Here is a 140,512-nt window from a genome sequence, read left to right as displayed (position 1 = left end):
TTCCCCAAACACTTGTCATAGTGATGCAAAAATCTATGAGAGCCTGCATCCCACGAGACCCACCATTGGCAAAAATAATGATATCAAGCATAAGCCAGGTGGGAAACCAAAAATCACAGCCAGAACGGTACATGAAAGCAGGATGCTACATGTAAAGGTGGTCAAGGCCACGCGAGACATACTCCGCCACCAAAATGAAAAGAAGAGGAGACAATGGATCTCCTTGTCTAAGGTCCCTGGTAGATCCAAAGGACCCCGATAGAGACCCATTAATATTCACAAAGAAATGACAATGAGATATACAGACCGAGCATCGCCACAACCCCTCCCGAGAAACCAAAGTGACGCAACACATCCAGGAGGAAAGCCCATTGAACCCGGTCATAGCCTTAGCCATATCCAATTTCAAAATAAAGTTGCCACCACGAGTGGGAGAGTGAGACTATGAGTGAGCTCCTGTGCTAGAGGATATATCAGAAATCCCGTCCCGGAACAAAGCCACTCTGATTCAATGAAATCAATCTCTCCAACACATCCGCAAGAGAGTGTACAACAACTTAGAAATTATCTTATTCGTAACATTACACAGGCTGATCGAAGGAAAGTCTGACCAAGCTTGTGCACCCTCGATTTTCGGAATCAAAGTAATAGTGGTGGCAGTAAAACTCTGAGGCAAGGGAGAATCTCGAAAGGAATCCAAAACTGCATCCAACACATCTTGATGAACGATCTCCCAGCAATGCTGGAAAAACGCTGAAGAAAATCCATCAGGCCCAGCCACACTATCGGGATGAATCGAGAAAACAGTCGCGCGAACCTCCTCTAAACAAGGGGTTGCAGCAATACCATTATTCTCCATCTCAGAAATCATTGAAGGGAAGCCCGAAATATCAGGACGATCAAGCAAAGGGATCCCCGGTAAGCAAGTCCTGAAAAAACAAGGCGCCCGACAGCTGTACTAGCTCAGGAGACGTCAGGCAAACCCCATTATCCCAGATGCGGAGTATCTTATTCGCCACACCTTCTTTTTAACCATGTTATGAAAGAGTTTGGTGTTCCGCTCACCATCCTCAAGCCAGTTGCATGCAGCTTTTTGTTTCCAAAAATCCGCCTCCATGACGGTGACACGAGCCAGATCCGCATTGCGATCGGACAGTGCAGTCCAATTTAACTCAGAAGGATCTGACTCACAGGCAACCTCAGATGTCCGAACAACCCTCTCAGTCACAGTGATTTTATCGAAGATATTACAAAAAACAACCCGATTCCACCACGAGAGGTGACGCTTGAGGCGCTTCAACTTGGAAACAAAGGCGAGGCATACCAACCACACTGCACGATAAATGCCAATTGAGCCAGACAGTATACAAAAAACCATGATGCCTAAGCCACATACGTTGGAAGCGAAAAGAGCTCGGCCCACAGGCAAAAACATGAGCGGTAACCAAAAGTGGACAGTGGTCGGAGACTGAACGACTAAGATGCTCCACACGAATAGAGCTAAAATGATCACCCCAGTCAAACGAAACCAACACCCATCCAACCTCTTCCAAATGGTCTTGTTCGACCATATGAACGAAGACCCCTCCAAAACCAGCATCAACTAAACTATAATCCAAATGAAAGTTTTGAACTCCTCCATGGGTATGCAATCTACCACCCACGTTAGCCCAGACACTCTGAAGCATCCTTTAACAACATTAAATTTCACCGACAAGCCAAGGACCCAGAGCAGGCTTCACCTGAAGCAGGGAGGCCCAAAGATCCCGACGCTCCATGTGTAAATCGAGCGTAAACAAAGAGCCAAAAACTGAAGTCCGGCAAAAAGAAGCAGAGACCTTAAGGTGAAGGAACTGAGCATGGTCAAAGACGCACTCAACCTGAAACATCAGCAGCAAAAAAGGCCCAAATATGACCAGAGAGATTCGAATGACTCTAGAAAAGCCCAAATGACGAGTCATGAATCTCTGATCCAAAGCAATCATCGGCTCCGAAAAATAGCCCTCAAAACTTATTCTGTTTCTCCGTAACAAAGGCACATGAAGCTTGTTGGGAACTCCGAGTTCCGAAGTCCTCGCGATATTCCAGATTAGAATTCATCGGGAAGTGAGACGCAGAAGCCGCTCAACTTTTTCTTGGAAAACTGCGAGGATTATCCTTTTTTATTTTCTTCACATCATTCATATATACATCTGGACTCACACGCTTCAAGCCACACGACCATCCCCAGACTCAGAATGTCTATCAAAATTCTGATCAAGGCTCATCTGCAGATACCTCTCGAACAAAAGTCTCACAACAGGGGACCTCTGTCGAGGAACCAAGGACTCAAACTGAGATGAACCTCTAAGAGGAAGAAATGGAAGAGATCGAATGGCTACTATGATTCTCAATGCAAAGAGCATCAGGCGCAATAAACAGGAGGTCAGGTCAGCTCATTTGCACAAACCTCGCAAATGAACCAATGTCCTCCCCCTCCGACACCACGAGCCCAAGATTGGCTGACAAACCGGCCAAACCGATAGATAAGACCTCAATAGTGGATGGACCCCATCCGATCAGGGTCAACATCAACAACAGGAATCTTCTCTACAAGAGTGTCCATAGGGAGGTCGACACCCACACTTCCCAGTGAGATCCAATGTCAGGATTACGACCAAAAAATCCACTAGCATCAAAGCGCTAAGCCTCATCCTGCAAGGGTGACAGGACTTCAAAGGCATTTGAGGAAATCACAGGCTGTGAAACAGAAGGACCTGAAGGGGGAAGTCCAGCTGGAGGACCCCCGACGCACTGGCCGCCTCCTCCTTCTTCGTCTGGGACCGTCACCAATTTCTTGAAGCTGGGGCTGTGTTCCCGGATGGAATACAGGGGTGGCACCCCTTTGGGGGTTTTGGACTGTAGGAGCATCAGACTGCAGATGAAGAGGATCTTCCTGCTTAGGCCTAGAAGGCCGGGGGGTTCTTCCCATTGGAGTAACACATGCTAGTCGCATGTCCCAGCATCTTGCAATTAGTGCAATACGCGGGGATTTTCTCATATATAACATCAATCTCCTGGGTGTGTTCGCCCCAGCCAACCCAAACCTTTTGAATAGGACGCTCCAAAACATTAATCTCCACACAAACTCTGGCAAAAGCTCCTCTAGAAGCATTGGCTGTGTGGTAATCCATTTTCACCGGCTTACCCACAATTTGAGCAAGAGCAAAAAGAATACGCTTATCAAACAAATGCAGGGGTAAATTCGGGAAACGGATCCAGACTGGAGCAATAGGATATTCCTCATGCAACTTAAATTTAGGGGTCCACTTAGAGAATCTGATACCTAGTGACCCCACATACATATTTCCCCGAGTCAAGATGCGCGCATAATCCTCTTCACACGAGAGGGAAATAACAAGAAAACCTCGTGGCAAGAATTTTAAATCAAAAGACCGAACTTAAATGGTTCCATCAAAGAAGATATTATATCATCCGGGAATCAGATACCTGGCGTACCATCCCAAAGAGACGGCATGGGCATCTCGTCCATAGAATTGCGCACCTCTTCAAAGCTTTCTTCATCGTGCGAGGAGACGGTGGACACAAGGCATCTCGAAAAGACACCGTGGACGGAACAGAAAAACCCGAACCAGATTTGACTGCATAAGGCAAAGTGTTGACTGCCGAGTTGACTCGAGTGACTCAGCCGAGTCAACCCGTGAGTCACCGGCCGAAGCAGAAGCGATCGACGGCGACGACATGGGGAGCTCAGAATCGGTTTTCAATCCAGCAAACTCGGACGGATTAGGGGCCAATTGAGCGAGAGAAGGAGGCGAATCGGTGTGAAAAACCCCCAAATTTGGCGTTTCCGATCACCGACGTAATTCCAGCAATTGATTGAGACAAACGATTACCCATGAGCTGGGCATTACACTGCTGAAAGGAATTGAAGTTCAAATAATTAACACCAGAGGAATTTGAAGAAGAGTGCGACGTACCTAGGGTTTTAGAAGGAAAATCGGTAGATCCGAAATTCCCATCGGAGGTGAACGACGTTTGGGACAGGGCCAGTGAAATTGAAGTTGTCTCAGGGAGGGATATTCAAGGTCTTGTCTTCGATGAAATTAACATTGCCGGATATGGCCGGAATCGAAGAAAATGCGGTGGAGATCGGCATGAACAGTATAGGCTCAACTTCATGGCCGGAAATGGTAGAGCAAATGGACTACAATGACACGATTTTTGGACACCAAGGTCGCCTTCTAGAGGCGAGTCGATTGAATTATGTGTGACGGCAAGAGGACCAGTGGAGACCGTCGGCGAGGTAATGACCGGAAATTGCGGAATTTCAATCGGGGATTTGGACGGGCCAACGGTGTTCGAATGAGGTGATTTTTGGATATGATGGTCGTTGGGGGCAGCGAGTCCGGTGGGGTGGTGAACCGGCCGGGAACCGGCAGCGGCGGCATGGTGGCGGGGCAACAAGGATGGGGTGATTTTTAGGGGATTTTTAGGGTTTTTGAACTTGAGAGCAATTTCGCAAGTTGGGTCTGGTTTCGTTTTTTTTAGGGTTTAGGGTTTTTTTTTGAAATGAAAATTTTTATCTTTATAAAAAAAAAGAGCAGTAAAAAGAATGCCTAATTGGAGGAGGACTATGCAAGACCTCCACAGAAAAAGCAGAACAAACATAACATCAAAACATAGATAAAGACATACTACAACAGGGCAACACGAAATACACCATAACCAAAAGCCAACAAACCAGAGGGATCCCCGGAATACATCAAGCAAAATAAAACAAAGGATGGGCAAGGAGAACTCTGCAGTGAACGCCCACCACCTAACGCCCAAAAAAAGGCGGAGATAAACACTTCGTCGGAGAAGAAGCCATCACACCGTTCACACCGCCAACACTACCCTAATGGAACTCCAATGAAGGCAATGGTGTAGAAACAAGGGTACGCATAGGCAAAGCAATAGAGACTGGAGGATCACGCACAGGATCCTGAACAGCAGGAGCAAGCTCAACCACGAGAACCGGAATAACCACAGGTGCAGGAACAACTGTAACAGAAGAAGTCACCACATCAACCATACCCGTGGTCTGAGACGATCGAGAAGGTTCCGAAACGACCGGAGACGGACAACCTGCCGCAGCATTCTGCTCCACTGCAAGCTTACTAAGAAGTGACTTAAACTTTTGGCTACGTGGTTTCACAACACCCGAAGACTAACCAGTAAGTGAATCAGTTGGTAAATCCTGCAGTATCTCATAATAATTATTCGTCGAAATAGGCCGAGCCGGATCTTTCTTCACAATAGGTCGGAGCCCGGGACGCTTAGAAACATGCCCTATAAAATCAGTATCACTAGACGGTGGCGGATCAGAAGTAACACCCTGAAACGGCTCACTAGGAGCCTGAATTGGGGAATCCGATAACACACCCTTACCATGCATGCGTGGACCGTGTTGCTTCTGATCAGATGACGGAGATGCATGGTCAGCCTGACGTTGAGACCACCTCGTCCTAAAGGCTTAACATTCCTAGAACAAAAATCAAGCGAGTGGCCCAGCATCTTACATTGAGAGCAGAAATGGGGAACTCTCTCATAAATGACCTCAACAACCTGACAATGATCACCTCACCCTGCCCAAATCTTCTCCTTACGAGGCTGAAGTACATCAATCTCAATACAAACCCTTGCAAAAGAGCCTCTGGAACCATCAGCGGTAATCTCATCAACCTTAACAGGGTTACCTAAAATCTTTGTGATGGAATACAAACTCTTTTTATCATAAAGATGAAGAGGTAAATCAGGGAACCTTACCCAGACCGGGGCAATGGAAGAATCCTCCTCATATTTAAACTTCAGGGTCCATTTAGAAAACCGTATCACCAAAGTCCTAATGGAAATCTCAGGCTTCTCCCAAAACTTCAAATAATCCTCCTCACAAGAAAGAGTAAGAACCATATACCTACGAGGAAGAAATTTAACAGTGTGGGAGCCCAGTAAACCATTGCAAGAAAGAGCAGATAAAATATCCTTATTCGGGGTCAGGCCTCGGTTCCCAGAAACTCTCCCAATCAAAGCAAATTTAAATGGATCAGAGAGCGAAGAGATTACCTGATCAAGGAATAAAATACCGGGAATCCCATCACGATTGGAGCGGGCACCTCATCCATCGAATCAACAACATCAGCAAAACACTGATCCCGAGAAAATGGAGACGAACGACGCAAAATATCCCGAAAGGATACCGTAGGAGAGACAAAACTCGCAGAAACCAACGGAACAACCGGAACAGGCTGTACACAAAGAAGTGGTTGTTTAGTCAACACGTAGAGTGGGGACGAGTGACTCGACCGAGTCAAATCGGGAGTCAACAAGGGAACCACACCCCGAGGCCAGCGACTACAAGGAGAGCCCGGAAACAGTTGTAAAACCCACAAACTCGGTGGAAATCTGGCTGAGGAAACCCAAACATGCCAATGAACTCGGTTGGGAAACTTGAAATTGGACGTTTTTGATTGAGCCAATATTCCTGAAATTGATTGAACCATTGAATTACCCATGCCTTGTGGAGTATATGGCAAATAGGAATTGATAATCGGAGCTCGGACGGAGGAGTAATTTGAAAAGGAGTTCATCGCCCCCTCCCCCCCAAAAAAAACGTAGATCTGAAATTGCCACCAAAGGAGACGTCGGATGGAGGCCGCACCTGAGCGATCTGAATCGTCTCATCCGAACGATTCCAAATCGGGGTCCCGATCGAAGACCCGCCGTGGGGATCGACCGGAATCGGAGAAATAGTGTTTGCCTGTTCCGTGAATAGTACCGCCTGAACTTTGACAGTGAAATCGGCTGGGAAAATCAACTCCGATTTAGATGAAATTTGGACAGTAGACTCGTCTTGACGAGACGATTCCAACGATGTAGCATTTGTAGAAAACGGAGGTGAACTCGTCGGAACAGTTACTGTAGTCGGAATTTTCGGATTTTCGGACATGAAAGACGGGAAAATCACCTATGAATGAGTTGAAATTTAGTATGTTGTTCTCCTAGACGTGGTGATTCAGATTCACCGGCGAACCGGCAAGGAACAGGTGGAGATCGGCCGGCCATACTGAAGGCGATTTTGGGGGCTAAAAATGGGTTTTTTTTGTAAGTATTCACGATAGAGGAAATTTTTTGGTAGCGAATGTTTAGGGTTTCGGGATTCGGGTTTCGGGTTCGTGGATTACCCAAATCAAGCGAATGGCCTTTACCGTCGAACCCCGAACCCGAAAACCTAAACATTCGTCCCCAAAAAATTTCCTCTCTCGTGAATACTGACCAAAAAACCCCATTTTTAGCCCCCAAAATCTCCTTCAGTATGGCCGGCCGATCTCCACCGGTTCCCGGCCGGTTCGCCGATGCATCTAAATCACCACGTCCAGGAGAACAACATACTAAAATTTTAACTCATTCATAGGTGATTTTCCAGTCTTTCATGTCCGAAAATCCAAAAATTCCGGCTACAGTAACTGTTCCGGCGAGTTCACCTCCGTTTTCTACAAATGCTACATCGTTGGAATTGTCTCATCAAGGCAGGTCTACTGTCCAAAATTCATCTATATCGGAGTTGATTTGCCAAGCCGATTGAACGGTCAAAGTTCCGGATGTACTATTCAGGGAACAAGCGAACACTATTTCTCTGATTTCGGTCGATCCCAGGGGCGGGTCTTCGATCGGGACCTCGATCTGGAATCGTTCGGACGAGAGGATTCAGATCGCTCAGGTGCGACCTCCATACGACGTCTCCTCCGGTGGCAATTTCAGATCTATGTTTTTGGGGGGGGCCGATGAACTCTTTTTCAAATTACTACATCGTCTGAGCTCCAATTATCAATTCTTCTTTACCGTATACTCCACAAGGCATGGGTAATTCAATGGTCAATCAATTTCAGGAAATATTGGCTCAATCAAAAACGCCCAATTTCAAGTTTTCCAATCAAGTTCATCAGCAAGCTCGAGTTTCCTCAGCCAGATTTCCACCGAGTTTGTGTGTTTTATAACTGGTTCCGGACTCTCCTTGCCGTTGCTGGCTTCGGAGTGTGGTTCCCTTGTTGACTCCCGATTTGACTTGGTCGAGTCACTCGCCCCTACTCTATGTGTTGACTCAACAGCCACTTCTTTGTGTACAGCCATTTCGGTTGTCCGTTGATTTCTGCGAGTTTTGTCCCTCCTACGGTATCCTTTGGGGATATTTTGCGTCGTTCGTCTCCATTTTCTCAGGATCAGAGTTTTGCTGATGTTGTTGATTCGATGGATGAGGTTCCCGCTCCAATCAATCGTGATGGGATTCCCGGTATTTTATTCCCAGATCAGGTAATCTCTTCGCTCTCTGCTCCTTTTAAATTTGCTTTTATAGGGAGAGTTTCTAGGAACCGGGGCCTGAACCCGAATAAAGATATCTGTTCTTTCTTGCACTGGTTTACTGGGCTTCCACACTGTTAAATTTCTTCCTCGTGGGTATATGGTTCTTACTCTTTCTTGTGAGGAGGATTATTTGAAGTTTTGGGAGAAGCCTGAGTTTTCATTAGGACTGTGGTGATACGGTTTTCTAAATGGACCCCGAAGTTTAAATATGAGAAGAATTCTTCCATTGCCTCGGTCTGCGTAAGGTTCCCTGATTTCCCTCTTCATCTTTATGATAAAAAGAGTTTGTATCCCATCGCAAAGATTTTAGGTAACCCCGTTAAGGATGATGAGATTACCGCTGATGGTTCCAGAGGCTCTTTTGCTAGTGTCTGTATTGAGATTGATGTACTTCAGCCTCGTCAGGAGAAGATTTGGGTAGGATGGGGTGATCATTGTCAAGTTGTTGAGGACATTTATGAGAGAGTTTCCCATTTCTACTCTCAATGTATGATGCTGGGCCATTCGCTTGATTTTTGTTTTAGGAATGTTAAGCCTTTTAGGACGATGTGGTCTCAACGTCAGGCTGACCATGCACCTCCATCATCTGATCAGCAGTAACAAGGTCCACGTCTACATGGTAAGGGTGTGGTATCTGATTCCCCACTTCAGGCTCCTAGTGAGCCGTTTCAGGGTGTTACTTCTGATCCGCCATCGTCTAGTGATACTGATTTTACAGGGCATGTTTCTAAGCGTCTCCGGCGCCGACCTGTTGTGAGGAAAGATCCGGCTCGGCCTATTTCGACGAATAATTATTATGAGATACTGCAGGATTTACCAACTGATTCCCTTTCTGGTGTGTCTTCGGGTGTTGTGAAACCACGTAGCCAAAATTTTAAGTCACTTCTTAGTAAGCTTGCGGAGGAGCAGAATGCTGCGGCAGGTTGTCCGTCTCCGGTCGTTTCGGATCCCTCTCGATCGTCTCAGGCCACGGGTATGGTTGATGTGGTGACTTCTTCTGTTACAGTTGTTCCTGCACTTGTGGTTGTTCCGGTTTTCGTGGTTAAACTTGCTCCTGCTGTTCAAGATCCTGTGCGTGATCCTCCAGTCTCTATTGCTTTGCCTGTGGGTACCCTTGTTTCTACATCATTGCCTTCATTGGAGTTCGATTAGGGTTGTGTTGGCAATGTGACCGGTGTGGTGGCTTCTTCTCCGACGGAGTGTTTATCTTTACCTCTCCCTGGTCGTACGCGCTCTCAGCAGAGAAGATATTATCGTAATAAGGCGCTTCAGTCGAGTTTGCCCTACGGGCGTTCTCTTGACTTAGGTTGATCTTCCTTTTCCTCCTTTTTTTGGGCGTTAGGTGGTGGGTGTTCACTACAGAGTTTTCCTTTCCCATCATTTGTTTTATTTTGCTTGATGTATTCCGGGGATCCCTCTGGTTTGTTGGCTTTTTGTTATGTTGTATTTCGGGTTGCCCTGTTGTAGTATGTCTTTATCTATGTTTTGATGTTATGTTTGTTCCGCCTTTTCTGTGGAGGTCTTGGCCCAGTCCCCCTCCCATTAAGCTTTCTTTGTACTGCTCTTTTGTTGTATAAAAATAAAATTTTTATTTCAAAAAAAAATCTTAATCCCTAAACCCCTTATCCAAAAAAAACCAGACCCAACTTGCGAAAATGCTCCCACGTTCAAAAAACTCAAAAATCCCCTAAAAATCACCCCATCCTTAATGCCCCGCCACCATGCCGCCGCCGCCGGTTCCCGGCCGGTTCACCACCCCACTGGACTCGCCGCCCCCCAACGACCATCATATCCAAAAATCACCTCATTCGAACACCATTGGCCCGTCCAATTCCCCGATTGAAATTCCGGAATTTCCGGTCATTACCTCGCCGATGGTCTCCACTGGTCCTCTTGCCGTCGCACATAATTCAATCGACTCGCCTCTAGAAGGCGACCTTGGTGTCAAAAAATCGTGTCATTTGTAGTCCATTTGCTCCCCCATTTTCGGCCATGAAGTTGCACCTCTACTGTTCACGCCGACCTCCACCGCATTTTCTTCGATTCCGGCCACATCCAGCCATGTTAATTTCATCGAAGAACCAATCTTAAATCCACTCCCAGAGACGACTTTAATTTCACTTGCCTCGTCCCAAACGTCGTTCACTTCCGATGGAAATTTCGGATCTACCGATTTTCCTTCTAAAACCCTAGGTGTGTCGCACTCTTCTTCAAATTCCTCCGGTGTTGATGCTTTAAACTTCAATTCATTTCAGCAGTGTAATTCCCAGCTCATGGGTAATCGTTTGCCTCAATCAATTGCCGGAATTAAGTCGGTGATCGGAAACGCCCAATTTGGGGGTTTTCACACCGATTCGCCTCCTTCTCTCGTTCAATTGGGCCCTAATCCATCCGAGTTTGCTGGATTGAAGACCGGTTCTGAGCTCCCCATGTCGTCGTCGTCGATCTTTGCTGCTCCGACCGGTGACTCGCGGGTTTACTCGGCTGAGTCACTCGGCCGAGTCACTCGAGTCAACTCGACACTCAACACTTTGCCTTATGCAGTCAAATCTGGTTCGGGTTTTTCTGTCCCGCCAACGGTGTCTTTTCGAGATGCCTTGTGTCCACCATCTCCTCGCACGATGAAGAAAAGCTTTGAAGACGTGCGCAATTATATGGACGAGATGCCCACGCCGTCTCTTTGGGATGGTATGCCGGGTATCCGATTCCCGGATGAGGTAATCTCTTCTTTGATTGAACCATTTAAGTTCTCTTTGGTTGGTAAAATCTCAGGCAATAGATCACTAGTTCCCAATTCTCAGATTTCTGTGGCTTTTGCCAAAATGGGACTAGTGCGGTCTTTTGACTTAAATTTCTTGCCACGAGGTTTTTTTTTATTTCCCTCTCATGTGAACAGGATTATGCGCGCATCTGGACGCGAGGAAATATGTATGTGGGGACACCTGATCTTCTCTAAGTGGACCCCTGAATTTAAGTTGCATGAGGAATCTCCTATTGCTCCAGTCTGGATCCGTTTCCCGGATTTACCCCTGCATTTGTTTGATAAGCGTATTCTTTTTGCTCTTGCTCAAATTGTGGGAAAGCCGGTGAAAATGGATGACCACACAGCCAATGCTCCTAGAGGTGCTTTTGCCAGAGTTTGTGTGGCGATTAATGTTTTGGAGCCTCCTATTCAAAAGGTTTGGGTTGGTTGGGGCGAACACACACAAGAGATTGATGTTATATATGAGAAAATCCCCGCGTATTGCACTGATTGCAAAATGCTGGGACATGCGACTAGCGTGTGTTACTCCCATGGGAAGAACCCCAGGCCTTCTAGGCCTAAGCAGGTTGATCCTCTTCATCTGCAGTCTGATGCTCCTACAGTCCAAAACTCCCAAAGGGGTGCCACCCCTGTATTCCATCCGGGAACACAGCCCCAGCTTCAAGAAATTGGTGACGGTCCCAGACGAAGAAGGAGGAGGCGGCCAGTGCGTCGGGGTCCTCCAGCTGGAGTTCCCCCTTCAGGTCCTTCGTTTTCACACCCTATGATTTCCTCAAATGCCTTTGAAGTCCTGTCACCCTGGCAGGATGAGGATCAGCGCTTTGATGCTAGTGGATTGGTTGGTCACAATCCTGACATTGGATCTCACTTGGGGAGTGTGGGTGTCGACCTCCCTATGGACACCCTTGTAGAGAAGATTCATGAGACCTCCGGTTATTGCGTCTGATCTTTGCATTGAGATCATAGTAGCCATTCGATCCCCTCCATTTCTTCCTCTTTAGAGGTTTCATCTCAGTTTGAGTACTTGTTTCCTCGACAGGGGTCCCATGTTTGTGAGACTTTTGTTCGAGAGGTATCTGCAGATGAGCCTGATCAGGATTTTGATAGACATTCTGAGTCTGGGGATGGTCGTGTGCTTGAAGAGTGTAGTCCAGATGTAGATACGAATGATGTGAAGAAAATAAAAAAGATAATCCTCGCAGGTTGTCCAAGAAGAATTTGAGCGGTTCTGCATCTCACTCCCCATGAATTACCTAATCTGGAATATCCGCGGACTTCAGAACTCCGAGTCCCAACAGAGGCTTCTTGCCTTGGTTAAGGAGAAACAGAATAAGGTTTTGGCTATTTTGGAGCCGATGATTTCTTTGGATCAGAGATTCATGACTCGTCATTTGGGCTTTTCTAGAGTCATTTCGAATCTCTCCGGTCATATTTGGGCCTTTTTTTGCTGCTGATATTCAGGCTGAGTGCGTCTTTGACCATGCTCAGTTCCTTCACCTTAAGGTCTCTGCTTTTTTTTTGCCGACTTCAGTTTTTTGCTCTTTTGTTTACGCTCGATGTGACTACATGGAGCGTCAGGATCTTTGGGCCTCCCTGCTTCAGGTGAAGCCTGCTCTGGGTCCTTGGATTGTCGGTGGAAATGTTAATGTTGTTAGAGATGCTTCTGAGTGTCTGGACTACCGTGGTGGTAGATTGCTACCCATGGAGGAGTTCAAAACTTTCATTTTGGATTCTGGTTTGGTTGATGCTGGTTTTGAGGGGTCTTCGTTCACCTGATCGAACAAGACCATTTGGAAGCGGTTGGATAGGGTGTTGGTTTCGGTTGACTAGGGTGATCATTTTAGCTCTATTCGTGTGGAGCATCTAAGTCGTTCGGTCTCCGACCATTGTCCACTTTTGGTTACCGCTCCTGTTTTGGCCGTGGGCCGAGCTCTTTTCGCTTCCAGTGTATGTGGCTTAGGCATCATGGTTTTTTGCAGACTGTTCGGCTCAATTGGCATTTACCGTGCAGTCTGGTTGGTATGCCTCGCCTTGTTGCCAAGTTGAAGCGCCTCAAGCGTCACCTCTCGTGGTGGAATCGGGATGTTTTTGGTAATATCTTCGATAAAATCACTGCGGCTGAGAGGGCTGTTCGGACTGCTGAGGTTGCCTGTGAGTCAGATCCTTCTGAGTTAAATTGGACTGCATTGTCCGATCGCAATGCAGATCTGGCTCGTGTCATTGCCATGGAGGTGAATTTTTGGAAACAAAAAGCTGCATGCAACTGGCTTGAGGATGGTGAGCGGAACACCAAACTCTTTCATAACATGCTTAAAAAGAAGCGTGTGGCGAATAAGATATTCCGCATCAAGGATAATGGGGTTTTCCTGACGTCTCCTGAGCTGGTACAACAGTCGGGCGCCTCGTTTTTTCAGGACTTTCTTACCGGGGATCCCTTTGTTCTTGATCGTCTTGATTTTTCGGGCTTCCCTTCGATGATTTCTGAGATGAAGAATAATGGTATTGCTGCAACCCTTTCTTTAGAGGAGGTTCGCGCGACTGTTTTCTCCATTCATCCTGATAGTGTGGCTGGGCCTAATGGCTTTTCCTCAGCATTTTTCCAGCATTTCTGGGAGATCGTTCATCAGGATGTGTTGGATGCAGTTTTGTATTTCTTTCGAAGTTCTCCCTTGCCTCAGAGTTTTACTGCCACCACGATTTCTTTGATTTCGAAAATCGAGGGTGCACAAGCTTGGTCAGACTTTCGTCCAATCAGCCTGTGTAATGTTACGAATAAGATCATTTCTTATTCAGAGTGGCTTTGTTCCGGGGCGGCTGATTTCTGATAATATCCTCCTGGCACTGGAGCTCACTCACAGTCTCACTCTCCCCACTCGTGGTGGCAATGTTATTTTTAAATTAGATATGGCTAAGGCCTATGACCTGGTTCAATGGTCTTTCCTCCTGGATGTGTTGCGTCACTTTTGTTTCTCGGAGCGGGTTGTGGCGATGGTCTCGGCCTGTATCTCTCATTGTCATTTCTCCGCTAATATCAATGGGTCTCTATCGGGGTTCTTTGGTTCTACTAGGGGCCTTAGACAGGGAGATCCATTGTCTCCTCTTCTTTTCATTTTGGGGGAGGAGTATCTCTCGCGTGGCCTTGACCGCCTTTACCTGCAGCATCCTGCTTTCAGGTACCGTTCTGGCTGTGATTTTTTTATTTCCCACCTGGCTTATGCTGATGATATCATTATTTTTGTCAATGGTGGGTCTCATGGGATGCAGGATCTCATAGATTTTCTACATCACTAAGAGAATTGCTCGGGGCAGCTGGTTAACGCTGCTAAGAGTTATTTGATTTTCCCCCGAGGTGCCCCGCGCGTTTCCGCTCTCGGATTTTGCGTATTACGGGGTTTTCGTAGGGTCATTTACCGCTCAAGTACCTTGGAGTTCCCTTGTTTCGCGGTAATAGGGTGTGTTCTCTTTATGATCCCCTCTAACAGTCGATTGGGAGGCGGCTTGAGGGTTGGGGGGTCAGGACACTTTCTCCGGGGAGTCGCATGACCCTCATATGTAGTGTGCTCCTCTCGATGTCGATATATTTGTTTCAGGTGGTCCAGCCACCGTTAGCATTCTGGAGAAGCTTGAGCGTAGTTTTAATGCCTTTCTGTGGGGATCTAGACCCTTGGAAAAGAAATGGCATTGGGCCCGATGGTCTCGGGCTTGCCTCCCTGTTCTTGAGGGGGGTCTTGGTTTCCGTCGACTGAAAGATCTTGTGGAAAGCTTATCCATCAAACTGTGGTTTCGGTTTAGGCAGGGATCTTCCCTCTGGGCCAAATTTATGATGCATAAATAATGTCGCGTGGTGCCCCCTGTCTGTGCCCCCTCTAGTGGTTCCATATCCCCTGTTTGGCGTCGCCTCCTTCATATTAGGCCTCGGGCGGAGCCTGGTATCCACTGGCGGGTAGGCCTGGGCAATGTTTCATTTTGGGATAATATTTGGTTCAGGGATACCCCTTTGTCGAGCCAGAGTGAGGTTAGAGTGGGCCGCGATGCCCGTATATCAAATTTTATTTCTGAGGGGGCTTGGGATTTTGATCTTCTTTGCTCGGTTGTTGCCCCTCGATGGCTGAGGCGATTTCTCTGGTTCCCATCGCCTCTGGTGAGCATGATGTGGCTCGTTGGATTTACAGTCCTGACGGTGCTTTTTCGTTGAAATCTATGTGGGAGCTTGTCCGTTTGAGAGCCCAGTCTTCTGATTTTTTGACTCCTTGCTGGGGTAGCTGGTTGAGGCCTACCATGTCATTCTTCCTTTGGAGGTTTTGACATCAATGGCTCCCGGCTGATGATGTAGTCCAGCGTCGTGGCTTTAAGTTAGCGTCTAGATGCCAGTTTTGTGATATGTCGGAGACATTCACTCATATTTTCCTCGACAGCCCCATTGCCCGATCAGTCTGGCAATTCTTTGGGGCTATCTTTCGTGTCTGGATTCCCCACACTAGGGATTTCTCTTTGTTCCTCAGTGCTTGGAAGAGGAATCTTCGGTGGACACCAGGTGGCCAAGTGAAGAAGTTTCTGCCGTTTATTGTGCTATGGTTTCTATGGACAGCTCGTAATGATTCAAAGCACCGTCAGTTGCTCATTTCTGCTGAGACTGTGAAGTCTCAGATTTTGTCTTACTTGCGTCTCGCCCATGCTGCGCATATTGTCAAGGCCCACCACTGGGTGGGTGTTTCTCATGCGGCGAGATTGCTTGGCATATCGGTTGTTTTTCATATAGTTCATAGGACGGTGATTGTTCGTTGGCTTCGTCCGCCTTCGGGGTGTTTTAAGTTGAATGTTGATGGATGTTCGAGAGGCAACCCTGGAGATTCTACTGTTGGTGGTGTGGTTCGTGATGACTCCGGGTGGGTTATTCTTTCGTTGAGTGAGTTCATTGGAGCTGGGTCTACTCTCCGGGCAGAACTTTGGGCGGTTTGGAGGGGTCTTCTCCTTTGTTCTGATCTTTCCTTTTTTCTTCTTTGGGTCGATCTTGATTCTCAGACTTCCATTCAGATACTTCGTTTCTGTCGGTGCTGTTGCGGTATGGATCATATTGTTTCTCGGATTTTGACTCTCTTAAGGGGGCGTTCGTTCCATATATCTCATATTTTTCGGGAGGGTAATTCGGTGGCGGATGCTTTGGCGGCAAGGGCTCATACCCTTAGGCAGTATTCCTTAGAGTTAGGTCCTTCCCTTCCTAGCCACATCTCCACCCTTGCCCGCTCTGATCTTTCAGGGCTCCCCTACCTGAGGATGATTTGGCGGCAAGGGCTCATACCCTTAGGCAGTATTCCTTAGAGTTAGGTCCTTCCCTTCCTAGCCACATCTCCACCCTTGCCCGCTCTGATCTTTCAGGGCTCCCCTACCTGAGATACAGATGTTCTTAGCCATTTGCAGCCCTTCTCTATTTTTGGATCTCTTTCTTTATTCACTTTTCTCTATATATGTATATTCCTTTGCTGGTTCGCTGCGACTGGGAGGTTTTCTTTTCTCCTCCTTGCCAGTTTTGTGCAAGTAGGTTCAGACACTTGTACTCTTCAGGACTCTTATACTTTGTGGTTTCAGGCACATTCTATGGTGGTGTCTCCTCTATCTGTCTCTCCAGTATCTGGTGGGCGTTTTCTGCAGGCTTTTCTTTGCTCGTTATTTCCTCTCTTTCATATATTTTGCTGAGTATTTTTGTAGAAGGATCAGGGACAGGTGATATTGGCGGGCGCTCACTGCAGACTTCTCCTTGCCCACCAGTGGGGTTTGCTGTTCCTGGGAGGTTGTCTTCTCACTTCCTTGACGGTTTTGTGCAAGTGGGTCCAGACACTTGTAATACTCGGGATTCTTATTCATGGTGGTTCCAGGCACCTTCTACGGTGATGTCTCCTTGATCTGTTTCACCAGTTTCTGACGGACATTTTCTGCTTCTCCTTGCAGGCCAGTGGGATATACAGTTATTTTGGTGGCTACAGTTTTTTATGCTTTTAACATGAACTGGACATCGGTCTTTGTTTTGTCTTCCGATCGCCATTGCATAGTTCTTATCTGGCCGGATTTACTTTTGCTTACGGAGAGTTGGTCAGATGACAGATTCTCGATGACAGACATTAGTTTATGATTTTTGACTTACTGGGTTACTTAGGATGGTGGCTCCGAGACGAGTGCTCCTCTTTGGCTTCAGTGTTTTTCTCCTAGTTTCGCCATTTGATTGCTCAATATGATTTTTTAGATGTTTTCCTACGGTTTAGCTTTTGCTGATGTATTTTCTACCTTAGGATTTTTCTTGCTTTTATTTGTTTCGTCGCCTTTTTGGAGATGATTTTGGTCTAGTCCACCTCTCCTTAGGTTTTATTGTTGTACTGTTTTCTTTTGTTGATATATACAGGTAGGGGTCTCCTTAACCCCCCGCATTCGGTGGTGTTCTACGGGAAAAAAAAAACCCTAAACCCTAAACCTCTGAGCTCCACTCCTTTTTTCGATCTGTTTATTTATTTTTCTTAAGAAATATGCAATTGTGAGGTGTATTACTGTGTTCCTGATGATGTTTCGACTACTTTCAAACCATGCTAATTCTGATTTTTCAAAAAAAAAAACACTAAACCTAACATTCGCCCCCAAAAAAATTTCTCTCAGGTGAATAGTGACTAAAATTTGCCCAAAAATCGCCCAAAAACCGCCCCCATGTCGGCGCCGGTTTCCGGCCAGCCAACGTACGATCAAGTGCGCCTCACCGAGACGAGGCTACTGTAAAATTATCAGGTCCATCAAGGTACGTTTGCTCGGCCAAAATCGACGTCGAAATTCCCAGAAATTGCGCAGATTTCGGCGAACGGAATCGCACCGGCCTCCGGTCATGTCTACCTTCGATTCATACACCGTTAAAAAATTCTCTTCAAGGCTCAATCGGAGTTCATTTGCCCACCCAAATCGGCCGGAGAAGTATCGCCGGCACTGTTCACGCAGATTCCGTCGACTATTTCTTCGATTCCGGCCAGCTCCAACGTCATTTGTGGAATCCAAGACCAGATCCGGGATCCTTGTGAAAAATTGAGTCTAATGGTTCAGGTCCCGTCCCGTGAAGATTCCGATCCCGGCGGGAATTTCAGGTCTCTGAATTTGTCTCCCCAAGTCATGGGCGCTTCGTTTTTCAATTCTTCTTCACAGGACACTAATCAAGTCATGGGTAACATTTCTACACCATCAATTGCAGCAAAATCGTTGCCAATCCTAAACGCCCAATTTGGATTATTTAACTCGAGTTCTTCGGTTTTTCTTGCAAAATTGGGCCATCTTCCGGCCGATTCTACTGGAATTGACACCGGTTTTGTGTTCTCCTCACCTTCGCCGACCCTCGGTCAGTCTCCGGCCGGTAACTCGAAAGTTGACTTGGTCGGTGACTCGCGAGTTGACTCGGCCGGTGACTCGCGAGTGAACTCGACAGCTCTTCATGTGCGCTCATCCATTTCGGCTGTTTCGATGGTTTCCGGACGTTCTATTCCTCATACAATATCCTTTCGGGATATTTTGCGTCGTTCGTCGCCATCTTCTCAGGCTCAGAGTTTTGCTGATGTGGTTGATCTGATGGATGAGGTTCCGGTTCCGACCGTTGGTGATGGGATTCCCGGTGTATTATTCTCGGACCAGGTTATTTCTTCCCTCTCAGTTCCTTTTCGATTTTCTTTGGTAGGGAGAGTATCTGGGAACCGGGGTTTGACACCAAATTCGGACATCATTTCTGCTATTTCTTGTTGTGGTTTGTTGGGTTCCCATACTGTTAGATTTCTTTCTCGTGGGTACATGGTTCCTACTCTATCCTGTGAGGAGGATTATTTGAAGTTTTGGGATAAGCCAAAGATTTCCATTCGGACTGTGGTTATACGGTTTTCTAAATGGACCCCGGAGTTCAAATTTGAGGAGTATTCTTCTATTGCTTCGGTCTAGGTTAGGTTCCCCGATCTGCCTCCACATCTTTATGATAAAAAAGGCCTACACCCGATTGCGAAGATCTTAGGTAATCCAGTTAAGGTTGATGAGATTACTGTTGATGGTTCCAGAGGCTCTTTTGCTAGGGTCTGTATTGAGATTAATGTACTTCAGCCTCTTCAGGAGAAGATTTGGGTAGGGTGGGGTGATCATTGTCAGGTTGTTGAGGTTATTTATGAGAGAGTCCCCCATTTCTGCTCACTGTAAGATGCTGGGCATTCGCTTGATTTTTGTTCTAGGAATATTAAGCCATTTAGGACGAGGCGGCGTGGGTCTCAGAGTCAGGCTGACCATGCACCTCTGTCATCTGATCAGCAGCAACAGGGTCCACGTCCTCATGGTAAGGGTGTGGTATCGGATTCCCCACTTCAGGCTCATAGTGAGCCGTCTCAGGGTGTTACTTCTTATCCGCTACCGTCCATTGATACTGATTTTACAGGGCATGTTTCTAAGCGTCCCTGGTGCCGACTTCTTGTGAGGAAAGATCCGGCTCGGCCTATTTCGACGAAGAATTATTATGAAATACTGCAGGATTTACCCACTGATTCAGTTTCTGGTGAATCTTCGGGTGTTGTGAAACCACGTAGCCAAAAGTTTAAGTCACTTCTTAGTAAGCTCGCGGCGGAGCAGAATGCGGCTCCGGCTCGATCGTTACAGGCTACGGGTATGGTTGATGTGGTGACTTCTTCTGTTACAGTTGTTCCTGCACCTGTGGTTGTTCCGATTCTGGTGGTTGAACTTGCTCCTGCTATTCAGGATCATGTGGTCTCTATTGATTTGCCTGTGGGTACCCTTGTTTCTACACCATTGCCTTCATAGGAGTTTGATTCGGGTAGTGTTAGCGGTGTGACCGGTGTGGTTGCTTCTTCTCTGACGGAGTGTTTATCTTCACCTCTCCCTGGATGTACGCGCTCTCAACCGAGAAGGTATTATCGTAATAAGGCGCTTAAGTCGAGTTTGCCCTACGGGGGGTTTATGGTTTAGAGTGTAGGGTTTAGGTTTTTTTTCAATAAATACCGCTGGAAACGGGGGGTTCGGCTGACCCCAACCAGTATATACAACAAAAGAGCAGTACAAATAACATCTATTGGAAGGGGGACTAGGCCAAGACCTCCGCAAAAGGCTATACATCATAACATTATTAAAACATAAATAAAGACATACTACAACAGGGCAACCCATAATACCGCAGAACAAAAAGCCAACAAACTAGGGGGTGCCCCGGAATACATCAAGCAAAATAAGCACAACGATGAGCAAGGAGAACTTTTCTGTGAACGTCCATCACAGCACGCCAAAAAGGCGGAAAAATCAACCAGGATCAGGAGGTCGCCCATAGGGCAAACTCGCCTGAAAAGCCTTCTGTCTTTAATACCGACGCTGCTGAGAGCGCGTAAGATCGGGAAGCGGTAAAGATAAACACTCACCGTCTACACTCTCTGAACCCAACTCAAACGCAGGCAAAGCAATAGAAACAGGAGGATTATCCACAGAATTCTGAACAGCAGGAGCAAACTCAACCACTGGAACTGGAACAACTACAGGTGCAGAAACAACTACAACAGAAGTAGACGCCACGTCAAGCATACCCGTAACCGGAGACGAGATAACCGGATCCAAATCCTCTATAGACAAACAACTCACCGCAGCATTCTTTTCCGCCGCTAGCTTACCAAGAAGAGTCTTAAATCTTTGAGAGCGGGGTTTCATAGTACCCGAAGACTCACCAAGACCAGATTCAATCGGAAGATCCTACAGTATCTCATAATAATTCTTTGTCAATATAGGCCGATTCGGGTCTTTCTTCAAAACAGGCCGATGTCTGGGACGCTTTGAAACATGCCCAGTAAAGTCAATATCAGTAGAGGGGGTCTGATCAGAAGTAACACCATGAGACGGCACGCTAGGAGCCTGAAGTGGGGAATCAGATACAACACCCTTACCATGAGGACGTGGACCCTGGTGCTGCTGATCATATGACGGAGGTGCATCATCAGCCTGACGATGAGACCCACGCCGCCTCGTCCTAAAAGGCTTAACATTCCTAGAACAAAAATCAATCGAATGCCCAGCATCTTACAGTGAGAGCAGAAATGGGGAACTCTCTCATAAATAACCTCAACAACCTAACAATGATCACCCCACCCTACCCAAATCTTTTCCTGACGAGGCTGAAGTACATCAATCTCAATGCAGACCCTAGCAAAAGAGCCTCTAGAACCATCTGTAGTAATCTTATCAACCTTAACGGGGTTACCTAAATTCTTTGCGATCGGATACAAACTCTTTTTATCAGAAAGATGAAGATGCAAATCAGGGAACCTTACCCAGACCGGGGCAATGAAAGAATCCTCCTCATATTTAACTCCGGGGTCCATTTTGAAATCCGTATCACCACAGTCCTAATGGAAATCTCAGGCCTCTCCGAAAACTTCAAATAATCCTCCTCACAAGATAAAATAAGAACCATATACCCACGAGGAAGAAATCTAACAGTGTGGGAGCCCAACAAACCACAACAAGATAAAACAGATAAAATATCTTTATTTGGAGTCAATCCCCGGTTCCCATAAACTCGCCCTACCAAGGCAAACCAAAAAGGAGGAGAGAGGGAAGAAATAACCTGGTCCGGAAAAAAGATACCAGTAATCCCATCACGAACAGTCGGAGCAGGCACCTCTTTTAATGAATCAACAACATCTGCGAAACATCTTTCAAGTAGCTTTGGAGACGGACGACTCAAAATATCCCTGAAAGATACCGAAGGAGGTACAGAACGCGCAGCAACAACCGTTGTTGGAACCGAAGCAGAAGAATTTGAATTGCCAACTGTCGAGTCAACTAGGTTGGGTCGACTCGATGACTCGACCGAGATCACTACCGAGTTACCAACCGGAACATCTCCAAAAGTCGGCGACAATGAGAGGAAGCTAGAACCGATCGTAAAAACACAAGAACCGGCCGAAACACTGCCGAAATTAACCAAACTCGCCGATGAACTCGCCGAAAACCCACCAAATTGGGCGTTTCCGATTGGCAACGAATTTCCAAAAATTGATTAAATCGTCATGTTACCCATCACATTTGGAGTACTCGGTAAAGACGAATTGAAAATCGGAGCACGGATGCCAGAGAAATTGTAGAAAGAAGCCGGCGCAGTGAGGGTTTGAGAGCCACAAAACGTAGATCTAAAATTCCGATCGCTACCGGAGCTTTCAGGCAACAGGCATTGGTGCAAAAGAAGCACCTTATCCTGGGGAGTCCAGATCGGGGCTTGTATCGGAGAAATATGGGGTAGCAACCGGCCGCAATTGACGAATGAACGGACGGTGACGCGATGAACAGTGCCTTCGTGACTTCTCCGGTCGATTTGGGGTAGTAACCAGACTCCGATGGACCTGAAAATTGGACACAAGCAGCGTCTGGAGTTGACGATTCCAACGGTACCATTATTGATGTTGAACGATGGACGGTGACCGGGGCGATCTCATTCGCCGGAATTTGCAGAAAAATCGGGACTTTGGAGGTGCAATTGGCCGAGCAAACAAGCTCCGATGGACCTGAAATTTTTACAGTAACCTCGTCTCGCCGAAGCAAATCTGATGGTACCCTTGGCCGGCTCGAAACCGGAGCCGACATGGGGGCGAATTTTTGGACGAAATTTAGGCTTTTTTGAACACTATTCAAAAGTATAGAGAAATTTTTAGAAATGGTTTAGGGTTTTTTTAAAAAAAATTAAATTTTATTTATATACAATAAAAGAGCAGTACAAATAAAACCTAATGGGAAGGGGACTGTGCCAAGACCTCCACAAAAGGTTATACGAGCATAACATCAAAACATAATTAAAGACATAATACAACAGGACAACCTGAAATACAGCAGAACAAAAAGCCAACAAACCAGAGGGTGTCCCGGAATACATCAAGCAAAATAAAACAAAATGGTGGGCAAAGAGAACTCTGCAGTGAATGCTCACCACCTAACGCCCAAAAAAAGGCGGGAAAAACAAGATCAACCAGATTCAGGAGGGCGTCCATAGGGCAAACTCGACTGAAAAGCTTTATTTCGGTAATATCTTCTCTGCTGAGAGCACGTACGTCCAGGGAGAGATAAAGATAAACACTCAGTGGTAGAATAAGGCACCAGTTAGGGATGTAATCGAGTCGAGCCGAGCCGAACTCTTGAATGTTTGAGCTTGGTTCGTTTATAATCGAGCCGAGCTCGAGCTTTATTTAAGGATTATATGCATGACTCACGATCTTATTCAAGCCTTTATCGAGCCTAAACAAGCTTAATAAATATGAATTATACATTTAAATTTTCATTAAATTAATTAAAAAATAAATTATATATTTAAAGAAAAATATATTATTCTTATTAAAATTTGTAAATTTATTATAATAAATAAATTTAATAGATTTTTCTATATATTTCATAAATAATATGCAAAATCAATAAATCAAATATCAAAACTATTATTTTTTCATGTAAAAGATTACTCATGAACTTACCAACGAACATGTTCACGAGCTAAAGAGCCGAATACTGTAAAGCTTGAGTTTGATTTGTTTATCTTAACAAGCCTCATTAAACGAGCTCAAACGAGCTTTTATCAAATTGAGCTTCGAATAGCTCACAAACGGTTTGGTTCGTTTACATCCCTAGGCACCACACACCCTCCTCACCGCCCACACTCTCTGAAACCAACTCAAACGCAGGCAAAGCAATAGGAACAGGAGGATTATCCACAAGATCCTGAACAGCAGGAGCAAGCTCAACCACTGGGACCGGTACAATTACAGGTGCAGAAACAACTGCAACAGAAGTAGACGCCACGTCAATCATATCCGTAACCGGAGATGAGATAACCGGATCCAAATCCTCTGTAGACAAACAACTCACCGCAGCATTCTGTTCCTCCGCTAGCTTACTAAGAAGAGTCTTAAACCTTTGAGGGCGAGGTTTCACAGTACCTGAAGACTCACCAGGACCAGATTCAGTCGGAAGGTCCTGCAGTATCTCATAATAATTCTTCGTAGAAATAGATCGAGCTGGATCTTTTCTCAAAACAGGTCGACGCCGGGGACGCTTAAAAACATGCCCAGTAAAATCATTATTGCTAGACGATGGCAGATCAGAAGTAACACCCTGAGGCGGCTCGTTAGGAGCCTGAAGTGGGGAATCAGAAACAACACCCTTACCATGAGGGCGTGTACCCTGGTGCTGCTAATCAGATGACGGAGCCGCATGAGCAGCCTGACGCTGAGACCGCCTTGCCCCAAAAGGCTTAACATTCCTAGAACAAAAATCAAGAGAATGGCCCAACATTTTACAATGAGAGCAAAAATGGGCTACCCTCTCATAAATGACCTAAACAACTTGACAATGATCACCCCATCCTACCCAAATCTTCTCCTGACGAGGCTGAAGCACATCAACCTCAATATAGACCCTAGCAAAAGAGCCTCTGGAACCATCAGCGGTCACCTTATCAACCTTCACTGGATTACCTAAAATCTTGGCGATCGGATACAAACTTTTCTTATCATAAAGATGAAGAGGCAGATCAGGGAACCTTACCCAGACCGGGGCAATGGAAGAATCCTCCTCATACTTAAACTCCGGGGTCCATTTAGAAAACCTTATCACCACAGTCCAAATGAAAATCTCAGGCTTGTCCCAAAAATTCAAAGAATCCTCCTCACAGGAAAGATGGAGAACCATATACCACGAGTATGAAATCTAACTGTGTAGGATCACAACAAACCAGTGCAAGAAAGAGCAGATAAAATATCCTTATTCGGGGTCAAGCCCTGGTTGCCAGATATGCGCCCTACCAAAGCAAATTTAAAAGTAGCAGAGAGAGATGAAATAACCTGATCCGGAAATAAAATACCGGGGATGCCATCACGAACAATCGGAGCGGGCACCTTATCAATCGAATCAACAACATCAGCAAAACTCTGAGCCTGTGAAGGTGGAGAGGAACGACGCAAAATATCCCGAAAGGAAACCATAGGAGGGACAGAACGAACAGAATCCAACGAAACAACCAGAACAGAAGGACACACATTAGTTGCTGCCGAGTCAACACGCTGAACAGGAGCTAGTGGCTCGACCGAGTCAACTTTTGAGTCACCAAGCGGACCATACCCCGAGGCCGGCAAAGGCAAGGAGAGGCCTGAATCGGTGTTAAAACCCACAAAACCAATGGACAAATGGCCGAGACAACCCGAAATCGCCGACGAACTCGGTTGGAAAACTTGGAATTGGGCTTTTTTGTTGAGCCAATAGATCCTGAAATTGATTGCATTATTGGCTTAACCATGCCATGGGGAGCACACGGTAGAAAGGAATTGACGATCGGAGCTCGGACGAAAGAGTTATTTGAAAAAGAATGCATCGGCTCTCCCAAAAGCGTAGATCTGAAATTTCCACCGGAGACGACGTCCGTTAAAGGTCGCACCGAAACCATTGGAATCGTCCCGGAAGGACGATTCTAGATCGGGGTCCCGATCGCCAGAAAACTATCGGAGGCGGCCGGAATAGACGAATTACCGATCGCCGTGCGCGTGAATAGTGCCGCCGGATCTTTCAACGTACAATCGGAAGGGTAAACGAACTCTGATTGACTTGAAATTTGGACAGTAGCATCGCCTTGAGGAGAAGAATCCAATGGTATGTCATTTATACCGATCGGAGTTGATCTTGCCGGAATCGTAGAATTGGCCGGAATTTTCGGATTTTCAAACGTTAAATCAGAAGGGCAAATCCGGAATTTTCGGATTTTCAAACGTTAAATCAGACGGGTTTAGGGTTTTTTTTTTTAAAAAAAAAGAAAATACTGCCAGAAGCAGGGGTTCGACAGACCCCTACCGGTATATATCATCAAAACAAAAATACAAGTTAAAACCTAAAGAGGAGAGAACTAAACCAAAACCTCTAAAACGGCTAGTCATACAATACATAAAACCATAAAAACAAAAAATCTAGGGTGGCAAAAACAAGAGCCAAAAGCTTATCCCTATGAAAAGCGCATAATACAAATGAATACCTAGGGTTAAGGGTTTAGGGTTTCGGGTTTTTTTTTTTGGTTTAGGGTTTTTTTTTCCAAGAACGCTGCCAGTGTGGCAGGGGGTTTGGCGGATCCCTACATGTAAATAACTGAAACATAAAAAAGTCATCCGTACAAAGAAAATAACACCTAAGTGAGAAGGGGGACTAGGCCAAGACCTCCTCATAAGGCTAAGTGCAGACGTAAACAATAAAACGAAAATAAAAGGCAGATAATACTAGAGTTACTCCAGTGAAAGCAAGGTGACCGCCTAGAGTCATGATGAAATATATGTCCAAAGACTAAGTGAGATGTATTCAATTCAGACTTTTGATGACTTTTAATGACTTTTTTAAATTATAGACTTTTAGGGATTTGATAAATTTTTATTGACTTATACAGAATCTCACAGATTTATAAACAGGTTTACTTGAATTCATGTAGACTTTTTTCCAAGATTTTTATAGACTTTTGGGAATTTTTTTTTAATAGAATTTTATACTTAATTATAACATATTATGAAAGAATAATTACATATATAACATATTCGGTTTGAAATATTTTTCAATATTTATATTAATAAGTAAATTTACTTATTTAAAAGTTAAATCATTTAATCCTTGTATATGTATATATGTGAGTTTGTATGCATGTTTGTAAATTTTTAAAATACATCAATTGATTAATCTCTAACATTGTTTTTGAATTGATAATATACATGTTAAAAAAATATTATTTATCATTATGTGGATATAATTTTGTATAAAAATATCATATCTTACACATTAATTGAAACTGCTAAAAAGAATTTAAAAAATCATAGTTGTTGCGAGCCTATTCAATCATTAAGAATTAAGCGACATTTTTTGGATCATCTTCTATTATTATTGAATATTACATTAATTTGTATAAATCATAAATTAAAAATCACAAAATCAAATCTAGAATTCAAAATTTCTTATGATATTAAAATAAAAATTTATTAAATGAAAAATCAGCCAAAAAATGAAAAATTTGATAAAGAAAGATGAAAATATAGAGATACATTTCGAAAATTTAAGAGAGTGATAGAGATAGATGAGAGGAGAGAAGATAAGAAGAGAGTTGATGTGCAGCGACAGAGAGAGAAATAAATAGCTTGTGTATGAGTTAGAAGTTTTAAAAATCCATCAAAATCTTTGGGTTGAACCAAATACAATTTTTAACAATTTATAGTTTTACCTTATGCTTTAATGTTTGTATGTTAACAAATTTCATGAAGTTATTAAAAGTCTATTGAAAATTTGAATACCTCTAGACTTTTATAGAGTTTTTAAAAGTCAATGTTGAATACCACTTCACTTTTTAAAATTCCATGAAAGTCTATTTTGAATACCACCAAAATTCTATAGAGTATGCAAAAGTCTTGATTGAATACCTCTAGAATTTTAAAATCTACAAAAGTCATTAAAAGTCAATAAATCTCCTACATTGAATACATCCACCTAAAGATGACTCAAGGGAGGGCGTATGGTCCCTCCAGAACACCCGGTTAAGTAGATAGCGACATGGGCAATGCAATGCGCTGAAAACGAGCATCTAAATCTCCAGCATCCATGGGTCCAAACGGGTGACCCACCTAAACCCCGTAAATGTGGCTATGGGCATTTGGTCCCGCCCTAATGGCAAAGCTGTCCTCCTCAATGAGTGCATCAGGAGTTTGAGGCCCGCCAGAAAGAGACGCACAAAAAACAATAAGTAGTAGAATGCTTGAGACGACTGACCCGCCCAAAGGCTGACACTTAGAGGAGTAGACCTGAGTGTCAAATGCCAACATCCGCCCAAGAGGGGCAAACGAGAGAAAATCTGAACAAAGAGACACACACACACACACACAAACGCACATACGCACGCACGCACACACCGACGCACGCCCATGAATACCTACGCAAACAAATGCTCACGCACGCACGCACGCACACACAAACGGACGAACGCACGCCAAAACCTATAGACACAAGGGCCCACTCACGCACGCACGCACACGAGCACCTAAACACACAAGAGCCCTATCACGCACGCCCAGTAACCAAACCACGCACCCTGGGGTAAATAATACCAAAATAAATTTTTTTTTTTCGTTTTTTTTTCCACTAAGACCTGCTGCGAAGGCTAGAATCTACTGGCTCTGAGGTAGGGGAGCCCAAAACGATCTCAACGAGCAAGGACGAAAACATGGATGGGGAGGGAAGGACCTAGAACTAGGGAATACTGCCTATGCGTATGAGCCTCCAGCGCCAAAGCGTTCGCCATTGAGTTCCCTTACGGAAGATATGGGAAATATGAACCTGCCGCCCCATCAAAAGACAGAAAATCCTAGTAACAATGTGTTCAACCGGCCAACTACACCTCCTAGATCTGAGAGTCAGTATAGAAATCTGGGAATCGGTCTCAATCCAAAGAGGGAAAAGCCTGAAGTCAGTATAGATAATGAGACCTTTCCACACGGCCCATAACTCAGCTCTGACATTGGTGCAGACACCAATGAACTCACTGAAAGAGAGGATGATACTTCCTAACGAATCTTGAACAATTCCATCTGCAGAAGAATCACCGGGATTGTCTCGAGAGCTCCCGTCCACATTCAATTTGAAGCAACCCACTGGTGGACGAAGCCACCTGACAATCGTCAGTTTGCGGGTTATCAGATGCCTCACAGAGATGCCCATTAGAATGGCAGCATGGGAGAAGCCCAGCCAATGGCTAGGCTTGATGGTGTGAGCAGAATGACCCAGTCTAAGGTAAGAAGTGATCTGGGATCTGACAGTTGCCGCAGATATATGCAACTGTCTATGCTTGGCATCATTTCTAGCAGTCCAAAGAAACCACAGAACGATGAAAGGGAGGAACACTTTCACATGACCACCACCTGACTAGTGAAGGTTCTTCTTCCAAGCACTAAGAAACAAACTGAAATCCTGGGTTCTACGGATGCGAACCCTGATGATGGCCCCAAATAAGTGCCACACAGAACGGGCAATCGGGCCATCAATGAATATGTGGGAAAGCGTCTCGACCATGTCGCAACATTGACACCGAGATACCAGAGTAACCCCACGCTGCTGAAGCACTTCATCAACAAGAAGCCACTTATGCCAGAATCTCCAAAGGAAGAAGACATAGTGGGCCTCAGCCAGCTACCCCAGCAGGGGGTGAGAATGTTTTGGTTGGAATCTATCGAACGAAGAGACTCCTAGGCAGACCGGAAAGAAAAGGCACCATCAGGGCTCAAGTTCCAACGAGCAGCATCAGGCTCCCCATGAGCAATAGGGATTAGGGTAATATCCTCAGCAAGAGCTGGGCCAACAATCAATGAGAGCCTATCAAAGTCCCATCCCTCATCCAAAAAGAAGCAGGAGATGCAAATGCCACGGTCACCACGGACCTGACGTTGAGTGGATAGGGGTGCGTCACCGAACCAGATATCATCCCAGAAGGATAAGTCCGCGGTGCCAACTCGCCAGTGGATGCCAGACTCAGCCTTAGGCCGAATTTGGAGCATCCTGCGCCAGGTAGGGGAAATGTGCCCCCTTATGCGGACATATGACGGATGCTCAGCCCTACAATACTTTTTCAGGAGGAATTGCGACCAAAGGGAAATTCCCTGCCTGAATCTGAACCATAACTTGATCGAGAAACTATCAACCAAGTCCTTCAACCTAATTTAACCGAGGCCCCCTTCAGAGACTGAGAGGCAGGCACGATACCATCTGGCGCAATGCCACTTCTTCTCAAGAGGTTGAGACCCCCATAAGAAGTCATTAAAGATCAGCTCAAGTCTCTCGATGACCGCCAAAGGAGGTTGGATCACCTGGAAGAGATAGATTGGGAGAGAAAGGAGCACACTGCAAATAAGAGTCATACGACTCCCGGGAGACAAGGTGCGGGAATCTCAACCTTCTAATTTCTTCCTAACGGCTTTAAGGATGGGCTCAAAGAGAGAACACTTACGATTTCCTCGGAAAAGAGGGACTCCAAGGTATTTGGTGGGAAGTTGTCCCTCTCTAAAGCCAGTCAAACGAAGAAGTCGAAGCCTAGAACGTGCAGGGTAACTAGGAGGAAGGAAGATAGCGCTCTTGGATGCATTGACCATTTGTCCCGAGCAGTTCGCATAATGCCCAAGGAAATTCATAATGCGTCGGATGCCACGGGTCCCACCATTAGCAAAAATATTTATATCATCGGCAGAGGCTAAGTGGGAGATGAGAGTGTCGCACCCGGATCTAAAGCGAGTATCTGGGAACTGCAGAGAGAGGCGGTTCAGCCCCCGAGAGAGATATTCCACCCCAAGGATGAAGAGGAGCGGAGAGATGGGGTCTCCGTCAGAGGAACTGAAGAAGCCTGCGGGGTGCCATTGATATTCAAAGAGAACTTGCAATGGAAAATGCAGCTAATACCATGGCAACAACTGTTTCCAAGAAGCCAAGCTTACTCAGAATCTGGAGGAGGAAAGACCATTGGGCCCTGTTGTAGGCCTTAGCCATATCCAACTTGATGACGACATTACCCCCGCGAGTGGTAAGGTTGAGACTATGGGTGAGTTTTGTTCGTCCAAGTTAAGGACGACCCTTCAAACCCAGCATCAACTAAACCAGACTCAAGAACGGAAGCATTAAATTTGTCTATGGGGAGACACCGCCCGCCAGAAGCACCAAGGCACTCACTGGCATCGCGAACAATATTGAAATCCGCCCCCAACAAGCTAAGGACCCGTGTCAGGTTTGATCTGGAGCAACGAGACCCAAAGATCGCGCCTTTCAATATAGTCACATTTGGCATAGACAAAAGAGCAAAAGAGAGCAGCATGGAGAAAAGGAGCAGAAACGCGGACGTGTAAGAGCTGGGCATGGTCAAGGGCACACTCAACCTTAACATCCTCAGAATAAAAAACCCAGATATGCCCAGAGATATTAGAAATCACATTGCAAAATCCTAACTACGAGTAAAGAAAGGATGGTCAAGAGGGATCATTGGCTCCAACACGGCCAGGACTTTGACACGGTGCTGTTTGACATAGGCATATAGCCTTTGTTGAAATGTCGGGTTCCCAAGACCCCTAACATTCCAAATGAGGCAATTCATGGGGAACGACCATGAGAGGGGTGCCGTTTCTTAGCTGCCTTGTCAGAAAACCGGTGTAGCGGACGTTTTTTGCTGGAATCAGCCATGTTGCTGTCCCTATCGAGATCAGTAGAGTCCCGCCCATCACAAGAAGCAGAATCGTGGGGTGAGCCAATGGCAGGATCCCAATCCGACTCAGAGACCAAAAGACTGATCTCGGATGAAACTAATCCCTGGTGGGCAATTAAATCCTCAAGAAGATTCGAGGAAACATCAACAGGAACAGAGGGACTAGATGGGATGGAATGGCTACTATGATTTTCCACACAAAGAGGAATGTTAGCCACACCCAAGGGAGCGCCGATATGCGGGGAGCCGAGGTCCTCCGCACAGTCAGCAAAGAGAATGTCATCCTCCTCCTCCGCTTTCTTGGCCCATGACTGAGCTAGAGGGGCACATTTAATCGAGAGGGATGACTGAGCAGGGCTATGAAGCGAAGTCTCACTGAGAGCAGGATGAGGGATGACAAGAGAAGTCGAAGTGGCCTCGGGGGTCAACTCAGAAGACTCCTTAGCGACGTCCTGGGAAGCCTTTGCTTGGGGATGAAAGTCTGGGGAGTTACCTTGTCCAAGTTCCTAAGAACCTCGAAGGCATTTCAATTTGGCGGGGTTTGGGTGGAAGGGGCGTGTTGGGCAGGTCTTCTGTTTTGACGACGAGGTCGTCTATAAGCATGTTCTGCCCGAGCCTGAGGCCTCAAAGGGGGAATCAGAGGTGTGGGCAGAATACCATCCTGCTGAAAAGGGACCGCAGTGGGGATAGAAAGGGGAAGGGACGTGATGCTGAGCTTAGGGTTGGTTTCCTCGAGATCCTTGAGGAGGCTGAGAGGTAGCAGCAGTAGATCGAGTGGGCCGAGCGGGCCTAGGATTTTTGCCATGGGAATAACAAACAGCAGTAGAATGACCCAACATCTTGCAATTAGTACAATAATCTGGGATCTTTTCATAAACAACATCTAAGTCCAGAGTATGTTCTCCCTAGCCCGCCCATATCTGCTTGATTGGAGGTTCCAAAACATTTATTTCAATGCAGACCCGAGCTAAAGCGCCTCGGGAGACATCAGCAGTGAAATCGTTGATTTTAACAGGATTCCCTAGAATTTTTGCCAAAGCAAATAAACTAGTCTTATCAAACAGGTGAAGGGGAAGTTCAGGGAAGCAAACCCAAACTGGTGCGATTGGAGATTCCGCTTGAAACTGGAATTCAAGGGTCCATTTAGAAAAACGAACGCTGAGAGAACCGATGTGCATTGATCCACGCGACCATAGGCGTGCATAGTCTTCCTCGCAAGAAAGAATAATTACAAGGAAGCCACGAGGGAGGAATTTTAAATCATAAGTTCGCGAGAATCCGATGGTCGCCAAGGACGCAGAGATAGAGGAGTTAGGGACAATCGACCGATTCCCTTTGATTTTACCAACAAGGGCAAACTTGTAGGGAGCGGCAAGGAATGAAATAACTGAATCAGGAAACCGAATCCCTGGTTTCTCGTTGACCAAAATCTGTTCCGGTATATCAGACATACGACGTCGAACATCATCAAAACTTTTTTTAATAAAGCGGGGCGAAGGAGGTGTTAGAGAATCCTTAAAAGAGACGGGAGGTGTAAGAAAAGTACCTGAATTACCGGTAGGCGTCACACGAGAGGTAGGGGAAGGTGTGCTGGCAGGTTGACACGGTAACTCGGTCGGGTTGACTCGACGGCGATTGGTCGGAGCTGAGGCGTGGACCGGCGAGGGTGGCAGAAGCACCGGTTCGGAAAGAATCTGTCGGCAAACGGCCGAAATCAAAGGGAAACTCGCTCAAAATCGGTTGACTCACTTGAATTTGGGTGTTTTTGATTGGCAACGATTTTGTTGAAATTGATGGTATAGAAATGTTACCCATAACCTCTATACCACACTGTAAAGAGGAATTGAAATTAGGAGCAATGAATCCGGCGGAATTCGCAATGAAGCCCGGCGCCACTAGGGTTTGATGGAGCCGATCGGTAGATCTGAAATTCCGGCTTCCTCCGGACACCTCTTCTAATAGGCAATAGATCAATGGACGCGCCGATCCATGGACATTCCAGATCAGGTTTGGATCGGAGAAAAAACGTCGGAGCCGGCCGGAATCGAGGAAAGAGTGGACGGCGATTCGGTGAACATTGCAGTCGCGACTTTGCCGGTAGATTTGGGGCAGCAAACAGACTCCGATTGAACTGAAATTTTGACACAAGGTGCGAATTGCAAAGACGATTCTAATGGTACAATAATCGTAGCCGGAAGATGATCGGTGGCCGGAGCGATTGAGTTCGTCGGAATTTGCGCTGATTTCGGACATTCAGACGTGCAATTGGCCGAGTAAAAGTGCTCCGATTGACCTGAAATTTTTTTACAGTAGCCTCGTCTCGTCGAGGCGAATCTGGTGGTATCCTTGGTCGGCCGGAAACCGACGCCGACATGGGGGCGATTTTTGGGCGAATTTGAGCTTTATTTTGGTCACTATTCACCTTAGAGAAAAATTTTTTGGGGGCAAATGGTTTATGGTTTAGGGTTTTTTTTAGGGTTCGGGGTTTCGGTTTCGGGGTTCGAGGTTCGGGGTTTAGGGTTTAGGGTTTTGGGTTTAGGGTTTAGGGTTTTGGGTTTAGGGTTTTTTTTATAACAGAAACATCGCCGGAAGCGGGAGGGGTTATGCAGACTTCTACCAGTATATACAAAAAAAGAGCAGAACAAATAAAACCTAATGGGAGGGCGACTGGGCCAAGACCTCCCCCAAAAGGCTATACAATCACAGCATCAAAATATAAATAACGACATACTACAACAGGGCAACCCAAAATATAGCTGAACAAAAAACCAACAAACCAGCGGGTGCCCCGGAATACATCAAGCTAAATAAAACAAAAGAGTGGCCAATGAGAACTCTGCAGTGAACGGTCACCACAAATCGCTAAAAAAGGTGGAAAACTAAATCGGCCTGGATTAAGAGGTCGCCTGTAGGGCAAACTCGCCTGAGCCGCCTTCTTCCTGTAATAACACTGCTGCTGAGATCGCGTGTGGCCTGGGAGCGGTAAAGATAAACAGGTAGTGGTAGCAAAAGGCACCACACCCTCCGCATAGCGCACACCCACTGAGTCCACCTCAAACGAAGTCAAAGCAATAGAAACTGGAAGATCACCCACAGTATCCTGAACAGCAGGAGAAAGCTCAACCACCGGAACCGGAACAACCACAGGTGCAGGAACAACTGTAACAGAAGAAGTCACCACATGAACCGTAACAGTGGGCTGAGACGAACGAGCCGGAGCCGAAGCTGAATGAAGCGGATAACCGGCCGCAGCATTCCCCTCAACCGCGAGCTTAGTAAGAATTGATTTGACCCTTTGGGGACGGGGTTTCACAGTACCCGAACACTCACCAGGGCCTGAATCAGTAGGTAAATCCTGCAGAATCTCGTAATATTATTCGTAGAAATAGGTCGATTTGGATCTTTCCTCAAAACAGGCTGACGCCGGGGACGCTTGGAAACCTGCTCTGGACGCTCATAAGCAATATCACTAGACTGGGCGGGATCAAAAGAAACATCCAATGACGAAGCACTAAGAGCCTGAAACGGGGAATAAGGAACTGTAACGTCCCTGATTCGACGACTATCCTCACCGTACCAAGACTAGTCTTTCTAGCGTGCTTATGTCCTCACTCACACGCACCCTAGGAAACTTTCCAGGAGGTCACTCATCCCAGAATTGCCCCAAGTCAAGCACGTTTAACTTTGAAGTTCTTATGTGATGAGCTACCAAAAAGAAGATGCACCTTCGTGATATGAGTAGTACCAATCAAATCTTTTAAGTACTCTTCAACTGTACAGTTCATTACATTGAACAGTCTCGAAATCCCTCTCATTCCGGTGTGGGATCAGTTCATTCATGTTCCCTCCACCTAGAAGCCTGTCAGGAGCCGCTCATTGTCCGTGCAACCTCATAGAACCGGCAATCACCCCTATCCTCTTCGGCCCCAGGCCTCACATGCCCACCAGCTTCTGCTTGGTTTGTCCCTGAACCACACCGTACTAAGAGAGATCGGCTCTGATACCAACTGTAATGCCCCGGATTCGACGACTATCCTCACTGTACCAAGACGAATCTTTCCAGCGTGCTTATGTCCTCACTCACACGCACCCTAGGAAACTTTCCAGGAGGTCACCCATCCCAAAATTGCCCCAAGTCAAGCACGGTTAACTTTGGAGTTCTTATGTGATGAGCTACCGAAAAGAAGATGCACCTTCGTGATATGAGTAGTACCAATCAAATCTTTTATGCCCTCTTCATATGTACAGTCCATTACATTGAACAGTATCGGAATCCCTCTCATTCCGGTGTGGGATCGGACAACACCCTTACCATGAGGACTTGGAACAAGGTACTGCTGCCCAGATGACGGAGGTGCATGCGCAGCCTGACGCTGAGATCGCCTCGTCTTAAAAGGCATAACATTCCTGGAACAAAAATCAAGCGAATGGCCTAGCATCTTATAGTGAGTGTAGAAATGGGTTCCTTCTCATAAATGACCTCAACAACCTGATAGTGATCACGCCATCCTACCCAAATCTTCTCTTGACGAGTCTAAAGCACTTCAATCTCAATACAGACCCTAGGAAAATAGTCTCTGGAACCATCCGCGGTAATCTCATCAACCTTAATTGGATTACCTAAAATCTTCGCTATCGGGTATAGGCTTTTTTTATCATAAAGATGCAGGGGAAGATCAGGGAACCTAACCCAGACCGTGGCAATGGATGAATCCTTCTCATATTTGAACTCCGAAGTCCATTTAGAAAATCGTATCACCACAGTCCGAATGGATATCTCAGGCCTCTCCCAAAATTTCAAATAATCCGTCTCACAGGAAAGATTGAGAACCATATACCCACGATGAAAAATTTAACAGTGTGGGATCCCAGTAAACCAGTGTAAGAAATAGCAGATAAAATATCCTTATTCAGGGTCAAGCCTCGATTCCCAAAAATGCGCCCTATCAAAGCAAATTTAAAAGGAGCAGAAAGGGAAGTGATTACCTATTTCGGAAATAATATACCGGGAATCTCATCACGATCGGTCGGAGAGAACATCTCATCTATTGATTCAATAACATCATCAAAGCTCTGAGTCTGCGAAAGTGGAGATGAAAGAAGCAAAATTTCCCTAAAAGAAACCGTAGGATGAACAAAACGTGCAAAAACCAAAGGAACAACCGGAACGTCTGAACACATAGGAGTGGCTGCCGAGTCAACCCATTGAGTATGGCCGAGAGACTCGGCCGAGTCAACCCGTGAGTCACCCACGGGACCGCATCGCGAGGCCGGCGAAGGTGTGGAGTGGCCGGAACCAGTGGTGAATCCCATAAACTCGATGGAAATGGTGCGGAGAAACGCCGAACGCGGCCGCAAACTCGGTGAAGAAAAATTAAATTGGGCGTTTTTGATTGAGCTACCATTTTCTGAAATTAAAGGTACTAAAATGTTACCCATGACCTGGGGAATAGATGGTAAAGAGGAATTGAAAATCGGAGCTCCGGTGAGGGAGTAATTAGAAGAAACGTCGGACGCCACCCCAAAATCGTAGATCTGAAATTGCCGCCAGACGTCAACTCGACCCAGGCATAACTTGAGGCATCAGAAGCGTCTCGGAATGGGGATTTTGTATCGAGGTCTCGATCGAAAAAACAACACCTGAGACGGCCGGAATCGAGAAATACCATGCGCCTTGGAAGTGAATAGTGCCGCTGGAACTTTGAATGAGCAATCGGGTGGGCAAATCGACTCCGATGAAGCTGAAATTTGGACTGTTAGTTCGCCTTGGAGAGACGATTCCATTGGTATTTTTTTTGCAACAAACGGAGTTGAATCCGCCGGAGACGAAATTATGGCCGGAAATTTCGGATTTTCGGACACGAAATTGGACGAGCAAATCACATCTGATTGAGCCGAAATTTCAGTAAGTTTGTCGCCTCGACGAGGCGTTTCAGGTGCACCGGAGAAACGGCCGGGAAACGGAGGCGAACGGCCGGCCATACTGAGGCGATTTTTGGGGCGAAAATTTGGATTTTTTTTGTCACTATTCACAAGGGAGGAATTTTTGGGGAACGAAGGTTAGTATTTGGTTTAGAGTTTAGGGTTTTGGATTTAAGATTTAGGGTTTTTTTTAAAGAAAAAACATCGTCTGAAGCGGGAGGTTTAGACGGGCATCTACCTGTATATATAATGAAAACAAAATACAAGATAAAACCTAAAGAGGGGGGACTAAACCTAGACATCTGAAAAGGCTAGTCAGATAACATATAAAAACATAAAGATCTAGGGTAGCAAATAAATGAGCCAAAATCTAATCCCTAGGAAAAGCGCATAATAAAAATGACCATCTAAGAACAGCGCTAAGTACATCAAAACAAATCGAAACCTATCTAAACAGTGAATATCCTGCTCAGAAATAGGTACAAAAGATCACCAATGGTACCCATCTATGAGTCGACTGTCAGTATAAGAGCAAACTGATAGGAACACCCTAATCCGAGATCGGTCTGCTGTACAGGATCTCGTAGTCAAAATAGTATGAAGTTGGAAAATCACTGTGCAAAAACGGTCGAAGCACAAGAGGACCGCAATACAGCTCAAGACAGAGAAGCTCCAAGTCCTAAGAAAAGAGTGAAAACATACAGAGCTCATAAAATCAGAAACCCAAGCGTGACTGTAACTCTGAAATGAGAGGCAACCAATAGAGAACATCCAGAGCTACAAATGCACGCAGCAAAAGTAGAAAACATATAACTCCCGACATGAATGGAGCTCCGGGCCAGAGAAAACACAGAGGGAGATCATCCAGAACCGCCATAACACTCGGCAAGATAACATAAAAGACATAAAGCAGCGGGCAAGGAGAAGCATGCAGTGAGCGCCTACCAGATAACAGGTGTAGTCCAAAGAAAAGCACCGACGGAGAAAGTGCTGGGACCCACCTAAATCAAGAGGAACAAAACATGGAGGGTGCAAGTGTCTGGGCCCACTTGCACAGAGCAAAGGGGAGGTAAAAACAACCACCAATAACGAAAGACCTGCAAGAAAAAATACATACATATATAGATAAAGAAAGAGATCCAAAAAGAAGAAGGGCTCCAAAAGGCTAAGAATATATGTATCTGAGGTATAGAAGCCCTGAACGATCGGATCGGGCAAGGATGGAGATGTGGCTAGGTAAGGAAGGTCCTAACTCTAAGGTATACTGCCTAAGGTCATGGGCCCTCGCCGCCAACGCATCCGCCACCGAATTACCCTCCCGGAAGATATGCAAAATATGAACCATATGCCCCCTCAAGAGTACCAAAATCTGAGACACAATGTGATCCAAATCCCAACAACACCTACGAGAGCGGAGGATCTGAATAGAAAGCTGGGAGTCAACCTCGATCCAAAGAGGAAAAAGAGAAAGATCAGAACAAAGGATAAGACCCCTCCAGACCGCCCAGAGTTCCGCTTGGATAGTAGATCCCGCTCCAATCAACTCACTGAATGATAGCAAAACCCGCCCAGAATCGTCACAAACAACGCCACCAACCGTAGATTCCTCGGGGTTGCCTCTCGAGCTCCCATCCACATTTAACTTAAAACAACCCGATGGCGGCCGAAGCCAACGAATAATCACCGTCCAATGATATCTGTGTAAACAAACCGAAATCCTCAGCGATCTCGCCACGTGAAAGAAGCTCATCCAATGCTTGGGCTTGAAAGTACGCGCAGAATGGGCGAGGCGCAGGTAAGACAGGATCTCGAACTTCACCGTCTCCCCAGAAATGGAGAGCTGGCGGTGCTTCGCATCATTCCGAGCAGTCAAGAGAAACCAAAAAATAATGAAAGGGAGAAACTTCTTCACATGGCCCCTTGGAGCCCAGACCAGATCTCTCTTCCACGCACTAAGGAATAACCTTAAATCCTCAGTGTCAGGGATACGAACCCTAAAGACAGCACCAAAAAATGCCAAACAGAGCAAGCCACCGGACTATGAAGAAAAAAAATGTGTGAATGTCTCTGACATATCACAACACTGACAACGAGACGCTAACGCAAAGCCACGGTGCGGTAACACCTCATCAATTGAGAGTCACTGATGCCAAAATCTCTAAAGAAAGAAATACATTGTAGGCCTCAACCAACTACCCCAATAGTGGAGAATAATATAAGAAATCGGGGCCCACAAACGGACCAACTCCCAAGCGGACTTGACTGAAAAATCACCATCAGAGCTATGAATCCAACGAGCCAAATTCGGCTCTCCCGAAAGAATCGGGACCAATACAATCTGCTCCGCAATAGAAGCAGCAACAACTGAACAAAGCAGATCAAAATCCCAGGTTCCCTCAGAAAGAAAGTGGGAAACCCGGGCCCCACGGTCACCACGGACCTCAGTCTGATTGGACGGAGGGATATCCCTGAACCAGCAATCATCCCAAAAGGAAACCGCATCAATGCCCACACGCCAGCGAATACCATTCTCTGCACGAGGCCTGATCTGGAGTAAAAGCCGCCAAGTGGGAGAGATAACACCACAAGAAGAAACACAAGCTGGGTGCTCCAAGATACAATACTTCGTAATAAAAAATTTTGCCCAGAGGGAAGAACCCTGCCGGAACCGAAACCACAGTTTTATGGAGAAGCTATCCACGAGATCTTTCAATCTGCGGAAACCAAGACCTCCCTCTACCACAGAAAAACATGCACGAGACCACCTCGCCCAATGCCATTTCTTATCCAAGGGTCTGGACCCCCACAGGAAGCCATTAAAAACGATCTCAAGCCTCTGCATAACTGCCAGAGGTGGCTGAACCACCTGAAACAAGTAAATGGGGACCGAAAGGAGGACACTCCGAAGGAGGGTCATACGGCTCCCCGGGGAAAGAGTTTTAAGTTCCCAACCCTCCAATCTCTTACGCACCGACTGCAAGAGGGGATCAAAAATAGAAAAATCTCTATTCCCACGGAACAAAGGGACTCCGAGGTACTTAATAGGAAAATGACCCTCTGCAAACCCAGTGATACGAAGTACACGGGACCGGATACGTCCAGAACATCGCGGAGGCAAAATCAAGACAGAAAAATTACAATGAGAGATGCAGGCAGAAATCATCGATACTACCTACTCAGAAAACACATAATGCCTCAAAACGTCCAACAGGAAAGACCATTGGACCCTATCATAGGCTTTGGCCATGCCCAATTTCAAAATAACATTACCACCACGAGTGGGGAGAGAGAGACTATGAGTGAGCTCCTGAGCAAGAAGGATATTATCCGAAATCATCCGACTTGGAACAAAACCACTCTAATTCAACGAGATAAGCCTCTCCACCACATCCCTCAAACGAGAGTACAAAATTTGGGAAATAATTTTATTCGTCACATTACACAAGCTGATCGGACGAAAGTCCGACCAAGCATGAGCACCCTCGACTTTGGGAATCAAAGTGATCGTCGTGGCAGTAAACCCCTGTTGCATGGGGCTACCCCGAAAAAAATCCAGGACCGCATCCAAAACATCCTGATGAACAATCTCCCAGCAATACTGAAAGAACACTGAAGAGAAAGCATCAGGCCCCGCCACACTATCACGATGGATGGAGAAAACAATCGCCAGCACCTCCTCCAAAGAGGGAGAGGCAGCAATACTGGTATTCCCTAGATCCGAGATCATAGAGGGGAAATCAGAAAAATCTTGGCAGGCAAGCACATAAGGATCCCCAGTGAGCAGGTTTTGAAAAAAAGTGGCCCCAGACTGCTGAATAAGCTCAGGGGAAGTATGGCAAGAACCATTATCCCAAATATGGAAAATCTTATTAGTCACCCGTTTTTTCTTAACCATGTCATGGAGGAGTTTGGTATTCCTCTCAACATCCTCTAACCACCTACAAGCGGTTTTTTGCCGCCAAAAATCCGCCTCCATGGCAGTAACACGAGCCAGATCCACATTGCAATTGGACAAACTAGTCCAATGCAACTCAGAAGGATCAGCTTCGCAAACTTCTTCAGCAAGCCGAACAGCATGCTCCGCCTCAGCAAGATTGGCAAAAAGATTAACCAAAACACTCTGATTACACCATTTCAGGTGGCTCTTGAGACGCTTCAGTTTCACAAAAAGATAGTGCATGCCATTCAAATTACACGGCAAATTCCAAATAAGCCTCACCGTCTGCAAAAACCATGCCCCAGTCAACATACACAAAAACCCGATCTAAACGCTTCCAAATGGTCTTGTTCGTCCACGTGAACGAAGACTCCTCAAATCCAGCATCAACCAATCCGGAATCCAAAATGAAAGTGTTGAACTCCTCCATGGGTAGAAACCTACCACCACGGGTGCCCAAACACTCAGAAGCATCTCTGACAACATTAAAATCGCCCCCAACCAGCCATGGACCCAGAGCAGGCTTAACCTGAAGAAGGGAAGCCCAAAGATCCATGCGCTCAATATAGTCGCACCTGGCATAAACAAAAGAACAGAAAACCTCTGTTGCCAAAAAAGATGCAGACATCTTGATGTGCAAGAACTGAGCATGATAAAAAACACACTCAACCCTCACATCGGCAACAAAAAAAGCCCCAATATGACCAGAGAGATTCGAAATGACTCTAGAGAAGCCCAAACGGCGAGTCATAAATCTCCTGTCCAACTCAATCATCGGCTCCAAAATAGCCAGAACCTTAACATGTTTCTCCTTCACAAAGGCATGAAGCCTCTGATGGGACTCCGAGTTCCGAAGTCCCCGGATATTCCAGATCATGCAATTCATAAAGAATGGGCAGCAGGATCACCCTGTCGCCTCTTGGACGAATCCCCAAGCTTGTCCTGCTTTCTCTTCTTCATATCAGACATACCAATGTCCGAGACACCAGACGCAGAGTGTCTAATATCAAACCCCGTGCCGGGATCTTCCTCAGACACCTGTTTGGCAACATGTTCGCAAACAGGGTGCCTCTGTCTAACAAATAGTTCCTCCACCATGGAGGAAACCTCCCGAGAAGCAGGGAGGGAGGGAATCGAGTGGCTACTGTGATTCTCCAGACACAGAACGGAATCAGCAAACAACGTAGCGATCAAAACTTTCGGAGAGCCCAGCTCATCCATACAATCCTCAAAAGGAATAAACTCCTCCTCCTCAGAAACCTGATCACGAGACTGGGCAGGCACACCAACCGTACCCGAAGGGAGCATCTCAATGATGGAAGTGCACGAACGAACAAGACCAACGCCCACACTAGAATCCTGCTCCAAGGGAGCATCACCAGGTAAACCAGCTCCCACATCCCCTAAGGGGAAGACATCATCAGGAATGTCACCAACTACCTTGGAATCACTACCTCGCTCTGCCTCCGCCTGCCAAGGTGACAAGACATCAAAATCGTTCCAGGTGCCCGTCGAGACAACATGCCCAACAGGAGGTGCCTTCATAGGAGGAACACGAGGCGTAGCCCGCCTCCTCCTCCTGCGCCTAAATCCAACAAACTACTCAGAATTCTGGTCCTGAGGACCCTGAGCAACATCAGGGGCCACAACCACCTTGAGTGTCTTGCCCACAGTATCCTCCCGAGGCGGGGGAACAGGACCATCAGGTCTGGTCCAAGCTGGACGGGAGTTCTTCCCGTGCGAATAACACACACTGGTCGCATGCCCCAGCATCTTGCAATCAGTACAATAAACTGGGATCTTCTCATAAACAATCTAGATCTCCTGTAAGTGATCACCCCAGGACACCAAGATGGACTGGACAGGGGGCTCCAAGACATTGATCTCTACACAAATGAGGGCAAAGGCCCCCCGAGTGCCTTCTGCTGTGTGATCATCAATCTTAATGAGAGTGCCTAAAAGCTTCGCAAGAGCGCAAAGGCTCTTCTTGTCATAAAGATGGAGTGGTAACTCCGGAAGTCGGACCCAAACTGGGGCAACTGGAGACTCCGCCTGGAAATTGAACTCCGGGGTCCACTTGGAGAGTCAAATACCAAGTGGACCGATAAACAGACTACCCCTGGTCCACTTGCGATCATTTTATTAACCGTAGCTGGAATAAAATTTGCTAAATTTTGAAAACAGTCTCTTCTTCTCGATCCATTCTTCGCTCGAAGCAGTACCGAGAAGTGAAACTGAAGTTACCTGGCAGTCCCTTCATAAGGATACTACAACGGCTTCGACGATTGAAACATAGAGGTACGATCTCAGCATTCTTCTGCCCAATCTGTTTTCTCTTCTTAGTTTCGTTAATCTCACAATTTTCAAGCAAACTCTAACAACAAACGCTTTCAGAAGAAGAAATTTGATCACTCGGACATGTCCTCAGGTTCATCCTATCTTAAATTCGATTTCATTGATGCTTTATGTATTCGCATTTTTTGAAGTCTCCTCTTCTCGTCCTCAGGCAGGTCAATATACAATTCGGAGATTCAATTTCATTGTATTTTTTGTTTTGGTTTTCTTTATCGATTTTCGATCATTGTATTAACCGTGGCTCGAATAAAATTTGCTAAATTTTGGAAACAGTCTCTTCTTCTCGATTCATTCTTCGCTCGAAGCTGTACCGGGGAGTGAAGCTGAGGCTACATGGCAGTCCCTTCATAAGGATACTACAACGGCTTCGACGATTGAAACACAGAGGTACGATCTCCACATTCTTCTGCCCAATCTGTTTTCTCTTCTTCGTTCCGTTAATCTCACAATTTTCAAGCAGACTTCAACAACAAACGCTTTCAGAAGAAGCTATTCGATCACTCGGACTCGTCCTCAGGTTAATCGTATCTTAAATTAGGTTTCATTGATGCTTTATGTATTCGCATTTATTGCAGTATCCTCCTCTCGTCTTCAGGTAGGTCATTATACAATTCGGAGATCTAGTTTCATCGTATTTTCTGTTTTTGTTTTGTATCTCGATTTGCGATCATTTTTTTAACCGTAGCTCGAATAAAATTTGCTAAATTTTGAAAACAGTCTCTTCTTCTCGATTCATTCTTCACTCGAAGCGGTACCGGGGAGTAAAGGTGAAGCTGCCTGGCAGTCCCTTCATAAGGATACTACAACGGGTTTGACGATTGAAACACAGAGGTACGATCTCCTCATTCTTCTGCCCAATCTGTTTTCTCTTCTTAGTTTCGTTAATATAACAATTTTCAAGCAGACTCCAACAAGAAACGCTTTCAGAAGAAGCAATTCGATCACTCGGAATCGTCCTCAGGTTAATCGTATCTTAAATTCGGTTTCATTGATGCTTTATGTATTTGCATTTTTTACAGTCTTCTCTTCTCGACTTCAGGTAGGTCATTATACAATTCAAATATCCAGTTTCATTCTATTTTCTGTATTTGTTATTTTCTCGATTTTTAATCATTTTATTAAACGTAGCTGAAAAAAAAATTGCTAAACTTTGAAAACAGTCTCTTCTTCTCGATTCCATTCTTCGCTCGAAGCGGTACCGAGGAGTGAAGCTGAAGCTACCTGGCAGTCCCTTTATAAGGATACTTTAATGGCTTCGACGATTGAAACACAGAGGTACGATCTCCACATTCTTTTACCAAATTTGTTTTCTCTTCTTCGTTTCGTTAATCTCACAATTTTCAAATAGACTCCAAGTGCAAACTCTTTCAGAAGAAACAATTCGATCACTCAGACTCGTCCTCATGTTAATTGTATCTTAAATTCGGTTTCATTGATGATTTATGTATTCGCATTTTTTGCAGTCTCTTCTTCTCGTCTTCAGGTAGGTCATTATACAATTCGGAGATCAAGTTTCATTGTATTTTCTGTTTTTGTAAAGGCCCGTATTTCGTATTCGTATTTTTACAGAATTATCGAAATTTTTCAAAATAAATCACTTGCCTCATTCATAAATTAAACCTATAAAATAACAGTGGAAGTAAATATTGTTTTTCAAAACAACAACTTAAAAATAATCCAACATATTAAAAACTGAGTTTGAACATAAAAAGGTGAATAGACTGAAACATGAGGTCCTCGGATTCGTACTACTGCTGACCCAAGCTAGCTCACTGGTCCCCGCACTCACTCTCGACCTCATCAGTACCTACAACAATCAAGTCTAGTTAGTATAAAGAATCAACATGCATATATCGTGAATAGCAAGTAAATATATCATAAAATCGCATGCAACGTAAAAATATCGTATCGTAAAGCGTAAGGTGAAAATTGTGTCATGAGTAAGTATAAATACGTGCATATCTAAAAAGTGTATGTAAAAGCTTGGCTCGGTAGAGCCCTGTCATAACATTTCATATCTTAAATTTTTCTGGTAGAGATAATGTTTCCAAGCAAGTGGCCATAACATATCATGAACGTCTGATCAGACTAAACCACAGTATACTGGGCGGTAGAGATCACCACAGCCCTTGGACTGGATGTCCGTACCCATACCTAATCGTAAACCGGTCATAAGTCACCGGGTGGAAAGGTCCCCGGTAACGCATCCCGGCTTCCAAACCCATAAACGTGAGGTGGCCACAAGACATATCGCTTATATATCAAAAATAAACATTTATATTTTATGCAAGTAATATAATTATAACCCTGTTTTTACCGGATGAGTTGGATCGTTCCTAGGATTGTTGCGACCTAATCCTAACATGAGACGCATGCAAATAATCTCAACTTGACAAAAACTTCATAACCGAACAAAAAACGAGACAAACGAAACCAACAACCTAGTTTCCAACCTTGGCTTCGTACTAACCAGTACCAACATTGTACCACCGTTTAGCCATGATTAAAAGACACCTAAAATAATGAAAGAATATCCATAAGGATTGTAATACACGAAAAATAGTGAATGGAGGCCAAAATCATGAAACACTCTTTCGAGAGTCACTTTGGCACATTGCACCATAATTTCTCGTACGACCTCTAAACTCAATCAAATCACGAACGGCCAAAAACATGACTTTTATAACTCATTGGGGTACTGTCCAGTCCGAGGCCAAAGGCTAAAAGCCAACCAAAAACTCAAACAAGACCTCTGAATCGAAGAAATGCTGCTGTCCGAATGCAGTGGCAGCAGCTGTGCATGTGATGTCTAATTTATGAAACTAATGGCCATTGGGCTTGAACCACCAACCAAAGTCTCTTGCCAACCTCCTAAGGCGTGGCTTGAACCATGGCTAAGGGCACTAGGCCAACCACAACCCAAGAAAATACCTATGACAACGTAAAGCTCCAACCGAGAGCACCAAATTATGTGCAGTGTGATGTGTTGAATTGTTTTGCTATCTTGTGTCGTTCCAGTGGCCATATGATCGACCATGGCTCGATCTATACATGATGAGACATTGTGTGAACCATGGATATGGGCTAAAAGCCAACCACAATCCACTCAAACACCCCAAAACCGAAAGCTTCACTTACACAGAAAAATGAAAATCGAAGAGTACTTGTTTTGTTGTTGTAAAAATTTTGATGGATCCGTGAACCAAGCCTTGAAAGACCGACTTGGTCACGTTCTAGACATGCTAAGGGAGGGTTCTAACCATGGTCACAGTCCCCAGAACTGCCATGGTTCGAACACCCACCTTAACCACCCAAGTAACAAAAATCGTGGCAAATTCTGCAACAAATGAAATGTTTTGCTGTCATGTCTTTATCTTGAGTGCAGGGACTTAAATGAATAAACCAACAATACCCTAACACACTCTAAATCATGCCTAGATGCAGTCTTGAGTACCTAGAACCGAGCCAATCTCCTGAAATCAAAAGAACAACTCAACCGTGAAGCATAAAGCCAAAAACCCGAGAATAGCCTGTGCAAATTTCTTGCAACGTTTGCTGTTATATTTTGTTTTGTCTCATGAATCCTGAACATATAATGGTTTAAAAATATCAATAGGACTTGATTGAAGAGAAAAGAAACAATATATACATGCCTGGAAATCTGTTTTGAAGAAAACAAAACAATACGACGAACACGGCACGGCGGAGTCGGAGTTGTATTTTTCTCTTATTTTCCTGCTGCTATCTCACGACTTCACCTGCTGGTTTCTTCTGTTATTTTCGAAGGTATGGGTGGAGGAATGCTAGGTAATGAAGTTGAAGGTTACAAGAGGTGATTAATGAGTCATGAAATGCATTTAGATGGAGGTTACAAGTGAGGAATTTGAATGGTATTTGAATTGCTTCTCATTCTTGCTGTCCAAACATTTCTTATTCATGCTGCACGTAACATTCCCAAGTTGTTATTCTAGATTAATGGGTTGAGGGGAAATGAGGTGAATTATGGTGCTTGAATTACCAATAATTGGTGAATTAAAAGTGAGGAAATGAATACACCATGAAGACCATTGAGGAGTGACTTGAATGGAGAGTTACCAAGCATTTGAATTGGTTTAAGGATTGGCCGAAAATTGTTAATACTATTTCATGTTATATTATCGATTAAATCTTGTATTTTTAATTCTTAAGGTTTTAAACACCCATTATATATTTTAGTGAATTAACAAATTAAATTAGGATAAAATCTTGCATGGCATAGCTTGGTCTTAAAATTAAGTATTAAAATGCTAGGTTTTAATTTTTGAATATATTAGGCCTAGATTAATTTATCACAATAATTTAGGATTTAATTAAATATTGGACATAAAATAATTACTTAATAACTTAAATCCAATTAATTTAATAAATCTTAAAAACATTTTTATCATTAAAATAAATTATTCTTTGGCTTAAATTAAATTTATGAGTATTTTCTTATTATTAATCTTATCTCTAATCTGCAAACTCCAGTCCGGCCTCGCGTATTTATCCGAAAAGATAAAACTAAACCTCTGCGTTTAAAATAAATAATCATGACTTAACAAATTTTAAAATGAATTAAACACTTCATATATATATATATATATATATATAAATCATTTTTAATTTAAATAATAGTAGTTATGCATGACTTATACGTAATCTGATTTTTCTGGTTCTACAACTCTCCCCCCTTAAAAAAAATTTCTTCCTCGAAATTAAAACTTACCGAATAACTCGGGATATCGACTCTTCATCTCTGGCTCAGATTCCCACGTAGCTTCCTCCTCCGAATGATTAAGCCATTTGACTTTCACTAGCTTAACCAGTTTGTTCCGAAGCTTTCTCTCCTGTCTGTCTAAGATTTGCACTAGTCTTTCCTCATACGACATGTTCGGAGTGAGCTGCAGCGGCTCAAAGTTCAAGACATGCGAAGGATTCGCCATATACTTCCTCAACATAGAGACGTGGAACACGTTGTGTACTCCGGCTAGATTCGGCGGAAGAGCAACACGATAAGCTAATGTCCCAACCCTGTCGAGGATCTCAAATGGTCTGACGAATCTAGGACTGAGCTTTCCTTTCTTCCCAAACCGCATGCTTTATTATATAGCTACAACTGTGTTGGACGTCAGGGAGCAACCTTTGGCAACCCCACGCCCCATAAACATATATTGGCCAATAGCTTTGGTAGACTTAAAACCACCCATGATGTCAACAAGCTCTATATCATGTAAATATCAGTCCTTTTCCTTTCATGTCCATGTTCATGTTCATGACATAGCACACATCTTCAATATTCATGAGTTCCTTACATATTTAATACATAACAATGGAATATGGTGCTATGTTTTCATCAATAAACATACTAACAATGTACATATAGCAATAGAAAATGAGAAGCATTTGAAATTCATAATATTACTCATGTATTACTTCAAGAACATGCCAACTTACTGTCCAAGCGTAAGAACACTGGTTTGAGACGATGTTTCTTGTTCCTATGCTGTCAAACATATCATTAATTCAATTACTATATCTATTCTAGGTGAAAATCACTCCTCTACATGTAGAACACTAAAAGAGAAGAAAACTTACACATAGATGATGTCCTTGTGATGGAGAACTAAGTTATTACCTCAAGGTGATGAAAGGAATGAAGAAAGGGGCTTTTGGAAGAAAATTTCTTGATTTCCTCTCGAGCTTTGCTGTGAAAAGGTTTGGAAAGCTGATGGAAGTGCTTAGAAAAGTCGAAACTTATCTTCTTATATGAAAGGCGGCGCTCGGGCGGTCATTTTCTACCGCTCGAGCGCGGTACATTCTGTCCAAAACCAAGATTTTTCGTGCAGGGGCGCTTGGGCGGTAAAATCCTACCTCTCGGGCACCACCCATTTTGTCTCTGCGCACTGGTTCCTCAAAGATTGCTCTAGAAACATCTCTTCCCTTCATAATTTGAAAAAGTTGTAAACAGTTAAGTTGTAGCTCTATGTCTTGGCTTGAATCTCCCACTGGTTTCATGTCATTTGGAGGTCTTAGTAAAACGTTATGCCCATTCTCCCAACATGTGTCATTGTAGGAGTGACGATACACACGACCCACTTCGGGGCGCTTTTGGCTTGTCTTCCACAATGATTTGGACAAAACTCAAAACCTGAAAATTTTAACCTTATATCTTAGCTTTCTAATGGTTATGGCCTCACACAATTTGGATCAATATTCCAATGATTATGCTAAAACCAGTACGAACTACCATATTTTCATCTCATTTCCCACCACTTCTATTACACTATTTCTACGTACACATCTTACTTTTACTATTTAGACCCATATTCGTTCTCAATACACCATGGACAATATAAATATCATGTTCAATCTCAATATTGATATCTCAATCATCACGTGAAATCTAATGAGCTAAATAACTACGTAATAAACGACCTAAAAGCATTATTATCATTTGTACGAGTAACCGGGCATTACAATTCTCCCCTCCTTCAAAAAATTTCGTCCTCGAAATTTGACGTACCATATAGTTCAGGATATCTCTGTTGAATCTCGTCTTCTCGCTCCCACGTTGCTTCTTCGATTGCATGATTGCGCCATAACAGTTTTACCAAGGGTATTTCCTTGCCTCGTAACACTTTTGATTTCCTATCAAGGATTTGGACTAGTCGTTCTTCATACGAGAGATTCGATGCAAGCTCTAATGGTTCGTAATGAAGAACGTGAGAAGGATTGGCCAAATACTTTCGTAGCAAGGAAACGTGAAAAACATTATGAACGTTGGATAAGTTCGGTGGTAAAGCAATTCGGTAGGCCCCGTCTCCTATTCTTTCCAAGATTTCAAATGGACCGATATATCTTGAACTCAATTTTCCTTTCTTACCAAAACACAAAATGCCCTTCAATGGTGATATCTTTACAAATACATGGTCACCAACCTGAAATTCCAATCGACGACGTCGCACATCAGCATAGCTTTTCTGTCGACTCTGGGCAGTGTGCATTCTTTCTCTGATCTTGGTTACCAATTCAGCTGTCTGTTGTACCAATTCAGGGCCTAATAATTTCCTTTCTCCTATTTCATCCCAATGTACTAGAGATCGACATTTTCTACCATATAATGCAGTATATGGTGCCATTCCAATGCTTGACTGATAGCTATTGTTATATGTAAACTCAGCCAACGGTAGTTTACTGTCCCAACTACCTGGGAAGTCAATAGTACATGCCCTCAACATATCTTCTAAGATCTGATTCACTCGTTCTGATTGTCCATCAGTTTGAGGGTGGAATGCTGTACTAAATGCTAATCGAGTTCCCATAGCATGATGTAAACTTTTCCAAAATGCAGACGTAAATTTGGGATCTCTATCAGATACAATGGACACTGGGATGCCATGAAGTCTCACTATCTCTTTGATGTATTCTTCAGCATATTGATTCATCGTGTATGTGGTCTTCACCGGAAGAAAGTGAGCTGATTTCGTAAGTCGATCCACAATAACTCATATAGCATTGAATCCTCTTTGTGTTCTTGGCAAACCAAGGATGAAATCCATTGTGATATGTTCCCATTTCCACTCAGGAATGGGTAGTGGTTTCAGGAGTCCTGCTGGTCTTTGATGTTCAGTCTTGACCTGTTGACAAGTTAGACATTGTGCAACAAATTGAGCAATGTCCTTTTTCATACCTGGCCACCAAAATAATGGTTTCAAATCCTTGTACATTTTTGTGCCTCCTGGATGGATCGAATAAGGAGTAGCATGAGCATCAATAAGAATGTCGGTTCTAATCGTTCCTTGCTTTGGCACACACAATCTCCCTCGATATGTCCATATTCCTTCCCCATTCAATTCAAAGTTCAAATTTCCTTTTTCTTCATCTCGCTGCCTCAATTGCTGTAATTCATTTTGTGTATTTTGTTCGACCTTAATCCTGTCTGCAAGCGTTGGTCGAATCATGAGGGATGATAACTGGATTACAGCCCCCTTTGGAATAACATCAATCTTCAAGTTCTGTAAATCCCATAAAATTTTTTCTTGTATTTGCATTGCAGCAATAGAACAGGACTTTCGACTTAATGCATCCGCAACCACATTGGCTTTACCTGGATGATAGTTAATAACACAATCATAATCTTTTACTAATTCTAACCAACGTCGTTGTCTCAGATTCAATTCTTTTTGCGTGAATAAATATTTCAAACTCTTGTGGTTCGTGTATATTTCACACCGTTCGCCACACAGATAATGGCGCCATATTTTCAACGAAAATACCACTGCTGCCAGTTCTAAATCATGTGTGGGATAGTTCTTTTCATATTCCTTCAATTGTCTTGAGGCATAAGCAATCACCTTCCCGTGCTGCATTAAAACTGCTCCTACACCTTGTTTCGAAGCATCACTGTATACCACAAAATCTCCTGGTCCTTCTGGTATAGCAAGGACTGGTGCTGATGTCAATTTTGCCTTTAACTCTTGAAAACTGTGATCACATGCTTCGTTCCATACAAATTTCATATTCTTTCTTGTTAAAGCAGTCAAAGGCAATGCTATCTTAGAAAATCCCGCTATAAACCGACGGTAATATCCAGCTAACCCAAGAAAACTACGTACCTCGGTAATAGTGGTAGGTCGTAGCCAGTTATTAACAACTTCAATCTTACTTGGATCCACTGATATGCCTTCTTTTGAAATGATATGACCCAAGAATGATACTTGTTCAAGCAAAAATTCACAATTCTTCCATTTGGCATATAAATGTTTAGCTTTCAAAGTTTTCAAAAAACTAATTCCAGATGTTCTCGATGCTCCTCTACAGTTCGTGAATAGATGAGAATATCATCTATAAACACAATCACGAACTTGTCTAGAAATGGCTTGAAAATTCTGTTCATTAAATCCATGAAAGCAGCTGGTGCATTCGTTAGTCCAAATGGCATTACAAGAAATTCATAATGCCCGTACCTGGTTCGGAAGGCAGCCTTTGAGATATCATCTGATTTCACTTTTAGTTGATGATAGCCTGATCATAAATCAATCTTCGAAAAAATGGCTGCTCCTTGTAATTGATCAAACAAATCATCAATTCTGGGGAGTGGATACTTATTTTTGATTGTCAGCTTGTTCAACTCCCTATAATCAATACACAAACGCAGGGTACCGTCTTTCTTTTTCACAAACAAAACAGGTGCACCCCACGGTGAAAAGCTCGGTCTAATAAACCCTTTATCAAGCAACTCCTGTAACTGTTCTTTAAATTCTTTCATTTCTGTAGGAGCTAATCGATAAGGAGCTTTTGAGATCGGATGAGTCCCTGCCACAACATCAATTACAAATTCGATCTTTCTATCTGGGGGTAAGCCTGTTACATCATCAGGAAATACCTCTGGAAATTCACAAACAACATCTGTATTTTTCAACTCACAAACAGGTGGATCAATAGTTAACACAGATGCTAAATATCCTTGACACCCCTTCTGTAGTAATTTACAAGCCTTCATACAAGAGATTATCCGAAGAGGTAAGGATATACCTGCACTTGCTACTGTGAATGGTTCAGCTCATGCTGGTGCAAACTTGATCATCTTTTTGCCACAATCAATAGTAACTCTGTACTTCGAGAGCCAATCCATTCCCAATGTCACATCAAAATCAGTCATTCTTAGAACTATCAAGTCAGCATACATCTGATGGCCTTGGACATATATTGGACACCCTCGTACAATCTGATCTGTCTGTAATTCTTGCCCGGAAGGTAAGGCTATAGCGAGTTGTGTCTCTGTTGTACTTGCTGTAATGCCCAGTCTCCTTACAAACGATTCCGAAATAAAGGAATGCATGGCTCCTGAATCTAGTAAAACAATAGCAGTAATACCAGAAATCAAGAACATACCGGTGATCATCGATGTATCCGCATCAACTTCTTCTTTGGTCATGGAGAAAAGGCATCCCTGTACTTTCTCAGAACTTCCTGGACAATTCTTGGCGAGATGCCCTGGCTTCTTGCAACGATAACAGACATTAGAACCTTGCATACATTCCCCGCCATGAAGTTTGCCACATTTAGGACAAGGTGGTCTGTCCTGTTCTTTACGTGGAGGGGGACCCTTGCCACGTGATTCCTCTGGTCTAGTACCTCTGTTATCGGTCTTTTTGCCTTGTCCTGTTCCTTGACTCTTCTGAAAGTACTACTGCCTTCGTTGTTGCCTGTCTCTGTCAATGTCTTGCTCATCATGTTCAGCCATAAGTGCTCTTTCCACTATCTCCACATACGTAGCAACTTTCGACATTCGTACATCTCTTTTAATTTCAGAGCGAAGTCCCCGCATGAAATGTTCGCCCTTACTGGTGTCATATTGTGCAATATATGGTACATATTGGACTCCGGCCTCAAATTGTTGTTTATATTCCGTCATTGACATGGTCCCTTGCTTCAAATTCAAGAAGTCACTGGCTTTCTTGGCTCGTACATCTTTACTGAAATACTTGTTGTAAAACACAGTTTTGAAAGTTCCCCATGTCAATGGTCCAACCGGTAATGCAACTCTAGCACTCTCCCACCATATCCTTGCATGCTTTGTTAACAAAAAGATAGCACAAGTGACTTTATCAGCATCTTCCATATGAAGATAGGAGAAGATGGACTCCAATAACTTAATCCACTCTTCTGCTACTGCTGGATCAGTGCTTCCCATGAAATAAGGAAGATTCAGACGTCGAAAACGATCATATACGTCTGTCTGAACAGGCACATGTCTGTGTACTATGGCTTGTGCTTGTGCATGTTCATGAGTAGTCCGTTGCATCTCCAGTAGCTGATGTATTTGTTCACCATGGACTTTTGCTTGCTGTTGGAGCAATTTGGCAAAGTCATCTACCGATCGTGGTGTACTGCCTTCATCGGTTGCTGGGGCCTTGCCCTTCTCCTTCATGTACCTTATGTTTCGGTGGCATCGTCGCTTATCTTAACCTACATATAGGTCACGTAGAAACACATAACTTAGCATAAACTATGGGACACAAAGATACTTACTTGCCGAGTTCCCCATGTGTGGATGAAGTGCAGTGTCTTCCCTGTCGAAGAATCGTGGGCTCTGATACCATAAAAATGTCACACCCTTACACTATACTTAGCATAATTACCATAATCAAAATAGGGTTTGAATGATATACCTATAGTATGAAGCAGATCAAACAAGGGCATCAAATTGACGGTTTATAAAAATTTTGGCATGATGTCCCTATATTTGTATAAGCCCAAACCCAAGTAACAACATTCATATATACATATAAACATATTTACATATACAAACATACATTGTATCCTCACACATATCGTGGAACTTGTTTCAAACCCTGACATCCAATTCATTATAATACATATGCGGAAGCTACACAATAAGAAGTCCCGGTTCTTGTCGAGGTGAGGCACGTTACAAGCATCCATTGGCGAACCGGCATCCTATATATCTTCATTACCTGATCCTGTAATACATGAGCTACGTGAGTTTATAAAACTCAATAAGTTGGCAATTATACGTATCAATATGCATCGAAGGAACATACATATCAAGTCGTGATCAATAATGAATCTTAAAAACATGTCATACCGTAGCATATATTCAATGTTCATTTTTGTACTTAAGCCTCATTAGTTGACCTGTACTAACGTGCTTGCTTTATTATATAGCTACTACTGTGTTGGACGTCAGGGAGCAACCTTTGGCAACCCCACGCCCCATGAACATATATTGGCCAATAGCTTTGGTGGACTTAAAACCACCCATGATGTCAACAAGCTCTATATCATGTAAAAATCAGTCCTTTTCCTTTCATGTCCATGTTCATGTTCATGACATAGCACCCATCTTCAATATTCATGAGTTCCTTACATATTTAATACATAACAATGGAATATAGGGCTATGTTTTCATCAATAAACATACTAACAATGTACATATAGCAATAGAAAATGAGAAGCATTTGAAATTCATAATATTATTCATGTATTACTTCAAGAACATGCCAACTTACTGTCCAAGCGTAAGAACACTGGTTTGAGACGATGTTCCTTGTTCCTATGTTGTCAAGCATATCATTAATTCAATTACTATATCTATTCTAGGTGAAAATCACTCCTCTACATGTAGAACACTAAAAGAGAAGAAAACTTACACATATATGATGTCCTTGTGATGGAGAACTAAGTTATTACCTCAAGGTGATGAAAGGAATGAAGAAAGGGGCTTTTGGAAGAAAATTTCTTGATTTCCTCTCGAGCTTTGCTGTGAAAAGGTTTGGAAAACTGATGGAAGTGCTTAGAAAAGTCGAAACTTATCTTCTTATATGAAAGGCGGCGCTCGGGCGGTCATTTTCTACCGCTCGAGCGTGGAACATTCTGTCCAAAACCAAGATTTTTCGTGCAGGGGCGCTCGGGCGGTAAAATCCTACCGCTCGGGCGCCACCCATTCTGCCTCTGCGCACTGGTTCCTCAAAGATTGCTCTAGAAACATCTCTTCCATTCATAATTTGAAAAAGTGGTAAACAAGAAAGTTGTAGCTCTATGCCTTGGCTTGAATCTCCCACTTGTTTCATGTCATTTAGATGTCTGAGTAAAAAGGTATGCCCATTCTCCCAACATGTGTCAATGTAGGAGTGACGATACACACGACCCACTTCGGGACGCTTTTGGCTTGTCTTCCACAATGATTTGGACAAAACTCAAAACGTGAAAATTGTAACCTTATATCTTAGCTTTCTAATGGTTATAGCCTCACACAATTTGGATCAATATTCCAATGATTATGCTAAAACCCGTACGAACTACCATATTTTAATCTCATTTCCCACCACTTCTATTACACTATTTTTACGTACACATCTTACTATCACTATTTAGACCCATATTCATTCTCAATACACCATGGACAATATAAATATCATGTTCAATCTCAATATTGATACCTCAATCATCACGTGAAATCTAATGAGCTAAATAACTACGTAATAAACGACATAAAAGCATTATTATCATATGTACGAGTAACCGGGCATTACACTTTATGTATTTGAATTTTTTGCATTCTTCTCTTCTTGTCTTCAGGTAGGTCATTATGCAATTCCGAGATCCAGTTCCATTGTATTTTCTGTTTTGGTTTTCTTTCTCGATTTGCGATCAATTTATTAACCGTAGCTGGAATAAAATTTGCTAAATTTTGAAAACAATCTCTTCTTCTCTATTCATTCTTCGCTCGAAGCGGTACAGGGGAGTGAAGCTGAAGCTACCTGGCAGTCCCTTCTTAAGGATGCTGCAACGGGTCCAACGATTGAAACACAAAGGTACGATCTCAACATTCTTCTGCACAATCTGTTTTATCTTCTTAGTTTTGTTAATCTCACAATTTTCAAGCAAACTCCGACAACAAACGCTTTTAGAAGAAGCATTTCGATCACTCGGACTCGTTCTCAAGTTAATCGTATCTTAAATTCTGTTTCATTGATACTTTAAGTATTCGCATTTTTTGCAGTCTCGTCTTCAGGTAGGTCATTATACAATTCGGAGATCCAATTTCATTGTATTTTCTTTTTTGTTTTCTTTCTCGATTTGCGATCATTTTATTAATTGTAGCAGGAACAATATTTGCTAAATTTTGAAAACAGTCTCTTCTTCTCGATTCATTCTTTGCTCGAAGCGGTACCGAAGAGTGAAGCTGAAGCTATCTTGACATCCCATATTAAGGATACTACAACGGCTTTGACGATGGAAACAAAGAGGTACGATCTCCACATTATTCTGCCCTATCTATTTTCTCTTCTTCGTTTCGTTAATCACACAATTTTAAAGCAGACTCCAACAAAAAACGCTTTCAGAAGAAACAATTCGATCACTCAGACTCGTCCTCAGGTTAATCCTATCTTAAATTCGGTTTTATTGATGCTTTATGTATTCGAATTTTTTGCAGTCTCCTCTTCTCGTCTTTAGGTAGGTCATTATACAATTCGGAGATTCACTTTCATTGTATTTTCTTTTTTTGTTTTCTTTCTCGATTTCCGATCATTGTATTAACCGTCGCTAGAATAAAATTTGCTTAATTTTGAAAACAGTCTCCTCTTCTCGATTCATTTTTCGCTCGAAGCGGTACCGTGGAGTGAAACTGAAGCTACCTGGCAATCCCTTCATAAGGATACTACAACGAATTCAAAGATTGAAACATAGAGGTACGATCTAAACATTCTTCTGTGCAATCTGTTTTATATTCTTAGTTTCGTTAATCTCAAAATTTTCAAGCAGACTCTAACAACAAACGCTTTCAGAAGAAGCAATTTGATCACTCGGACTCGTCCTCAGGTTCATCCTATCTTAAATTCGATTTCATTGAAGCTTTGCATTTTTTGTAGTCTCCCCTTCTCATTTTCAGGTAGGTCATTATACAATTCGGAGATTCAGTTTCATTGTATTTTCTTTTTTGGTTTTCTTTCTCGATTTCCGATCATTGTATTAATCGTAGCTCGAATAAAATTTGCTAAATTTTAAAAACTGTCTTTTCCTCTCGATTCATTCTTTGCTCAAAGGGTACCAGGTAGTGAAGCTGAAGCTACTTGGACGTCCCTTTATAAGGATACTACAACCGTTTCGACGATTGTAACACGGAGGTACGATCTCCATATTCTTCTGCCCAATTCGATCACTCGGACTCGTCCTCAGGTTAATCATATCTTAAATTATGTTTCTTTGATGCTTTATGTATTCGCATTTTTTGCAGTCTCTTCTTCTCGTCTTTAGGTAGGTCATTATACAATTCTGAGATTCAGCTTCATTGTATTTTCTTTTTTGGTTTTCTTTCTCGATTTCCGATCATTGTATTAACCATAGCTTGAATAAAATTTGCTAAATTTTGAAAACAGTCTCTTCTTTTCGATTCATTCTTCGCTGGAAACGGTACCGGGGAGTGAATCTGAAGCTACCTGGACGTCTTTTCATAAGGATACTACTACGGCTTCGACGATTGAAACACAGAGGTACGATCTCAACATTTTTCAGCCCAATATGTTTTCTCTTCTTAGTTTCTTTAATCTCAAAATTTTCAAGCAGACTCCAACAACAAACGCTTTCAGAAAAAGCAATTCGATCACTCAGACTTGTCCTCATGTTAATTGTATCTTAAATTTGGTTTCATTGATGCTTTATGTATTTGCATTTTTTGCTGTCTCCTCTTCTCGTCTTCAGGTAGGTCATTTTACAATTCGAAGATCCATTTCATTGTACTTTCTGTTTTGGTTTTCTTTCTCGATTTGCGATCATTTTATTAACCATGGTTGGAATAAAATTTGCTAAATTTTGAAAACAGTCTCTTCTTCTCTATTCATTCTTCGCTCGAAGCGGTAAGGGGGAGTGAAGCTGAAACTACTTGGCAGTCCCTTCATAAGGATACTACAACGGCTTCGACGATTGAAACGTAGAGGTACAATCTCAACATTCTTCTGCCCAATCTATTTTCTCTTCTTCGTTTCGTTAATCACACCATTTTCAAGCAGACTCTAACAACAAATGCTTTCAGAAGAAGCTATTTGATCACTCGAATTCGTCCTCATGTTTACCTATCTTAAACTCGGTTTCATTGATGCTTCACATTTTTTGCAGTGTCCACTTCTCATCTTCAGGTAGGTCATTTTACAATTCGGTGATTCAGTTTCATTGTATTTTCTGTTTTGGTTTTTTTCTCGATTTACGATCATTGTAATAACAGTAGCTCAAATAAAATTTGCTAAATTTTTAAAATAGTCTCTTCTTCTCGATTAATTATTCGCTCGAAACAGTACAGGGGAGTGAAGCTGAAGCTACCCAACAATCCCTTTATAAGGATACTACAACGGCTTCGACGATTGAAATACAGAGGTACGATCTCCATATTCTTCTGCCCAATCTGTTTTCTCTTCTTTGATTTGTTAATCTCACAATTTTCAAGCTGACTCCAACAACAAACGCTTTTTGAAGAATCAATTCGATCACTCGGACTCGCCCTCAGGTTCGTCATATCTTAAATTCGGTTTCATTCATGCTTTATGTATTCGCATTTTTTCCAATCTCCTCTTCTCGTCTTAAGGTAGGTCATTACCCAATTCGGAGATTCAGTTTCAATGTATTTTTTTTAATTTTCTTTCTCGATTTCCGATCATTGTATTCACCATAGCTCAAATAAAATTTGCTCAATTTTTAAAACAGTCTCTTCTTCTCGATTCATTCTTCGCTCGAAGCGGTACCGGGGAGTGAAGCTGAAGCTACCTGGATGTCCCTTGATAAGGATACTACAAAGGCTTCGACAATTGAAACACAGAGGTATGATCTCCACATTCTTCTGCCCAATCTATTTTCTCTTCTTTGTTTCGTTAATCTCACAATTTTCAAGTAAACTCCAACAACAAACGCTTTCAAAAGAAACAATTCGATCACTCGGACTCGTCCTAAGGTTAATCGTATCTTAAATTCGGTTTTATTGATGCTTTATGTATTCGCATTTTTTGCAGTCTCCTCTTCTCGTCTTCAGGTAGGTCATTATACAATTCGGAGATCCAGTTTCATTGTATTTTCTGTTTTGGTTTTCTTTCTCAATTTGCGATCATTTAATTAACTGTAGCTCGAATAAAAATTGCTAAATTTTTAAAACACTCACTTCTTCTCGATTCATTCTTCGCTCGAAGAGGTACCAGGGAGTAAAGGTGAAGCTACCTGGCTGTCCCTTTACAAAGATACTACAACAGATTCGACGATTGAAACACAGAGGTACGATCTCTACATTTTTCTGCCCAAACTGTTTTCTCTTCTTAGTTTTGTTAATCTCACAATTTTCAAGAAAACTCCAACAACAAACGCTTTCAGAAGAAGCAATTCGATCACTCGGACTCGTCCTAAAGTTAATCGTATCTTAAATTCGTTTTCATTGATGCTTTATGTATTCGCATTTTTTGGTGTCTCGTATTCAGGTAGGTCATTATACAATTCGGAGATTCAGTTTCATTGTATTTTCTATTTTGGTTTTCTCTCTCGATTCGAGATCATTGTGTTAACCGTAGATCAAATAAAATTTTCTAAATTTTGAAAAAAGTCTCTTCTTCTCGATTAATTCTTCGCTCGAAGCGGTACCGGGGTCTGAAGCTGAAGCTACCAGGCAGTCCCTTCTAAGGATACTACAATGGCTTCGACGATTGAAACACAGATGTACGATCTCCACATTCTTCTGCCCAATCTGTTTTGTCTTCTTCCATTCGTTAATCTCACAATTTTCAAGAAGACTCCAACAACAAACGCTTTCAGAAGAAGCAATTCAATCACTCGCTCGTCCTCAGGTTCATCATATCTTAATTATGTTTCATTGATGCTTTATGTATTCGCATTTTTTGCAGTATCCTCTTCTCGTCTTCAGGTAAGCCATTATACAATTCGGAGATTCAGTTTCATTGTATATTATTTTTTGGTTTTCTTTTTCGATTTTCGATCATTGTATTAACTGTAGCTCAAATAAAATTTGCTAAATTTTGAAAACAGTCTCTTCTTCTGGATTCATTCTTCGCCCGAAGCGGTACCGAGGAGTGAAGCTGAAGCTACCTGGCATCCCTTGATAAGGATACTACAACAACTTCGACGATTGAAACACAGAGGTACGAATTCTTCTGCCCAATCTTTTTTCTCTTCTTCGTTTCGTTAATCTCACAATTTTCAAGCAGACTCCAACGAAAAACGCTATCAGAAGAAATGATTCGATCGCTCGGACTCTTCCTTGGGTAAATCGTACCTAAATTCGGTTTCATTGATGCTTTATGTATTCGCATTTTTTGCAGTCTCCTCTTCTTGTCTTCAGGTAGGTCATTATACAATTCGGAGATCCAGTTTCATTGAATTTTCTGTTGTGGTTTTCTTTCTTGATTTGCGATCATTTTATTAACCGTAGCTCGAATAAAATTTGCCAAATTTTTAAAATTAGTCTCTTCTTCTCGATTCATTCTTCGCTCGAAGCGGTACCGGGGAGTGAAGCTGAAGCCACTATGCAGTCCCTTTACAAGGATACTACAACGGCTTCGACGAAACACAGAGGTACGATCTTCACATTCTTCTGCCCGATCTGTTTTCTCTTCTTAGAGTCTTTAATCTCAGAATTTTCAAGCAGACTCCAACAACAAACGCTTTCAGAAGAACCTATTCGATCCCTCGGACTTGTCCTCAGGTTAATCGTATCTTAAATTCGGTTTCATTGATGCTTTATGTATTCGAATTTTTTGCAGTCTCCTCTTCTCGTCTTCAGGTAGGTCATTATACAATTCGGAGATTCAGTTTCAATGTATATTTTTTGGTATTTTTTCTCGATTTCCTATCATTGTATTCACCGTAGCTCGATTAAAATTTGTTAAATTTTGAAAACAGTCTCTTCTTCTCGATTCATTCTTCGCTCAAAGCGGTACCGGGGAGTGAAGTTGAAGCTACCTGGACGTCCCTTGATAAGGATACTACAACGACTTCGACGATTGAAACACAGAGGTACGAATTCTTCTGCCCAATCTGTTTTCTCTTCTTCGTTTTCTTAATCTCACAATTTTCAAGCAGACTCCAACAACAAACACTTTCAGAAGAAATAATTCGATCACTAGGACTCGTCCTCTGGTTAATCATATCTTAAATTTGGTTTCATTGATGCTTTACGTATTCGCATTTTTTTCAGACTCCTCTTCTCGTCTTCAAGTAGGTAATTATACAATTCGGAGATCCAGTTTCAAAGAATTTTCTGTTGTGGTTTTCTTTCTCGATTTGCGATCATTTTATTAACAATAGCTCGAATAAAATTTGCTAAAATTTGAAAACAGTCTCTTCTTCTCGATTCATTCTTCGCTCGAAGCGGTACCGGGGAGTGAAGCTGAAGCTACATGGCAGACCGCTTACAAGGATACTACAACAGCTTCGACGATTGAAACACAGAGGTACGATCTTCACATTCTCCTGCCCAATCTGTTTTCTCTTTTTAGTTTATTTAATCTCACAATTTTCAAGAAGACTCCAACAACAAACGCTTTCAGAAGAAGCTGTTCGATCACTCGGACTAGTCCTCAGGTTAATCATATCTTAAATTCGGTTTCATTGATGCTTTATGTATTCGCATTTTTTGCAGTCTCCTCTTCTCGTCTTCAGGTAGGTCATTATACCATTCTGAGATTCAGCTTCATTGTATTTTCTTTTTTAGTTTTCTTTCTCGATTTCAGATCATTGTATTAACCATAGCTTGAAGAAAATTTGCTAAAATTTTGAAAAGAGTCTCTTCTTCTCGATTCATTCTTCGCTGGAAACTGTACCGGGGAGTGAATCTGAAACTACCTGGATGTCTTTTCATAAGGATACTACTACGGCTTTGACGATTGAAACACAGAGGTACGATCTCAACATTTTTCTGCCCAATATTTTTTCTCTTCTTAGTTTCGTTAATCTCACAATTTTCAAGCAGACTCCAACAACAAACGCTTTCAGAAGAAGCAATTCGATCACTCAGACTTGTCCTCATGTTAATTGTATCTTAAATTCGATTTCATTGATGCTTTATGTATTTGCATTTTTTGCTGTCTCCTCTTCTCGTCTTCAGTTAGGTCATTTTACAATTCGAAGATCTATTTCATTGTATTTTCTGTTTTGGTTTTCTTTCTCGATTTGCGATCATTTTATTAACCGTGGCTGGAATACAATTTGCTAAATTTTGAAAACAGTCTCTTTTTCTCTATTCATTCTTCGCTCGAAGCGGTACAGGGGAGTGAAGCTGAAGCTACCTGGCAGTCCCTTCATAAGGATACTACAACGGCTTCGACGATTGAAACATAGAGGTACAATCTCAACATTCTTCTGCCCAATCTGTTTTCTCTTCTTCGTTTCGTTAATCACACAATTTTCAAGCAGGCTCTAACAACAAATGCTTTCAGAAGAAGCTATTTGATCACTCGAACTCGTCCTCAGGTTTATCCTATCTTAAACTCGGTTTCATTGATGCTTCACATTTTGTGCAGTCTCCACTTCTCGTCTTCAGGTAGGTCATTATACAATTCGGCGATTCAGTTTCATTGTATTTTTTGTTTGGTTTTTTTCTCGATTTACGATCATTGTATTAACAGTAGGTCAAATAAAATTTGCTAAATTTTTAAAATAGTCTCTTCTTCTCGATTAATTATTCGCTCGAAACAGTACCGGGGAGTGAAGCTGAAGCTACCCAACAATCCCTTCATAAGGATACTACAACGGCTTTGACGATTGAAATACAGAGGTACGATCTCCACATTCTTCTGCCCAATCTGTTTTCTCTTCTTCGATTTGTTAATCTCACAATTTTCAAGCTGACTCCAACAACAAACGCTTTCAGAAGAAGCAATTCGATCACTCGGACTCGCCCTCAGGTTCATCATATCTTTAATTCGGTTTCATTCATGCTTTATGTATTCGCATTTTTTCCCATCTCCTCTTCTCGTCTTCAGGTAGGTCATTACACAATTCAGAGATTCAGTTTCAATGTATTTTTTTGGTTTACTTTCTCGATTTCCGATCATTGTATTCACCGTAGCTCAAATAAAATTTGCTCAATTTTGAAAACAGTCTCTTCTTCTCGATTCATTCTTTGCTCGAAGCGGTACCGGGGAGTAAAGCTGAAGCTACCTGGACGTCCCTTGATAAGGATAATACACAGGCTTTGACAATTGAAACACAGAGGTATGATCTCCACATTCTTCTGCCCAATCTGTTTTTTCTTCTTTGTTTCGTTAATCTCACAATTTTCAAGCAGACTCCAACAACAAACGCTTTCAAAAGAAACAATTCGATCACTCGGACTCGTCCTCAGGTTAATCGTATCTTAAATTCGGTTTCATTGATTCTTTATGTATTCGCTTTTTTTGCAGTCTCCTCTTCTCGTCTTCAGGTAGGTCATTATACAATTCGAAGATCTAGTTTCATTGTATTTTAGGTTTTGGTTTTCTTTCTCAATTTGAGATCATTTAATTAACTGTAGCTCGAATAAAAATTGCTAAATTTTTAAAACACTCACTTCTTCTCGATTCATTCTTCGCTCGAAGCGGTACCGGGGAGTAAAGGTGAAGCTACCTAGCAGTCCCTTTACAAAGAAACTACAACAGATTCGACGATTGAAACACAGAGGTACAATCTCTATATTTTTCTCCCCAAACTGTTTTCTCTTCTTAGTTTTGTTAATCTCACAATTTTCAAGCAGACTCCAATTGCAGTCTCGTATTCAGGTAGGTCATTATACAATTCGGAGATTCAGTTTCATTGTATTTTCTGTTTTGGTTTTCTTTCTCAATTGGAGATCATTGTGTTAACTGTAGCTCAAATAAAATTTTCTAAATTTTGAAAACAGTCTCTTCTTCTCGATTAATTCTTCGCTCGAAGCGGTACCGGGGTCTGAAGCTGAAGTTACCAAGCAGTCCCTTCATAAGGATACTACAATGGCTTCAACAATTGAAACACAGATGTACGATCTCCACATTCTTCTTTCCAATCTATTTTCTCTTCTTCCATTCGTTAATCTCACAATTTTCAAACAGACTCCAACAACAAACGCTTTCAGAAGAAGCAATTCGATCAGTCGCTCTTGTCCTCAGGTTCATCATATCTTAAATTTGGTTTCATTGATGTTTTATGTATTCGCATTTTTTGCAGTATCCTCTTCTCGTCTTCAGGTAGGTCATTATACAATTCGGAGATTCAGTTTCATTGTATATTATGTTTTGGTTTTCTTTCTCGATTTTCGATCATTGTATTAACCGTAGCTCAAATAAAATTTGCGAAATTTTGAAAACAGTCTCTTCTTCTCAATTAATTATTCGCTCGAAGCAGTACCGGGGAGTGAAGCTGAATCTACCTGGCAGTCCGTTCATAAGGATACTACAACGGCTACGACAATTGAAACACAGAAGTACTATCTCCACATTCGTCTGCCCAATCTATTTTCTCTTCTTTGATTCGTTAATCTCACAATTTTCAAGCAGACTCAAACAACAAACGCTTTCAGAAGAAGAAATTCGATTACTTGGACTCGTCCTCAGGTTCATCATATCTTAAATTCGGTTTCATTGATGCTTTATGTATTCGCATATTTTGCTGTCTCCTCTTCTCGTCTTCAGGTAGGTCATTATACAATTCGGAGATTCAGTTTCATTGTATTTTCTTTTTTGGTTTTCTTTCTTGATTTGTGATCATTTTTTTAATCGTATCTCAAATAAAATTTGCTAAATTTTTAAAACAGTCTCTTTTTCTCGAATAATTCTTCGCTCGAAGCGGTACCAAGGAGTGAAGCTGAAGCTACCTGGCAGTCCCTTCATAAGAATACTACAACGGCTTCGACGATAGAAACACAAAGGTACGATCCCCACATTCTTCTGCATAATCTGTTTTCTCTTCTTCGATTTCGTTAACCACATAATTTTCAAGAAGACCCAACAACAAACGCTTTCAGAAGAAGCAATTCGATCACTCGGACTCGTCCTCAGGTTCATCATATCTTAAATTCGCTTTCATTGATGCTTTATCTATTCTCATTTTTTGCAGTCTCCTCTTCTCATTTTTTGCAGTCTCCTTTTTTGCCGAGGAGTGAAGCTGAAGCTACCAGGCATTCCCTTCATAAGGAAACTAGAACGGCTTCGATGATTGAAACCAAGATGTACGATCTCCACATTCTTATGCCCAATCTGTTTTCTCTTATTTGATTCATTAATATCACAATTTTCAAGAAGACTCCAACAACAAACGCTTTCAGAAGAAGCAATTCGATCACTTGCTCTCATCCTCGGCTTCATCATATCATAAATTCAGTTTCATTGATGCTTTATGTATTCGCATTTTTTGCAGTCTCCTCTTCTCGTCTTTAGTAGGTCATTATACAATTCGGAGATTCAGTTTCATTGTATATTCTGTTTTTGTTTTCTTTCTCGATTTGCGATCATTGTATTAACCGTATATCAAACAAAATTTGCTAAAATTTGAAAACAGTCTCTTTTTCTCGATTAATTCTTTTCTCGAAGCGGTAGCGGGGAGTGAAGCTGAAGCTACCTGGCAGTCCTTTCATAAGGATATTACAACGGCTTCAACGATTGAAACACAGAGGTACGATCTCCACATTCTTCTGACCAATCTGTTTTCCCTTCTCCGATTCGTTAATCTCACAATTTTCATGCAAACTCCAACAACAAACGCTTTCAGAAGAATCAATTCGATTACTCGGACTCGTCCTCAGGTTCATCATATATTAAATTTGGTTTCATTGATGCTTTATGTATTCGCATTTTTTGCATTCTCCTCTTCTCGTCTTCAGGTAGGTCATTATACAATTCGGAGATTCAATTTCATTGTATTTTAAGTTTTGGTTTTCTTTCTCGATTTGCGATCATTGTATTAACCGTAGCTCAAATAAAATTTGCTCAATTTTGAAAACAGTCTTTTCTTCTCGAATAATTCTTCGCTCGAAGAGGTACTGGGAGTGAAGCTGAAGCTATCTGTCAGTCCCTTCATAAGGATACTATAACGGCTTCGACGATTCAAACACATAGGTACGATCTCCAAATTCTTCTGCCCAATCTGTTTTCTCTTCTTCGATTCGTTAATCTCATAATTTTCAAGCAGAATCCAACAACAAACGCTTTCAGAAGAAGCAATTCGATCACTTGCTCTCATCCTCAGTTTAACATATCTTAATTTCAGTTTCATTGATGCTTTATCTATTCGCATTTTTCGCAGTTTTCTCTTCTCGTCTTCAGGTAGATCATTATACAATTCGGAAATTCAGTTTCATTGTATCTTCTTTTTTAATTTGTGATCATTGTGTTAACGGTAGCTCAAATAAAATTTTCTAAATTTTGAAAACAGTCTCTTCTTCTCGATTAATTCTTTGCTCGAAGCGGTACCGAGGAGTGAAGCTGAAGCTACTAGGAAGTCCCTTCATAAGGATACTACAACGGCTATGACGATTCAAACATTGATGTACGATCTCCACATTTTTCTGCCCAATCTGTTTTCTCTTCTTTGATTCGTTAATCTCACAATTTTAAAGCAAACTCCAACAAGAAACGCTTTCAGAAGAAGCAATTCGATCACTCGCTCTCCTCCTGAGGTTCATCATATCTTAAATTCAGTTTCATTGATGCTTTATGTATTCGCATTTTTTGCAGTCTCCTCTTCTCGTCTTCAGGTAGCTCATTATAAAATTAGGAGATTCAGTTTCATTGTATATTCTATTTTGGTTTTCTTTCTCGATTTGCGATCATTGTATTAACCGTATCTCAAATAAAATTTGCTAAAATTTGAAAACAGTCTCTTTTTCTCGATTAATTCTTCGCTCGAAGCGGTAGCATGGAGTGAAGCTGAAGCTACCTGGCAGTCCCTTCATAAGGATACTAGAACGGTTTCGACGATTGAAACACAGAGGTACGATCTCCACATTATCCTGCCCAATCTATTTTCTCTTCTTCGATTCGTTAATCTCACAATTTTCAAGCAAACTCCAACAACATACGCTTTGAGTAGAATCAATTCGATTACTCGGACTCGTCCTCAGGTTCATCGTATCTTAAATTTCGTTTCATTGATGCTTTAAGTATTCGCATTTTTTGCGGTCTCCTCTTCTCCTCTTCAGGTAGGTCATTATACAATTCGGAGATTCAGTTTCATTGTATTTTTTATTTTGATTTTCTTTCTCGATTTGCGATCATTGTATTAACCGTAGCTCAAATAAAATTTGCTAAAATTTGAAAACAGTCTCTTCTTCTCGATTAATTCTTCGCTCGAAAAGGTACCGGGGAGTGAAGCTGAAGTTACCTGGCAGTCCCGTCATAAGGATACTACAACGGCTTCGACGATTGAAACACAGAGGTACGATCTCCACATTCTTCTGCCCAATCTGTTTTCTCTTCTTCGATTCTTTAATCTCACAATTTTAAAGCAAACTCCAACAACAAACACTTTCAGAAGAAGCAATTCGATCACTCTGACTCGTCCTCAGGTTCATCATATCTTAAATTTGGTTTCATTGATGCTTTACGTATTCGCATTTTTTGCAGTCTCCTCTTCTCGTTTTCAGGTAGGTCATTATACAATTCAGATATTCAGTTTCATTGTATTTTCTATTATGGTTTTCTTTCTCGATTTGCGATCATTGTATTAACCGTAGCTCAAATAAAATTTGCTAAATTTTGAAAACAGTCTCTTCTTCTCGATTTATTCTTCGCTCGAAGTGGTACCGAGGACTGAAGCTGAAGCTACCTTGCAGTCCCTTCATAAGGATACTACATCGGCTTCGACAATTGAAACACAGAGGTACAATCTCCACATTCTTCTGCCCAATCTGTTTTCTCTTATTCGATTCGTTATTCTCACAATTTTCAAGCAGACTCCAACAACAAACGCTTTCGGAAGAAGCAATTCGATCACTCGGACTCGTCCTCAGGTTCATCATAACTAAAATTTGGTTTCATTGATGCTTTATGTATTCGCATTTTTTGCAGTCTCCTCTTCTCGTCTTCAGGTAGGTCATTATACAATTCGGAGATCAAGTTTCAATGAATTTTCTGTTGTGGTTTTCTTTCTCGATTTGCGATAATTTTATTAACAATAGCTCGAATAAAATTTACTAAAAATTGAAAACAGTCTCTTCTTTTCGATTCATTCTTCGCTCGAAGCGGTACCGGGAAGTGAAGCTGAAGCTACATTGGAGACCCCTTACAAGGATACTACAACGGCTTCGACGATTGAAACACAGAGGTACGATCTTCACATTCTCCTGCCCAATCTGTTTTCTTTTCTTAGTTTATTTAATCTCACAATTTTCAAGCGGACTCCAACAACAAACGCTTTCAGAAGAAGCTGTTCGATCACTCGGAGTCGTCCTCAGGTTAATCGTATCTTAAATTCGGTTTCATTGATGCTTTATGTATTCGCATTTTTTGCAGTCTCCTCTTCTCGTCTTTAAGTAGGTCATTATACAATTCTGAGATTCAGCTTCATTGTATTTTATTTTTTGGTTTTCTTTCTCGATTTCAGATCATTGTATTAACCATAGCTTGAATAAAATTTGCTAAAATTTTGAAAACAGTCTCTTCTTCTCGATTCATTCTTCGCTGGAAACTGTACCGGGGAGTGAATCTGAAACTACCTGGACGTCTTTTCATAAGGATACTACTACGGCTTCGACGATTGAAACACAGAGGTACGATCTCAACATTTTTCTGCCCAATATGTTTTTTCTTCTTTGTTTCGTTAATCTCACAATTTTCAAGCAGACTCCAACAACAAACGCTTTCAGAAGAAGCAATTCGATCACTCAGACTTGTCCTCATATTAATTGTATCTTAAATTCGGTTTCATTGATGCTTTATGTATTTGCATTTTTTTGCTGTCTCCTCTTCTCGTCTTCAGGTAGGTCATTTTACAATTCAAAGATCTATTTCATTGTATTTTCTGTTTTGGTTTTCTTTCTCGATTTGCGATCATTTTATTAACCGTGGCTGGAATAAAATTTGCTAAATTTTGAAAGCAGTCTCTTTTTCTCTATTCATTCTTCGCTCGAAGCGGTATAGGGGAGTGAAGCTGAAGCTACCTGGCAGTCCTTTCATAAGGATACTACAACGGCTTCGACGATTGAAACATAGAGGTACAATCTCAACATTGTTCTGCCCAATCTGTTTTCTCTTCTTCGTTTCGTTAATCACACAATTTTCAAGCAGGCTCTAACAACAAATGCTTTCAGAAGAAGCTATTTGATCACTCGAACTCGTCCTCAGGTTTATCCTATCTTAAACTCGGTTTCATTGATGCTTCACATTTTGTGCAGTCTTCACTTCTCGTCTTCAGGTAGGTCATTATACAATTCGGTGATTCAGTTTCATTGTATTTTTTGTTTGGTTTTTTTCTCGATTTACGATCATTGTATTAACAGTAGGTCAAATAAAATTTGCTAAATTTTTAAAATAGTCTCTTCTTCTCGATTAATTATTCGCTCGAAACAGTACCGGGCAGTGAAGCTGAAGCTACCCAACAATCCCTTCATAAGGATACTACAACGGCTTTGATGATTGAAATACAGAGGTACGATCTCCACATTCTTCTGCCCAATCTGTTTTCTCTTCTTCTATTTGTTAATCTCACAATTTTCAAGCTGACTCCAACAACAAACGCTTTCAGAAGAAGCAATTCGATCACTCGGACTCGCCCTCAGGTTCATCATATCTTTAATTCGGTTTCATTCATGCTTTACGTATTCGCATTTTTTCCCATCTCCTCTTCTCGTCTTTAGGTAGGTCATTACACAATTCGGAGATTCAGTTTCAATGTATTTTTTTGGTTTACTTTCTCGATTTCCGATCATTGTATTCACCGTAGCTCAAATAAAATTTGCTCAATTTTGAAAACAGTCTCTTCTTCTCGATTCATTCTTTGCTCGAAGCGGTACCGGGGAGTGAAGCTGAAGCTTCCTGGACGTCCCTTAATAAGGATACTACAGAGGCTTCGACAATTGAAACACAGAGGTATGATTTCCACATTCTTCTGCCTAATCTGTTTTCTCTTCTTTGTTTTGTTAATCTCACAATTTTCAAACAGACTCCAACAACAAACGTTTTCAAAAGAAACAATTCGATCACTCGGACTCGTCCTCAGGTTAATCGTATCTTAAATTCGGTTTCATTGATTCTTTATGTATTCGCTTTTTTTGCAGTCCCCTCTTCTCGTCTTTAGGTAGGTCATTATACAATTCGGAGATCCAGTTTCATTGTATTTTCTGTTTTGGTTTTCTTTCTCAATTTGCGATCATTTAATTAACTGTAGCTCGAATAAAAATTGCTAAATTTTTAAAACACTCACTTCTTCTCGATTCATTCTTCGCTCGAAGCGGTACCGGGGAGTAAAGGTGAAGCTACCTAGCAGTCCCTTTACAAAGATACTACAACAGATTCGACGATTGAAACACAGAGGTACGATCTCTATATTTTTCTGCCCAAACTGTTTTCTCTTCTTAGTTTTGTTAATCTCACAATTTTCAAGCAGACTCCAACAACAAACGCTTTCGAAAGAAGCAATTCGATCACTCGGACTCGTCCTAAGGTTAATCGTATCTTAAATTCGTTTTCATTGATGCTTTATGTATTCGCATTTTTTGTAGTCTCGTATTAAGGTAGGTCATTATACAATTCGGAGATTCAATTTCATTTTATTTTCTGTTTTGGTTTTCTTTCTCGATTGGAGATCATTGTGTTAACTGTAGCTCAAATAAAATTTTCTAAATTTTGAAAACAGTCTCTTCTTCTCGATTAATTCTTCTCTCGAAGCGGTACCGGGGACTGAAGCTGAAGCTACCAAGCAGCCCCTTCATAAGGATACTACAATGGCTTCAACAATTGAAACACAGATGTACGATCTCCACATTCTTCTGTCCAATCTATTTTCTCTTCTTCCATTCGTTAATCTCACAATTTTCAAGCAGACTCCAACAACAAACGCTTTCAGAGGAAGCAATTCGATCAGTCGCTCTTGTCCTCAGGTTCATCATATCTTAAATTTGGTTTCATTGATGTTTTATGTATTCGCATTTTTTGCAGTATCCTCTTCTCGTCTTCAGGTAGGTCATTATACAATTCGAAGATTCAGTTTCATTGTATATTATGTTTTGGTTTTCTTTCTCGATTTTCGATCATTGTATTAACCGTAGCTCAAATAAAATTTGCGAAATTTTGAAAACAGTCTCTTCTTCTCAATTAAATATTCGCTCGAAGCAGTACCGGGGAGTGAAGCTGAATCTACCTGGCAGTCCGTTCATAAGGATACTACAACGGCTACGACAATTGAAACACAGAGGTACTATCTCCACATTCGTCTGCCCAATCTATTTTCTCTTCTTTGATTCGTTAATCTCACAATTTTCAAGCAGACTCAAACAACAAACGCTTTCAGAAGAAGCAATTCGATTACTTGGACTCGTCCTCAGGTTCATCATATCTTAAATTCAGTTTCATTGATGCTTTATGTATTCGCATATTTTGCTGTCTTCTCTTCTCGTCTTCAGGTAGGTCATTATACAATTCGGAGATTCAGTTTCATTGTATTTTCTGTTTTTGATTTCTTTCTTGATTTGTGATCATTTTTTTAATCGTATCTCAAATAAAATTTGATAAATTTTTAAAACAGTCTCTTTTTCTCGAATAATTCTTCGCTCGAAGCGGTACCAAGGAGTGAAGCTGAAGCTACCTGGCAGTCCCTTCATAAGAATACTACAACGGCTTCGACGATAGAAACTGAAAGGTACGATCCCCACATTCTTCTGCATAATCTGTTTTCTCTTCTTCGATTTCGTTAACCACATAATTTTCAAGAAGACCCAACAACAAACGCTTTCAGAAGAAGCAATTAGATCACTCGGACTCGTCCTCAGGTTCATCATATCTTAAATTCGCTTTCATTGATGCTTTATCTATTCTCATTTTATGCAGTCTCCTCTTCTCATTTTTTGCAGTCTCCTTTTTTGCCGAGGAGTGAAGCTGAAGCTACCAGGCATTCCCTTCATAAGGAAACTAGAACGGCTTCGATGATTGAAACCAAGATGTACGATCTCCACATTCTTCTGCCCAATCTGTTTTCTCTTCTTTGATTCATTAATATCACAATTTTCAAGCAGACTCCAACAACAAACGCTTTCAGAAGAAGCAATTCGATCACTTGCTCTCATCCTCAGGTTCATCATATCTTCAATTCAGTTTCATTGATGCTTTATGTATTCGCATTTTTTGCAGTCTCCTCTTCTCGTCTTCAGTAGGTCATTATACAATTCGGAGATTCAGTTTCATTGTATATTCTGTTTTTGTTTTCTTTCTCGATTTGCGATCATTGTATTAACCTTATATCAAACAAAATTTGCTAAAATTTGAAAACAGTCTCTTTTTCTCGATTAATTCTTTTCTCGAAGCGGTAGCGGGGAGTGAAGCTGAAGCTACCTGGCAGTCCCTTCATAAGGATATTACAACGGCTTCAACGATTGAAACACAGAGGTACGATCTCCACATTATTCTGACCAATCTGTTTTCTCTTCTCCGATTCGTTAATCTCACAATTTTCAAGCAAACTCCAACAACAAATGCTTTCACAAGAATCAATTCGATTACTTGGACTCGTCCTCAGGTTCATCATATCTTAAATTTGGTTTCATTGATGCTTTATGTATTCGCATTTTTTGCAGTCTCCTCTTCTCGTCTTCAGGTAGGTCATTATACAATTCGGAGATTCAGTTTCATTGTATTTTAAGTTTTGGTTTTCTTTCTCGATTTGCGATCATTGTCTTAACCGTAGCTCAAATAAAATTTGCTAAATTTTGAAAACAGTCTTTTCTTCTCGAATAATTCTTCGCTCGAAGCTGTACTGGGAGTGAAGCTGAAGCTATCTGTCAGTCCCTTCATAAGGATTCTATAACGGCTTCGACGATTCAGACACATAGGTACGATCTCCAAATTCTTCTGCCCAATCTGTTTTCTCTTCTTCGATTCGTTATTCTCATAATTTTCAAGCAGACTCCAACAACAAACGCTTTCAGAAGAAGCAATTCGATCACTTGCTCTCATCCTCAGGTTCATCATATCTTAAATTCAGTTTCATTGATGCTTTATCTATTCGCATTTTTTGCAGTTTTCTCTTCTCGTCTTCAGGTAGGTCATTATACAATTCGGAGATTCAGTTTCATTGTATCTTCTTTTTTAATTTGTGATCATTGTGTTAACGGTAGCTCAAATAAAATTTTCTAAATTTTGAAAACAGTCTCTTCTTTTCGATTATTTCTTTTCTCGAAGCGGTACCGAGGAGTGAAGCTGAAGCTACTAGGAAGTCCCTTCATAAGGATACTACAACGGCTTCGACGATTCAAACATTGATGTACAATCTCCACATTCTTCTGCCCCATCTGTTTTCTCTTCTTTGATTCGTTAATCTCACAATTTTCAAGCAAACTCCAACAAGAAACGCTTTCAGAAGAAGCAATTCGATCACTCGCTCTCATCCTGAGGTTCATCATATCTTAAATTCAGTTTCATTGATGCTTTATGTATTCGCATTTTTTGCAGTCTCCTCTTCTCGTCTTCAGGTAGCTCGTTATACAATTAGGAGATTCAGTTTCATTGTATATTCTGTTTTGGTTTTCTTTCTCGATTTGCGATCATTGTATTAACCGTATCTCAAATAAAATTTGCTAAAATTTGAAAACAGTCTCTTTTTCTCGATTAATTCTTCGCTCGAAGCGGTAGCATGGAGTGAAGCTGAAGCTACCTGGCAGTCCCTTCATAAGGATACTACAACGGTTTCGACGATTGAAACACAGAGGTACGATCTCCACATTATCCTGCCTAATCTGTTTTCTCTTCTTCGATTCGTTAATCTCACAATTTTCAAGCAAACTCCAACAACATACGCTTTCAGTAGAATCAATTCGATTACTCGGACTCGTCCTCAGGTTCATCATATCTTAAATTTCGTTTCATTGATGCTTTAAGTATTCGCATTTTTTGCGGTCTCCTCTTCTCCTCTTCAGGTAGGTCATTATACAATTCGGAGATTCAGTTTCATTGTATTTTTTATTTTGATTTTCTTTCTCGATTTGCGATCATTGTATTAACCGTAGCTCAAATAAAATTTGCTAAAATTTGAAAACAGTCTCTTCTTCTCGATTAATTCTTCGCTCGAAAAGGTACCGGGGAGTGAAGGTGAAGTTACCTGGCAGTCCCGTCATAAGGATACTACAACGGCTTCGACGATTGAAACACAGAGGTACGATCTCCACATTCTTCTGCCCAATCTGTTTTCTCTTCTTCGATTCTTTAATCTCACAATTTTCAAGCAAACTCCAACAACAAACACTTTCAGAAGAAGCAATTCGATCACTCTGACTCGTCCTCAGGTTCATTATATCTTAAATTTGGTTTCATTGATGCTTTACGTATTCGCATTTTTTGCAGTCTCCTCTTCTCGTCTTCAGGTAGGTCATTATACAATTCGGATATTCAGTTTCATTGTATTTTCTGTTATGGTTTTCTTTCTCGATTTGCGATCATTGTATTAACCGTAGCTCAAATAAAATTTGCTAAATTTTGAAAACAGTCTCTTCTTTACGATTTATTCTTCGCTCGAAGTGGTACCGAGGACTGAAGCTGAAGCTACCTGGCAGTCCCTTCATAAGGATACTACATCGGCTTCGACAATTGAAACACAGAGGTACAATCTCCACATTCTTCTGCCCAATCTGTTTTCTCTTATTCGATTCGTTATTCTCTCAATTTTCAAGCAGACTCCAACAACAAACGCTTTCGGAAGAAGCAATTCGATCACTCGGACTCGTCCTCAGGTTCATCATAACTAAAATTTGGTTTCATTGATGCTTTATGTATTCGCATTTTTTGCAGTCTCCTCTTCTCGTCTTCATGTAGGTCATTATACAATTCGGAGATTCAGTTTCATTGTATTTTCTGTTTTGGTTTTCTTTCTCGATTTGCGATCATCCAGATAGCTAATCTTCAGGCGTGTTTGAATTTCATTATAGAATTTAGATGTTTATGTTTGTGATTGATCATTATATTGTTCTTCTCTCTTGTTTTTTTTTTACTCCTTACCTATTAATCTTGCATGTGTAAATTTTCATTGACTTGATGTCAGGGTTTAGGGTTTAGGGTTTTTTTTTAAAAAATTAAACACCGCCGGAAGAGGGGGAGTTAGGCAGATCCCTACCTGTATATATCATCAATCACATAAATACAAGATAAAACCTAAAGAGAGGATGACAACACCAAGACCTCTCAAAAGGCTAGTCAAACTAAACATACAAACAAAAACCTAGGGTGGCAAATACATAAGCCAGAAACTAATCCCTAGGGAAAGCGAATAATACAAATGAACGCCTAAGAGCAACGCTAGATACATGAAAATAAATCCAAACCCATCTAACCAATAAAAATCCAGCTCAGAAGTAGGTGCAAAAGACCACCGATGGTACCCATCTTTGAGCCGTCTGTCAATGTAAGGCCAAACTGAAAAATACATCATAGTCCAAGATCTGACTGCTGTACAGATTCGCGCAGTCAAAATAGTAAGCAGCTGGGAAATGACTGTACAAAACGGTCGAAGCACGGAAGGAGGACCGCAATGCAGCCAAGTCATAAAAGCTCCAAATCCCAAGAGGAGAGAGAAAATGGTCGGAGCTCATCACGTCAGAAATGCAAGCATGAATCACACGACTGTAACTATAAATGGAGCTCCAGGCCAGAGAAATCACTGTGATACAACATCTAGATGCACCATAGCAGTCGGCAAAACATAAGGTAAGAAATCGGCGGGCAAGGAGAAGCCGGTATTGAACGCCTGCCAGATAAAAGGGTAATCCAAAGAAAAGCACCAACGGAGAAAGTGCTGGTACCCACCCAAACCCAAATGAACAAAACAAGGAGGGTGCAAGTGTCTGGACCCACTTGCACATAACAAATATGAGTAGAGAAAAACCTCCAAGAAATAAAGACCTTCAATAAAAATACATACATACATATATAACAGGTGATAAAAAGAAAGAGATCCAAAAGAAAGGAAGGGCTGCAAATGGCAAAGAAGATCTCTATCTCAGGTAGGGAAGCCCGGAGGTATCCGAGCGAGCAAGTATGGAAATGTGCCTAATGAGGGAAGGACCTAACTCTAAGGTAAAGTGCCTAAGGGTATGGGCCCTCGCCACCAACGCATCTGCCACTTAATTACCCTCCCGGAATATATGTGAAATATGAACAGACTGCCCCCTCAAAAGGACCAAAATCCTAGATACAATGTGATCAAGACCCTAGCAACATCGACGAGAACGTTTGAGCTGAATAGAAGTCAGAGAATCAAGCTCGATCCAAAGAGGGAAAAAAGAATGATCGGAACAAAGCAGAAGACCCCTCCAAACCGCCCAAAGCTCAGCCCGGAGAGAAGACCCAGCTCCAATGAATGGTTTAACGTTTAGGGTTTAGGGTTTTTTTTTTAAATAATAAACACCGTCGGAGGCGGGGGGGTTAGGCAGACCCCTACCTGTATATATCATCAAAAACAGAGATACATCATAAAACCTAACGAGAGGGGGACTATACCGAGACCTCTCGAAAGGCTACTGCACAACACACATAAAACTAAAATCTAGGGTGGCAAATATATGAGCCAAAAACTAATCCCTAGATAAAGCGCATAATACAAATGAACATCAAGAAGCAACGCTAAATACATGAAAATAAATCAAAACCTATCTAAGCAGTAGATACCCGGCTCAGAATTATGTGCAAAAGACCACCGATGGTACCCATCTCTGAGCCATCTGCCAGTGTAATGCCAAACGTAATCCAGCTCAAGTCAGAAAAGCTCCAAGACCCATGGAGAGGGGGACAACTGACGGAGCTCATAATATAAGAAATCCAAGCATGACTGTAACTCTGAAATAAGAGGCAACCAATAGAGAACATCCAGAGCCACCAATGCACGGAGCAAAAGTAGAAACAATATAAATCCCGAGATAAACGAGGATCCGGGCCAAAGAGACCACCAAAATAGATCATCCAGAGCCACCATAACAATCGGCAAGAGAGCATAAAAGTTAGAAAGCGGCGGGCAAGGAGAAGCCCGCAGTGATCGCCTGCCGGGTAACAGGAATGGTCCAAAGAAAAGCACCGACGGAGAAAGTGCTGGGACCCACCCAAATCCAAAGGAACAAAATATGAAGAGTGCAAGTGTCTAGGCCAACTTGCACAGCTCAAATGTGAGATAAAAAACAACCTCCAAGTACAAAAGACCTGCAAGAAAAAAATATACATATATATATATAGATAAAGAAAGAGAGCCAAAAGGAAGAAAGGGCTACAAATGGCTAAGAATATCTGGATCTGAGATAAGGAAGCCCTGAACGATCAGAACGGGCAAGGATGGAGATGTGGCTGGGTAAGGAAGGTCCTAACTCTAAGGTAAACTGCCTAAGGTCATGGGCCCTAGCCGCCAAAGCATTCGCCACCGAATTACCCTCCCGGTATATGTTCGAGATATGAACAATACGCCCCCTCAAGAGAACCAAAATCCTAGACATAATGTGATCCAACCCCCAACGACACTGACTAGAGCGGAGAATCTGAATAGAAATCTGGGAATCAACCTCGATCCAAAGAGGAAAAAGAGAAAGATCAGAACAAAGGATAAGACCCCTCCAGACCGCCCAGAGTTCCGCCCGGATAGTAGACCCAGCTCCAATGAACTCACTGAACGAAAGCAAGACCCGCCCAGAATGATCACGAACGACGCCACCAACCGAAGAATCCCGAGGATTCCCTCTCGAACTCCCATCCACATTAAGCTTAAAACAACTGAACGGCCGTCGAAGCTAACGAACAATCGCCGTCCGATGATATCTGTATAAGCAAACCGAAATCCCCAGCGATCGCGCCACCTGGAAATAACCCACACAATGCTTGGGTTTGACAGTACGCGCAGAATGGGCGAGGCGCAGGTAAGACAAGATCTGGAACTTCATCGTCTCTCCAGAAATGGAGAGCTAGCGGTGCTTCGCATCATTCCGAGCAGTCCAGAGAAATCACAAAATAATGAAAGGAAGAAACTTCCTCACATGGCCCCCTGGAGCCGAGATCAGATCCCTCTTCCACGCACTAACGAATAACCTGAAATCCTCAGTGTCAGGGATACGAACCCCAAAGACAGAACCAAAAAAATGCCAAACAGGGCGAGCCACCGGGCTGCGATTAAACACATGCGTAAATGTGTCAGACATATCACAACACTGACAACGAGACGCTAACGCAAAGCCACGGCCCTGATGCACCTCATCAACTGGGAGCCACTGATGCCAAAATCTCCAAAGAAAGAATGACATCTTAGGCCTCAACCAACTACCCCAACAGGGGCGATTAAAATCAGAGATTGGGGCGCGCAAACGGATCGACTCCCAAGCGGACTTGACAGAAAAAGCACCATCAGAGCTATGGATCCAACGAGCCGAATCCAATTGTCCCGAAAAAATCGGGACCAACACAATCTGCTCCGCAATAGAAGGAGCAACTACTGAACAAAGGAGGTCAAAATCCCAGGTTCCCTCCGAAAGAAAATGGGAAACCCGGGCCCCACGATCCCCACAGACCTCAGTCTGACTGGACAGGGGAACATCTAAGAACCAACAATCATCCTAAAATGAAACATCTCCATGTCCAACACGCCAGCGAATACCACTCTCCGCACGAGGCCTGATCTGGAGCAAACGCCGCCAAGTGGAAGAGATAAAACCACGAGAAGAAACACAAGCTGGGTGTGCCAAGAGACAATATTTCCTCATCAAAAATTTGGACCAGAGGGAAGATCCCTGCCTGAACCAAAACCACAGTTTTATGGAGAAGCTATCCACGAGATCTTTCAATCTGCGGAAGCCAAGACCCCCCTCTTCCACGGGGAGGCAAGCCCGAGACCAACGAGCCCAATGCCATTTCTTCTCCAAGGGCCTGGACCCCCAAAGAAAGGCATTAAATGCTTTCTCAAGTTTCTCCATGACAGCCAACGGAGGCTGAACAACCTGGAAAAAATATATGGGAATCGAGAGGAGCACGCTACAAATGAGGGTCATGCGGCTCCCTGGAGAAAGAGTACGAATCTCCCAACCCTCCAGCCGCCTCCTAACAGACTGTAAGAGGGGCTCAAAAAGAGAACACGTCCTATTGCCCCGAAATAAGGGAACTCCTAGGTACTTGATCAGCAGATGACCCTCCGCAAAACCAGTGATACGCAAAAGTCTAGAGCGAAGGCGCTTAGAGCATCGCGGAGGTAAAATCAGGGAACTCTTGACAGCATTCACCAGCTTTCCCGAACAGTTCTCATAGTGATGCAGGAAATCTAAAAGACGCTGCATCCCACGAGACCCACCATTGGAAAAAATAATGATATCATCAGCATAGGCCAGGTGGGAAATCAAAAGATCACAACTAGAACGGTACCTAATAGCAGGATGATGCAAGTATTGTAAGGCCCGAGAAATTTATCCGGTTAATCTAAAAGGATTTGGCGATAATTATTATAATCTATTGGTGATAATTGATATGATTATAGACGGAACGGATCAGACCGGGAAAGACGAAAGAAAATCAAAATGTGGAGCAAGAAAGAGTCCTCGCGCACATGCGCGACGTGATGGGCGCACATGCGCGAGGTAGACAGAACCTTGCGCGCACATGCGCGAAGAAAGACGCGCATATGCGCGAGCAGCTCATGGCGAAGGCAGAGGACCTCGCGCATATGCGCGAGATAGGGCGCGCATATGCGCGAGGAGGTGTATCAGTAAGACTTGAGTCCAGAGAATGTCGCGCACATGCGCGGAGGGACCTCGCGCATATGCGCGACTTGCTGTAAGTTCGGACAGAACGTTCGGCGCATATGCGCGGGACTTGGGCGCGCATATGCGCCAGGCATGCATCACAAAAAATCTACATTTGGTCTCTTGGAGTGCAACGTGTGTATATATATATATACATTACACAAATTGATTCAGAGGAGGAAAAGGAAACCGAGGGAAAGCTTGAGGAATTTTCAATTCTTTGATCGTAAATGTAGGATTGTGAAAGATCCGCTGATCTGATTTTAAATCCGACTTCAGTACCGAGTTCCTAACAACGTAGGCTACAACTGGACGTAAGTTTTACTACGTTTTGATATGTCTTGAAATTATGATATTGCCAGAATTGAATGGAATTCATATATGATGTTCTTGACATGTTAGACATCATAGAATCGAAGTCAGATTAAGAAATGGACTGATTATGGAATTGTTATGAATTTTGGAGTCGATTTGATTGAGAATCGATGTTAGGTTTGTATTATCGTTGAAATTATGAGTTATATCGATAGTGATTATGAGTTCTGGTATTATATCTGTGATGTTGGGACTGACGGGGTTATCGAGACTGTATTGGTATGCCGTCGAAACATCAGTTGATTGATATTGATCAGACTCGGTATTGGTTGAGATGGTATTGTGGTATCATATGTCGATTGGCATTGATCCGATTATGTTTCATTTGAGTATTGATCAGAACAGGTTTTGAAATGAGTTATGTACTGATATTGTATCTATTCGATTGTTATTAGCAGATTGGGTATGGACAGAGTTGACTTCGATACTTCGTCTTCATCGGACCGAGAAGATAAAGGTATAAATTAATGCTGAGTTGGGATTGCACAACTCGAGTGAGGTTTGGCTCGAGTTTCCCTAAATCACATACTTTACCTTATTGTATTGATTTGATTGATATACTTGTTCTCTTGATTGATAGACAGCAGGTATTAGACGAGTAATCTTGTGACAGAAGTGCCTGATAGTGGTGGGATCGCCACGGGCACATTGCACCAAGTCACAAGATAGTGTATTGGCGATTGTGCCAAAGTCTGTCACCGGATGTTTGGCTATCGATGTGGATAGAATTATAACTTCTTCTATTACTGATGATCGATATTATATCGATGTGGATAGAATCGGAGCTTCTTCTATTACTGGTGATCGGTACCGTATCGATGTGGATAGAATCATAACTTCTTCTATTACTGATGGTCGATATCATATCGATGTGGATAGAATCGGAGTTCTTTCTATTACTGGTGATCGATACTATACCGATGTGGATAGAATACGAGCTTCTTCTATTACTGGTGATCGATACCATATCGATGTGGATAGAATTGGTATTTCTTCTATTACTGTGATCGATACCCTATCGACGTGGATAGCACTGGAGTCTTTTCTATTACTGTTGGTCGATATGGGAATGCTAACTTCTGGAAACCGGAATCCTTAGACTAGGATTGAGTCTAGTCTTAAATAGGAAGTCATGAGTCTAATTGACAGTTTATTTTGAGTTAGGTTGATTATGTTCCTGAGTATGGTACATGATGATTTATGTTCCTGATGATGGTACATGTTTAGAATAGGACTTATTCTTGATATGGATTTATATTCTGATCTGAATACATGTTAGACAGATCTGTTATATGCTTTTATATTGTTTTTATGATTGCATGTATACATGATTTATACTAAGAATGTAATTCTCACCGGAGTTATCCGGCTGTTGTCTTGTTTGTATGTGTGCATGGCAACAGGTGAGATAGGATCAGGGTCAAGAAGAGAAAGAGGCTGGACTAGATAGCGTGGAGATCCGGGCTTCGAAGCAACTTAGGATTCAGCACTGATATATAGTTGAACCTAGTTGACTTCTTGTAGATAATACAAGATTTATATGTTTATGTTTAATATGTAATTTGAATTGAATTACATTACGTTTCCGCTTTGTATTTAAAAAAAAAAAATTAGACCCTGTTTACTATAATTGTTTGAATTATTCCTAAAGACGATTAAGGAATGAATTAGCGTCTGGGTCCCCACAAGTACAGTCTGTCAAGGCCACGCGAAAGATACTCCGCCCGTAAGATGAAAAGAAGGGGGGACAATGGGTCTCCCTGCCTGAGGCCCTGGTAGAACCGAAGAACCCCGAAAGAGAACCATTGATATTAACGGAGAAATGACAATGAGAAATACAGACCGAGACCAACGCCACAACCTGCTCAAAGAACCCAAAATGGCGCAAAACCGCAAAAAAGAAAGGCCATTGGACCCGATCATAGGCCTTAGCCATATCCAACTTCAAAATAACATTACCACCACGAGTGGGAAGAGTGAGACTATGAGTGAGCTCCTGAGCAAGGAGGATATTATCAGAAATCATCCGTCCAAGAACAAAACCACTCTGATTCAAAGAAATAAGTCTCTCTGCCACAGCCCGCAAACGAAAGTACAACAACTTAGAAATGATTTTGTTCGTGACATTACGCATGCTGATCGAACAAAAATCCGACCAAGCCCGAGCACCATCGACTTTTGCGATCAAAGTGATCGTGGTGGCAGTAAAGCTCTGGGGCAGGGGAAAGCCTCGGAAAAAATCCAAAACCTCATCCAACACATCCTGATGAACGATCTCCCAGCAATGCTGGAAAAACGCCGAAGAGAAGCCATCAGGGCCTGCCACACTGTCAGGAGAAATGGAGAAAACAGTTGCACGCACCTCCTCAAGGGAGGGGGTAGCCGTAATCCCATAATTCTCCTCATTAGAAATCACCGAATGAAACCCCGAAAAATCAGGACAATCAAGCACAAAAGGATCCCCTGTGAGTAAGTGCTGAAAAAACGAGGCACCCGACTGCTGAATCATCTCAGGAGACGTCAGGCAAACCCCATCATCCCATATGCGGAAAATCTTATTAGCCACACGCTTCTTCTTAACCATGTTATGAAAGAGTTTGGTGTTCCGCTCACCATCCTCTAGCCAGTTGCATGCAGCTTTTTGTTTCCGAAAATCCGCCTCCATGGCGGTGACACGAGCCAGATCCGCATTTTGATCAGACAGGGCAGTCCAATTCGAATCAGAAGGATCGGCCTCACAGGCAAGCTCAGCAGAACGAACAGCACTCTCAGCCTCGGTGATTTTATCAAAGATGTTACCAAAAACATCCCGATTCCACCACTTGAGGTGATTCTTAAGACGCTTCAACTTGATAAAAAGACGCGACATACCAATCAGACTGCAAGGAAAATTCCAATTGAGCCTAACAGTCTGCAAAAAACCATGATGCCGAAGCCACATACGCTGGAAGCGAAACGAGCTCGGCCCACGGGCAAAAACTGGAGCGGTAACCAAAAGCGGACAGTGGTCAGAAACAGTACGGGGGAGATGTTCAACTCAAATGGAGCTGAAATGATCACCCCAATGAACGGAAACCATAACCCTGTCCAACCGCTTCCAAATGGTCTTATTCGTCCAAGTGAACGTAGACCCCTCAAAACCAGCATCAATCAAACCAAAATCCACAATGAAATTGTGGAACTCCTCCATGGGTAGCAACCTACCACCACGGGTGCCCAAACACTCAGACGCATCACGAACAACATTGAAATCCCCACCAACCATCCATGGACCCATAACAGGCTTGACGTGAAGCAGGGAAGACCAGAGATCCCGACGCTCAATATAATCACATCTGGCATAAACGAAAGAACAAAAAACAGATGTGGGCAAAAAAGGAGCAGAAACCTTAATGTGAAGGAACTGAGCATGATCAAGGACACACTCAGCCTGTACATCTGCAGCAAAAAACACCCAAATGTGACCAGAAAGATTCGAAATGACTCGAGAAAAACCAAGACGACGAGTCATGAATCTCTGATCTAAATCGATCATCGGCTCCAAAACAGTCAAAACCTTAATATGTTTTTCCTTAACAAAAGCATGAAGCCTCTGTTGGGACTCCGAACCCCGGAGTCCCCGGATATTCCAGATTAGGAATTTCATGATGAACGGGCAGCAGAAATGCCCGATCGCTTCCTGAGGGACCTAGGGGGATCATCCCTCACCCTCTCTTTTTTTAACATCTGGCATATCTGAGTCCAGGACGCCATCCTCAGACGCACGGCCATCACCCGGTTCAGAATGTCTATCAAAACCCTGGTCAAGATCCTCAACAAACCTCTCACGGACAACCCTCTCAGAAACAGGAGATCCCTGCAGCTCAACCAACTGAGTAAACAAAGAAGACGCATCAGCAGGGAAGGAGGGTCAGAAGGGATCGATTGACAACTATGATTCTCCACAGAAATCACGGGTTCAGAAAACACTGTGTCAATACCAGCATGCGGAGACCCCAAAACCTCCGCACAATCAACAAAAGGAGTGACATTTCCTCCTCCAAATCTTTAGCCCCAGACTGGACCGACACACCACCTGAAGCCAACGGCGAAACAACAACGGTGGGTGAACTCAAACCTATAGTATTCATACCTCCGGATGGGGCTTGCTCCAAAGGAGGGCCCCCAATGATATCAACATCCACATCCCCCAAGTGGGGCCCAAACTCAGAAGTGGAACCCACTAACGCACCAGAATCAAAAAACTGTGCCTCCTTCTGCCGAGGAGAAAGGACATCAAAAGCATTCGAAGTACTCTTCGACTGAGTAGGAGCCGGCCTTGGAGGGGAAACAGCAGCAGGTGGAACACGACGCGCTGGCTGTCTCCTTCTACGACGCTTAGGACCAACAAAAGTCTCAGCAGTAGGGTCCTGAGGACCCTGGACACCACCAGAAATGACACCCTCCTGGGATGAGGGACCCGAAGCATCCGTCTGAGGCGGAGGGACTGGACCAAAAGACTTAGCCCGGATTGGCTGGGGATTCTTGCCATGTGAGTAACAAACACTCGTCTCATGTCCCAACATTTTACAGTCAGTGCAATAGGCCGGGATCCTCTCATACACAACCTCAATCTCTTGAATGTGATCACCCCAGTCTACCCAAATGTGCTTAACAGGAGGCTCCAACACGTTAATTTCCACACAAATCCGGGCAAAAGCCCCACGAGAAAGCTCAGCGGTGTTGTCATCAACTTTGATAGGATTACCCAAAAGTTTAGCAATTGCACAAAGACTCTTCTTATCATATAAATGCATGGGTAATTCTGGAATCCGGACCCAAACCGGATCAAGCGGAGACTCCGCTTGAAACTTGAATTCCGGAGTCCACTTGGATAACCGAATACCCAGGGGTCCAACAAACATACTACTCTTCGTCCAAAGACGAGCATAATCCTCCTCACAAGATAGGAGGATCATCATAAATCCCCGAGGTAAAAATTTCAAACTAAACGGTCGCCCAAAACCAAATTATCAAAAGCCGTGGAAATAGAAGAGTTTGGGACAATGGACCGATTACCTGAAATTTTACCGACCAAAGCATACTTGAAAGGCTCAGATAAGGAGGAAATAGTCTCAGACGAAAATCTAATGCCTGGCTTTCCATTCAAAAAGGACGGCGCAGGCATCTCATCCATCGAATCGAGCAACTCCAAAAAACTATTTTTCGCAGTACGTGGCGAGGGAGGTGCCAAAACATCCTTAAAGGAAACAGGATGTGAAACTCCAGAAATAAGACGAGTAGAACCAGTAGAAATACCTGGAATGACAGAGGTAGCACGCCTATTCCGCAGAGTTGACTTACCGACGTTGACCGTTGACTTTACCGTTGACTTTCCGACTGACGAACCACAGTTGAACGACGACGGCTCAGAGAGCATGGAACCGGAACCAAACACAGCAAAACCTGGCGGAGGAGGGGCGAAATCAGCTGAAATAGTGATCGGAATTTTATTGAAAACCGGAAATTGGGCGTTTTCGATCACCAGCGGTTTTTCCGAAATTGAAGATGGCAAAACGTTGCCCATGGATGGACGATCACAACCCTGAGAGGAATTGAAGAAATACGCTGGCGAAGAGCCTGAAATCGGCGACGGAAAAGACGCGGATGGGGCGACCGACACCGCATTCCTAGATCTAAAATTCCCGGCGATATCGAACACCGATGACCTGATTCATGAACCATTGTCTTCGTCTGGACCTGGGGATCACAGATCGGGGTCCTATTTAAACTAACATTGCCGGAGGTGGCAGAAATTTGAGGAAAACCAGACGACTGCGCAGTGAACAGTACTGCCGCAGCTTCAACCGATGAATGCGCCTGAACGGAGGAGAAAGACGGTCGCGCAGGTGATGGGAAAGAACGCTGAGGTTGAGACGAAGCTAACGAGTGGTCAGCGGCACCAAGAGAAGCAGCGGTGGCCGGCGGCGAAGAAGTTCGAATTACAGGCGAGAATTCGATCGGTGATTTGGAGGGGTTACCGGACTCGGTTTGGACTAAAATTTGGACAGGTTGGTCGCCGTGAGGAGGCGGTTCAGGTGGGGTGGTTGGCCGGCCGGGATCAGACAACGGTGGCATGGCGGCGTTTTAGGCGTGAATAGTGACTAATTGGGGGTAATTTTTGGAATTTTTTTTGGTTTCGGGTTTAGGGTTTAGGGTTTAGGTTTTTTTTTTTTTTATGCAGACCTCTACCTGTATATAACATCAAAACAGCAATACAAGATAACACCTTAAGAGAGGAGGATGAAACCAAACCTCTCTAAAGGCTAGTCATACAAAACATAAAAATAAAGACCTAGGGTGGCAAATACACGAGCCAAAATCAAATCCCTAGGTGAAATGCATAATAAAACAGAAAACCTAAGAACAGCGCTAGAAACATGCAAACAGATCGAAACATATGTAAACAGTAATGATCCAGATCAGAAGTAAGTGCAAAAGACCACCGATGGTACCCATATCTGAGCTGTATGTCAATGTAATACCAAACTGTGCAGGGTCCCGCAGTGAAAAGAGTAATCAGCTGGAAAATCCCTATATAATAACAGTCAAAGCACCAAAATAAGACCGCAATCCAGCTCAAACCATAGAAGCTCCCAGACCCAAGAAGAGAATGACAACGGCCTGAGCTCATAATATCAGAAATGAAAACATGAATCGCATGACTGTGACTTGGATAAAAGAAACAACCAATAGAGAACATCGAGAGCCACCAATGCACGCAGAAAAATATATAACAGAGAAGTCCCAACATGAATGTAGCCCCATGCCAGTGAAACCAATGAGAGAGATCATCCAGAGCCACCACAACAGTCGGCAAGTAAAAGAGAGAAGTCGTCGGGCAAGGAGAAGCCTGCAGAGAACGCCCGCCAGATAACAGGGGTAGTCCATAGAATTGCACCAATGAAGCAAGTGCTGGGACCCACTCAAACCAAAGGGGCAAACAAGGAGAGTGCAAGTGTATGGGCCCACATGCACAGGACAGCCAGGAGTGGAAAACAACATCCAAGAACTAAATACCTGCAATAAAAAACATACATACATATAACCTGAGAAAGAAGAAAGAGATCCAAAAGAAAAGAGGGGCTGCAAATGGCTAAGAAAATCTGTATCGGAGGTATGGCAGCCCTGAACGATCAGAGCGAGCAAGGATGGAGATGTGGCTGGGTAAGGAAGGTCCTAACTCTAAGGTATATTGCCTAAGGTCATGGGCCCTCGCTGCCAACGCATCCGCCACCGAATTACCCTCCCGGAAAATATGAGAGAAATGAACCATACGCCCCCTCAAAAGGACCAAAATCTGAGAAACAATGTGATCCAAGTCCCAACAACACCTACGAGAGCGGAGGATCTGAATAAAAAGCTGGGAATCAACCTCAATCCAAAGAGGAAAAAGAGAAAGATCAGAACAAAGGGTAAGACCCCTCCAAACCGCCCAGAGTTCCGCCCGGATAGTAGACCCAGCTCCAAGGAACTCACTGAACGAAAGCAAGACCCGCCCAGAATGATCATGAACAACGCCACCAACCGAAGAATCCCCAGGATTCCCTCTCAAACTCCCATCCACATTAAGCTTAAAACAATCGAAAGGCGGCCGAAGCCAACGAACAATCGCCGTCCGATGATATCTGTATAAGCAAACCGGAATCCCCAGCGATCGCGCCACCTGGAAGTAACCCACCCAATGCTTGGGTTTGACAGTACGCACAGAATGGGCGAGGCGCAGGTAAGGCAAGATCTGGAACTTCACCGTCTCTCCAGAAATGGAGAGCTGGCGGTGCTTCGCATCATTCCGAGCAGTCCAGAGAAACCACAAAATAATGAAAGGAAGAAACTTCCTCACATGGCCCCCTGGAGCCCAGACCAGATCCCTCTTCCACGCACTAAGGAATAACCTGAAATCCTCAGTGTCATGGATACGAACCCCAAAGACAGCACCAAAAAAATGCCAAACAGGCCGAGCCACCGGGCTATGAATAAACACATGCGTGAATGTCTCAGACATATCACAACACTGACAACGAGACGCTAACGCAAAGCCACGGTGCTAAAGCACCTCATCAAATGGGAGCCACTGATGCCAAAATCTCCAAAGAAAGAATGACATCGTAGGCCTCAACCAACTACCCCAATAAGGGCGATTAATATCAGAGATCGGGGCGCGCAAACGGATCGACTCCCAAGCGGACTTGACCGAAAAAGCACTATCAGAGCTATGGATCCAACGAGTCGAATCCAACTCTCCCGAAAGAATCGGGACCAACACAATCTGCTCCGCAATAGAAGGAGCAACAACTGAACAAAGAAGGTCAAAATCCCAGGTTCCCTCAAAAAGAAAATGAGAAACCCGGGACCCACGATACCCACGAACCTCAGTCAAACTGGACAGAGGAACATCCCTGAACCAACAATCATCCCAAACAGAAACCTCTCCATGGCCGACACTCCAGCGAATACCACTCTCTGCACGAGGACGGATTTGAAGCAAACGCCGCCAAGTGGGAGAAATAAAACCACGAGAAGAGACACAAGCTGGGTGCGCCAAGAGACAATACTTCCTCATCAAAAATTTGGCCCAGAGCGAAGAGCCCTGCCTTAATCGAAGGTTTAGGGTTTAGGATTTAGGGTTTAGGGTTTAGGGTTTTTTTTTTAATAATAAACACTGCCGGAGGTTTAGGGTTTAGGGTTTAGGGTTAAGGATTTATGGTTTTTTTTTTTTTTTATAAAACACCGCCGGAAGCGGGGGGGTTAGGCAGACCCCTACCTGTATATATCATCAATCACAGAAATACAAGATAAAACCTAAAGAGATGATGAGAACACCAAGACCTCTCAAAAGGCTAGTCAAACTCAACATACAAACAAAAACCTAGGGTGGCAAATACATAAGCCAGAAACTAATCCCTAGGGAAAGCGAATAATACAAATGAACACCTAAGAGCAGCGCTAGATACATGAAAATAAATCCAAACCGATCTAACCAATAAAAATCAAGCTCAGAAGTAGGTGCAAAAGACCACCGATGGTACCCATCTCTGAGCCGTCTGTCAATGTAAGGCCAAACTGAAAAATACATCATAGTCCAAGATCTGACTGCTGTACAAGATCGCGCTGTCAAAATAGTAAGCAGCTGGGAAGTGACTGTGCAAAAACGGTCGAAGCACGGAAGGAGGACCGCAATGCAGCTCAAGTCATAAAAGCTCCAAATCCCAAGAGGAGAGAGAAAACTGTCGGAGCTCATCACGTCAGAAAGGCAAGCATGAATCACACGACTGTAACTATAAATGGAGCTCCAGGCCAGAGAAATCACTGAGATACAATATCCAGATGCACCATAGCAAAAAGGTTTTTTTGGACACTATTTACGAGAGAGAAAATATCTTGGGGGCGAAAAAGGTTTTTTGGTTTAGGGTTTAGGGTTTCGGGTTTAGGGTTAGGGGTTGAGGGTTGAGGGTTTAGGGTTGAGGGTTTGGGGTTTAGGGTTTAGGGTTTTTTTTCCATAATAAACACCGCCGGAAGCGGGGGGGTTAGGCAGACCCCTACTTGTATATATCATCAAACACAAAATACAAGATAAAACCTAAAAAGAGGAGGATAAAATCAACACCTCTCAAAAGGCTAGTCATACAAATAGAAAAACTGAAACCTAGGGTGGCAAATACACAAGCCAAAAAACTAAGCCCTAAGTAAAATGCATAATACAAATAAACACAAGTGATCAGCGCTAAATACATGAAAACAAAGCGAAACATATCTAAATAGTAGTGATCCAACTCAGAAGTAGGTGCAAAAGACCATCGATTGTACCCATATCTGAGCCGTCTGTCGATGTAATGCCAATCTGAAACGTACATCCAAATTCAAGAACAGGCAGCTGTATAGGATCCCGCAGTCAAAAAAGTAAACAGCTGGAAAGTCACATCATGAGTCACGCGAATGAATGGAACTCTAGGCCAGATAAACCAGTGAGAGAAAATATCCAGAAACTCCATATCACTCGGCAAAAACATAAGAATAGAAGTCGACAGACAAGGAGAAGCGTGCAGAGAACGCCCAACAGATAACAGGGGGTAGCCCAAAGAAAAGCACCAACGAGGCAAGTGCTGGGACCCATCCCAACCCAATGGAGCAAAACAAGGAGGGTGCAAGTGTCTGGGCCCACTTGCACAGGACAAAGAGGGTGCGAGTGTCTGATTCCACTCACACAAGACTAGCAAAACGGGAAAATAAGGAAACCCCCGAAGTTACAGTACCTGCAAAGAAAAAATATACATATACATATAGAAAGATCGAAGAAATGGATCCAAGTGAAGGGAAGGGCTGCAAACAGCTAAGAATATCTATATCTCAAGTAGGGAAGCCCGGAGGTATCCGAGCAAGCAAGTATGGAAATATGCCTAGGGAGGGAAGGACCTACCTCTAAGGTAAAGTGCCTAAGGGTGTGGGCCCTCGTCGCCAACGCATCTGCCACCGAATTACCCTCCCGGAATATATGCGAAATATGAACAGACCGCCCCCTCAAAAGGACCAGAATCCTGGATACAATGTGATCAAGACCCCAGCAACATCGACGGGAACGAATGAGCTGAATAGAAGTCAGAGAAACAAGCTCGATCCAAAGAGGGAAAAAAGAATGATCGGAACAAAGGAGAAGACCCAGCTCCAATGAACTCGCTCAATGAGAGCACAACCCTCCTGGAATCATCCCGAACAACGCCACCAGTAGCAGAGTCCCCAGATATACCACGCGAGCTCCCATCCACATTAAGCTTGAAGCACCCGGACGACGGTTGCAGCCAGCGAACAATCACCGTCCTATGTAATATGTGGAGAACAACCGAAATACCCATCGATCTCGCCACATGAAACACACCTAGCCAATGTCTGGGCTTGACAGTACGCGCAGAGTGGGCGAGACGCAGGTAAGACAAAATCTGGTACTTCACCGTCTCCCCAGAGATGGGAAGATGACGGTGCTTAGCATCGTTCCGCGCAGTCCAGAGGAACCACAGAACAATGCAGGGGAGAAACTCCCGCACATGGCCCCCTGGGACCAGACCAAGTCTCTTTTCCACGCACTGAGGAACAAACTGAAATCCTCAGTGTCGGGAATACGGACCCGAAAAACGGCGCCAAAGAAACGCCAAACAGACCGAGCTACCGGGCTGCGAAGGAATTAAATTTGGACCATTTCTCGATTTATGCGTGTCATCCTTGCGCAGGGGCCATGCTAATCTTCTCTGTATCGTTCCAATTTTATCGGATGTCCCCGAAGGGACTAGGATTTAGGGTTTAGGGGTTAGGGTTTAGGTTTTTTTTTTTTTAAAATAAAACACCGTCGGAAACGGGGGTTTAGGCAGACCCCTACCTGTATATATCATCATTCACAGAAATACAAGATAAAACCTAAAGAGAGGATGACAACACCAAGACCTCTCAAAAGGCTAGTCATACTAAACATACAAACAAAAACCTAGGGTGGCAAATACATAAGCCAGAAACTAATCCCTAGGGAAAGCGAATAATACAAATGAACGCCTAAGAGCAGCGCTAGATACATGAAAATAAAACCAAACCGATATAACCAATAAAAATCAAGCTCAGAAGTAAGTGCAAAAGACCACCGATGGTACCCATCTCTGAGACGTCTGTCAATGTAAGGCCAAACTGAAAAATACATCATAGTCCAAGATCTGACTGCTGTACAGGATCGCGCAGTCAAAATAGTAAGCAGCTGGGAAGTGACTGTGCAAAAACGGTCGAAGCACGGAAGGAGGGCCGCAATGCAGCTCAAGTCATAAAAGTTCCAAATCCCAAGAGGAGAGAGAAAACTGTCGGAGCTCATCACGTCAGAAATGCAAGCATGAATCACACGACTGTAACTATAAATGGAGCTCCAGGCCAGAGAAATCACAGAGATAAAACATCCAGATGCACCATAGCAATCGGCAAAACATAAGGTAAGAAATCGGCGGGCAAGGCGAAGCCTGCAGTGAACGCCTGCTAGATAACAGGGTAGTTCAAAGAAAAGCACCAACGGAGAAAGTGCTGGGACCCACCCAAACCCAAATGAACAAAACAAGGAGGGTGCAAGTGTCTGGACCCACTTGAACAGAACAAATATGAGTAAAGAACAACCTCCAAGTAATAAAGACCTGCAATAAAAAATACATAAATACATATATATTATGAGATAAAAAGAAAGAGATCCAAAAGAAAGGAGGGGCTGCAAATGGCTAAGAATATCTGTATCGGAGGTATGGCAGCCCTGAACGATCAGAGCGGGCTAGGATGGAGATGTGACTAGGTAAGGAAGGACCTAAATCTAAGGTAAAGTGCCTAAGGTCATGGGCCCTCGCTGCCAACACATCCGCCACCGAATTACCCTCCCGGAATATATGCGAAATATGAACAGACCGCCCCCTCAAAAGGACCAGAATCCTAGATACAATGTGATCAAGACCCCAGCAACATCGACGGGAATGAATGAGCTGAATATAAGTCAGAGAATCAAGCTCGATCCAAAGAGGGAAAAAAGAATGATCGGAACAAAGAAGAAGACCCCTCCAAACCGCCCAAAGCTCAGCCCGAAAAGAAGACCCAGCTCCAATGAACTCGCTGAATGAGAGCACAACCCTCCTGGAATCATCTCGAACAACGCCACAAGCAGCAGAGTCCCCAGATGTACCACGCAAGCTCCCATCCACATTAAGCTTGAAGCACCCAGACGGCGGTCGCAGCCAGTGAACAATCGCCGTCCTATGTAACCTGTGGAGAGCAACCGAAATACCCATCGATCTCGCCACATGAAACACACCGAGCCAATGTCTGGGCTTGACAGTACGCGCATAGTAGGCGAGACGCAAGTAAGACAAAATCTGGTACTTCACCGTCTCCCCAGAGATGGGAAGATGACAGTGCTTAACATCGTTCCGCGCAGTCCAGAGAAACCACAGAACGATGCAGGGGAGAAACTCCCGCACATGGCCCCCCTGGGACCAGACCAAGTCTCTTTTCCAAGCACTGAGTAACAAACTGAAATCCTCAGTGTCGGGAATACGGACCCGAAAAACGGCTCCAAAGAAACGACAAACAGACTGAGCAACCGGGCTACGAATGAATATGTGTGTGAATGTCTCGTACATATCACAACACTGACATCTCGAAGCTAACGCAGAACCCCGGCGCTGGAGTACCTCATCAACTGGGAGCCACTGATTCCAGAATCTCCAGAGGAAGAACGACATGGTAGCCCTCAACCAGCTCCCCCAACACGGATGGAAAATATCAGAAGACAGAGCACGCTGACGGATCAGCTCCCAAGCAGATCTCACTGAAAAAGCACCATCAGAGCTATGGATCCAGCGTGCCAGATCTGGCTCTCCCGAAAGAACAGGAATCAAAACGATCTCCTCGGCAACCGAAGGAGCACCCACCGCACAAAGGCGATCAAAATCCCAGGACCCCTCAGACAAAAACTGAAATATCCGGACATCACGGCCCCCGCGGACCACACACCGGGAGGACAAGGGAGCGTCCCCGAGCCAAGTGTCATCCCAAAAGGATACATCTCCAAGACCAACGCGCCAGCGAATGCCAGGCTCCGCACGAGGGCAGATCCTAAGGAGATGACGCCAAATGGGGGATATAGAACCACGGGCAGGGACACAGGCAGGAGCATCCAGCCGGCAATACTTCCGGAAGAGGAATCTCGCCCATAGAGAGGAGCCCTGCCGAAATCTGAACCATAATTTTATAGAAAAACTTTCCACGAGATCTTTCAATCTGCGGAATCGAAGGCCCCCCTCAAGCACTGGGAGGCAAGCCCGGGATCACCGGGCCCAGTGCCACTTCCTTTCCAAGGGTCTCAACCCCAGAGGAAGGAATTGAAGGCCCGCTCAAGCTTCTCCATGACAGCCAGAGGTGGCTGAACCACCTAAAACAGATAAATCGGCATGGAGAGGAGCACGCTACGTATCAGGGTCATGCGGCTACTCGGAGATAGTGTCCGAGTCTCCCAACCCTCTAACTTCCTACGAACAGATTGTAGGAGGGGCTCAAAAAGGGATCATGTTCGATTACCCCAATAAAGGGGAACTCCGAGGTACCTGAGGGGCAGATGACCCTCGGCGAACCCGGTGATGCGTAAAAGCCAGGAGCAGAGGCGCCCAGAGCACCTCGGAGGCAAAATCAAAGAACTCTTGGCAGAATTCACACGCTGCCCCTAACAGTTCTCGTAGTGATTCAGAAAATCTACATGGCGCTGCATACCACGAGACCAACCACTGACAAAAATAATGACATCATCAGCGTAAGCCAGATGGGAAATCAAAATATCACAATCAGAACGATACATCAGCGCAGGATGCTGCAGGTATAGGCGGTCAAGGCCACGAGAAAGATACTCCGCCCCCAATATGAAGAGAAGGGGAGACAATGGATCGCCCTGCCAGAGGCCTCTGGTGGAACCAAAAAACCCCGATAGAGAACCATTGATGTTCACGGAGAAATGACAATGGGAAATACAAGCCGAGACCAAAGCCACAACACGCTCCAAAAAACCAAAATGTCTCAAACGTCAAATAGGAAATGCCACTGGACCCTATCATAGGCCTTGGCCATATCCAACTTCAAGATGACATTACCACCACGAGTGGGGAGAGTAATGCGGTGAGTGAGCTCCTGGGCAAGGAGAATATTATCAAATATTATCCGCCCCGGAACGAACCCACTCTGATTCGGAGAAACAAGTCTCTCCACAACATCCCTCAACCGAGAGTACAACAGCTTCGAGATGATCTTGTTCGTGACATTGCACAGACTGATCGAATGGAAGTCCGACAAGCGCGTGCACCCTCGACTTTGGGAATCAGAGTGATCGTGGTGGCGGTAAAACCTTGAGTCAAAGGAGAACCCTGGAAAAAATCAAGAACAGCACCAAAAACATCTTGACGGACAATCTCCCAGCAATGCTGAAAGAACGCCGAAGAGAAGCCATCAGGGCCAGCAACGCTATAAGGGTGAATGGAGAAGACGGTCGCACGGACCTCCTCCAAAGAGGGAATCGCAGCAATACCATCCTTCTCCAAAGCAGAGATAACCGAGGGAAAACCCGAAAAATCAGGGCAATCAAGCGCAGAGGGCTCCCCGGCAAGAAGATCCTTGAAAAACAAGGCTCCCGACTGATGAATCAAATCCTGAGATGTCAGGCAGACCCCATTCTCCCAAATGCGGAAAATCTTATTTGTCACGCGCTTTTTCCTCACCATATTATGGAAGATTCAGGTGTTCCGCTCACCATCCTCAAGCCAATGGCAAGCCACTTTCTGTTTCCAAAAATCCGCCTCCATGGCGGTGATACGAGCCAGATCCTCATTGCGATCGGACAGGGAAGTCCAATTCGCATCAAAAGGGTCGGCCTCACAGACAGCCTCGGCTGAACGAACAGCCCTCTCAGCCTTAGTGAGTCTATCGAAGATGTTACCAAAAACATCCAGATTCCACCACCGGAGGAGATGCTTTAGACGCTTCATCTTGGCAAAAAGCCGAGGCATGCCGCTCAGACTGCAAGGCAGATTCCAATTAAGCCTCACAGTCTGCAAAAATCCATGGTGCCTAACCCACATACGCTGGAAGCAAAACGAGCTCGGCCCACAGGCAAAAACAGGAGCGGTAACCAAAAGCGGACAGTGATCCGAGAAAGTACGAGCGAGATGTTCAACCCAAATCGAGCTGAAATGATCTTCCCAATCAACAGAAACCAAGACCCTGTCCAACCGCTTCCAAATGGTTTTATTCGTCCAAGTAAACTAAGACCCCTCAAAACCAGCATCGATCTGGCCAGAATTAAGAATAAAAGTGTTGAACTCCTCCATGGGTAGCAACATACCACCACGGTAGCCCAAGCACTCAGACGCATCTCTGACGACATTAAAGTCGCCCCCAACCAGCCAAGGACCCAAAATAGGCTTAACCAAAAGCAAAGAAGCCCAAAGATCCCTACGCTGAACATAATCACATCTAGCATAGACAAAAGAACAAAATATCTCTGTCGGCAAGAAAGAGGCAGAGACTCTGATGTGAAGGAACTGAGCATGATCAAAAACACACTCCGCCCTCACATCAGCAGCAAAAAAGACCCAGATATGACCGAAGAGATTAGAAATGACTCCAGAAAACCCCAAACGGCGAGTCATGTATCTCGGATCCAGATCAATCATGGGCTCCAAAACAGCCAAAACCTTAATCTGTTTCTCCTTTACAAAGGCATGAAGCCTCTGCTGGGACTCCAAACCTCGAAGTCCCCGGATATTCCAGATTAAGCAATTCATGGGGAACGGGTGGAAGAAGGATCCGATCGCTTTTTACGCGATCGCCGACCATCATCCTGAGTTCTTTTCCTGGGATTGGACATGTCAGTATCCAGGATACTACACTCAGACCCATAGCTAACTCCAGACACAGAATGTCGATCAAAATCCTGATCAGGATCATCTGCTGACATGTGACTGGGAATCATCTCAAGAATGGGGGGTCCCTGTCGAGCAATCAACTCATCCAGCATAGAAGTGCCATCAGTAGGGGATGCAGGAAAGGATGGAACCGAGTGACTGCTATGATTTTCAATACAAACCTCGGGGGGGACAAACACAGTCACCACATCCGGGCGTGGAGATCCAAGGTCATCCACGCAATCCACATAATGAACACTCTCATCGTCCTCAGCCACCGTGACCTCAGGGCGGTCAGAAAAAGGGGCCTCCTATGAGAACTCAAACCAACAGAGGGATCAAGAACATCTAATCCAAGCTTCCCAGAGCCTACTTCTGTCTCCTCCAAATGGGAAAGAACTCCAAAAGAGTTCGAAGCAAGAGGATCAGCCCTCGGGAGAACCTGCCGAGCAGGCCTCCGTCTCTGTCTACATCGGGGACCATGGCCATTGACATGAAGCTGGGGCTGTGGTCCCGGAACAATGAGAGGGGCAGCACCCTCAGGAGGTGCCGGAGCAGGAGGGGGCTCCGGCTGAGGAGGATCTCGATCAGCAGGCTTGGATCGAGCATGTTTTTGATTTTTCCCATGGGAATAGCAAACGTTGGTCGAATGACCCAACATCTTGCAATCAAAGCAATACCCAGGAATTTTATCATAGACAACATCAATCTCCTGGGTATGATCACCCCAGCCCACCCAAATTTGCTTAACGGGTGGTTCCAACACATTCAACTCCACACAGACACGAACAAAAGCGCTCCGAGAGGAGTCAGCAGTATAGTCATCCATTTTCACCGGGTTGCCCAAAATCTTGGCAAGGGCAAAAAGACTTTTCTTGTTAAACAGGTGAATGGGCAAACCCGGGAGACGCACCCAAACAGGGGCGATGGGAGATTCTTCCTGAAGATTGAATTCTGGGGTCCATTTGAAGAAACAGATCCCGAGAGGTCCCACCATCATCTGCTAACGTGTCCAAAAGAACGCATAATCCTCCTCACAATGAAGTGAAAGGATCAGAAAACCCCGAGGCAAGAACCTCAAGTCAAAAGATCGCTTCAATCCCAAACGAGAAAATGCCACAGAAATTTCCGAGTTTGGGACTAAGGATCTATTACCAGAAATCTTCCCAACTAAATAAAACTTAAAAGGCTCGATGAGAGAAGATATTACCTCATCCGGGAATAAAATACCCGGTTTCCCATTCTTCAAAGTCGGCAGGGGCATTGCATCCATAGCATTCTCGATATCTCCAAAGCCATTCTTCCCCGAGCTGGCCGAAGTAGGAGACAAAGCATCCTGAAATGACACCGGAAACGTCTTAGGCACCCGAGGATCATATTTAGAAGCTGAGCCATTGTTGTTGACTGTTGAGTGAACTCGTTCAATTCGTTGAGTTGACCCGGCCGAGTTGACCGCCGAGTTGACCACCGGAGAGTTACCCAAGAACGGCGACGGCGAGGAGATCATAGAACCGGTCTTCAATCCACTAGAACCGGGCATAAGAGGGGTCGATTGCACCAAATAAGGAGATGAAAACCGAGTTTGCCCTAGAAAAGAGGGGTTTCCGACCGGTGGCCGGAAACCAGAAATTGAACCTGGCAATACTCTACCCATGGTTGGACGATCATTTGGTGAAGAGGACTTGAAGAAACTCGCCGTGACGGCGCCAGAATTTGAAGAAGAGAAGGACGTGAACAGCGCGTCCGGTACAGCTTGCTTAGATCTGAAATTGCCACCGGAGGAGAACACTGTTGGGGCTGATTCCGGTGGCATTGTTTTCCTCTCGGAGTGGGCATTCCAGATCAGGGGCCTATTTGCACAAAGGTGGTCGGAATCGGCCGCAATCTGTGAAAAACCCCCCGCCTGCGCAGTGAACAGTACCGCCAAGGAAGAAACCGGCGATTGCGCCTGAACGGTGGGACTAGATGAGCGCGGAGTAGTAGAAATAGCTTGACAAGGATGAGGCGGCGGTAACATGGCGGCAGGTGGTGATGAATAGTGGCAAGACCTCCGGAAAGGCTATACAGTCATTACAGAGAAAATTTTTTGGGTTCAGGGTTTAGGGTTCAGGGTTTAGGGTTTAGGGTTTTTTTTTTCAGAATAAAGTTTTATTTATTCACAAATAAAACCTAACGGGAGGGGGACTAGGCCAAGACCTCCGGAAAGGCTATACAGTCATTACATCAAACATAAATAACGACATACTACAACAAGACAACCCGAATACAGCAGAACAAAAAGCAAACAAACCAGCGGGTGTCCCGGAATACATCAAGCAAAATAAAAACAAAAGGGTGGGCAAGGAGAACTCTGCAGTGAACGCCCACCACAGACCGCCCAAAAAGGCGGAAAAACGAAATCAGCCACGATCTATAGGTCACCCATAGGGCAAACTCGCCTGAGCTGCTTTCTGTCTGTAATACCTTCGCTGCTGAGAACGCGTACGTCCCGGGAGCGGTAAAGATAAACACTCCGTCATAGAAGAAGGCACTACACCTGTCATACTTCCAACACTAGCAGAATCAAACTCCAATGAAGGCAATGAAGAAGAAACAGGGGTACCCACCATAGGATCCTGGACAGCAGGAGCAAGTTCAAACACCTGAACCGGAAATCCTCAGGTGCAGGAACAGCTGTAACAGAAGAAATCACAACGTCAACTATAGCTGTGGTGTGAGACGATCGGGCCGGAGCCTTAGCTGGCTGAAATGGATAACATGCTTCAGCATTCCCCTCTACCGCGAGCTTACTAAGAAGAGACTTGACAGTACCAGATGTCTCACCAGGACCTGACTCAGAAGGCAAATCCTGGAGTACCTCATAATAATTCTTTGTAGAAATAGGTCGATTCGGATCTTTCTTCACAACAGGCCGACGCCGGGGACGCTTAACAACCTGCTCTGGAAAATCAGTGTCACTGGACGGAGCCTGATAAGAAGTAACACCTTGTGTCGAGGCAGTAGGAACCGGAAGCGAAGAATCCGTGGCAACACCCTTACCATGAGGCCGTGTTCGACGCGGACGAGAAGACTTGCCATTACGAGAGCAAAACTCAAGTGAATGACCCAGTAACTGACAATGAGAACAATAATGAGGAACTTGCTCATAGACCACCTCAAAAACCTGACTATGATCTCCCCAACCCGCCCACAGATGCTCCGGACGATCCTGAAGAACATCAATCTCAACACAGACTCTAGCAAAAGAGCCTCGAGTCCCCTCGGCGGTAATCTCATCAATTTTAACAGGGTTACCTAAAATTTTAGCAAGAGGAAACAAACTCTGTTTCGCATAAAGATGCAAGGGAAAATCAATAAACCTGACCCAAACAGGAGCAATAGGAGAATCCGCTTCAAACTTGAATTCAGGAGTCCATTTCGAGAAACGAATCACTACAGACCGAATCGAAACAAGAGGTTGAGTCCAAAACCTCAAATAATCCTCCTCACAGGAAAGGGTGAGAACCATATACCCACGAGGTAGAAAACGAACAGTATGAGAACCCAACAAACCAATACAAGACAAAGCAGATAAAATATCAGAATTGGGAGTCAAACCCCTGTTCCCAGTAATACGCCCTACCAAAGCAAACTTAAAAGGAGCAGAGAGGGACGAAATAACCTGATCTGGGAACAAAATACCGGGAATCCCTTCACGAACAATCGGAGCAGGCACTTCTTCCATCGAGCCAACAAAGTCTGCAAAACTCTGACTCTGCAGAACCGGAGATGTACGACTCACAATATCCCTAAAAGAGACTGAAGGAGGACGATGAACCTTGAAAGGACGATCAGTAACACCCGTTGGAACAGCCGATGCTACAGTACGCAGTGGAGGAACTGCCGACTCAACTCGGCCGAGTGGACTCAGTGAGCCGACCAAGTTTACCGGCGAGTCACCGATCGGACCACCACCTAAGGCCGGAGATGAGAAGGAGAAGCAGGAACCAGCCATAATACTACCAGAATCGGTCGGAAAATTGTTGACTCGAGCCAAACTCGGGACCGAACTCGCTTGAAAAGCACGAAATTGGGCGTTTTTGATTGAGCTTTCAATCCCTGAAATTGAAGACACCATTGTGTTACCCATGATCTGTGGAACATACGGTGAAGAGCAATTGATAATTGGAGGTCGGACGTTCGAGGAATTGCAGAACGAATCCGGCGCACATAGAGTAGGTGTGCAGAAATCCGTAGATCTAAAATTCCGGCAACGATCGGACTCCGGTGGGAGTGTAAGTAGAGGCGTTTGAATCGTCTTCGTCTGGGCTTTCCAGATCGGGGTCTTGTTCACTACGAGGACATTGGTGTTGACCGGAATAAAAGAACAAACCTTCGACGGCGTAGTGAATAGTGCAGGCGTAACTTTGACCGAGGAATTGGAGGGGCAATCGAACTCCGTTTGAGCTGAAATTTTGACAGTAACTTCGCCTTGAGAAGACGAATCCATCGGTATATTTTTTGTCACGAACGGAGTTGACACTGCCGGCGACGTACTGTAGATCGGAAATTCCGCGAATTCGGACACCGATTTGGACGGGCAACTCACCTCCGATGAAGGTGAAATTTGGATATGTTGGTCGCCTTGACGAGGCGCTTCCGATGCACCGGCGAACCGTCCAGTAACCGGCGGAGATCGGCCGGCCGTATTGAAGGTGATTTTGGGGCCAAAATATGGGTTTTTTTGGACACTATTTACGAGAGAGAAAATATCTTGGGGGCGAAAAAGGTTTTTTGGTTTAGGGTTTAGGGTTTCGGGTTTAGGGTTAGGGGTTGAGGGTTGAGGGTTTAGGGTTGAGGGTTTGGGGTTTAGGGTTTAGGGTTTTTTTTCCATAATAAACACCGCCGGAAGCGGGGGGGTTAGGCAGACCCCTACTTGTATATATCACCAAACACAAAATACAAGATAAAACCTAAAAAGAGGAGGATAAAATCAACACCTCTCAAAAGGCTAGTCATACAAATAGAAAAACTGAAACCTAGGGTGGCAAATACACAAGCCAAAAAACTAAGCCCTAAGTAAAATGCATAATACAAATAAACACAAGTGATCAGCGCTAAATACATGAAAACAAAGCGAAACATATCTAAATAGTAGTGATCCAACTCAGAAGTAGGTGCAAAAGACCATTGATTGTACCCATATCTGAGCCGTCTGTCGATGTAATGCCAATCTGAAACGTACATCCAAATTCAAGAACAGGCAGCTGTATAGGATCCCGCAGTCAAAAAAGTAAACAGCTGGAAAGTCACATCATGAGTCACGCGAATGAATGGAACTCTAGGCCAGATAAACCAGTGAGAGAAAATATCCAGAAACTCCATATCACTCGGCAAAAACATAAGAATAGAAGTCGACGGACAAGGAGAAGCGTGCAGAGAACGCCCAACAGATAACAGGGGGTAGCCCAAAGAAAAGCACCAACGAGGCAAGTGCTGGGACCCATCCCAACCCAATGGAGCAAAATAAGAAGGGTGCAAGTGTCTGGGCCCACTTGCACAGGACAAAGAGGGTGCGAGTGTCTGATCCCACTCACACAAGACTAGCAAAACGGGAAAATAAGGAAACCCCCGAAATTACAGTACCTGCAAAGAAAAAATATACATATACATATAGAAAGATCGAAGAAATGGATCCAAGTGAAGGGAAGGGCTGCAAACAGCTAAGAATATCTATATCTCAGGTAGGGAAGCCCGGAGGTATCCGAGCAAGCAAGTATGGAAATATGCCTAGGGAGGGAAGGACCTACCTCTAAGGTAAAGTGCCTAAGGGTGTGGGCCCTCGTCGCCAACGCATCTGCCACCGAATTACCCTCCCGGAATATATTCGAAATATGAACAGACCGCCCCCTCAAAAGGACCAGAATCCTAGATACAATGTGATCAAGACCCCAGCAACATCGACGGGAACGAATGAGCTGAATAGAAGTCAGAGAAACAAGCTCGATCCAAAGAGGGAAAAAAGAATGATCGGAACAAAGGAGAAGACCCAGCTCCAATGAACTCGCTCAATGAGAGCACAACCCTCCTGGAATCATCCCGAACAACGCCACCAGTAGCAGAGTCCCCAGATATACCACGCGAGCTCCCATCCACATTAAGCTTGAAGCACCCGGACGACGGTCGCAGCCAGCGAACAATCACCGTCCTATGTAATCTGTGGAGAACAACCGAAATACCCATCGATCTCGCCACATGAAACACACCTAGCCAATGTCTGGGCTTGACAGTACGCGCAGAGTGGGCGAGACGCAGGTAAGACAAAATCTGGTACTTCACCGTCTCCCCAGAGATGGGAAGATGACGGTGCTTAACATCGTTCCGCGCAGTCCAGAGGAACCACAGAACAATGCAGGGGAGAAACTCCCGCACATGGCCCCCTGGGACCAGACCAAGTCTCTTTTCCACGCACTGAGGAACAAACTGAAATCCTCAGTGTCGGGAATACGGACCCGAAAAACGGCGCCAAAGAAACGCCAAACAGACCGAGCTACCGGGCTGCGAAGGAATTAAATTTGGACCATTTCTCGATTTATGCGTGTCATCCTTGCGCAGGGGCCATGCTAATCTTCTCTGTATCGTTCCAATTTTATCGGATGTCCCCGAAGGGACTAGGGTTTAGGGTTTAGGGGTTAGGGTTTAGGTTTTTTTTTTTTAAATAAAACACCGTCGGAAACGGGGGTTTAGGCAGACCCCTACCTGTATATATCATCATTCACAGAAATACAAGATAAAACCTAAAGAGAGGATGACAACACCAAGACCTCTCAAAAGGCTAGTCATACTAAACATACAAACAAAAACCTAGGGTGGCAAATACATAAGCCAGAAACTAATCCCTAGGGAAAGCGAATAATACAAATGAACGCCTAAGAGCAGCGCTAGATACATGAAAATAAAACCAAACCAATATAACCAATAAAAATCAAGCTCAGAAGTAAGTGCAAAAGACCACCGATGGTACCCATCTCTGAGCCGTCTGTCAATGTAAGGCCAAACTGAAAAATACATCATAGTCCAAGATCTGACTGCTGTACAGCATCGCGCAGTCAAAATAGTAAGCAGCTGGGAAGTGACTGTGCAAACACGGTCGAAGCACGGAAGGAGGACCGCAATGCAGCTCAAGTCATAAAAGCTCCAAATCCCAAGAGGAGAGAGAAAACTGTCGGAGCTCATCACGTCAGAAATGCAAGCATGAATCACACGACTGTAACTATAAATGGAGCTCCAGGCCAGAGAAATCACAGAGATAAAACATCCAGATGCACCATAGCAATCGGCAAAACATAAGGTAAGAAATCGGCAAACAAGGGGTTTAGGGTTTTTTTTTTTTTTTAAATAAACACCGCCGGAAGCAGGGGGGTTTGGAAGACCCCTACCTGTATATATCATCAAACACAAAATACAAGATAAAACCTAAAGAGAGGAGGATAAAATCAACACCTCTCAAAAAGCTAGTCATACAAATAGAAAAACAGAAACCTAGGGTGGCAAATATACAAGCCAAAAACTAAGCCCTAAGTAAAATGCATAATACAAATAAACACAAGTGATCAGCGCTAAATACATGAAAACAAAGCGAAACATATCTAAACAGTAGTGATACAGCTCAGAAGTAGGTGCAAAAGACCATCGATGGTACCCATCTTTGAGCCTTCTGTCGATGTAATGCCAATCTGAAAAGTTCATCCTAATCCAAGAACGGGCAGCTGTATAGGATCCCGCAGTCAAAAAAGTAAACAGCTGGAAAGTCACATCATGAGTCACGCGAATGAATGGAACTCTAGGCCAGATAAACCACTGAGAGAAAAAATCCAGAAACTCCATATCACTCGGCAAAAACATAAGAATAGAAGTCGGCAGACAAGGGACTTTAATATTTTATTAACAAAATTGAAACTTAATCAATCACCAATTTTTATTTATTTTTTTTAGGGTTTAGGGTTTTGGGGTTTGGGGGTTCGGGGTTTGGGAGTTTCGGGTTTCAAGTTTAGGGTTTAGGGTTTAGGGTTTTTTTTTTTCCGGAAAACACCGCCGGATGGGGGGGGGGGGGTTAGGCAGACCGCTACCTGTATATATCCACAAAATAAACAGTAACAAATACAGAATAATGAAAACCTAAAAGAGGAGGTGGATAAGACCAAACCTCCCCAAAAAGGCTAAAGCAGTATAAACATAAATACAAAGCAACCTAGAGAAGGAGTTACAAAAGCAAAACGAACCCTAGAAGGCTATCAAATATGCGACAACAACTAATCAAGTACGAGGAGCGCTGTGAACAACATGCTGAGGAAGACAAAATGATAACGACGAGATGATCGCAGAGTCCATGCAAAAAGCTCTCATCCTAGAGCTATCATCCTGGAAAGTCCAATCTGTCAATATAAATATAATCTGGTAGTTGACAACTGTACCACACCCACTAGTCAAAAGAAAGTCTGGCCAGGAAATCACTATAAAATGGCGATCACAGAGCAAAATATAGATTGCAATCCCGCCAGAACAAAAGATATCCAGCATCTGAATCAAAAGAGCAGAGAGCTCGATCCCATGAAGTAGAAGTCTGACGAACATGGCATAAAAAGCAGAGGATCCGTTTGAAAGCACCACATGAAGCCACCATGACATCCCGCAAAGACCTCTACAATAACTGATACGGCTGCCGATGAGAACCAGCAGTAAACGCCCGCCAGGGACCATGAATGGGCCAAAGGAAAGCACCAACAGAAATAGTGCAGAAACCCACTCGGAACAAACAAGAGTAAACACATCATGTGCAAGTGTCTGGACCCACTTGCACAGACCATATGGAAGTGAAAAACAACCTCCAATGACACTAACCTGCAATAAATATATAAATAAATAAATATATATATATATATAAATAGATATAGAGCCAGATATCATAAAGAAAGAGATCCAAAAAAGAAGAAGGGGCTGCAAATGGCTAAGAGGATCTGTTTCTGAGATATGGAAGCCCAGAACGATCAGATCTAGCAAGGATGGAGATGTCTGGAGGTAAGGAAGGACCTAACTCTAAGGTATACTGCCTAAAAGTATGGGCCCTCGCCGCCAAGGCATCCGCCACTGAATTCCCTTCCTGGTAAATATGCGATAAGTGAACAGATCGCCCCCTCATCAACAAAAGAATCCGTGTAACCAAATGTTCAAGGTCCCAGCAGCACCGACGAGAATGAAGTAAAAGAACGGAAATCCAAGAGTCAATCTCAATCCAAAGAGGGAAGAGATGAAGATCGGAAGAAATGAGAAGACCCCTCCAAATAGCCCATAATTCTGCCCGGACATTGGTCGCAACTCCAATGAACTCGCTGAAAGAAACCACCACATGCCCAGAGGAGTCACGAACAACACCTCCAACAGTAGAAACTCCAGGACTACCTCTAGAACTCCCATCAACATTCAATTTAAAACACTCGAACGACGGCCGCAACCAACGAACAATCGCCATTCTATGAACCCTACGCAACTCAACAAAAATCCCCATCGTTCTCGCAGCCTGCAAAACACCCCGCCAGTGCATGGGCTTAACAGTAGATGCAGCATGAGCGAGACGCAAATAAGACAAAATCTGAGACTTAACAGTCTCCCCAGAAATGTGCAAATGACGGTGTTTCGCATCATTCATAGCTGTCCAGAGAAACCATAAAACGATGAAAGGCAAAAACTCTTTCACGTGGCCCCTAGGAGTCCACCCCGGATGCCTCTTCCAAGCACTGAGGAAGAGTCTGAAATCACTGGTAAGGGGAATACGGACATGAAAAACAGCCCCAAAGTAATACCATACAGACCTGGCAAGAGGGCTATCAATGAAAATGTGCGTGAATATCTCAGGCATCTCACAGCACTGACATTTAGACGCCAGCTCGAAACCACGACGCTGGAGCACATCGTCAACTGGAAGCCATTGATGCCAAAACCTCCAGAGGAAGAAAGACATCGTAGGCTTCAGAAAACTGCCCCAACTAGGAGTGAAGATATCAGAAACTTGGTCTCTCAAGCGGACAAGCTCCCAGGCGGATTTCAGCGAAAAAACACCGTCAGAACTATGCACCCAAATAGCCGAATCAGGCTCCCCCGATGCAATAGGTATCAGAGTAATAGTCTCAGCAACAGAGGGAGGGACAACTGAGCAGAGAAGGTTAAAATCCTAAGCCCCTTCTAAAAGAAAGTGAGAAACACAGACACCTCGATCCCCCCTAACCAGAACCTGACTAGACAAGGGAACATCCCCACACCAGATGTTATCCCAAAAAGTAACATCTCCCATCCCAATTCTCCATCGAATGCCAGATTCAGCACGAGCCCTAATCTTAAGCAAACGACGCCAAGTGGGAGAAATGAACCCAGCAGATGAAACATAAGCTGGATGCACCAACTGGCAGTATTTTCTCATCATGAATTTGGCCCATAGGGATGAACCTTGACGAAAACGAAACCATAATTTAATGGAGAAGCCTTCCACAATATCTTTGAGCCTGCGAAATCCAAGACCCCCTTCAGAGACAGGAAGACATGCACGAGACCACCTCGCCCAATGCCATTTCTTATCTAAGGATCTGGATCCCCACAGGAAACCATTGACAACATTCTCAAGCCTCTTATAACTGCCAGAGGTGGCTGGACAACCTGGAACATGTAAATGGGAACCGAAAGGAGAACACTCCGAAGGAGAGTCATACGGCTCCCCGGGGAAAGAGTTTTAAGCTCCCAACCCTCCAACTTCTTACGCACCATCTGCACAAGGGGATCAAAAAGAGAGCAAACTCTATTCCCACGAAACAAAGGAACTCCAAGGTATTTGATAGGAAAATGACCCTCCCCAAACCCAGTGATACGAAGGAGACGGGAACGTGTACGACCAGAACACCTCGGAGGCAAAATAATGACGCTCTTAACAGCATTCACCAACTGCCACGAGCAGTTTTCATAGTGATGCAAAAAATCTATGAGACTGTTCATCTCACGAGTCCCACCATTGGCAAAAATAATGATATCATCAGCATAGGCCAGGTGGGAAAGAAGGAGATCACAACCAGATCGGTACCTAATCGTAGGATACTGACGATAAAGACGATCAAGACCACGCGAAAGGTACTCAGCCCCTAGAATGAAAAGAAGTTGGGACAAAGGGTCGACCTGCCGGAGACCCCTAGTGGATCCAAAGAATCCAGTGGACCATTGGACCTTATCATAGGCTTTAGCCATATCCAATTTCAAAATAACATTGCCACCACGGGTGGGGAGAGAAAGACTATGAGTGAGCTCTTGAGCAAGGAGGATATTATCCGAAATCACCCGCCCTGGAACGAAGCCACTCTGATTCCACGAAACAAGCCTCTCCGCCACCACCTTCAGTCGAGAATATAAAAGTTTGGAAATTATCTTATTAGTCACATTACACAAGCTGATAGGACGAAAGTCCGACCAAGCCTGTGCACCCATGACTTTGGGAATCAATGTGATCGTGGTGGCAGTAAACCCCTGTGGCATGGGACTACCCCGAAAGAAATCAAGGACCGTAGCCAAAACATCCTGATGGACAATCTCCAAGCAATGCTGAAAGAAGGCCGAAGAGAAACCATCAGGCCCCGCCACACTATCACGATGTATGGAGAAAACAGTCGTCCGCACCTCCTCCAAAGAAGGAGGGGCAGCAATATTGGCGTTCTCCAAATCCGAGATCACCAAGGGGAAATAAGAAAAATCTGGGCAAGAAAGCACAAAAGGATCCCCAGTAAGCAGGTTTTGAAAAAAGGCGGCCCCAGACTGCTGAATAAGCTCAGGGAAAGTAAAGCAAGAGCCATTATCCCAAATACGAAAAATTTTATTAGCCACCCTTTTTTTCTTGACCATATTGTGGAAGAGTTTGGTGTTCCTCTCACCATCCTCTAACCACCTACAAGCGGCTTTTTGCCGCCAAAAATCCGCCTCCATTGCGCTATCCCGAGCAAGATCCGCATTGCAATTGGACAAACTAGTCCAATGCAAATCCGAAGGATCAGCCTCGCAAACCGCCTCAGCAATCCGGACAGCCTGCTCCGCGTCAGCAATTTTGGCATAAAGATCACCAAAAACACTCTTATTCCACCACTTCAGATGGCTCTTGAGGCGCTTCAATTTCACAAAAAGACGGTGCATGCCGTTCAAATGGCACGGAAAATTCCAATTAAGCCTCACCGTCTGCAAAAAACCATGGTGCCTGAGCCACATGCTCTGAAAGCGAAAAGATTTCGGCCCACTAGCAAAGACCGGGACTGACACAAAAAGAGGGCAATGGTCAGAGACTGTACGAATGAGGTGCTCCACACGAATAGAATGAAAATGATCACCCCAATCAACAGACACAAAAACCTGATCATGACGCTTCCAAATGGTCTTGTTCGTCCACGTGAACGAAGACCCCTCAAAACCAGCATCCTCTAACCCAGAATTCAAAATAAAGTGATTAAATTCTTCCATGGGAAGCAACCGCCCACCAGAAGAACACAAACACTCCGACGAATTTCTAACTACATTAAAGTCGCCACCAACAAGCCAAGGACCCTGATCAGGCTTAACCTGAAGCAAAGTAGTCCAAAGCTGTCTGCGCTCAATGTAGTCACACTTAGCATAAACAAAGGAACAAAAGACAGTGGTCGGCAAAAAAGTAGCAGAAACCCGGAAGTGAAGGAATTGAGTGTGATCAAGGAGACACTCAACCATCACATCCTCAGCAAAGAAAACCCAGATATGACCCGAGGAGTTCGATATAACTCGAGAAAAACCAAAACGACGAGTCATAAAACGAACATCGAGATCAATCATGGGTTCCAAAATAGCCAAGATCTTGACTCTCTTTTCATTAACATGGGCATGTAGCCTTTGTTGAGACTCCGAGCTCCGGAGCCCCCTGACATTCCATATGAGAAAATTCATGGAGAATGGGCACAAGAGCCGCCCTGTCGCTTTTTACGCGACTTATGAAAAACATTTTCCTTCCTTTTCTTAATATCCCCCATATCAGCATCCAGAATACGACTTTCAGACCTACAGCCATCACCCGACTCAGAATGCGGATCAAATTCCTGATCGGTATCTCCAGCAGATTCCAACCGGAAGACCAACTCACTGACAGAAGGACCCTGCCTAGCAACCAATTCCTTTACCGTAGAGGAAGCATCATCAGGAGACAAAGGAACAGAGGGGATGGAATGACTATTGTGATTCAAAGTGCAAGGCCCCAGTGAACCAAACACAAGCAACTCACTAGTAGGGACCCCAATACCATCCACACAATCATCCTCATCACTCAGGATCACACCCTCAACAAGAACAGACTCCAATTGATCCTTTCGAAAAGGACCAACACCTGCATCCTCTAGAGGAACACATGGAGGATCCGTACCAACACAATCGAAGCCAACAAGATCAGGCTCCTCATCCTGCCCATGCGAGAGAACCTCAAAAGGATTCAATTCAAGAGGATTCTTTCTTGGAAGAACCTGCCGAACTAGCCTCTTTCTCCCTCTATGCTTGGGACCCGTGCCAGTTTTCTGAAGCTGAGGCTGGGTCCCCAAATTAAAACCAGGATTAACACCCCCTAGAGGGGCAGGCTCTATAGATGTGGGAGACTGACCAGAAGCACAGTCAGCAGGCTTAGAACGAATGGGTTTGGGATTTTTTCCATGGGAATAACAAACACTGGTCGAATGACCCAGCATTTTGCAATCCGTGCAGTATCCGGGGATTCGCTCATAAATGACTTCAATTTCTTGAGCATGATCGCTCCAACCCACACAAATTTCTTTAACTGGCGTTTCCAACACATTAATTTCAACACAGACTCGAGCAAAAGCACCCCGAGAAGAGTCTGCAGTATGATCATCAATTTTCACCGGTTTCCCCACAATTTTAGCCAAAGCAAAGAGACTTAGCTTAGAAAACAAATGAAGGGGAAGACCTGGGAAGCGGATCCAAACAGGGGCAATGGGTGACTCCTCCTGAAGATTAAACTCTGGCGTCCACTTAGAGAAGCGGATCGACAGAGGTCCCACCTGCATAACCCCCTTAGTCCAAAAGAACGCATAGTCTTCTTCCCAAGCCAGTGTGAGAACAAGAAAACCCCGAGGCATGAACTTTAAATCAAAAGATCTAACTAGTCCCAATTTAGCAAAAGCCGATGAAATACAAGAATTTGGAACTAGAGATCGATTACTAGAAATTTTTCCAACTAGAGCAAATTTGAAAGGTTCTGTCAGGGAAGAAATTACCTCTTCCGGGAATAGGATACCCGGTTTTCCATTCCGAAGAGTTGGCACAGGCATGTCATTCATAGAATTGTGCAACTCATCAAAGCTTTTTTTGCCCGTCCGAGGGGACGGTGGAGTGAGGATATCACGGAAAGACACAGTAAGAGGAATAGGAACACGCGTACCTGTTTTGAGCGTTTCAGCACAAGGGTTGACTGTCGAGTCAACTCGTTCCACTCGGCGGTTTGACTCGACCGAGTTGACTCGTGAGTCACCTGCCGGAGCACCACCTTGGATCGGCGACGAAGAGGCGAACCCAAAACCGGGACTAATTCGAGCAGACTCGGGCATTGGAGGGTCCGATTTAACCAAAGTATTTGAAGAAACTCGATTTTGCCCTAGAAATTGGGCCTTTCCGACCGGTGGCCGGAAACTAGAAATTGAAGGCGGCAACACTCTACCCATGACCGGACGACCAACATGTGAAGAGGAATTGAAGAAATACGTCGGAACGGCACCGGAATTCGGCGAAGAAGAGGACGGAAAAGTGATGCCGGCGCTACATTCTTAGATCTAAAATTGCCGGCGATCGGGAATGGCGTTGGGTATGACACCGGTACGATTGGGATCGTCTGAGAGTGGGTATCACAGATCAGGGTTTGGATTGAATTAATGGTGCACAAATCGGCCGGAATCGAAGTACACAATACCGGCGATGTAATGAATAGTGACGGCGTCACTTTGAAAACCGATTCCGATGGCGACACTGAATTATTGAGCGTGAGGGTGGTACCAATCAAACCGTCTACAAGAGGCGAGTCTATTGAGGGCTGTCCGGTGCCGGAAGGAGCAGAAACCGGCACCGACGAAGATTTGGACGGAATTTGCTCAATTTAGAACGGAAAATCGGAAGGGTTACCGGACTCCGATGAAGCTGATTTTTGAGTTTGATGACCACCATGAGGAGGCGGTTCTGGTGGTAGGTGGCACCGGTCAGGATCCGATGGCGGTGACATGGCAAGCGATGGCACGTGAATAGTGTAAAATTTGGGAATTTTTTGGGAATTTATTATTTTTTTTTGAGAGAATTTGTTCCGGTTGCAACTGGTTCATGGTTTTGGGTTAGGGTTTAGGATTTAGGGGTTAGGGTTTAGAAGTTTTTTTTTTTTTTTTTTTTTCCCGGAAAACACCGCCGGATGCGGGGGGGTTAGGCAGACCCCTACCTGTATATATCCACAAAATAAACAGTAACAAAATACAGAATACAGAAAAAAAACCTAAAAGAGGAGGTGGATAAAACCAAAACCTCCTCAAAAAGGCTAAAACAGTAGAAACATAAATACAAAGCAACCTAGGGAAGGAATGACAAAATCAAAACGAACCGTAGAAGACTACAAAATAAGCGACAACAACTAATAAAAAACGAGAAGCGCTATGAACCACATGCGGAGGAAGACAAAATGATAACGGCGAGATGATCGCAGAGTCCATGCAAAAGCTCTCATCCCGGAGCTATCATCCTGGAGAGTCCAATCTGTCAATATAAATATAATCTGGTAGCTGGAAACTGTACCAAACCCACTAGTCAAAAGAAAATCTGGCAAGGAAGTCACTATACAATGGCGATCACAGAGCAAGATATAGATCGCAATCCCGCCAGAACAAAAGATATCTAGCATCTGAATCAAAAGAGCAGAGAGCTCGATCCCATGAAGTAGGAGTCTGACGAACATGTCATAAAAAGCAGAGGATTCTTTAGAAAGCACCCCATGAATCCACCATGACATCCAGCAAACACCTCTACAATAACTGATACGGCGGTCAAGGAGAACCAGCAGTAAACGCCCGCCAGGAACCATGAATGTGCCAAAGGAAAGCACCAACAGAAATAGGGCAGAAACCCACTCGGAACAAACAAGAATACACAGATCATGTGCAAGTGTCTGGACCCACTTGCACAGACCATATGGAAGTGAAAAACAACCTCCAAGTACACTAACTTGCAATAAAATATATATATATATATATATGTATATGTATATAGATATAAATAGATATAGAGCAAGAGATCATAAAGAAAGAGATCCAAAAAAGAAGAAGAGGCTGCAAATGGCTAAGAGGATCTGTTTCTGAGGTATGGAAGCCCAGAATGATCAGATCTAGGGTTTAGGGTTTAGGGTTTTTTTTTTAGGGTTTAGGCTTTAGGGTTTATTTATTTATTTATTTTTTTTAAATAAAATTTATTTATATACAACAAAAGTTCAGTACAAATAAAACCTAATGTGAGGGAGACTGTATCAAGACCTCCACAAAAGGCTATACAATCACAACATCAAAACAAAAATAACAAACTACAACAGGGCAACCCGAAATACAACAGAACAAAATCCAAAAAACTAGAGGTTGCCCCAGAATACATCAAGCAAAATAAGACAAAAGGGTGGTCAAGGAGAATTCTGCAGTAAACGCCCACCACCTAACACCCAAGAAGAGCATAAAAGCAATATCAACTAGCGTCAGGAGGACGACCATAGGGCGAACACGACTGAAGAGCCTAGTTGCGGTAATATCTGCGCTGCTGAGAACGTGTACGTCCAGGGAGCGGTAAAGATAAACACTCAACGGTAGAAGAAGGCACCGAACCAGCCTCATCGCCCACACTCACTGAATCCATCCCAAACAATGGAAAATCAATAGGAACAGCAGGAGCAACCACAAGATCCTGAACAGTAGGAGCAAGCTCAACCATCGAAACGCGAACAACCAGAGGTGCAATAACATCTGCAACAGAAGTAGACACCACATCAACCATATCTATGACCTGAGACGATCGAACCGGAGCCGAAGCTGTCTGAGACGAATACCCTGCAGCAGCATTCCCCTCTACCGCTAACTTACTAAGAAGTGATTTGACTCTTTGTGGATGGGGTTTCACTACACCAGAAGTCTCACCAGGGCCTGACTCAGTATGTAAATCCTGCAGTATCTCATAATAATTATTCGAAGAAATAGGTCGATTTGGATCTTTCCTCAAAACAGGACAACTCCTGGGACGCTTTGAAACCTGCTCTGGACGCTCATAAGGAACATCACTGGATTGGGCCAGATCTAAAGAAACATCCGGTGACGAAGCACTAGGTGTCTGAAACGGGGAATCAGGAACAACACACTTACCATGAGGTTGTGTCCGACGCGGGCGAGAAGACTTGCCATTACGAGAGCAAAACTCAAGTGAATGGCCCAACAACTGACAATGAGAACAATAATGGGGAACTTGTTCATAAACCACCTCAACAACCTGGCTATGATCGCCCCACCCCACCCAAACATGCTCCGGGCGAGCCTTAAGAACATCAATCTCAACACACACCCTAGCAAAAGATCCTCTAGTACCATCAGTAGTAATCTCATCAATTTTAATAGGATTACCTAAAATCTTAGCAAGTGGATACAAGCTCTGTTTAGCATAAAGATGCAAGGGCAAATCCGGGAACCTGACCCAAACCGGAACAATAGGAGAATCTGCTTCAAACTTAAATTCGGGAGTCCATTTAGAAAATCGAATCACTACTGTCCGAATCGAAACTACAGACTGAGTCCAAAACTTCAAATAATCCTCCTCACAGGAAAGGGTGAGAACCATATACCCACGAGGAAGAAAACGAACAGTATGAGAACCCAACAAACCAGTACAAGACAAAGTAGATAAAATAGCAGTATTGGGAGTCAAACCTCGGTTCCCAGTGATACGCCCTACCAAAGAAAACTTAAATAGAGCAGATAGGGACGAAATAACCTGATCCGAGAACAAAATACCAGGAATCCCGTCACGCACAGTCGGAGCAAGTACTTCATCCAGTGAGTCAGCAATGTCTGTAAAACTCTGATTCTGCGAAACCGGAGAGGACCGTCGCAAAATATCCCGAAAATTTACCTTAGGAGGAACAGAGCGCGCAGAAACAACCTCCGTAGCAACTTGAGCAGCTGTATCACCTTTAAAAACAAAAGGTACTGCCGAGTTGACTTGGCCGAGTTGAGAGGGAGACTCAACTGAGTCAACTCGGACCTCCGGCATCAGACTATCACCGACGGCCGACGAAGCAAAGGGGACCCCAGAACCGGACTCGGAACGATTGAACTCGGAAGAACTCGGGCAAAATATGGAAGAACTCGGCGATGAACTCGCATTTAACCCATTACATTGGGCTTTTTTGATCGGCACATAATTACCCGCAATTGAATGCATGAAATGATTACCCATCACCTGAGGAAACGACTGGTCAAATGAATTCAGTTTTGGAGCAACGGCGGCGGCGCAATAGACGGAAGAAACCATCGCCTCTAGGGTTTGTGTAGGCGTAACAGTAGATCTAAAATTCCCGACTACCCGAGATGACTCAGACGACTGCACCGGTACCAAATGGAGCGCCTTAAAGTGGGCATCACAGATCAAGGCTTGGATTGAAGATTGATGATCAGAGCTTGCCGGAATCGACGAAGAGGTGCTCGATTTTCGCATGAACAGTGCCGTCGGCACTTTGACATTCAAATCGGAGGGGGAAATCGACTCCGATTGGCATGAAATTATGGTAGTAGACTCGTCTTGAAGAGACAAATCTAACGGTATATCATTTGCAAAAAACAGAGTTGAATCCGCCGTAGACGACTTTTTGGCTGGAAATTGCAGATTTTCAGACATGAAATGGGACGGGCAAATCACCTCCGATTGAGCTGAAATTTTAGTATGTTGGTCGCCTCGACAAGGCATTTCGGAAGGACCGGCGAACCGGCCAAGAACCGGTCTAGGGTTTGGGGTTTGGGGTTTCGGGTTTCGGGTTTCGGGTTTAGGGTTTCGGGTTTAGGGTTTTTTTTTTTTTTAATTAAATTTTTTTATTTATATACAACAAAAGATCAGTACAAAGAAAGCCTGATGGGAGGGGGACTAGGCCAAGACCTCCGCAGAAAAAGGCTACAGAAGCATAACATCATAACAAAAATAACGACATACTACAACAGGGCAACCCAGAATAAAGCAAAACACAGAAATAAAAACATCGGGCGCCCCGGAATACATCAGACAAACTAATAACACTGATGGGCAAGGAGAACTCTGCAGTGAACGCCCATCAGAAAATCATATCAACCTGAATCAGGCGGTCGCCCATAGGGTAACCCCGTCTGACTCTTCTGAGATCTGTAAAACCGACGCTGCTGTGAGCGCGTGCGACCTGGTAATGGCAAGGACTGACAGGAAGTAGTAGGAGGAAGATCCAAATCAGCCACTCGAGAACCATTCCCAAGGTCGATGTGTAACGAAGTAATGGGACCAGAAGCTGTAGGAACAACCATCTGTGCCGGAACAGTGGAAACAATCATCGGGTCTGTTACCACTGGAACAACATCCACCAGAGAAGAGCTCGCTCCAGAACCAGACCCCTGAGCATCACCTGCAATAACTGATGTAACAACCACATGTATAGCAGGAGGAGAATGCATCGGAGCCACAACAACCTGAGGCACCAATGGAACATCCTCAACAATAGCCTCTAAAACATGAGAAGAAGACGATGGGCATGAAGATGAACCAACACCAGAATTACTACCTGAAAAGGAATCTCCTGAAATGGAGTGAAGAACCGCAAATTGATTACTCGAAATAAGAGACTGTGGAGTAACCTGACTAGAAGCCTGGCGGCGCCTACGTCTCTGCTGAACCCATCCTGGCTCAGTACTCCCAGAACCAGGACCACTAGAAGAAACCGAGCCAGGCGGAAAACCTTGAGGCTGACCCGAAGAAGGAGACCGCTGCCCCTGAGCAAAAGAACGGCCACCAAGAGCCTTATAACCAGAACGAGAACAACGCTGCACTGAATGACCTATCATCTTACAATCCTTGCAAAAATAGGGGACTTTTTCATAAACCACCCCCAAAGTCTGCCGGTGGCTGCCCCACCCGACCCAGATCTCATCCAGACGAGGAAGCAACACATCAATCTCAACACAAATACGGGCAAAAGATCCCCGAGAACCATCAGCGGTGATCTCATCCACCATAACAAGGTTTCCTAAGAGCTTACCAATCTGATAAAGACACTTCTTGTCATATAAATGCAACGGTAGATAAGGAATACGAACCCAAACCGGAGCAATCGAAGACTCAGCCTCAAATTTAAACTCCGGTGTCCATTTGAAAAAGCGTTTCGACACTGACCCAATAGAAACTAAGTCCTGAGGCCAGAACTTCAAATAATCTTCCTCGCTAGAGAAAATAAGAACCAGAAATCCTCGGGGAAGAAATTTCAATGTAAATGAGGCCAAAAAGCCAAAACGAGAAAAAGCAGCCAAGATATCACTATTGGGTGTAACACCCCGGTTCCCTGTAACACGGCCAATCAACGCAAATTTAAAAGGCACTGACAGAGAAGAAATAACATGATCCGGGAATAGAATACCCGGTATACCATCAACAATGGCCGGTTCAGGAATCTCACCCACCAAACCACCAAACCCGGCAAAACTCTGTCTGGCTGGAGAAGGAGCAGTAACATCCCTAAAAGAAGCCAAGGGAGTTGCTGAGGAAGCGGAAACAGAAGCCGGAATTGCATTTGCAAAAGAAACCGAAGAGTTGACCATCGGTTGACCGCCAAAAACCGGCGACGGCGAGACAACCACCGGAGCACCACCAACAACCGGCGACGACGGTGGTGTCACGGAACCGGTGACCAAAGGTGAAGAACCGGGCTGAAACGGAGGCAATTGACCGGAAACGTTCGCCGGAAACGAACCAAACACTTGATTTTGGGCGTTTCCGATCGACGATGTATTTTCCGAAATTGAAGGCATAGATATCTTACCCATGACTTGATGAGTTTGTAGTAGAGAAGAATTGCAAAAATCAGCAACCGTTTCGGAGTAATTGAGTTTTGAAACCATCGCATATATAACTTGGGGGCTGAAATTCGTAGATTTGAAATTCCCGCCACCACCGGACTCCGATGAAGCAATTGAAGATACCAATGGACGCGCCTGGTCCTGGGCATTCCGGATCGGGGTCTTGATCGGAGAACCAAGACCGGAGCTGGCCGTAATCGGAGCCGAAACATTCGGCGTCGCGGTGAACAGTACTGACGGAACATCGCCGGACGATTGCGGGATGCAAATGAACTCCGTTTGGGCTGATTTTTGGACCAGAGGATCGACTGGAGGAGACGATTTGAATGGTGTAACAATCGTCGCCGGACGATGATCGAAGACAGGTGTGATTCCGGGCGACGGAATCTGCGCAATTTCCGGAGCTTTGACCGTCGATTTGGCTGGAGAAACGACCTCCGTTGGACCTGAAATTGGGACAGCAGCCTCGTCTCGCCGATGTGCACCTGATTGTACCGGTGGCCGGCCGGAAACCGGCGCCGACATGGGGGCGATTTTTAGGGCTAAATTGGGGCTTTTTTGACACTATTCACAAATGAGAGAAAAAATTTTGGGGCGGTTTAGGGTTTAGGGTTTAGGGTTTTTTTTTTTTTTTTTTTAAATATAAACACCGCCGGAGACGGGGGGGTTAGGCAGACCCCTACCTGTATATATCATCAAAAATAGAGATACAACATAAAACCTAACGAGATGGGGACTATACCAAGACCTTTTGAAAAGCTACCACAAAACACACATAAACCAAAAATCTAGGGTGGCAAGTATATGAGCCAAAAAATAATCCCTAGATAAAGCGCATAATACAAATGAACAGCAAGAAACAAAGTTAAATACATGAAAATAAAACGAATCCTCTCTAAGCAGTAGATACCCGGCTCAGAAATAGGTGCAAAAGACCACCGATGGTACCCATCTCTGAGTCATCTGCCAGTGTATTGCCAAACTGAAGAATACATCCTAATCCGAGATCGGTCTGCTATACACGATCTGGCCGTCAAAATAATATGCAGCTGGAAAGTTACTGTGCAAAAATTGTCGAAACACAAAAGGAGGACCATAATCCAGCTCAAGTCAGAAAAGCTCCAAGACCCAAGGAGAGGGGGACAACTGACGGAGCTCATAAAATCAAAAATCCAAGCATGACTGTAACTCTGAAAAAAGAGGCAACCAATAGAGAACGTCCAGAGCCACCAATGCACGGAGCAAAAGTAGAAACCATATAACTCCCGAGATGAATGAGGCTCCGGGCCAAAGAGACCACCGAAATAAATCATCCAGGGCCACCATAACAACCGACAAGAGAGCATAAAAGTAAGAAAGCGGCGGGCAAGTAGAAGTCTGCAGTGAGCGCCAGTCGGATAACAGGAATGGTCCAAAGAAAAGCACCGACGGAGAAAGTGCTGGGACCCACCCAAATCCAAAGGAACAAAATATGAAGAGTGCAAGTGTCTGGGCCAACTTGCACCGCTCAAATGTGATATAAAAAACAACCTCCAAGCACAAAAGACCTGCAAGAAAAAAATATACATATATATAGAAAAAGAATGAGAGCCAAAAGGAAGAAGGGGCTGCAAATGGCTAAGAGTATCTGGATCTGAGGTATGGAAGCCCTGAATGATCAGAACGGGCAAGGATGGAGATGTGTCTGGGTAAGGAAGGACCTAACTCTAAGGTAAACTGCCTAAGGTCATGAGCCCTAGCCGCCAAAGCATCCGCCACCGAATTACCCTCCCGGTATATGTGCGAGATATGAACCATACGCCCCCTCAAGAGAGCCAAAATCCTAGACATAATGTGATCCAACCCCCAACAACACTGACGAGAACGGAGGATCTGAATAGAAATCTGGGAATCAACCTCAATCCAAAGAGGGAAAAGAGAAAGATCAGAACAAAGGATAAGACCCCTCCAGACCGCCCAGAGTTCCGCCCGGATAGTAGACCCAGCTCCAATGAACTCACTGAACGAAAGCAAGACCCGCCCAGAATGATCACGAACGACGCCACCAACCGAAGAATCCCCAGGATTCCCTCTCGAACTCCCATCCACATTAAGCTTAAAACAACCGAACGGCGGCCGAAGCCAACGAACAATCGCCGTCCGATGATATCTGTAAAAGCAAACCGAAATCCCTAGCGAACGCGCCACCTGGAAATAACCCACCCAATGCTTGGGTTTGACAGTTCGCGCAGAATGGGCTAGGCGCAGGTAAGACAAGATCTGGAACTTCACCGTCTCTCCAGAAATGGAGAGCTGGCGGTGCTTCGCATCATTCCGAGCCGTCCAGAGAAACCACAAAATAATGAAAGGGAGAAACTCCCTCACATGGCCCCCTGGAGCCCAGACCAGATCCCTCTTCCACGCACTAAGGAACAACCTGAAATCCTCAGTGTCAGGGGTACGAACCCCAAAGACAGCACTAAAAAAATGCCAAACAGGCCTAGCCACCGGGCTGCGAATAAACACATGCGTGAATGTCTCAGACATATCACAACACTGACAACGAGACGCTAACGCAAAGCCACGGCGCTGAAGCACCTCATCAACTGGGAGCCACTGATGCCAAAATCTCCAAAGAAAGAATGACATCGTAGGCCTCAACCAGCTACCCCAACAGGCGCGATTAATACCAGAGATCGGGGCGCGCAAACGGATCAACTCCCAAGCGGACTTGACAGAAAAAGCACCATCGGAGCTATGAATCCAACGAGCCGAATCCAATTCTCCCAAGAGAATCGGGACCAACACAATCTGCTCCGCAATAGAAGGAGCAACTACTGAACAGAGGAGGTCAAAATCCCAGGTTCCCTCCGAAAGAAAATGGGAAACCCGAGCACCACGATCCCCACAGACTTCAGTCTGACTGGACAGAGGAACATCCATGAACCAACAATCATCCCAAAAAGAAACATCTCCATGGCCGACACGCCAGCGAATACCACTCTCCGCACGAGGCCTGATCTGGAGCAAACGCCGCCAAGTGGGAGAGATAAAACCACGAGAAGAGACACAAGCTGGGTGCGCCAAGAGACAATATTTCCTCATCAAAAATTTGGCCCAGAGGGAAGATCCTTGCCTGAACCGAAACCACAGTTTTATGGAGAAGCTATCCACGAGATCTTTCAATCTGCGGAAGCCAAGACCCCCCTCTTCCACGGGGAGGCAAGCCCGAGACCAACGAGCCCAATGCCATTTCTTCTCCAAGGGCCTGGACCCCCAAAGAAAGGCATTAAATGCTTTCTCAAGTTTCTCCATGACAGCCAACGGAGGCTGAACAACCTGAAACAAATATATGGGCATCGAGAGGAGCACGCTACGAATGAGGGTCATGCGGCTCCCCAGAGAGAGAGTACGAATCTCCCAACCCTCCAACCGCCTCCTAACAGACAGTAAGAGGGGCTCAAAAAGAGAACACGTCCTATTTCCCCGAAATAAGGGAACTCCTAGGTACTTGATCGGCAGATGCCCCTCCGCATAGCCAGTGATACGCAAAAGTCTAGATCGAAGGCGCTCAGAGCATCGCGGAGGAAGAATCAGGGAACTCTTGACAGCATTCACCAGCTGTCCCGAACAGTTCTCATAGTGATGCAGAAAATCTAAAAGACGCTGCATCCCACGAGACCCACCATTGGCAAAAATAATGATATCATCAGCATAGGCCAGGTGGGAAATCAAAAGATCACAACTCGAACGGTACCTAATAGCAGGATGACGCAAGTAGAGTCCGTCAAGGCCACGCGAAAGATACTCCGCCCCTAAGATGAAGAGAAGGGGGGACAATGGGTCTCCCTGCCTGAGGCCCCTGGTAGAACCGAAGAACCCCGAAAGAGAACCATTGATATTAACGGAGAAATGACAATGAGAAATACAGGCCGAGACCAACGCCACAACCTGCTCAGAGAAACCAAAATGGCGCAAAACAGCAAAAAGGAAAGGCCATTGGACCCGATCATAGGCCTTAGCCATATCCAACTTCAAAATGACATTACCACCACGAGTGGGAAGAGTGAGACTATGAGTGAGCTCCTGAGCAAGGAGGATGTTATCAGAAATCATCCGTCCCGGAACAAAACCACTCTGATTCAAAGAAATAAGTCTCTCCGCCACAGCCCGCAAACGAGAGTACAACAATTTAGAAATGATTTTGTTCGTGACATTACACAGGCTGATCGGACGGAAATCCGACAAAGCCCGAGCACCCTCGACTTTTGGGATCAAAGTAATCGTGGTGGCAGTAAAGCTCTGGGGCAGGGGAGAGCCTCGGAAAAAATCCAAAACCGCATCCAACACATCCTGATGAACGATCTCCCAGCAATGCTGGAAAAACGCCGAAGAGAAGCCATCAGGGCCTGCCACACTGTAAGGAGAAATGGAGAAAACAGTCGCACGCACCTCCTCAAGGGAGGGGGTAGCAGTAATCCCATAATTCTCCTCATCAGAAATCACCGAAGGAAACCCCGAAAAATCATGACAATCAAGCACAAAGGGATCCCCAGTGAGTAAGTTCTGAAAAAATGAGGCACCCGACTACTGAATCATCTCAGGAGACGTCAGGCAAACCCCATCATCCCATATGCGGAAAATCTTATTAGCCACACGCTTCTTCTTAACCATGTTATGAAAGAGTTTGGTGTTCCGCTCACCATCCTCTAGCCAGTTGCATGCAGCTTTTTGTTTCCGAAAATCCGCCTCCATGGCGGTGACACGAGCCAGATCCGCATTTTGATCAGACAGGGCAGTCCAATTCGAATCAGAAGGATCGGCCTCACAGGCAAGCTCAGCAGAACGAACAGCACTCTCAGCCTCGGTGATTTTATCAAAGATGTTACCAAAAACATCCCGATTCCACCACTTGAGGTGATTCTTAAGACGCTTCAACTTAACAAAAAGACGCGATATACCAATCAGACTGCAAGGCAAATTCCAATTAAGCCTGACAGTCTGCAAAAAACCATGATGCCGAAGCCACATACGCTGGAAGCGAAACGAGCTCGGCCCACGGGCAAAAACCGGAGCGGTAACCAAAAGCGGACAGTGGTCAGAAATAGTACGGGGGAGATGTTCAACTCGAATGGAGCTGAAATGATCACCCCAATCAACAGAAACCATAACCCTGTCCAACCGCTTCCAAACGGTCTTATTCGTCCAAGTGAACGAAGACCCCTCAAAACCAGCATCAATCAAACCAGAATCCGTAATGAAAGTGTTGAACTCCTCCATGGGTAGCAACCTACCACCACGGGTGCCCAAACACTCAGACGCATCACGAACAACATTGAAATCCCCACCAACCAGCCAAGGACCCAGAACAGGCTTGACGTGAAGCAGGGAAGACCAGAGGTCCCGACGCTCAATATAATCACATCTGGCATAAACAAAAGAACAAAAAACAGAAGTGGGTAAAAAAGGGGCAGAAACCTTAATGTGAAGGAACTGAGCATGATCAAGGACACACTCAACCTGCACATCAGCAGCAAAAAACACCCAAATGTGACAAGAGAGATTCGAAATGACTCGAGAAAAACCAAGACGACGAGTCATGAATCTCTGATCTAAATCAATCATCGGCTCCAAAACAGTCAAAATCTTAATCTATTTCTCCTTAACAAAAGCATGAAGCCTCTGTTGGGACTCCGAACCCCGGAGTCCCCGGATATTCCAGATTAGGAAATTCATGATGAACGGGCAGCAGAAATGCCCGATCGCTTCCTGAGCGACCCAGGGGGATCATCCCTCCCCCTCTTTTTCTTAACATCTGGCATATCTGAGTCCAGGACGCCGTCCTCAGACGCACGGCCATCACCCGGTTCAGAAAGTTTATCAAAAACCTGGTCAAGATCCTCAACAAACCTCTCACGGACAACCCTCTCAGAAATAGGAGAACCCTGTCTATCAACCAGCTGAGTAAACAAAGAAGACGCATCAGCAGGGGACGAAGGGCCAGAAGGGATCGAGTGACAACTATGATTCTCCAAACAAATCACGGGTTCAGAAAACACCGTGTCAATACCAGCATGCGGAGACCCCAAAACTTCCACACAATCAACAAAAGGAATAACATCCTCCTCCTCCAAATCTTTAGCCCCAGACTGGGCTGACACACCTAATGCCAACGGGGAAACAACAACGGTGGGTGAACTCAAACCAACAGTATCCATACCCTCGGATGGAGCATGCTCCAAAGGAGGACCCCCGGTGAAATCAACACCCACATCCCCAAAGCGGGGCCCAGACTCAGAAGTGGAACCAACTAACGCACTAGAATCAAAGAGCTGCGCCTCCTTCTGCCAAGGAGAAAGGACATCAAAAGCATTCGAAGTACTCTTCGACTGTGAAGGAGCCTGCCCTGAAGGAGGAACAGCAGCAGGTGGAACTCGACGCGCAGGCCGTCTCCTTCTACGACGCTTAGGGCCAACAAAAGTCTCAGCATTACGGTCCTGATGACCCTGGACCTCACCAGAAATGACACCCTCCTGGGATGACGGACCCGAAGCAGCAGTCTGAGATGGAGGGACTGGACCAAATGACTTGGCCCGGATCGGCCGGGGATTCTTGCCATGAGAGTAACAAACACTCGTCGCATGTCCCAGCATTTTGCAATCAGTGCAATAAGCCGGGATCCTCTCATACACAACCTCAATCTCTTGAGTGTGATCACCCCAGCCCACCCAAATGTGCTTTACGGGAGGCTCCAACACATTAATTTCCACACACACGCGAGCATAGGACCCACGAGACACCTCAGCAGTGTGGTCATCAACTTTGATAGGCTTTCCCAAGAGCTTGGCAATAGCACAAAGGCTTTTTTTCTCATATAAATGCAAAGGTAATTCCGGAAGTCGAGCCCAAACTGGCGCAACTGGCGACTCCGCCTGAAACTTGAATTCTGGTGTCCATTTAGAAAAATGGATACCAAGTGAGCCAACCATCATATTACCACGCGCCCAAAGCCGTGCGTAATCCTCTTCACAAGAAAGAGTAATGACCATGAAACCCCGGGGTAAAAATTTCAAATTGAACGGTCTGACCAAACCCACTTTGCCAAAGGCAACAGAAATCATCGAATTGGGCACCACAGACCGATTCCCAGAAATTTTACCCACCAATGCAAATTTAAATGGCTCAATAAGGGATGAAATTACCTTATCCGGGAATAAAATACCTGGTTTCCCATCCAAAAAGGAAGGCTCGAGAATCTCCTCCATCGAGTTGAGAACATCATCAAAGCTATTCTTCACCGTACGAGGAGACGGGGGAGCCAAAACGTCCTTAAAAGACACATGAGGAGAAACAACTTTCGAACTTACATTGACCGCAGAAGCACCAGATGTGACTGCCGAGTTGACCCACGACACTTGACTAAGAGACTCAACCGAGTTGACTCGGCCCTTACCCACCGGACCACCACCGAGGACCGGCGACGTAGCAGCGAACATGAAACCGGTGTCGGAACCAGCAGAACCGGGCGGCGGAGGGGTGAACTCGGTAAACACAGTAGTCGGAAACGGTGAAGAAATCAGAAATTGGGTGTTTCCGATTGCCGGACTGAAACCAGAAATTGAAGATACCGTGATATTGCCCATGACAGGGGGAGTAAACGCCATGGAGGAATTGAGAAATGGAGGTGCGACGCCGGAGGAATTGAGCAAGGAAGCCGTCGCGATCGGTGAACAGTGACTGAAAATCGTAGATCTGAAATTGCCGTCGCATACGAACGGCGTTGGGGCTGATACCAGAGGCAAACTGATCGTCTGGGTGAGGGGATTCAAGATCGGGGTTCCATTAGCAACGAGGTTGCCGGAGAAGGCCGGAATTTGGAGAAAACCAGACGGCGCAGACGTGAACAGTGCCGCCGAGGACAAAAACGAAGAACACGGCGGCTGAGGTGAATAATCCGGTCGCGCATGGGTATCACTGGAAAGCTGACTAAAAACCGATACAGGAGAAGTACCTCCAGTGCAAGGAAGAGCAGCGGCCGCCGGCGACGAAGAAGAAGTAAAAACAGGCGAAATTTCGATCTGAAAATCGGGGACGTTGCCGGAATCCAATCGGTCTGAGATTTTGGTATGTTGATCGGCGAGGGGAGGCGGTTCTAATGGGGGTGGTCACCGGCCGGGATCCGGCGGCGGTGACATGGCGGCGGTAATGACGTGAATAGTGCCAAATTGGGGTAATTTTGGAATTTTTTTTTTCTTGAGAGCGTTTTTTTCGGTTTTCGGTTCGGTTCGGTTTAGGGTTTAGGGTTTAGGGTTTTTTTTTTTTTTTTAAATCAAAGTTTATTTTTATACAACAAAGAGCAGTACAAATAAAACCTAATGGGAGGGAGACTGTGTCAAGACCTCCGCAAAAGGCTATACAAGCACAACATCAAAACAAAAATAACGACATACTACAACAGGGCAACCCGAAATACAACAGAACAAAAAGCAAACAAACAAGAGGTTGCCCCAGAATACATCAATCAAAATAAAACAAAGGGTGGGCAAGGAGAACTCTGCAGTGAACGCCCACCTCAAAGCATATCAACCTGAATCAGGCGGTCGCCCATAAGGTAACCCCACCTGACTCTTCTGAGTCTTGTAAAACCGGCGCTGCTGTGAGCGCGTGCGACCGGGTAGTGGCAAGGACTGACATGCAGTAGTAGGAGGAAGAGCCAAATCAGCCTCTCGAGAACCACTCCCAAGGTCAATCTGTAACGGAGTAATGGGACCAGAAGCTGTAGTAACAACCATCTGTGACGGAGCAGTGGAAACAATCATCGGCTCTATCACCACTGGAACAACATCAACCGGAGAAGAGCTCGACCCAGAACTAGACCCCTGAGCACCACCTGCAATAACGGAAGTAACAACCACTGAAATGTCCTGAGGAGTAGGCATGGTAGCCACCACAACCTGAGGCACCAATGGAATATCCTCTACAATAGCCTCTAAAGAATGAGAAGAGGACGATGGGCATGAAGATGAACCAACACCAGAATCAACACCTGGGAAGGAATCTTCTGTAATAGAGTGAAGAACCTCGAAATGGTTACTCGAAGGAGAAGCCAGAGGAGTAACCTGACTAGAAGCCTGGCGATGCCTACGTCGCTGCTGAATCCATCCTGGCTCAGTACTCCCAGAACCAGGACCACTAGAAGGAACCGAGTCATGCGGAACATTGTGAGGCTGACCCGAAGACCCTGGATCAGCCGAAGAAGTATGAGGACGCTTTCCCTGATCTTTGGAACGGCTGCCAAAAGACCTAAAACCAGAACTAGAACAGCGCTGCACAGAATGGCCTAACATATGGCACTCCGTACAAAAATAGGGGACTTTCTCATAGACCACCCCCAAAGTCTGTCTGTGACTGCCCCACCCCACCCAGATTTGATCCGGACGAGGTTGCAACACATCAATCTCAACGCAAATTCGGGCAAAAGAGCCTCGAGAACCATCAGCTGTAATATCATCCACCATAAGAGGGTTCCCTAAAATCTTACCAATCTGATAAAGACACTGCTTGTCATATAAATGCAGAGGTAAATCAAGAATCCGAACCCAAACCGGAGTAATCGAAGACTCGGCCTCAAATTTAAACTCTGGTGTCCATTTAGAAAAACGAATCGAAACTGTCCCGATAGAAACAAACTTTTGAGACCATAATTTAAGAAAATCTTCCTCAACAAAAAAAATAATAACCAAAAAGCCTCGCGGAAGAAATTTCACGGTAAACGAGCCCATGAAGCCAAAATGGGAAAAAGCAGTCATGATAGCACTATTGGGAGTAACACCCCGGTTCCCTGTAACACGGCCAATAAACGAAAATTTAAAAGGCACTGAAAGGGAAGAAATAACCTGATCCGGGAAGAGAATACCCGGAATACCATCCACAAGAGTCGGCTCCGCAGGCCCACCCAGCATGTCACCAAACCCTGCAAAGCTCTGTTTGGCTGGAGGAAGAGCAGTGATATCTCGAAATGAAGCCAAAGGAGGGACTGGTGAAGGCGGAACAGTGGCCGAAACATCAGGAGAAGAAGAACATGTAGGTTTGACCTCCGGTTGACCCCCGGCCAAATATGGCGAGGTGACCACCTGAACACCACTACCGACCAGAGACGACGATGGGAGCACAGAACTGGTACCCAAAAGAGAGGAACCGACCGACGACAGAGGTGATCCACTCGACTTAGAGAACCCAAAAGGTATTTCGACACCATTATGCATGATAGTACCTAACAGTTCCGCATGAGCGGGCAGTTTTAGCCGAGAAGGCAAACGAACTGTAGAACGCACAGCACTTACCGGAGCAGCAGTACACAAAGGCGCTACTGCCGAGTCAACACGGTTGAGTTGACTCGGTGACTCGACCGCTTTCACCGGAGAGTTTCCAACCGGAGCAAAGCCGAAGGCCGGTGACGATGAGGAGGGACAGGAACCGGCCACTAAACCACCTGAAACGGCCGAAAACGTGTGGAACCGGGCAGAACTCGGCGACGAACTCGCTTGAAACCCATGAATTTGGGCGTTTTTGATTGCACCAACATTTGCTGAAATTGATTGCACCATGGAGTTACCCATGACTTGTAAAGTATACGGTAAAGAAGAATTGATAATCGGAGCACCGACGCCGGAGTAATTGGAAGACGAAACCGGCGCACCTAGGGTTTGAATGGTGCCAAACGTAGATCTGAAATTCCGTTCACCACCGGACGTTGTTGGTAACGGGCCTTGACTCATTGGAAGCGCCTCATCATGGGGATTCCGGATCTGGGTCTTTATCGGAAAACCATCACTAGAAACGGCCGTAATCGATGAAGAAGTGGACGGCGACGCGGTGAACAGTGCCGTCGGGACTTTGCCGGTCGATTTGGGGAAGCAAACAGACTCCGATTGACTTGAAAGTTGGACACGAGGACCGAATGGTGAAGACGGTTCCAACGGTATATCACTCGATACCAGACGATGCACGGTTACCGGCGCGACAGATTTCGCCGGAAATTGCGCAAATTTCGGACATTTGATCGTGCAATTGGCCGAGAACACGTGCTCCGATTGACTTGAAATTTTCACAGTAACCTCGTCTTGCCGAGGCGCATCCGATGGTATTATTGGCCGGCCGGAAACCGGCGCCGACATAGGGGCGAATGTTAGGCGATTTTTGACTTTTTTTTGGACACTATTCACTTTAGGGAAAATTTTTTAGGGGCGAATGGGTTTGGTTTAGGGTTTATGTTTAGGGTTTAAGGGTTTAGGGTTTAGGGTTTAGGGTTTTTTTTTTTAATTAAATTTTTTTATTTATATACAACAAAAGAGCAGTACAAAGAAAGCCTGATGGGAGGAGGACTAGGCCAAGACCTCCGCAGAAAAAGGCTACAGAAGCATAACATCATAACAAAAATAACGACATACTACAACAGGGCAACCCAGAATAAAGCAAAACACAGAAATAAAAACATCGGGCGCCCCGGAATACATCAGACAAACTAATAACACTGATGGGCAAGGAGAACTCTGCAGTGAACGCCCATCAGAAAATCATATCAACCTGAATCAGGCGGTCGCCCATAGGGTAACCCCGTCTGACTCTTCTGAGATCTGTAAAACCGACGCTGCTGTGAGCGCGTGCGACCTGGTAATGGCAAGGACTGACAGGAAGTAGTAGGAGGAAGATCCAAATCAGCCACTCGAGAACCATTCCCAAGGTCGATGTGTAACGAAGTAATGGGACCAGAAGCTGTAGGAACAACCATCTGTGCCGGAACAGTGGAAACAATCATCGGGTCTGTTACCACTGGAACAACATCCACCAGAGAAGAGCTCGCTCCAGAACCAGACCCCTGAGCATCACCTGCAATAACTGATGTAACAACCACAGGTATAGCAGGAGGAGAATGCATTGGAGCCACAACAACCTGAGGCACCAATGGAACATCCTCAACAATAGCCTCTAAAACATGAGAAGAAGACGATGGGCATGAAGATGAACCAACACCAGAATTACCACCTAGAAAGGAATCTCCTGAAATGGAGTGAAGAACCGCAAACTGATTACTCGAAATAGGAGACTGTGGAGTAACCTGACTAGAAGCCTGGCGGCGCCTACGTCTCTGCTGAACCCATCTTGGCTCAGTACTCCCAGAACCAGGACCACTAGAAGGAACCGAGCCAGGCGGAAAACCTTGAGGCTGACACGAAGAAGGAGACCGCTGCCCCTGAGCAAAAGAACGGCCACCAAGAGCCTTATAACCAGAACGAGAACAACGCTGCACTGAATGACCTAGCATCTTACAATCCGTGCAAAAATAGGGGACTTTTTCATAAACCACCCCCAAAGTCTGTCGGTGGCTGCCCCACCCAACCCAGATCTCATCCAGACGAGGAAGCAACACATCAATCTCAACACAAATACGGGCAAAAGATCCCCGAGAACCATCAGCGGTGATCTCATCCACCATAACAGGGTTTCCTAAGAGCTTACCAATCTGATAAAGACACTTCTTGTCATATAAATGCAACGGTAGATCAGGAATACGAACCGAAACCGGAGCAATCGAAGACTCAGCCTCAAATTTAAACTCCGGTGTCCATTTGAAAAAGCGTATCGACACTGACCCAATAGAAACTAAGTCCTGAGGCCAGAACTTCAAATAATCTTCCTCGCTAGAGAAAATAAGAACCAGAAATCCTCGGGGAAGAAATTTCAATGTAAATGAGGCCAAAAAGCCAAAACGAGAAAAAGCAGCCAAGATATCACTATTGGGTGTAACACCCCGGTTCCCTGTAACACGGCCAATCAACGCAAATTTAAAAGGCCTTGACAGAGAAGAAATAACCTGATCCGGGAATAGAATACCCGGTATACCATCAACAATGGCCAGTTCAGGAATCTCGCCTACCAAACCACCAAACCCGGCAAAACTCTGTCTGGCTGGAGAAGGAGCAGTAACATCCCTAAAAGAAGCCAAGGGAGTTGCTGAGGAAGCGGAAACAGAAGCCGGAATTGCATTTGCAAAAGAAACCGAAGAGTTGACCATCGGTTGACCGCCAAAAACCGGCGACGGCGAGACAACCACCGGAGCACCACCAACCACCGGCGACGACGAGGGTGTCACGGAACCGGTGACCAAAGGTGAAGAACCGGGCTGAAACGGAGGCAATTGACCGGAAACGTTCGCCGGAAACGAACCAAACACTTGATTTTGGGCGTTTCCGGTCGACGATGTATTTTCCGAAATTGAAGGCATAGATATCTTACCCATGACTTGATGAGTTTGTAGTAGAGAAGAATTGCAAAAATCAGCAACCGTTCCGGAGTAATTGAGTTTTGAAGCCATCGCATATATAACTTGGGGGCTGAAATTCGTAGATTTGAAATTCCCGCCGCCACCGGACTCCGATGAAGCAATTGAAGATACCTCTGGACGCGCCTGGTCCTGGGCATTCCGGATCGGGGTCTTGATCGGAGAACCAAGACAGGAGCTGGCCGTAATCGGAGCCGAAACATTCGGCGTCGCGGTGAACAGTACTGACGGAACATCGCCGGACGATTGCGGGATGCAAATGAACTCCGTTTGGGCTGATTTTTGGACAAGAGGATCGACTGGAGGAGTCAATTTGAATGGTGTAACAATCGTCGCCGGACGATGATCGAAGACAGGTGTGATTCCGGGCGATGGAATCTGCGCAATTTCCGGAGCTTTGACCGTCGATTTGGCCGGAGAAACGACCTCCGTTGGACCTGAAATTGGGACAGCAGCCTTGTCTCGCCGAGGTGCACCTGATCGTACCGGTGGCCGGCCGGAAACCGGCGCCGACATGGGGGCGATTTTTAGGGCGAAATTGGGGCTTTTTTGACACTATTCACAAATGAGAGAAAAAATTTTGGGGCGTTTTGGGGTGGGTTTTTGTTTAGGGTTTAGGGTTTAGGGTTTAGGGGTTTAGGGTTTGGGGGTTGGGGGTTTGGGGGTTTGTGGTTTGGGGTTTGGGGTTTAGGGTTTAGGGGTTAGGGTTTAGGGTTTTTTTTTTTTTTTTCCGGAAATTATTATTTATATACAACAGAAGAGCAGTACAAAGAAAGCTTGATGGGAGGGGGACTAGACCAAGACCTCCGCAAAAAAGGCTGAACAATCGTCACATCATAACAAAATACAGACATACTACAACAGGAACCCAGAAGTCATCTACAAAATGCACTCAAAGGCCAACAGGGCACCCGGAATATATCAGCAAAGCAAATAAAGACAACGATGAGCAAGGAGAAGCCTGCAGTGAGCGCCCATCAGCTACCGCAAAAAGAGAATGCGGAAGAACTAACTCAACCGGGATCAGGAGGTCGACCATAAGGGGAACTCGACTGACCCGCTTGAATCCTGTAAAAACGTCGCCTCTGAGATCTCGTGCGTCCTGGTAAAGGCAAAGACTGACATGCTGTAGTAGGAGAAGGAGTCAAATCAGCCACCCGAGACCCATTCCCAAGGTCGATCTCTAACGGAGCGAGAGAACCAGAAGCGGTAGACACAACCATCTATGTCGGAACAGTAGATACCATCATCGGATCTAGAACCACGGGGACCACATCAACCAGAGGAGAGCTCACCCCAGAACTAGACCCCTGAGCTTTCCCTGCAATAACAGAAGTAACAACCACAGAGATATCTGGAGTAGACATCGGAGCCACCACAACTTGAGGGAGCAAAGGAACATCCTCAAGACTTGCATCTAAAACAAGAGAAGAGGACGGAGGGCATGAAGAAGAACCCACACCAGAATCACCACCAGGGAAGGAATCACCTGAAATGGAGTGAAGAACCTCAAACTGGTTATTCGAAACAGGAGCCTGAGGAGTAACCTGACTCGAAGCCTGGCGACGCCGACGTCGCTGCTGAGTCCAACCTGGCTCAGCACTCCTAGAACCAGGACCACTAGAAGGAACCGAGCCATGCGGAACACCCTGATGCTGATGCGAAGACCCTGGAGCAGTAGTCGAAGAAGTCTGAGGCCTCTTCCCCTGAGCTTTTGAAAGATCGCCTGAAGCCCTGTAACCAGTACGAGCACATCGCTGGGAAGAGTGACCCAACATCTTGCAATCAGTACAGTAAAATGGAACTCGTTCATAAACCACATCCAAGTGAAGAACATGAGAGCCCCATCCAACCCAAATCTTATCCGGACGGGGTTTGGAAACATCAATCTCCACACAAACACGGGCAAAAGAACCCCGGGAACAATCTGCAGTAAACTCATCCATCTCAATTGGATTCCCCAAAAGCTTGGTAACCATAAAGAGAGTACGTCTCGAGTAAAGATGTAGAGGTAAATTAGGAATCCTAACCCAAACTGGTACAAGAGGCGATTCCTCAGCAAAATTAAATTTCGGAGTCCATTTAGAAAACTTAACTGACACTGATCCAAAAGGTAGAGTACCGAGAGACGAGAATTTCAGAAAATCCGCCTCACAAGTAAGAATTAGAGCCATGTACCCCCGAGGAAGAAAGCGAACTCGAGGCGAGCCCACAAATTCTAATTGAGAAATAGCAGTCAAAATAACATTATTGGGAGTGATCCTCCTATTACCAGTAATGCGACCAATCAAAGAAAATTTAAAAGGCGCAACCAAGTTAGACATAACCTCATCCGGGAAGTGTAAACCCGATACTCCATCAAGAACCTGCGGAGCAAAATACTGATCCATGACTTCTGCAACACCTGCAAACGTCTTATCCCGAGGCAAGGAAGAAACAGGAGCAAGTAAATCACTGAATAAACGAGCAGAATCAAGCGAAACAGCACTTTTCAACCCCAATTTGACTTCCGAAAGAGAACGGTTGACTGCCGAGTCAACTCGTTGAGTACGGCCAAGTGACTCGGCCGAGTCAACTCGTGATTCGCCGGCTGGCGACTGAGAGAAGGTCGGCGAAGGGGTGGAAAACACAAATTCGGGATCCTTTCTAGTAGACTCGGTCGGCAAAGGCACCGATTGAACATTTATATCCGGCGAAATCGATTGAAATACCCCAAATTGGGCGTTTTTGATCGGCAAGGTATTTTCCGAAATTGAAGGCATAGAAATCTTACCCATGACTTGGTGAGTTTGTAGTAGAGAGGAATTGCAAAAATCAGCAACCGATCCGGAGTAATTGAGTTTAGAAGCCATCGCATATATAGCTTGTGGGCTGAAATTCTTAGATCTGAAATTACCTCCGCCTCCGGACTCCGATGATGAAATTGAAACTATTACTGGAGGCGTCTGGTCATGGGCATTCCAGATCGGGGTCGTGATCGGAGAAATAAGACCGGAGCTGGCCGGAATCAAGGCTGAAACTTCCGGCGTCGCGATGAACAGTACATGCGGAACTTCGGCAGTCGATTTCGGGGTGCTAATGAACTCCGTTTGGCCTGAATTTTGGACAGCAGGATCGACAATCAGAGACGATTCCAACGGTATACTACTCATGAGAGCAGGATCGGCAAACCTGCTCCGATGGACCTGATTTTTTGACAGTAGCCTCGTCTCGTTGAGACGCATCAGATGGTACCATTGGCCGACCGTAAACCGGCGCCGACATGGGGGCGATTTTTGGCGATTTTTTGGCGAATTTTAGGCACTATTCACATTAGAGGAAATTATTTGGGGGCAAATGGGGGTTGGTTTAGGGTTTAGGGTTTTTTTTTTTTTTTTTTTCCGGAAAACACCGCCGGATGCAGGGGGGTTAGGCAGACCCCTACCTGTATATATCCACAAAATAAAAAGTAACAGCAGAAAGAAAACCTAAAAGAGGAGGGGGACTATACCAAGACCTCCTCAAAAAGGCTAAAGCAGTAGAAACATAAATGCAAAGTAGCCTAGGGACCTAAATACAAATGCAAAAAAACCCTAGACTACGACCAAAAGTGCGCCAAAAACTAATCAAATACGAGCAGCGCTAAGAGTCAACACGGCGAGGAAGACCAAATGATAATTGGGAGATGAGTGCGGTATCCAAGAAGAAACTCTCATCTCTGAGCCATCACCCTGAAGAATCCAATCTGTCAAAACGACTCTAATCTGAGACCGGATAACTGTATGAATCCCGGCAGTCAAAATAAGAGCTAGGTCATTCAGTGCAGCGTTGTTCTCGTTCTGGTTATAAGGCTCTTGGTGGCCGTTCTTTTGCTCAGGGGCAGCGGTCTCCTTCTTCGGGTCAGCCTCAAGGTTTTCCGCCTGGCTCGGTTCCTTCTAGTGGTCCTGGTTCTGGGAGTACTGAGCCAGGATGGGTTCAGCAGAGACGTAGGCGCCGCCAGGCTTCTAGTCAGGTTACTCCACAGTCTCCTATTTCGAGTAATCAGTTTGCGGTTCTTCACTCCATTTCAGGAGATTCCTTTCCAGGTGGTAATTCTGGTGTTGGTTCATCTTCATGCCCATCGTCTTCTTCTCATGTTTTAGAGGCTATTGTTGAGGATGTTCCATTGGTGCCTCAGGTTGTTGTGGCTCCGATGCATTCTCCTCCTGCTATACCTGTGGTTGTTACATCAGTTATTGCAGGTGATGCTCAGGGGTCTGGTTCTGGAGCGAGCTATTCTCTGGTGGATGTTGTTCCAGTGGTAACAGACCCGATGATTGTTTCCACTGTTCCGGCACAGATGGTTGTTCCTACAGCTTCCGGTCCCATTACTTCGTTACACATCGACCTTGGGAATGGTTCTCGAGTGGTTGATTTGGATCTTCCTCCTACTACTTCCTGTCAGTCCTTGCCATTACCAGGTCGCACGCGCTCACAGCAGCGTCGGTTTTACAGATCTCAGAAGAGTCAGGCGGGGTTACCCTATGGGCGACCGCCTGATTCAGGTTGATATGAATTTCTGATGGGCGTTCACTGCAGAGTTCTCCTTGCCCATCAGTGTTATTAGTTTGTCTGATGTATTCCGGGGCGCCCGATGTTTTTATTTCTGTGTTTTGCTTTATTCTGGGTTGCCCTGTTGTAGTATGTCGTTATTTTTGTTATGATGTTATGCTTCTGTAGCCTTTTTCTGCGGAGGTCTTGGCCTGCCATCTCCCTGTTTCTGGGGAGACGGTGAAGTATCAGATTTTGTATTACCTGCGTCTTGCCCACTCTGCGCGTACTGTCAAGCCCAGACATTGGCTGGGTGTGTTTCATGTGGCGAGATTGCTGGGTATTTCGGTTGCTCTCCGCAGATTCCATAGGACGGCGATTGTTCGCTGGCTGCGACCGCCGTCCGGGTGTTTCAAGCTTAATGTGGATGGGAGCTCGCGTGGTACATCTGGGGACTCCTCTGCTGGTGGCGTTGTTCGGGATGATTCCGGAGGGTTGTGCTCTCATTCAGCGAGTTCATCGGAGCTGGGTCTTCTCTCCGGGCTGAGCTTTGGGCGGTTTGGAGGGGTCTTCTCCTTTGTTCTGATCATTCTTTTTTCCCTCTTTGGATCGAGCTTGATTCTCTGACTTCTATTCAGCTCATTCGTTCCCGTCGATGTTGCTGGGGTCTTGATCACATTGTATCCAAGATTCTGGTCCTTTTGAGGGGGCGGTCTGTTCATATTTTGCATATATTCCGGGAGGGTAATTCGGTGGCAGATGCATTGGCGGCGAGGGCCCATACCCTTAGGCACTTTACCTTAGAGTTAGGTCCCTCCCTCCCTAGGCACATTTCCATACTTGTACGTTCGGATACCTCCGGACTCCCCTACCTGAGATATAGATGTTCTTAGCTGTTTGCAGCCCTTTCCTTCACTTGGATCCATTTCTTCGGTATATCTATATGTATATCTTTATTTTTTCTTTGTAGGTACTGTTCTGTTGGGGGTTTCTCTTTTTCCCCGGTTTGCCAGTCTGGTGTGAGTGGGCACAGACACTCGCACACTACATGTTTGGTCTCCTCGGGATAAATGCAACGGTAGATCAGGAATACGAACCCAAACCGGAGCAATCGAAGACTCAGCCTCAAATTTAAACTCCGGTGTCCATTTGAAAAAGCGTATCGACACTGACCCAATAGAAACTAAGTCCTGAGGCCAGAACTTCAAATAATCTTCCTCGCTAGAGAAAATAAGAACCAGAAATCCTCGGGGAAGAAATTTCAATGTAAATGAGGTCAAAAAGCCAAAACGAGAAAAAGCAGCCAAGATATCACTATTGGGTGTAACACCCTGGTTCCCTGTAACACGGCCAATCAACGCAAATTTAAAAGGCACTGACAGAGAAGAAATAACCTGATCCGGGAATAGAATACCCGGTATACCATCAACAATGGCCGGTTCAGGAATCTCGCCCACCAAACCACCAAACCCGGTAAAACTCTGTCTGGCTGGAGAAGGAGCAGTAACATCCCTAAAAGAAGCCAAGGGAGTTGCTGAGGAAGCAGAAACAGAGCCGGAATTGCATTTGCAAAAGAAACCGAAGAGTTGACCATCGGTTGACCGCCAAAAACCGGCGACGGCGAGACAACCACCGGAGCACCACCAACAACCGGCGACGACGGTGGTGTCACGGAACCGGTGACCAAAGGTGAATAACCGGGCTGAAACGGAGGCAATTGACCGGAAACGTTCGCCGGAAACGAACCAAACACTTGATTTTGGGCGTTTCCGATCGGCGATGTATTTTCCGAAATTGAAGGCATATATATCTTACCCATGACTTGATGAGTTAGTAGTATAGAGGAATTGCAAAAATCAGCAACCGATCCGGAGTAATTGAGTTTTGAAGCCATCGCATATATAACTTGGGGGCTGAAATTCGTAGATTTGAAATTCCCGCCGCCACCGGACTCCGATGAAGCAATTGAAGATACCAATGGACGCGCCTGGTCCTGGGCATTCCGGATCGGGGTCTTGATCGGAGAACCAAGACAGGAGCTGGCCGTAATCAGAGCCGAAACATTCGGCGTCGCGGTGAACAGTACTGACGGAACATCGCCGGACGATTGCGGGATGCAAATGAACTCCGTTTGGGCTGATTTTTGGACCAGAGGATCGACTGGAGGAGACGATTTGAATGGTGTAACAATCGTCGCCGGACGATGATCGAAGACAGGTGTGATTCCGGGCGACGGAATCTGCGCAATTTCCGGAGCTTTGACCGTCGATTTGGCCGGAGAAACGACCTCCGTTGGACCTGAAATTCGGACAGCAGCCTCGTCTCGCCGAGGCGCACCTGATCATACCGGTGGCCGGCCGGAAACCGGCGCCGACATGGGGGCGATTTTTAGGGCTAAATTGGGGCTTTTTTGACACTATTCACAAATGAGAGAAAAAATTTTGGGGCGTTTAGGGTTTAGGGTTTAGGGTTTAGGGTTTTTTTTTTTTTTTTTTTTTTAAATCAAAGTTTATTTTTATACAACAAAGAGCAGTACAAATAAAACCTAATGGGAGGGAGACTGTGTCAAGACCTCCGCAAAAGGCTATACAAGCACAACATCAAAACAAAAATAACGACATACTACAACAGGGCAACCCGAAATACAACAGAACAAAAAGCAAACAAACAAGAGGTTGCCCCAGAATACATCAATCAAAATAAAACAAAGGGTGGGCAAGGAGAACTCTGCAGTGAACGCCCACCTCAAAGCATATCAACCTGAATCAGGCGGTCGCCCATAAGGTAACCCCACCTGACTCTTCTGAGTCCTGTAAAACCGGCGCTGCTGTGAGCGCGTGCGACCGGGTAGTGGCAAGGACTGACATGCAGTAGTAGGAGGAAGAGCCAAATCAGCCTCTCGAGAACCACTCCCAAGGTCAATCTGTAACGGAGTAATGGGACCAGAAGCTGTAGTAACAACCATCTGTGACGGAGCAGTGGAAACAATCATCGGCTCTATCACAACTGGAACAACATCAACCGGAGAAGAGCTCGACCCAGAACTAGACCCCTGAGCACCACCTGCAATAACGGAAGTAACAACCACTGAAATGTCCTGAGGAGTAGGCATGGTAGCCACCACAACCTGAGGCACCAATGGAATATCCTCTACAATAGCCTCTAAAGAATAAGAAGAGGACGATGGGCATGAAGATGAACCAACACCAGAATCAACACCTGGGAAGAAATCTCCTGTAATAGAGTGAAGAACCTCGAACTGGTTACTCGAAGGAGAAGCCAGAGGAGTAACCTGACTAGAAGCCTGGCGATGTGAAATTTTCCCATTTTGGCTTCATGGGCTCGTTTACAGTGAAATTTCTTCCCCGAGGCTTTTTGGTTATTATTTTTTTTGTTGAGGAAGATTTTCTTAAATTATGGTCTCAAAAGTTTGTTTCTATCGGGACAGTTTCGATTCGTTTTTCTAAATGGACACCAGAGTTTAAATTTGAGGCCGAGTCTTCGATTACTCCGGTTTGGGTTCGGATTCTTGATT

At 44.6% G+C, this 140,512-nt stretch overlaps 1 protein-coding gene and 2 non-coding genes across 3 annotated transcripts; all 3 read right to left on the bottom strand.

The window, feature by feature from the left end:
- Positions 1 to 23,038: 23,038 nt before the first annotated feature.
- Positions 23,039 to 102,712, bottom strand: LOC142551151 (uncharacterized). The gene is made up of 2 exons (XM_075660217.1): positions 100,432 to 102,712; positions 23,039 to 23,237 (listed from the first exon to the last, which is right to left on the bottom strand). The coding sequence occupies exon 1, from the start codon at positions 102,455 to 102,457 to the stop codon at positions 100,508 to 100,510; it is 1,950 nt and encodes a 649-aa protein (XP_075516332.1). The 5' UTR covers positions 102,458 to 102,712; the 3' UTR covers positions 23,039 to 23,237; positions 100,432 to 100,507.
- On the bottom strand, positions 92,694 to 92,796 carry LOC142552417 (U6 spliceosomal RNA). Its single transcript, XR_012821750.1, has one exon. It is a non-coding gene; the product is annotated as a U6 spliceosomal RNA (small nuclear RNA).
- Positions 102,713 to 104,516: 1,804 nt separating the features above from the next.
- Positions 104,517 to 104,619, bottom strand: LOC142552416 (U6 spliceosomal RNA). Its single transcript, XR_012821749.1, has one exon. It is a non-coding gene; the product is annotated as a U6 spliceosomal RNA (small nuclear RNA).
- Positions 104,620 to 140,512: the final 35,893 nt, after the last annotated feature.

This window comes from Primulina tabacum, chromosome 7, assembly GCF_025594145.1.
Source record: "Primulina tabacum isolate GXHZ01 chromosome 7, ASM2559414v2, whole genome shotgun sequence".
Taxonomy (NCBI): Eukaryota; Viridiplantae; Streptophyta; class Magnoliopsida; order Lamiales; family Gesneriaceae; genus Primulina; species Primulina tabacum.
Note: the sequence above shows the minus strand (reverse complement) of the source record. Positions and strands in the feature narration are given on the sequence as shown.

Excerpts from the sequence above, each read along its gene's own strand:
- LOC142551151 (XM_075660217.1), bottom strand. The coding sequence starts at position 102,457 with ATGGATTCGTCTTCTCAAGGCGAAGTTACTGTCAAAATTTCAGCTCAA.